Source organism: Scyliorhinus torazame, chromosome 14 (genome assembly GCF_047496885.1).
Source record: "Scyliorhinus torazame isolate Kashiwa2021f chromosome 14, sScyTor2.1, whole genome shotgun sequence".
Classification (NCBI taxonomy): domain Eukaryota; kingdom Metazoa; phylum Chordata; class Chondrichthyes; order Carcharhiniformes; family Scyliorhinidae; genus Scyliorhinus; species Scyliorhinus torazame.
This window is the reverse complement of record NC_092720.1, coordinates 27,746,679-27,861,152: the sequence shown is the minus strand read 5'-3', so window position 1 is coordinate 27,861,152 and position 114,474 is coordinate 27,746,679. Positions and strand designations below refer to the sequence as shown.

General features: G+C 47.4%; 1 protein-coding gene across 1 annotated transcript; it reads right to left on the bottom strand.

The window, feature by feature from the left end:
* Nucleotides 1–16,382: 16,382 nt before the first annotated feature.
* Nucleotides 16,383–114,010, bottom strand: hltf (helicase-like transcription factor). The gene is made up of 25 exons (XM_072473870.1): nucleotides 113,857–114,010; nucleotides 111,709–111,937; nucleotides 104,074–104,240; nucleotides 101,794–101,927; nucleotides 99,601–99,701; nucleotides 89,493–89,567; nucleotides 80,565–80,756; nucleotides 77,544–77,645; nucleotides 74,649–74,736; nucleotides 73,185–73,278; nucleotides 66,891–66,970; nucleotides 66,516–66,584; nucleotides 64,890–64,994; nucleotides 62,243–62,340; nucleotides 61,963–62,106; nucleotides 58,392–58,530; nucleotides 51,694–51,829; nucleotides 48,344–48,523; nucleotides 47,165–47,289; nucleotides 43,915–44,096; nucleotides 40,788–40,913; nucleotides 31,335–31,447; nucleotides 28,629–28,809; nucleotides 25,877–25,957; nucleotides 16,383–17,201 (listed from the first exon to the last, which is right to left on the bottom strand). The coding sequence occupies exons 2-25, from the start codon at nucleotides 111,934–111,936 to the stop codon at nucleotides 17,055–17,057; spliced, it is 3,087 nt and encodes a 1,028-aa protein (XP_072329971.1). The 5' UTR covers nucleotide 111,937; nucleotides 113,857–114,010; the 3' UTR covers nucleotides 16,383–17,054.
* Between the last annotated feature and the right edge of the window lie 464 nt (nucleotides 114,011–114,474).

Sequence of the window (114,474 nt, the reverse complement as noted above, 5' to 3'; positions counted from 1 at the left end):
CTATAGGGGAAGAAAAGGGATCAGCACCAAGGGCCACGCCTTCATTGCTGTTTGAGTGCTCCAATCCTGATATGGAAAAGCTCTCCTTTGAATAATCCTTGGGGACTTTCATGAGACAGTTAAAAGAACAAAGAACAATAAAAAGTACAGCACAGGAACAGGCCCTTCGGCCCTCCAAGTTTGTGCCGACCATGCAGCCCGTCTAAACTAAAATCTTCTACACTTCCTGGGTCCGTATCCCGTATTCCCATCCAATTCATGTATTTGTCAAGATGCCGCTTAAATGTCACTATCGTCCCTGCTTCCACCACCTCCTCCGGCAGCGAGTTCCAGGCACCCACTACCCTCTGTGTAAAAAAACTTGGCTCGTACATCTCCTCTAAACCTTGCCCCTCGCACCTTAAACCTATGCCCCCTAGTAATTGACCCCTCTACCCTGGGGAAAAAGCCTCTGACTATCCACTCTGTCTATGCCCCTCATAATTTTGTAGACCTCTATCAGGTCGCCCCTCAACCTCCGTCGTTCCAGTGAGAACAAACTGAGTTTATTCAACCTCTCCTCATAGCTAATGCCCTCCATACCAGGCAACATGCTGGTAAATCTCTTCTGCACTCTCTCTAAAGCTTCCACAGCCGGTCCCGATTACGGCGTCTCACTGGATTCTCCGCCCCGGTGCCGGCCGCGATTTCGCCGTCGGGGTGCGGACTGGCTCTCTGAGTGAGCATTTCACCTGGTGCCATTCTCCTGACTTCTCCCTGTATCCCTGCACATTATTTATTTTCAAATAATCATCTGATTCTCTCTTCAATGCCTCAGTTCAACCTGCTTCCACCACATACTTAGGCAATGCATTTCAGACCCTAATCACTCGCTATGTGAATTTTTGTTTTTCATAAATTGCTTTTGCGTCTTTTACCAATCGCCTTCAATTGATTTGACATTTCCATTTTCGCGACCACTCAATTTTCTGTTGGGCACTTGTATGAACTCCCTACATTAGCGACGATCAACCTGCCTTGAAGTTCCATCACTGGGATATTTAAAGATGTTGCCTCTGGCCGGAGGATCTCCAACAAGGGGGTTCACAGTCTCAGGACACGGGTAGGCCATTTGGGACTGAGATGAGGCGAAACGTCTTCACTTGGAGAGTGGAATTCTAACCATAGAAAGGCTGTGGGAGCCAAATCATTGAATATATTTCAGAAGGAAATAGATTTAAAGACTCTGAAAGTGTTGAGGAATAAGGGAAGAGTGCCTGCATATGATAGAGGAAGAACCATGGGCGGGATTCTCCACTCCCGCGCCGAACTGCCCACGCCGTCATGAACGCCGTCGAGGTTCACGACGGTGCGAAACGGCCCTGATCCCGACCGATTCAGGCCGCGACAATGGGCTAGGATCAGGGCCGCGTCATCTACACGCGCCAGGCCTTGTAGCCGCGTGGTTGCCGTCCTCTCTGAGTCCGCCCCGCAAGAAGATGGCGGGCAGATCTTGCGGGGCCGCGGAAGGAAGGAGGTCCTTCAGAGAGGACGGCCCGACGATCGGTGGGCACCGATCGAGGGCCATGCCACATTTGAGGTACCCCCAGGATCCCCCCTCCACTCCCCGCAGGCCTCCCCCCCCGCCCCGCGTTCCCGCGCTGTTCCCGACGGCAGCGACCAGGTGTGAACGGCGCCAGGGGGAACCCGCCGTTTTGGCCTGGCCGCTCGGCCCATCCGGGCCTGAGAATAGCGGGGGTGCCGGAGAATCGCCATTTTGGGTGTCTCCGGCGATTCTCCGACCTGCGGCCCGCGGAACTCGACGGGGCCGTTCCCGCCGCTTGGGAGAATCGCGGGAGGGCATCGGACCGGCTTCCAGGGAAATTTTGGCGGCCCAGGTGATTCTCCCATCCGGCGCGGGAGTGGAGAATCCCGCCCCATGAATCAGAATTTACAGTGCAGAAGGAGACCATTCGGCCCATCGAGTCTGCACCGGCCCTTGGAAAGAGCACTCTACTTAAGCCCACATCACCCTATCACCGTAACCCAGCAACCCCACCTAACCTTTTTTTTGGACATTTAAGGGCAATTTAGCATGGCCAATCCACCTAACCTCCACCTAATCTTTGGACTGCGGGAGGAAACCGGAGCACCTGGAGAAAACCCACGCAGACACACGGAGAACGCGCAGAGTCCGCACAGACAGTGACCCAAGCCGAGAATCGAACCTGGGACCCTGGAGCTGTGAAGCAACAGTGCTAACCACTGTGCTACCATGCCACCCTATAATAATAATAATCTTTATTATTGTCACAAGTAGGCTTACATTAACACTGCAATGAAGTTACTGTGAAAATCCCCTAGTCGCTACACTCCGGCGCCTGTTCGTGTGCACTGAGGAAGAATTCAGAATGTCCAATTCACCTAACAAGCATGTCTTTCACAACTTGTGGGAGGAAACCGGAGCACCCGGAGAGAGCCCATGCAGAGACGGGGAGAACATGCAGACTCCGCACAGACAATGTCCCAAGCCGGGAATCGAACCCAGACACCGGTGCTGTGGAGCAACAGTGCTAACCACTGTGCTACCGTACCAATCATGTTGGATGGCAGAGCTGGCTCGAAAAGCCTACTCCTACGTTTTATGATTCTATGCAGCCTTAAAACCTATCTACCAATATAAATCATTATAAGAGTGAGCTTATAACCTAGCCTTTCAGACCGAATGAACTGTCCTGATTTACCCATTCAATGGCTCACAATCCCGTTCGCCCTTCTGCACATCTTTTTTCTTTGTTTTGTACCCACTGCGATTTGCTACCCAAATCACCCATGTCGCTTTTGAAATGGTGCTGTAGCAAAAATAACACCTCTGATGTAACCGCTGTTCCTAGAAATGTTCGGCAAGGGGATTGATTGCACTTATGTGGTAATGAAGAAGGGCCGATTGGAAGCGAAACATTCTACATTGTTTTTCTCAGTCAGATGGAGAAATGGGATAGCGAGCGTCCATGGGGTGGGGTGGAATTAAACCAAGTAATGGGATTGAGAGATGTCATTCCAAATCAGCTGACCAAGCTGAGGCTGCCAGCATGTTAAGTGATACTAACTGGAATACATTTCTAATGTTCTCAGGGCGTGCTTGTCTAATAGTTTGGACAGAGCACTCAGCGGCTAAAAATATTATGGAAAATCTTAAGGGAACGATGTTATCTGCTGATCTTTTATGTCCATAATATCTAATCATTCAGGAATGATGGCATTATACCTTTTAAAGCAGTGCTAATAGACAAATACATGTAATTTAGGAGTAAATAGAGAATAAATACTTTGCGCATCTCGTTAATAGGTTTCTGATATCTTTTGAAAACATACCATTGACAAGTTCTTACCGACATGAAAGAAGGTGGAAACTTTGAGAATATATTGGCACAAGAATTACTTTGATCATTACATAGATTTGTGACGGCTTCCTCCTAATAATGTTGAGGGGGAAATAAATCATCACTGGGAGAATTCCTCTATTTTTCTTAAGGCAGGAGAGTGGTATTGAGCAGAATGCTCTTTCAGGCAAGAAAGTGCAAACTCGATTGGGTAGAATGGCCGCCTCCTGCACTGTAAAGATTCTGGGCTGGATTCACCGTTTTTCAGGATAAATGCCAACACCGGCGTGGGGCCTGTGGTGTTTTACGGCGCCAAAATCGGCGCCGATCGCTCACCGATCCTGCGACCGGTGAGGGGCTAGCAGCCGCACTGAGTAAAATCCCGGCTCCCATGATATAAATGGCTGGAGAAAGGCCGGGTCCATGGCCGCACCATAAAACATGCCGCCAGCCGTGCACGGACCCAATCTGCCAACTGGTGCCCCACTGGCCACGCCCCACCACTCCACCCAGCCCTCGTGGAAGCCCCCCCAGCCAGCAGCACAGCTCCCGGCCGACTGTGGCGACGCTGGATATAGTCCGCAGTGCCACGCCAGGTTCCCGACTGCTGAGACCACACGCCCACCGTTGGGGGCGGAGCATCGGGGGAGGGCCTTCGGGTCATGTGCCAATGCAGCCCGGATTTCAGCATCGGAAGGGATTCTCTGCCCGAGCGCTGATTACGATAACGGCGACGGGGAACAGTGAATCCTGCCGAATGTGATCATGGAAGAATGCATGGGCCGTTTTTAAATTTTTTTCATGGGTTTAGGTCCATGGCAAGGCCAGCAATTGTTGCCCATCCCTCAATGCCCTTGCACTGAGATGCTTGCTGGGCCATTTCAGAGGGCACTTAAGGGACTGGGCCTGGAAACACATGTACACCAGACCAAGTAAGGTTGGCAAATTTCCTTCCCTAAAGGGCATCAGTGAACCCAGATTGGCTTTATAATAATATAATAATCTTTATTAATGTCATAAGTAAGCTTACATTAACACTGCAATGAAGTTACTGTGAAAATCCCCTCGTCGCCACATTCCGGTGCCTGTTCGGGTACACCGAGGGAGAATTCAGATTGTCCAATTCACCTAACAAGCACGTCTTTTGGGACTTATGGGTGGAAACCGGAGCACCCGGAGGAAACCCACGCAGGCATGGGGAGAACGTGCAGACTCCGCACAGACAGTGACCCAAGCTGGGAATCGAATCCGGGTCCCTGCTACACTGCTAACCACTGTGTTACCGTGCCACCCATCATCCTGCTGTGTTTTTTACAGCAATCGATGATAGTTTTATGGTCACCATTACTGAAACTAGCTTTATATTGCAGATTCATTATTTGAATTTAAATTCCACCAGTCCCTATTGGTGGGATTTGAACCCATGACCCCAGAGCGTTAACCTGGGTCTCTCGATTACTCCAATGACATCACTACACCATCATTTCCCTCTTTACCTCCACCTGTAAAGTCACACTATCAGGAGTACTCAGGGACACTCCCAGTGATTTCTTTTCCCATTTGGAATGCCGGGAGAGAGTTTCTAGTAATGGTAACCTTTGACTAGATACTGGTAATTGAGTTTCTGCACTTCATTTTTGTTTCAAAGATGTTTGCTGCCATTACAATGACAATGGAAGAAACCTAAATACTTACTGGAACATGGAGCAATCAAGATCATTGTCTTTCAACACTTAACTGCATTATTGACTCATTTGCATGTGACTATTTGTTTTGTTCAGCTATTACATTTGTACACAAAATCTAACGGGCACCCTCTCCTCACGATATCCACCATTTACGATTCTATTATACCATTTCTCCCAAGGTTCTTGGCTTGTGGGTCACACTCTGATATCATCCATACCTCAGTTGAGAATGTTTTCTCTTGACATCAAGGCACCCTAGCTAAACTGGAGTCAATGGGAAGCAGGAGGAAACTACCTGCTGTCATACCTGGCACAAAGGAAGATGGTTGTGGTGGTTGGAGGTCAATCATCTCAGCTCCAGGGCATCACTACAGGAGTTCCTCTGGGTAATGTCCTAAGCCCAACCATCTTCAGTTGCTTCATCAATTACCTTCCTTCCCACCATAAGGTGAGAAATGGAGACGTTCGCTGATGATTTCACGATGTTCAGCAATGATTCCCCAGATACTGAAGCAGTCCATGCCCAAATGCACCAAGACCTGGACAATATCGGGGCTTGGACTGACAAGTGGCAAGTTACATTTGCACCACACAAGTGCCAGGCAATGACCATCTCCAACAAGAGAGAATCTAACCATCGCACTTTGATATTCAATGGCATTATCATCGCTGAATCACCCACAATCAACATCCTGGGGGTTACCATTGACCAGAAACGGAACTGGACTAACCATATAAATATTCTGGCTACAAGAGCAAATTAGAGGATAGGAATCCTGCGGCGAGTAACTCACCTCCTGATAAAAGCAAATTACTGTGGATGCTGGAATCTGAAACGAAAGAGAAAATGCTGGAAAATCTCAGCAGGTCTGGCAGCATCTCCTGACTCCCCAACACCTGTTCATAATCTACAAGGCACAAGTCAGGAATGTGATGGAATACTCCACTTGCCTGGATGAGTGCAGCTCCAATAACACTCAAGAAGCTCGACACCATCCAGGGCAAAGCAGCCCTCTTGATTGGTACCCCTTCCACAAACATTCAATCCTTCCACCACTGACGCACAGTAGCAGCAGTGGGTGTACCATCCACAAGATGTACTGCAGTAACTCACCAAGGTTCCTTAGACAGCACCTTCCAAACCCACTTCTGCTACCATCTCAGACAAGGACAGCAGACGCATGGGAACATCACCAGAAAGTTCTCCAAATCACTCACCGTCCTGACTTGGAAATATATTGTTCCTTCATTGCCACTGGGCCAAAATCCTGGAATTCCCTTCCTGAAGCAGCCCTCTTGATTGGTACCCCTTCCACAAACATTCAATCCTTCCACCACTGACGCACAGTAGCAGCAGTGGGTGTACCATCCACAAGATGTACTGCAGTAACTCACCAAGGTTCCTTAGACAGCACCTTCCAAACCCACTTCTGCTACCATCTCAGACAAGGACAGCAGACGCATGGGAACATCACCAGAAAGTTCTCCAAATCACTCACCGTCCTGACTTGGAAATATATTGTTCCTTCATTGCCACTGGGCCAAAATCCTGGAATTCCCTTCCTGACAGCACTGTGGATGTACCTACATCACATGGATTGCAGCGGTTCAAGAAGGCAGCTCACCACCACTTCTCAAGGGCAAGTAGGGATGGCAAATAATTGCTGGCCTCGTCAACGACACCTGCATACAGTAAATGAATAAAACAACTCCTTACTGAGAAAAGGCACTTTACCAAAACCTCGATCTGTTTTCATTTTGCCAGTCAACCTGGCAGATGTCAGTAGATAGTGAAAGACTTATATTTGTATAGTGCCTTCCACAACCACCGGGTCTCCTGAAGCTTTCACGGCCAATTAAATCAACTTTGCTCTTCCTCTAAACGCACCAAACATCATCCAGTTTATCAGCACTAGCTGATGAACATAATCCTGGATTTCATTGTTTTTTGTAGGTATAACCAGTCTAGCAATAAAACATGTGAGCGCTAGGTTTTATTTAACCTGACAGGTGGCAAGCACAATCATGCTATGGTAGAGGGTTGGCCATAAATGAAGATTTACTGGCAGTTGTTTGTATAGGCAGCAGAATCCCTCTTCACGTGACATTCCCTGTAGGCTGATTCATCTCTGCCCGCAGTGAGAAGGGGCTCGGGTGTTAATACCATAAACCGGGCTTTATTTTCAGGAATGTAGGACAGCAATCTAGGACAACACTCTCTCCATGTAACACACAGTGCTGTTGATTGGTGGAAGGGTTATCAGTCAGGTTCGCCGTTCTGAATTTGCTGCAGGTTACAAGGGCTGACAGCTGCTGGGCTGTATCACACAGTGGTGTGTGAAATCCCGACTCTGTGAAGTTGTCTGTGGTGAGCACTGGACTCACAGTAAGTAGGATTACCAAAATATGCTGAATTGTAACTTGTATCCACTGTCAAGGCTAATTTCATCCTCACTACTTAAATGTGAAATTTTAAGTTAGGCAACAAAAAAAAAGCATTCTCATTATGGTAAATTGGAAGGATATTTTTCTGCTTGAATGTCCTGAGCAAGGATGTGAAATTTAATCACAGGGAGTACTGTACAACCTGTACTCATTATTTAAACCGAGCCATTCCACACCACTGGAAGCCAGGACTGATCCATGCCAACCAGCAGGGTTCAGAGACAATTTGCAGTCTGTTATGAGTTAGATTAGCTCAGCCAGGCCACCACCATTAGCCTCAAAGCACTTTGGACTAAGGAAACAAAATAGTCACACCTCTTGGTAGCGTAGGATCCCTGACTCAACGTGCTGTGATGCCCTCCTGAGGGACTTGCTGGGTGGCTCGGTGGCACAATGGTTGACACTGCTGCCTCACAGCTCCAGGGTCCCGGGTTCAATTCCAGCCTCGGGTGACTGCCTGTGTGGAGTTTGCACTTTCTCCCCGTGTCTGCGTGGGTTTCCTCTGGGTGCTCCGCTTTCCTCCCACAGTCCAAAGTGTTTTGTTATGCTCTTGACGTAGCATAAGATGCTTCTTTGATGTACACTCTGACAAAGGAAGGTTCAGACTTGGAGATAGATTTAACACATTTATTAAACTATTAACAATTCTCCTACTTGGATTAGACTCTCCTGTTAATCCTGCTATGGCTACTCAGACAATCTAACCAGTCTGCTACAATCCACGTGGTGGGTGTGATGTGTTTCAATCAACCCTGTCTGTACTCACTAAGTGTCACCACTGGAACGTGAGATTCTGTGGGAACGAGAAGGTTGGTGTGTTGCCTCCCAGGTGCCAGGATCCGTGATGTCTCGGATCGTGTTTTCGGGATCCTTAAGGGGCGGAGCCCACAAGGGCACCAACATGATACATTCAGTGTAATATCGTACAATGGTCCATAGGTGGAGCCCACATGGTCAACAGCGTGATACAGTGTAATACATGGTGAATGGTTAGTACAATACGTTCACCACAAAGGTCCAACAATGTAGCATTACGACTGCACAGTATTCATTTTTAAAATTCATTTATGAAATACAGGTGTCACTTGTTAGATCAACTTTCTTGCCGACCCTAACTGTCCCTGAGAACGTGGTGATGAGCTGTCTTCTTGAACGTCATGAATAGGTCTTGAACCCGTGATGAAATACACAAGCTATTTTTTTCCTCCAATTTGAGGTGGCGAGTATGAAGTGTCTAATCACTGTGGGCGCGATCAAACTGAATTAGTTCAAAGTGTGGTAGCGTGCAGGAATCGCCGGGTATTTCCATTCGTACTCTCCCGGACTCAGCCCCCCAGGCTCCCAGCTATAAGACCGGCCACGCCCCCCCATGTGCTGGTGTGAACGTGCATTCAGACAGACAGGAGTCAGACTGTGGTATAGATTGAGGAGCACCAGAGCTCAGCTCACAGCGGGTTAGCATCACTATCCTGCCTTGTATATTGATCCGCTGACAGTGCTGATATAGGCCCCATCTCCCTGGAATGATGTAACTCAGGCCCTGGGAGGGGGGAACAGGGTTCTCTGGACATGTCGGAATATTGCCGCCTGTCCTCCACCCTCTGGCTGATCCTGCAGATTCTCCCCGGGTTCATCCTCCAGCACCGCCTGGTCTGGCTCCTCCTCCTCCACACATCATCCCACTGCTGTGCCAGGTTGTGGAGGCACAGTAGACCACCACAAAGCGGGAGGTGTGCCACCGGAGCAGTCGAGGCATTGGAACCTTAGCTTGAGCAGTCCGATGCACCACTCAATGACAGCCCAGGTAGTCACTTGGGCCTCGTTATATCAGGTCTCTGCATCGGTCACCAGTCCCCATACTGGCATCATTAGCCAGGTCCTATTCGGGTACCCCTTATCACCCAAGAGCCAGCCGGTCACCCTGGGGTGTCCTTTGAAGATGCAGGGGATCTCCGACTGCCTCAGGATGTTACTGAAAAATTAACACTGCCTGGGAAGGGTGCACACATGTGCATGATCTTCAGGTGGTGGTCACACACAAATTGGACATTTAGGGCGTGGAACCCCTTCCTGTTAATCGTGGACCGCCCGGTTTGTGCAAGGCGACATGCCTGTCAGCTGTTACCCTCTGGTGGACCCTGGGTCATCCCAGCGATGGCGGAGAATCCTGTTGGCTGGGCATTTTGATGGGCTTGGTCTAGGTCAAAGTTTATCTAGCCAGCTGCCCAATAACAGGGCACCTGTGACTTCACAAATGTGCTTGTGGACTGTTGGTTGGGATATGCCACACAGGTTCCCGCTTGTGCCCTGGAATGATCCTGAGGGTAGATGTTCAGGGCTACGGTGACCTTGACGGCCACTGGGAGCCGGTATCATCCTCTTCCATGTGGTGCCAAGTCCACAAGGACATGGCACAGGTGGCACACCGTGTCCTTGAGGTGAAGCCTCCTATGGCACACGATGTCCATCATCTGTTCAAAGGACCAGCTTGGGCCATTGCCAGACTCTCCCTCTGGGTCCCCCACCCCCCGGCCCGCCGCCGCCTGATGGGCAGCCAGGTCATCAGGATGTGAGGCGGGGCCCTGCACATGGGCCACTGCCTTAAGCCCCTGTCGACGCTGCAGCTGCAGCCTTCACCAGCGTCTGGCCGCCTGGCCTGCCAATGCCACCGCAAGGGCGACTTCCGCGAGGTCCAGGATATTATCCATAGTGTAATATCTGCAGAGAATTGGAGAGGATGAGAGACACACCATCAGCTGTGGCTTCCACCCCAGTACTCTTTTATCCCTGAAATGTCCCCCGCCCTCACATCCCCTGCCATCCCTCAGGAAGCCATCCAACATGCCCTGCACACGTATCTCCAGCAATAACAGGGTCCCCTGGGCTGACCCCCAGACCCTGTACCCCAGAAACCCACTAGAAAGGTTACCTGGATTGGGCGCCGGTTGTCCCTGGTCCACACACCGACTCTCTGGTTATGGGGATCTCCTCAGTGCGGTGTCTTCTAATGTTGGCTGCTGCCTCTGTGGTGTTGGTGCCTCTGGAGTTCAGTACGTGTCCAGGCCACACGGCCTGATCGGGATGCTGGACAGTAACAACCACCTGCTTCATGGCACGTGTACCCAATTCCCCATTAGCAATAGCCTTCAGCTGTGCAGCCAGCGGCCCCCAGGGTCAGTGAGAGTTTAAGTGACCATCACCATATTACCACGGACGGGGCTCTGTCACAGAGGTGTTCGGTCAGATGCAATACGCAATCCGTGGGGTGGCATGGCGGACACGTAGGGACTGCGCCCCCCTCACCCCCGGACCAGGGGCACCGCCCCAATGGTGGTGGACCACTCAACCCTGACCAAGCACGCACCCCTCGCCCTGCACCCAGAGACTCCCCCCCCCCCACCCGCCCCCTCTCCCCCTGAGCACTCTGCCTCGTCTCCTGGGCTGACTGCTGATTCCGAAGATGGCTCCTCCCCTCCTTCGATCCCCACAACAGCCATTACACTAACTTCACCATTTCAAATAGGTACACTGAACGATGCCCATGTGACCACTCGCTGCGGAGGCGGTTAGATCACGGTAGGCCATTTGATAGAGTCCTTCCCATTAATAGGATGTAGATTGTTCTTAATTGATGATGCTTGGTTTATAGACACACCAGGATCTGGATCTCGCCATCGGGAGCGGGCTGGTTAAATCTGAAACTGATCAGCGCCCAATGTGGTTGCCGATTTCGGCCTCTCCCGCTATCTAACCAGCCCATTCGTTTACATGCCTGGCGTGACCCGGCCGGTAGATTGAGCCCTGTGCTTCAGGCATCCTGATTGTGTGGGGTACGATTGTTGGACCAATTCTCTTTTGCTCGCAACTTTTATTGCTTGGGAAAAATTTAGTTGTTAAACAGGCTGTAACATTTAGATTAGGTTCCCAACATGCAAGGCAAGGAAGGTACCAGCCTCCCAAGCAGGCGCTGGAATGTGGCGACTAGGGGCTTTTCACAGTAACTTCATTTGAAGCCTACTTGTGATAATAAGCGAAATTCATTCAGATCTTCTTGCTGTTCTCGGACGTTGTTAGGATCCTTTACTCAGCTCAAACCTTCAGCGTGCTGTAGCTTCATCCATTCTTTTTAAAACCTCTGAAATGTCTTCCAGTGGTTGTAAATTCTCAAAAAGTCTCATCACAATATTCACCGAGCACATCAGCCTACATCTAGTGGTCACGAGGGTGTTCTTCATTCTCATTACTGACTCCCGGGTTGCATCTAAACTGGAGAGGCATAAATATCCTGGCCGCGAGGTTTGCTAGTGTCACACGGGAGGGTTTAAACTAGTATGGCAGGGGAGTGGGTACTGGAGCAATAGGTCAGAAGGTGAAAACATTGAGGGAGAACTAGGGAATAGGGCCAGTATGGCTCTGAGGAAGAGCAGACAGGGAGATGTTGCTGAAAACAGCAGGTCTGGTGGCCTGAAGTGCATGTTTTAATGCAAGAAGTATTACGGGTAAGGCAGATGAACTTGGAGCTTGGATTGGTACTTGGAACAATGATGTTGTTGCCATTACAGAGACCTGGTTGAGGGAAGGACAGAATTGGCAGCTAAACGTTCCAGGATTTAGATGTTTCAGGCAGTATAGAGGGGGGTGTAAAAGGGGTGGCGGAGTTGCGCTACTGGTTCGGGAGAATATCACGGCTGTACTACGGGAGGACACCTCAGAGGGCAGCGAGGCGATATGGGTAGAGATCAGGAATAGGAAGGATGCAGTCACAATGTTGGGGGTTTACTAAAGGCCTCCCAACAGCCAGCGGGAGATAGAGGAGCAGATAGGTAGACAGATTTTGGAAAGAAGTAAAAGCAACAGTGTTGTTGTGATGGGAGACCTCAACTTCCCCAATATTGACTGGGGCTCACTTCGTGCTAGGGGCTTAAGCGGGGCAGAGTTTGTAACGAGCATCGAGGAGGGCTTCTTAAAATAATATGTAGATAGTCCAACTAGGGAAGGGCTGTACTGGACCTGGTATTGGGGAATGGGCCCGGCCAGGTGGTAAAAGCTTCAGTAGGGGAGCATTTCGGGAGAAGTGACCAAAATTCAGTAAGTTTTAAAGTGCTGGTGGACAAGGATAAGAGTGATCCTAGGGTGAATGTGCTAAATTGGGGGAAGGCTAATTATAACAATATTAGGCGGGAACTGAAGAACCTAGATTGGGGGCTGATGTGTGAGGGTAAATCAACATCTGACATGTGGGAGGCTTTCAAATGTCAGTTTAAAGGAATTCAGGACCGGCATGTTCCTGTGCGGAAGGATAAATACGGCAAATTTCAGGAACCTTGGATAACGAGAGATATTGTAGGCCTCGTCAAAAAGAAAAAGGAGACATTTTTCAGGGTGAGAAGGCTGGGAACAGACGAAGCCGGTGTGGAATATAAGGAAAGTAGGAAGGAACTTAAGCAAGGAGTCAGGAGGGCTAAAAGGGGCCACGGAAAGTCACTGGCAAATAGGGTTAAGGAAAATCCCAAGGCTTTTTACACGTACATAAAAAGCAAGAGGGTAGCCAGGGAAAGGGTTGGCCCACTGAAGGACAGGCAAGGGAATCTATGTGTGGAGCCAGAGGAAATGGGTGAGATAGTAAATGAATACTTTGCATCAGTATTCACCAAAGAGAAGGAATTGGTGAATGTTGAGTCTGGAGAAGGGTGTGTAGATAGGTCACATTGAGATCCAAAAAGACGAGGTGTTGGGCATCTTGAAACATATTAAGGTAGATAAATTCCCAGGGCCTGATGGGATCTACCCCAGAATACTGAAGGAGGCTAGAGAGGAAATTGCTGAGGCCTTGACAGAAATCTTTGGACCTCAGTCTTCAGGTGATGTCCCGGAGGACTGGAGAATAGCCAATGTTGTTCCTTTAAGAAGGGTAGCAAGGATAATCCAGGGTACTACAGGCCGGTGAGCCTTACATCAATGGTAGGGAAATTACTGGAGAGAATTCTTCGAGGCAGGATCTACTCCCATTTGGAAGCAAATGGACGTATTAGCGAGAGGCAGCACGGTTTTGTGAAGGGGAGGTCGTGTCTCACTAACTTAGATAGAGTTTTTCCAAAGAGGTCACAACGATGATTGATGCAGGTAGGGCAGTGGATCGTGTCTATATGGACTTCAGTAAGGCCTTTGACAAGGTCCCTCATGGCAGACTGGTACAAAAGGTGAAGTCTCACGGGATCAGGGGTGAGATGGCAAGATGGATACAGAACAGGCTAGGTCATAGAAGGCAGAGAGTAGCAATGGAAGGGTGCTTTTCTGATTGGAGGGCTGTGACTAGTGGTATTGCGCAGGGATCAGTGCTGGGACCTTTGCTGTTCGTAGTATATATAAATGATTTGGAGGAAAATGTAACTGGTCTGGTTATTAAGTTTGCAGATGACACAAAGGTTGGTGGAATTGCAGATAGCGATGAGGACTGTCAGAGGATACAGCAGGATTTAGATTGTTTGGAGACTTGGGCGGAGAGATAGTAGATGGAGTTTAATCCAGGCAAATGTGAGGTCATGCATTTTGGAGGGCCTAATACAGGTCGGGAATTTACAGTGAATGGTAGAACCCTCAAGAGTATTGACAGTCAGAGAGATCTAGGTGTACAGGTCCACAGGTCACTGAAAGGGGCAACACAGGTGGAGAAGGTAGTCAAGAAGGCATACGGCATGCTTGCCTTCATTGGCCGGGGCATTGAGTATAAGAATTGGCAAGTCATGTTGCAGCTGTATAGAACCTTAGTTAGGCCACACTTGGAGTATAGTGTTCAATTCTGGTCACCACACTACCAGAAGGATGTGGAGGCTTTGGAGATGTTGCAGAAGAGATTTACCAGAATGTTGCCTGGTATGGAGGGCATTAGCTATGAGGAGGTTGAATAACCTCAGTTTGTTCTCACTGGAACAACGGAGGTTGAGGGGCGACCTGATAGAGGTCTACAAAATTATGAGGGGCATAGACAGAGTGGATAGTCAGAGGCTTTTTCCCAGGGTAGAGGGGTCAATTACTAGGGGGCATAGGTTTAAGGTGCGAGGGGCAAGGTTTAGAGGAGATGTACGAGGCAGGTTTTCTAGACAGAGGGTAGTGGGTGCCTGGATCTCGCCGTCGGAAGCAGGGACGATAGTGATATTTAAGGGGCACCTTGACAAATACATGAATAGGATGGGAATAGAGGGATACGGACCCAGGAAGTGTAGAAGATTTTAGTTTAGACGGGCAGCATGGTCGGCACAGGCTTGGAGGGCCAAAGGGCCTGTTCCTGTGCTGTTCTTTTCTTTGTTGTTTGTTCTTTGTTTCCAACAGTTCCAGTTGAGGAAGTTCCTGATCTAATGAATGCTTGATTCATCATTCTGTTGTTTGTACTATTCGCATTGTACTCATTGAAAATGTTAAGAAAGGAACTGTGACATTCCTGGGATACCTGCATTGCTGACAGGGTCATAATTAATTGCCCAGCCTTAGTTACCCTAGAGGTGGCCGTGAACCGTGTTTTTGAGGTTCTGCACTCCATGGAATGGAATATCTGCAGAATGATATTGAGCAGAGTTTCAGGATTTTGACTTAGTGACAATAAAGGAACGCCGGTGTCACTTGCAGGGCAATTTGGAGATGACTACTGTCTTGTGCATTTGCTGTTCTTGTCCTTCTATGGGGTGAAGAATGTACATTTGAGAGGTGCCAAAGAAGAAGCCTTGGTGATTTGATGCTGTTAGAGACAGAGTTCAGCCTCTGGAAGCCGCTAGTGGATGTTTAAACTGGTACAGTGTGTGGATTGCTTTGTGATGGATGGTTTGGAGCTGGTGTTATTGCAGCAACGCCATCCGAGTAAGTGGAGAGCATGCAATTATATTGCTGACAGTGCTGAGGTGGGGCGGGGACAGGGGTGGAATCAGGAGGTGAGCCACCCATACAGAATACCTAGCCTGGGCCTATTCTATGATTGGTCCATTTGAATTTTTGGTTGTCCTGCCTTTTTTGAACATGGCACGTCACAATTTTCCATTTTCATAGAGTACCTACAGTGCAGGAGGCCATTCGACCCATTGAGTCTACACTAACCCTCCGAAAGAGCACCTCAACCAGGTCCACCTCCCCACCCTATCCCCGTAACCCCACCTCACCGTAGGACTCAAAGGGGCAATTTAGCATGGCCAAACCACCTAACCTGCATATCTTTGGACTGTGAAAGGAAACTGGAGCAGCCGGAAGGAACCCACGCAGACACGGGGCGAACGTGCAAACTCCGAGGTCAGAATCGAACCTGGGTTCCTGACGCTGTGAGGCAGCAGTGCTAACTACTGTGTCACCGTGGCATTGCTACATCTGGACTGAAACAGGTTGGCAAGAGGCACTGCTAGATATGGGAGCCCAGATCTTCAGCAATACACCCGGCATGTTTGTGGGGCCTTTGCTGCATCCAGTACACTCAGCTGTTTCCTGATAGTGTGTGGAGTGAATCAAATTGGCTGAAAACTGGCACAGAAAGCCTAGAAAGAGCAGTTGCTTAGCATGTTTAATAAGGATTGCCGCAAATACCTCAGCCTTGTTATTTATACTTGGGAGCCGAAGGGTTGGTCATACAGCTGAATGGTACTAGAGTGAGAGAGATATGCGCAGAACCTTGAGGTTACACTGGTTATAGTGGAATACAATTCTGCTGCTGCCAAAAGGCCAGTTTCAAATTGCTGGATTTGTTCAGACTCTGTACTACTTAGCGTGGCGATACCACCATCATGTATGGTGTCCTCAGAAGCAAAATAAGACTTCACCTTCTTCGCAAGGACCCCTGTACAGTCCTGGCAGAGACACCGAGTCCCAATGACTTTATTCTTCTTATGAGAAAAAGTAGAATGAAACTGGATGAGTATAATCAAGTTTAAGATTTAAAAAGTCCGTAGCTGAATCATGTTATATAACAGAACAGGGGGTGATTTAAAAAAAACAAAAAACTTGCCTTTACAAAGGATCTCGTCTGAAAAATATCTCAATCCCCTTCACATAGTGAATTCTGGAATACAATAATGGCTATTCAGGGAAACACAGCAGTCACACAGAAACACCCCACAAATAACAATGAGATGGAAAACCAGCTAGTCTGATTTTAGTTGGATGTTGGTTGAGGGAGAATCATCAGAGTACTGGCATAATGCTCCAATTCTCAAGAGTGTTTCTAAGGGATCTTTAATGTCCACCTGGCCAGATGTAGCAATGCCACGGTGACACAGGAAACAGGCACACTGAGCTGTGTTTTGACATCTCATCTGAGGGACAGTACTTCTGACACTGCAGCATTCCCTATGCTATATTACACTGACCATTCCTTTCCGAGACTTTTGATCCACGGAATTCAATATTTTGCACTAAAGTTACCGTCTCGCACAAATCCCGTTTACAAATTACTTTTCTTTTGCAGCCCCGTTGCAGAAGTTACACAACCTAAACGTGTTAAATTTCAATAGCTCGGATTTCTGGGTGGGGTAAAAAGGGGAAAAATAAAAGCAAAACCAAATCGATTTAACAGCAGAAAGCGGCGTTACACGTCAATCAGAATCTTGATTTCCTCAATGCGACTTTGCTTGATCTCGCGTTGTCTTTTGCTTCCGAAGGCCCCTGCTGCAAGCTCTCGTTTCTTGTTCTGAATCTTGATCATATTTTCCTCCACCGAGTTCTTCACAATGAACTACAAATGGACACACACACAGATTCATTGGACTGTGACTGAATATAGTAAATCTCAGCCCTGGCAGCATCGCTGTCAACATAATTTAATCTCCAAGCTATAGGAATGTCAAACAAGATAATTAAATAAAGAATGAGCATTGCTCATTCACTCAGCCGGTCAGCCCCAGAAAGATTTGTTGAATTTCCAGATGTTTATTTTGAGCACCTTTTTTTTTTTTTGGTTTATTCTGGTCTCAACATTAAACGCTGCTTTAGCTCACACGATTTGTTCCAACTCTTTCCCAGCTAGCTGAGCCAAGCCTAGCTTTACATCATGGAGACCAAGCTGTACAAAGGTGCAGCCTCAATTTTCCCACAATCACAACATTTAAACGGTCTCTTTCACAACCACACCTCCAACACAGCAAAAAAGCCCAAAGGTGCTGGGCAGGACATTAATCGAACAATATTTCACACAGAGCCAGCAGAAAGCACTTAGCTCCTTTTGATGCATTGAGGAGCTATCAATCATTGTTTATGAGCATTGTGGTTAGCCTCAAAGCAGGGTAATTGAGATGCATTAAGCAAGAATGGAAAGATAAATAAACAAACCCCCTAAAGCAGCTGTCTCTGGAATAATAAAACTCAATCACTAGCTAATGCAATGTATTGTTATGTGAACTTGAATGGAAGATTTGCATTTCAAAAGGCTGTCAAAAGGATTGGAAGTCCTCTGAAGTTGCTTCGGACAGCCCAGACAGTTACAATAATATGAGAATACCTGTACTCCAAAGGAAACATTGTTTGATTTGAAACATTCCTTGATTGAAAGCTGACGCTTTTTGTGGTCAATTTTACAATGTTAAGTTAAGTGGTTTCAAGGGTTTGTGGTATTTCAGACTGGCCATGTGAAATGAAATGAAAATGAAAATCGCTTATTGTCACAAGTAGGCTTCAAATGAAGTTACTGTGAAAAGCCCCTAGTCGCCACATTCCGGCGCCTGTTCGGGGAGGCTGGTGCGGGAATTGAACCAGCGCTGCTGGCCTTGGTCTGCTTTACAAGCCAGCTATTTAGCCCACGGTGCTAAACCAACCCCTTCAACGCGAGAGGATTTGCGTACAGAATTACAAATGTCTTGCTGCAATTGTTTAGAACCTTGTTGAGACCTGGAGTAATATGTACAGTTACTTACCAAAGGAATTTGCCACTGAGGGAGTGCAACAGATATTCATCGGACTAATCCCTGGGGTGGTGGGATTGTCCTACGAGAAGAGATTGAGAAAACTAGGCCCGAACTGTATTCTCCGGAGTTTCAAAGGTGGAGAGATGATCTCATTGAAACTTCTACAAATTTCTTGCAGGGTGTCACAGGGTTGATGCCGATAGGATGTTTCTTCTCAATAATAATAATCTTTATTATTGTCACAAGTAGGTTTACATTAACACTGCAATGAAGTTACTGTGAAAATCCCCTAGTCGCCTGTTCGGGTACACCGAGGGAGAATTCAGGATGTCCAATTCACCTAACAAGCACATCTTTCGGGACTTTGGGAGGAAACCGGAGCACCCGGAGGAAACCCACACAGACACGGGAAGAGCGTGCAGACTCCACACAGACAGTGACCCAAGCCGGGATTCGAACCTGGGACCCTGACGTTAGTCCCGAACCAGGGGACATGGTCTCAGAATAAGGAGTAGGCTGTTTAAGAACTAGATGACGAGGAATGTCTTCACTCATGGTGAATTTTTGGAATTCTCTACCTCCAGAAAGCTGTGGTAGTTCAATCATCGAGCATGCCCGAGATAGAAATCAATAGGTTTCTGGATACTAATGACATTAACGGATATCGGGATAGTGGGAAAATGGTGCAAGAGGTAGGTAATCAGCCATGAGGTGTTTGTATGGTGGAGCAGGTTCAACAGGATGACTCCTGCTCCTATTTTCTACACGATCATGAGACCTCAAAGGGTCTGGCTGCTTTCAGAACTTGAAAATTCTCAATGAATGATTTAGTTTCAAGTTTTGTTTCTTTAAACACATGCCACTTAACATTACAGGGTCCATTAGTTGTAGAAAATGTACAGTGAATAGAATAAGAATAATCTTTTATTGTCACAAGTATGAAGTTACTGTGAAAAGCCCCTAGTTGCCACATTCCGGCGCCTGTTCGGCTAAACCGGTACGGGAATTGATCCCGTGCTGCTGGCCTTGTTCTGCATTACAAACCAGCTGTCTAGCCCACTGAGCTAAACCTGGTGAGCTAAAGTGGGCCAATGGGCATGGAAATTACATAGGTTGGTATGGAGGCATGGGGGTGGAAGGCACAAGAGGTCATAAGAGGTTTAACCTGGATTAAGGAGCACGAGAGGGACCTTTTGAACTTGCCTTTTAAAAATCTCCGCTGCACGTAGTTTCCAACTACTCAAAAGAGGCCATGGATCACATTCTTTAAAAATCTGGCTCGACTCCATTAAAACTGCAGAGGGGTAGGAGGTAATTAACTCTGCAATGGAGACACCAGGTCAGGAGTGTCAGATGCGGGCTTCTGACAGGAACCGCATCCTTTAAAGGCACTCTCAAAAATCAGATAGCCTGTGAATGGGGTTGGGAATCTAAGGATCGAGCTTTTTATACAAGCTCCCGAATCAACCCTTGGGGCAGCACGGTAGCATTGTGGATAGCACAATTGCTTCTCAGCTCCAGGGTCCAAGGTTCAATTCCGGCTTGGGTCACTGCCTGTGCGGAGTCTGCACATCCTCCCCGTGTGTGCGTGGGTTTCCTCCGGGTGCTCCGGTTTCCTCCCACAGTCCAAAGATGTGCAGGCTAGGTGGATTGGCCATGATAAATTGCCCTTAGTGTCCAAAATTGCCCTTAGTGTCCAAAATTGCCCTTAGTGTTGGGTGGGGTTGCTGGGTTATGGGGATAGGGTGGAGGTGTGGACCTTGGGTAGGGTGCTCTTTCCAAGAGCCGGTGCAGACTCGATGGGCCGAACTGTAAATTCTATGAAACCCGACGTGGTGAAAATCCAGGCCATTATCTATTTTACCACGCTTTCACTTTCTAATTATTTGGACGGAATTTTTCACTGCTGCAACAGGGCAGTAAAACTCCACTGCTCCCTCACTGCTCATTTCTCAAAATCTTTGGATTCATTGCTCTCTTTCTATCGCTGTATGGGCTACTCAACACTCTCTCTCACTGCCACCAAGCCTTCATTTCTCATATTCCTTTCAATGTCTCTCATTACCCTGCACCTAACGGTGTACTTTCTCTCTTCCATTACGGGCATGTTTCAACCACCACGTTGTGCCCGGTGTGAATCTGGGTGTGCCGGGTAAATAGCAGGTAAGGCCAAAATTGAGATTCGCACCAGGTGCAAACCAGTTTGCAATTCACCTGGCCCGCTCCCGATAGAGAGTTCTGAATCTCACCCAAAAGATAGCGAGCATATCATCAATCCTCTTTTGAATCTCATTCGCGGGATTAAAGTCAAATGCAGCGGCCTCCTCGGAATTACCCGACTCCCCAGCGAGAAATCACGCGGGCATCATTTAGTACTCTGTACGCAAAGCTGCCGTGATGGCTTCTGCGGGGAAGTGAGGAGGTGAGTAGCCATTTCCATTTTCCGGCATGCAACTCAAGTAAACTCCCTTTGACTGTGAGCAGCCTCTAGGCTCACAGCTGAAGGCTGCTGCAAATCACAAATTAGCTGTGTTAATTGTGAGAACACTTCACAGCTGCAAGTTGTGTTTGATGCTTGCTCCTGCTGGTGGCTGCTATTGCCAGGAGGCTGCAATTGCTGTTTCCATCCTTCTCTGTAGCCGGTGAGGAGAACAATTTTTTCTCAAATACTTAGCTTGGGGGGGGTGTATGAGTCCAGAAGGCAATCCGGTTTGAAGCAAGAAGACGCCGTGGGACCTGGTGCGCAACATTGTTCCAAATGGCCCACCTGATACCCCATTGGGAAAAAAAATGCTTTGGCAGATTGTTGACGCTTTGGTTGCTGGTGTGGTGAGTGCTGCATGTAACTGGCACATCACCACGGGTTAAATATATTCAACTGCATCTTGAGCACCAGTGGTCGAGTGGATGCTAGGGTTTGGTTCTGGTGAGTATGGGCCGTGTGGGAGGGCCTGCACAGCTGCGGCTCCTGAATGGAGAATGGCACTGATGCGTGGAACTAGTAACACATTGATGGACAGATAATTTCTACGACACAGTTCTGGTCATGATAACACATTCTCAGGCTTATCCTCTGTCAGTGCTATATTGGTACCAATATGGCACGGTGACGCGTCTCCTTGTTGTTTGGTGGTTAGTGCGATATGTGGAATGTTACGTCGTTGATTTTTAAATCTTTATTACTGTTGACCATTTAATTTTAAAAATATTCCCAACTCTCAAGTGCCTACTCCAGGGTACATGCCTCAGAGGATGATTAGTGCATGGCATTTCAAGGAAACTTTGAAATCTGAATGGTGTGCCTTACTCAAGGAGTGTCAGCACCGTAGAGGCAGTTGCCTGGGAGGGTCCCGGGATGGAAGCCCTTAATGATTGTCAGTCTCTCTCTCCTCCAATTCTTTACAGATATCAAGACGGATGGTGGTGTCGGTCCCGCAGGGGCTGCCCTCACAGCGCTGGTGGCAGCCAAGGCGGGCAGATGTCAGAGAAGACAGCAGCAGCGATGACGCATGCTGGAGGTGGCACCCCATGTGCAGGGCGCCGCCGCACACCCTGAAGACACGATCCCCCCCCATCAGGTTGAGGAGGAACCCAGGGGGGGAGACCAGCAATGGCCAAGATGTACTGGCGCTGTTGGTTTTTCAATGAGATGACGAACAGCATGTGCTGCAGAAGACTCCATCTAAGAGAGAGACAGCGCACCCCGTGGAGGAAGAAGAGGACACTGCTCCCAGTGGCCATGAAGGTTACCGCAGCCCTCAACATTTATGCCACCGGTTCATTCCAGGGCTCAAGTGGGGTCTTGCATGGCATTTCACAATCTGCAATACGTGCATCCGGGAAGTCACAGATGCTCTGTATGCCTAGGCATCAAACTTGATCACCTTCAACCGGGACCTGCCCCACCAAGATTCCTGGGCTGCAGGATTCTCTGCCATCGCTGGGATGCCCCAAGTCCGGGAGCAACAGGTGGCACACATCGCCCTGTGAGCACCAGGCATCAGGGAGTGCTCTGCATTAAGAGGAAGGGGTTCCACTCCCTGAATGTTCAGATTGTGTGCGACCGCCATCTTCATATCATACACGCGAGTGCCCATTACCCTGGCAGCGTGCATGACAGCTACATCCTGGGGCACTCGGAGATACCCGGCATCTTCGAGGAACAGCCCAGGATGACAACTTGGCTCCTGGGGGCCAACCAAGGGATGCCCGCTGAGGTCATGGATGATGGTGATGCCGGTGTGGGGGCCTGAGACCGAGGCAGAGACTGGATATACTGAGGCCCATGCTGCCATCTGTGCTGTCATTGAGTCTGCAACTGGCTGCTCAAAATGCAATTCTGGTGCCTAGACTGCTCTTGTGGTGCCCCCCCCCCCCCCCCCCCCCCAGGGGCTCCTGCTTTGTGGTGCTCTGCTGTGCCCTCCACAACTTGGAGCTTGGCACAGCAGCAGGGCGACATGCAGCCTGGTGTGAGGATGAGGTGGTGGTGGACCAGGAGGGGCTGGAGGACAGGCACGGGGAGTGGCCGGAGTTTGGAGGACACGCAGCGGGCACCGGGGTGATGGGCCTGCGTTTGCCCTGTAAGCGAGTCAATGTACAAGACAAGAGAGTGATGATACCTCGCTGTGAGGAAAGCTCTGCTGCTCCTCAGTTTCTGCTGACAGTGCGCTCACACCCATCCTCTGAATGGGGTCTGTATCGGGGGGGTGGGGGGGTTTGTTCGCGGACCACCTTGCCGTGGGAGGGGGGGGGGCGCTGTGAGATCAACGTGACAGTGGCTTCATATGTATCAGGTGTTACATGTTTTTATAAATAAATTTAGAGTACCCAATTCTGTTGTACCAATTAAGGGGCAATTTAGCATGGCTAATCCACCTAATCTGCGCATCTTTTTGGGTTGTAGGGGTGAGACCCACGCAGCCACGGGGGGAAATGTGCAAACTTCACATGGTTAGTGACCCGGGACCGGGATCGAACCCGGGTCCTCGGTTTCGTGAGGCAGCAGTGCTAACTGCTGCGCCACCTTGCTACCCTAGGTGTTACATGTTTTAATAGTAAACATTTTACATATTTCCACTCCTAGTTGCTAATTAGATAATTTGCCTTGGGCACCACCACCCGTTGTGCTCCAGGTTTTCCACGGTGGTTGCCACCCTAGCAGTGTTGGCCTCGGTGCCACGCATTGTCGGCAACATATCCTATGCCCAAAGCTTTTGGGACTCCTCCAATTGGCTATGCAGTCGCTGGAATGTACCGGACATCCCGTCCTGAATGTCATGGCTTTGGCCTATCATCTGCATCAGCTCCAGGAGAACCTTGTCCAGAGGCTTGGCATCTAACCCAGACCCAGCTGCGCCCTGGGATCCAGCAGACCTCCGACTGCTGACTCCCTTGGATGTTGTGGCGTCTACCTGCATCAGCAACTGTGTGGAGCTCACCAGATTGTGCCCCAGAAGCCTGTCCACCATGTTGCCCACAGAGGTGTGTGCGCTGGTGGAAGGTGAGGGTGATAGCTGTGATGCCTTGATGGTGGTCCCCTTGGAGCTCTCCTCCAAGGTGGTCTCGAGTGGTGGGGTAAGACGGCTCTTGATGGCCCGGTCTCATCAGATGGAGATCATGCGGGACAATGGACATGTGGTCAGGGAGAGAGAAGGGTTGTTTTGTCTGACGTGAACAACTCATTTAATCAGGTCACCTGGGTGAAGGGACAGTGGATCCTCACCTCTGTGGCGCAGGCCAACCTCACCGTCATTGACTGCTCTCGCCACGATCTCCAGGGTCCATTCCTCATAGAGGGGGAGGACTCGGATCTCTAGTACTCTGCCCCTCGTCTTGGCCCTTTCCCGCTTATTATGGGTTAGCTTCTCCTGCGAGGACAAAAGGGGGCTTTGTGAACTGCACGCTGTATGATTCCGGGGGTGCAGTGGTGGTGTATTGCAGATGGCATGTGTGGGCACTGCACCTGGACATGAAGGGATTGTGGGTGCCAGTGGGTTCTGAAGAACAAGCACAAAGGTTGACGTGGGGAGGGTGCGAGGTGTCAGCCAGTGATCTGGGAGGGGGGGGGATTTGAGGGACAGCGGGTGAAACCGATTCCAGGAGAGAGGTGGTAACTTAACCTTGCAGCTTGGTGGAATTTGTTGCTCTTCTCCCGACATTGAATGGCAGTCTTCCTGCTCACACTGACGGAATGACAGCCGCTGCCACTGCCTCCCAGGTGGTACTGGTGACCCCAACGTCTGGTCCTCCGAACCCCCTCGGGGGAAACAGAATGTCCCGCCCTTCATCCACAACGGCAGGAAGCTGCGGCCCGAGTCTGGCGAATCAGACGGCGAGACAGCCAGTAATGGCGGGACGCTCGTGGGGGCTCACTTTCAGCACTAAGTGGCATTGAATACGGGCCGCGATCTCGCTAACGCAGCCGTCAGGAAACACCCCACCAAACGTGTCCAGAGTGACAATTAGAAATGTTTCCGTTGAATCGCGCCCTACTTAATAGATCATATATCATAGAATTTACAGTGCAGAAGGAGGCCATTCGGCCCATCGAGTCTGCACCGGCCCTTGGAAAGATCACCCTAACTAAGCCTACACCTCCACCCTATCCCCATAACCCAGTAACTCCACCCAACCTCTTTTTTTGGACACGAAGGGTAATTTAGCGTGGCCAATCCACCTAACCTGCACATCTTTGGACTGTGGGAGGAAACCGGAGCACCCGGAGGAAACCCACGCAGACACGGGGAGAACGTGCAGACTCCACACAGACAGTGACCCAAGCTGGGAAGCAATTGTGCAAATTGTGCTACCGTGCTGCTAATCTTTAGTTTCTCAATGGATGTCTATTCAGATTCTAGATCAGACTCACCAAGACTTCCAGCTGGCAAAGAAAATGGATTTTATACAAATTTTTAAAAAACGCACAGAAGATTTGTAGAGATAATTACAACAGTGGGGTAGGCCAATCAGACGAAAGAAGAATGAGCAAATGCTGTTGGATTTGTGCCAGATCATTTAAAATGCGTAAATGGATATGGGGCGCTGAGCAATCCAACCAACTGTCTTTCACAAAAAGCAAATAGCTGGAAAATAAAAAATTGGAAGAAACCGGACCGGATGCACAAAAGTGCTCGAATTAATTAGCGAAAGCCAGCTCTGCAGAAGAGTCATACGGACCCAAAGCGGTAGCTCTATTTTCTCTCTCCACAGATGCTGCCAGGCCTGCTGGGTTTTTCTCGCACTTTCTGCTTCTGTTTGAATGAACGCAGCTCCTTTCACAGCCTCGGGTTATTGGATAGTATTTTTAGAAAATAAAAGACAAGAGCTGCATAAAAGATGGAGGATAACTGATGGCAGCAGCTGAGGATCTGCAACAGCGCATGGGGAAGTTAATACTTTGCAGATCTCAGTGACTGTCAGTAGAGTGCAGCTCGGCTCAATGCAGACAAAATAAGCAGCTTTTGTAAATAGGTATTTTCCTATCAGCTTTTGAAGGGCACTAATAACTTACCTTGGTGATAACAACATCCCTGGTCTGACCCAGCCTGTGGCATCTGTCGAAACACTGGTCCTCAGCTGCAGGATTCCAGGCCTGCAACACAAAAGACACGTAACAGCGACAACTGTGAGTGGCACCATTATTACAGACAGTAAACAGTCGAGTCACAGGTCCCCGATACAGGACCATGCCACTGGAAACGAACCAAAACATGGGCTTTGCCTCCTCAGGCCTGACAACAGCCTAAATTCATATTGCTGTGAAAGAAATGTTACTCAAAAATCACCTTTTTAAAATTCTTTGCACATTGCAAGCCACAGATCAGAGTTCAGTAAGTGGATTCAGAAGCGAGGCATTTGGCATCCAATTTCCACTGTACAAATATCCAAAACTGGACAGGTGGAAATGTCCCAAATGTTGTTCCCCATACAGTTTACTCCAGGCACTGGCTTGCTGTTGCTGTGTTCAGTCAGATCATTTTGCTTCACATGTCTTATCCACAAGTGTGTCTGAATGGGGTTTCCTGTCTACGTGACCGACCCCAATACCACTTTGTAAATTGGGGTAGGGAGCGAGGAGAGCTGCGGCCTACATTGGTTTTGCCTACCTTTCAAAATAAAGTTAGGTGATTTTATTAGTGGTTAGTATGTCTCAGATTTCTGTTCTATAAAACGTAAACAGTATCGAGCATCGCTTTTTATCGATGGTCTTGATGAATGAAACCTGGGGAATTAAATGCAAGCTTTATAGATGGTAACAACCCGTGTGGGAATTGGGATGTTAAATAACTTAAAAAGACTGCAGCCAGATCTATGTACAATGCAAGAATGCGAATGAGAAAGATTCGGATGAGAGCCACTAGACCAGTAACTCATTTAGGGGTACCTTACTTTGGAGGAAGCGGAGACATTATGGATCTTTAAAATGTTAAGCGGATTGGACTCAGTCCAGATGGATAGGGTATCAAGGACTGGGGACACAAGTGTAAATTATGGAACTAGATTAGATAGATAGTAGGAGACACTTCTTTTCTCAGGCAGTCAATGGCCTCTGGAATGTGTTGCTGGCTGGGACGGAATGCAGGTTCGCTGCAGGAATGTACAAATCAGCTTGCCCTTGTTGAAATAACTTCATACCGGAGAATGTGTCACAGGTCATTGCAATCGCCTGGAGTTTTCTTCAGTAAATTTTAAGAGGGGGCCAAGAGGATTTCTCTGGATGGAAGCAGCATTTGGGAGAAACAAGAAATAAAATCATACACATTGCCATTTTTGAACCTTAGGGACCAGGCTGTGGATCAATAGGGCCATGTCCTTACTTTCTAATTGCTCTATAGTCTCATGTGAAGTTATTCAGTTCCGGTTTGCCATGGTAAAGGTAGGACCACTAACTAGCTCTTACATTTTAAGCACAGTAATCTTATGGTCTCAGGTGAAGGGCACCATTTTTGAGACGACAATCTAGAATGTTAAATAGGCACAGAAGCCTGACATCTACTCCATATGTCCATTTCTCCACACACTTTGTGATTTGTGATGTGGCGACTGTAGGTTTGCTGAGGTCCACAAGGAATTCTCACCTGCGGCAGGACACACAGCAGGGATTGATTTTCCTCTTTTATGCTGAAGTGCAAAAATTTGGTAGGTCAGGGCCCTTATTAAAATAAAAATCAGGCACCAGTTGGTCCCATGTTCCTCCTGGTCATTTTAATGGATTAAGTACTCGGAACAGCTAGTAGTCAACTTTGAAATGATGTTCAGCCAGGCCAAAAGAAAATAAACATCCACCTTCGAAGTCAAGCCAGCAAGCCCAATCCGAACCACCATATAGCCATCAGTTTTGCCTTGTGGTGACAGCTGTCATGGAAAGATTGCAATTTTTAAAAATAAATTTAAAGTAGCCAATTATTTTTTTTCCAATTGAGCGGCAATTTAGCGTTGCCAATCCACCTACTCTGCACATCTTTGGGGTTATGGGGATGAAACCTACGCTGACATGGGGCGAATGTGCACACTCCACACGGACAGCGACCCGGGGCCGGGGTCGAACCCGGGTCCTCAGCGTCGTGAGGCAGCAGTGCTAACCACTGTGCCACCGTGCCGCCACAGAAAGATGGCAATGTTGGTATTCTGGAAGCACGGGATGTAAATGGGCTGAAGGGCTTTCTTCATCCAAAGCTTTCCCTCTTCCTTCAGGTGCCATAACCGAAGACCATGAACCTCCATTGGATTGGTCCATGATTATTCGTGGTTAAGTACTGCAGTGGTTTGCAGTTGCCTTCTCCGGCTTGGCTGATCAGGAAACATTCCGGTTCTTTACCACCTGCCATTTGGCGTATTGGAAGGATTTACAGGCCGATCATCAACCTGTCTGGCTGCATTACGGACGCGCGGTCCATGGCCATCAAGTTTTGCAGTGCAAATTGAACCTGGAGCCTCTGGCTCAGAGGTGGGGCGTGCTACAACACTATCCACCTTGAGAAAATTGCTAATCCTTGTTTCCATTAATCAGATTCATTCATTAGGGATATATTGTAATATATATGCCTTCTTTTGCTTTAAAATAATAGAATACATATCGTTCGTAGTTTAAGTAGACACCATTGGATTTGGAACATAAGACAATACTGGTTGCATTTTATGTCTACTTACAAAAGCAGTACAAAATACGCTCAGGCTCATCAAATCCACAAAGGTGGTGGGTGGCGGCTACACAAATTCTTTAACGTTAAACAGGTGTGAAAGGTTTCTGCATCATTACTCACAGGGTCCATGAGGAACACACGAGAAGCCGCTGTCAGATTCAAACCAACTCCGCCAGCTTTCAGGGACAGCAGCATGATGGTAGGGGAGCCTGACTCACTGCTCTGGAAGGACTCAATGGCATTTATCCGCCTCTTCTGTGGCATTGAGCCATCCAGGCGGGTAAACGCAAAGCCTTCTTGTCTTCAAAAAGGAAACAAAAGCAGAACACATGTGTAAGCCAATTCCTCGCAATAATGCCATGGATTAAGAAGATAAAGGACAGCCCCATTTCATTTACGGCTTCCCAGCTTTTGAGGTGTGTGCTACCTCCAGCCAAGGCTCAAGTCTGAAGCTGATAACAAGCTATTGACGTAACACATTAAACACAATTCTATTTGTAAATAAAATAAATTAACAATTCTACCAGATTAAACAATTAGAAATGTTAATGTCCTATTTCTGCTATAGGATCATCTCCCAGCAACAGCAAGGCAAAATTTACTCAACTCTCAACCCCCTACAACACGTTTTTATTCGATACAGAGACTGCCACTGGAATCCCCATGATGGAGTATGCTTCAAATCTACAATTTTTGAGTTTGGCTGCAGTGGGCCCAGTTATCCGCCTCCCTCGGCAGCCCAACAACGTGTTCCAAGTATTGCTACACGAGTGAACCTTCTCCCGAGCCAAGTGAAAGACACAAACATCACATTGACTGCACATGGGAAAGATTTTGGAGACTCACATTCACTAACCAAGGGGAAACTGCCCACAAATGGATCTCACACTCTGCAATTCAGTGATTCCTGCCGAAACTAGCACCTGGTACGAACAGGTCAGACTCGGCACAATAAAATCCGGCAGAGTTACGGAGTGGTTCTGCCAGAGTAATACAGGTGTTCTTGTATTATGTTGGGAACCAATTCCACTGCAAGGAATCTTGACGCTACTCTGACAGACTGAAAACTTTAGCTTAACCCTGGGTTGAATAAAAACGGTATCTTGCCGGAATGTCCAACACGATCATTCCAGGTTTACTTTGGCCAGTCTTGGTTTCGGAGGCAATGTTCTGATGCTGAAACAGTGTCAACTTCTAACTTTTCACAGTCACTGTGAAGGCAATACATGTCTAACCTAGAGATGTGTTACAAACAGCAGTAAAACCTCATGTTTAGTTAAAAGGAAAGCCTTCTCTTCAATCCCATTATGATGGGGTGGTGGTGACGTGGTGTAATGTCACTGGACTAGCAATTCAGAGGACAAGGTGACATGGTAGCTAGTGGAATTTAAATTCAACAAATAGAATCTGGAATTAAAAAGCTAGTCTCAGAAATGGTGACCATGAAACTCTAGTTGATTGTCATTAAAAAAAAATCTGGTTCACTATTGTCCTTTTAGGGAAGAGAATCTGTCACCCTTACCTGGCCTACATGTGACAACTGCCCTCTGAAATGTACCTGCCAGCCACTCAATTCAAGGACAACTAGGATGGGCAACAAATACTGGTCTTGCCTGCGACACCCACATCCCAAGTAAGAATAAATACGTTTTTAAAAGATCTGGGACAAATCATTAAGCCAGACAATAAATCAATATTTAGAGCAGCTAAACTGGTGGTAGCCAACCTGTGGCATGGGGGCCACATGCAGCCCCTCTGGGTTGAGTGGTGCCCACAAGATAATTGTGCTGACTTGCCCATGTGCAGGGTTGCCACATTCCCCTGATTTCCTTCAAAGTATAGTTCTCCTAACGGTCTGGCTGAAGTGATACGGATAGAAAGCAAGATCAAGTGAAGTGAGACGCGTGCTGATCGCTCACAACATTGACTGTGAGAGCCGTGCGCTCCCTCTGCGTCTAAAGTGTAAGTATTTATTTTGTTTTTACCAATAGATAGTTCTATTAATATATAAATGATTAAGCATTTTCTATAACTCGTTATGAAATACTTGCCGTATATTAAATGTACTCAATCTTATTCACGAGTCATGGTTAGCGAACAAGCCCAATTTCAATCTTGTGGCCCACTGAGATGAAGGAGGGTCACTCATGCAGCCCACTCACCAGCCTAGGTTGCCCATTACTGAGGTGAAGTCTTCAGAGACATTACGCAAGAGGTTAACGCACATTGTATACCATAGCTGAAAGAGTACCTAGCTACACTTCCCAAAACTGTTCTTTGTTCTGTTAGGAATTGCTGAGAGATTTGGCCAAGAGTGGTATCATGACCGGTTCAGACTTGGAGGGCTGAGGGGCCTGTTCCTGTGCAGTATTGTTCTGTGAAACGGGTTGAACAAAAGGCAGCAAATAAATGGTCTTTGAAGACACAATGATAATTTATCTATTTTTCCAGTTGCCTTTTGTGTGTTCGGGAATTGGAACCCACAAATCAGGAAGCTGTTCACCAAGTGATCAGCTTGTAGGTAACATGCCATTTACTATTTGGGCTTCCTATGTAATTAGCAACGAGCTACAATGGGCAAATGGTCTTCCTTGCCTTTAACAAACATGCCATTGGTTTCATTTCACTCTTCCACAACTTGCAATAGTTCTTACAACATTTTCAGAAGCATTTGCTAAAACTGTGCTGACCACCGTTCGTGAATAGCTAAGTGGTCCGTACCTCAGGGCCAGACTTTTTACCTTCACACTCTTCACCATACTGACTGCCATTAGTTCTAGGAAAAGAGGGGGGAAAGATAGTAAACACGCATGGGTCTGCACCTACCTGAGAGGCGTTTCTATAAGAGTAAGAAAGGCTGTGAACTGAGACACGACTAAACTCTTGACGGTGGGGTCCTGTTTTCGAAGTTCTATCAAGGAATGCATCAAGGCATCTACCTGCAATTTCATAGAGCAAAATTAGGCGGGTCACTACAAACAGACATGTTAAGACATCTTCCCGAATGTGTGCAGATTATGTCCTATTATTGCAGCATTTCCGTTTAATTGTCCCATCTCTTTAAATTTTACAAAGGTGAAATTTTCCACTCTACTACCCTGCTGCCCTCAGCGACATCATCCAAATTAGTTTTCACATATACACTGATGACACCATCTCTACCTCACCATCACCTTTCTCAACTCCTCCTCTGTTGCTAAATTCTTCGACTGCCTGTCCGATATCCGGTACTGAATCAACGGCAATTTCCTCTAAATAAATACTGGGAAGACCAAGAGCTGTTGTTTTTGAATAACGTAGAAAAACTGCTCCCTAGGTACTGACTCCATACCTCTCCATGGTAATAGTCTGAGGCTTAACCACACTGTTCATAATCCTGGTGTCACATTTTGATCCTAGGTTGGTTTTCTAACCATGTCATCACCAAGATTGCCTATTGCCACATCCATAACATCAACCAACTCCACCCCTACCTGCTGATTCCCGCATCCCACACTTTCGCTACCTCCAGACTTCACCATTCCAAGAGACTCCTGGCTGATTCCCAACATTCTACCCCCTGTAAGCTTTAGGTCATCTAAAACTAGTGTCCTCCCTCGCACCAAGTCCTGTTTTATACCCACTGATCCTCATTGGTTCCTGATAAAGTAACACCTCAGAGTCTCAGCCTTGTTTTCAAATTCTACCATGCCCTCGCTCCTTCCCTTCCTCTAATCTCTTCAACCCCAAGAACCTTTTGGGTTATCGGCACTAATTCTGGTCTCTTGTGCATTTTAATCGCTTCACCGTTGGCACATTCAGGTGCCTAGGTCCCTAAGTTCTGGAACAACCTTGCTAGCCCTCAGCCCCTCCCCTCAATTTCCTCTTTAAAAACTGCCTCTTTGACCAAGGTTTGGTTATTTACCATAATATTGCTAAATGTGGCTTGGTGTCAAATTTTGCTTTACAACACATCTGGATGAACCTTAGGACGTTGTCTCACTTTAAAGGCACTATTTAATTGCAAGTTGTTGCTGTAAGATCGGATATTTTCTTGGAATCAGCTTATACAGTATCTATATAGACACAGTGCAATAGGGATGTACAAATGGAATCCCCTTTTATTCGGAACAAGATTCTAGAGTGAACACGTACATAGATCCCTGAAAGTTGCCACCCAGGTTGAGAGGGTTGTTAAGAAGGCGTACGGTGTGTTAGCTTTTATTGGTAGAGGGATTGAGTTTCGGAGCCATGAGGTCATGTTGCAGCTGTACAAACTCTGGTGCGGCCGCATTTGGAGTATTGTGTGCAATTCTGGTCGCCGCATTATAGGAAGGATGTGGAAGCATTGGAAAGGGTGCAGAGGCGATTTACCAGAATGTTGCCTGGTATGGAGGGAAGATCTTAGGAGGAAAGGCTGAGGGACTTGAGGCTGTTTTCGTTAGAGAGAAGGTTAAGAGGTGACTTAATTGAGGCATACAAGATGATCAGAGGATTGGATAGAGTGGACAGTGACAGCCTTTTTCCTCGGATGGTGATGTCTAGCACGAGGGGACATAGCTTTAAATTGAGGGGAGATAGATATAGGACAGATGTCAGAGGTAGGTTCTTTACTCAGAGTAGTAAGGGCGTGGAATGCCCTGCCTGCAACAGTAGTGGACTCGCCAACACTAAGGGCATTTAAATGGTCATTGGATAGACATATGGATGATAAGGGAATAGTGTAGATGGGCTTTAGATTGGTTTCACAGCTCGGCGCAACATCGAGGGCCGAAGGGCCTGTACTGCGCTGTAATGATCTATGTTCTAGAGTCTTTCATATGAATCATAGAAATTACACTGCAGAAGGAGGCCATTCGGCCCATCGAGTCTGCACCGGCACTTGGAAAGAGCACCCTACCCAAGGTCAACACCTCCTCCCTATCCCCATAACCCAGTAACCCCACCCAACACTAAGGGCAATTTTGGACACTAAGGGCAATTTATCATGGCCAATCCACCTAACCTGCACATCTTTGGACTGTGCGAGGAAACCGGAGCACCCGGAGGAAACCCACGCACACACGGGGAGGATGTGCAGACTCCACACAGACAGTGACCCAGCGGGGAATCGAACCTGGGACCCTGGAGCTGTGAAGCAATTGTGCTATCCACAATGCTACCGTGCTGCCCGTGCGTTTTCACTCTTCTCAGGGGGAAAACGACTTGGTGAGACAAGACCAGATACAAATCTTTTCAAGTTACTTTAGATCACAGTGTGGTAGGTTAGACAGTAATAGTCACATTCACTCATTGCAATCAGTGCCACTCAACATCTCATCGCCCCATACGGCATTTCCTCATGTTAGGTGGAGAGATGAAAGAAGTTGCATTGTTCTCTTTATTGCAGAGAGGGTTAAGGGGCAACTTAATAGAGGAGCTGAAAAATGAGGGGTTCTGATCGAGCAAATAGGGCAGAAGGGTAAGTAATCAGAAGACACATTTTTTGGTTACTTACCGAAAGAACTAGAGGGAAGGTGAGAGGAATTGTTTGATACAATTTTTAAAAGCAAGTTGGAATGCACTACCCGAAATGATGGTGGAAGATTCAATGGTATCTCTCAAAAGGGAATTGGATATATACTTGGAAAGAAAACAGTTACTGGGCTGTGGAGGGGCATGGCTAGCACTGCTTGTTAGACGTTTTAGTTGCTGTGATATGAAGAGTCTAAAGTTCTGTTCCTTTTTCACAAACACACATTTATTTCATTCCAACAGCCTTTGCACAAAACTCTAACTATACGTCACCTGACAGAGGCCACCTGAAGCCCCTTTACATATCAGTGTCAATTAATGGATACTTAACATAAATGAGACAACTAATTGCAATGTCTCTTAACCCATTACTTAACAGTCTCCCCTTCCTTGGAGAAAAAAAACAATTAGGTGAAAACAAAATTTCAAGAAACTCAAAAACACACACATGATTTCCCACCCTTTTTTTTGTTTGGACAAGAAAAAAAAGTCACAGAAACAAGCTCCCTTCATTAACAATATCCAAAAGTTTCTGTGAACTCGCCCTTCTTTTCGTAAAACAGTCTGACAGTTGATAGCTCCTGTCGACCCATTTAATTTTTGTTATTTCCCCTCTGTCCAACAGCTGCTTCAAACTTGCGATGTCTATCCGTAACCTCTTTTCATTGACTTTTTGTAGAGTGCACATTTTCCCACAGGGATTATATTGTCAATGTGACAGTCAATAGGTATATTACCCAAATCCCCTAATCCCTCTACAAGGCTTAACGTCTCAGCAGCCAAAGTGCTTTTTACCACTCTCCTTATTTGCTTTGTTTCCCACACAAGCATTTACCATTGTCCCCCAAAAGGAAAATTATAAAACCTCCTGCGCTTGAAACCCCATCACATAAATTTGCGTAGGACGCATCACTATAAACTATGAGTTTCAAGTTCTTAAGGTCACCTAAAACCGGGAACTTCAAAACACATTCCTGCATTTTTAGTTTGGCCAACGCTTTATTTGCTCTTATTATGTCTTCTGCTTTGGGATCATTCATTTTTGTACTCAACTCTAAGACATCAAAACTCACGTCCGGTCTAGTCTGTCTACCTCACCAATTCAGTTGCCCAATTAAACTTCGCAATTGCTCTTTTTCTATCTTTGAAACCATTGTGTCTTTTTGTGAAACTCGGCCACGACTAATTGCTATTGGGGTGATGCTTTCCAAATAAGATTGCTGACGTAAAGTTGCCCCTAACTTAGTCTGTCCAATTTCCAGTCCAATATATTTAAATGCACCGGAAGCCTGACTTCCAACCCTGAATTCTTTCCTCAAACCAGAGATTACAATAGCTTCAAAATCATTAGTCCCACCTCACAAAAAATCATCGACATGTATCATAAAAATGCCAGAAAGATTTCCTTTATAGTGCCAGTAAAACATTGCAGGATCTGCTTTCAACTGGCAACAGCCTAACTTTAACAAAACTGACCTTACCGAAAAATACCAGACTCTAGATGCATCATTTAATCCATATACACATTTGTTCAACTTCCAGAGTACCCCTTCTGTGTTAGCTGCTTCTTTAGGACGACGGAGAAAAATGTCTCTCTGGAGCTGATGCCCCTGCAAAAAGGCAGCTTTGATATCCATAGATTTGCATTCCCATGCCTTTGTGGCTAATAGAGCCAAGAAGATCTTTAAAATAACCTTTCCTGCTGTAGGTAAATCTACCCTTAAATCCTGATCTTCTAAGTTTTCTTCAAATCCCCTTGCCACAAGCCTGGCCTTTGCCTTCTAAGTTCCATTCGGAAGAACCTTTTCCGTGCAAATCCATCTGTGGGATAGAGCTCTTTGCCCCCTATCCGGTACTTCCGTGTATACCCCAAATTCACTCCAACTATGCAATTCTTGCTGTTTAGCTTCTTTAATAACTTTTTCATCTAATTTATTTGAAGCTATCAAAATCTCACGTGCATGTGAGCTTCTACTCCTATTAGTATTCGTAGTCTTACTCATGTTCCGAGATCTTGACAAACTACGTCCCCTCTCCCACCTGGTATCTCGTTCTGTACTGCTACTGCTTGATCTTTCCCTTCTGCTGTGGGATGTCCTTTCAATAGTTCTCGACCTTTTCCTGCGGACCTGTTCACTATCCGATGTACTATCTGAACTGGCACTGCGTTTCTGTGCCCTCCATTTTTGAACTTCGTTTTCCCAATCCATTGTCTTGACTCCTTCCCCTGAATGCTGTACATTCAACCGATGTTTATACTTTCCAGTGGCCTTCCCTGCTTTACTAATAACAGTTGCATCCTTCCATTGACTAGACCCTTCAGGCAAGTATGTCACTTTTGTACCAACTTTTGGCAGTTGCCCTTTCGGAAAAATGGCCTGTTCTAATTCATCAGAAGTGTTGTGTTCCTCCACAGAAACCCTGTCTATGTCAGTTAATTGGTCCTCATAGTTCTGTAACACATGCGGACCTGATGACTCTGGTTCCTCATCATGTCTGTCTGCTCTGTCTAAATTTGAAAATTTGTAATCTGTGCCCATTATCCTTGATGAATGTACCCTAACAGTTTGATTACCATGTTGCAAAATAATTGTTTTGCCATCCATGCCTATGATTTTCCCTGGGCCTTTCCATTCATTAGAATTGTCTCTCTTATAGTATACCATGCCTCCTTGCTGAAAAACGGCATCTGATGGCTGTACATTATGTCTTAAAGCTCTGCGAATTCTTTCAGAGACTTCTGCTTCCAAAAAAGCTTTTCTACTGCTATGTAATGCATTTAAATGTTCAGCAAAACCAGAGCTAATTGTAGTCCCCACCCAAGCTGGAGGCTGGTCATCCAAAATGGATGGAATTTTAGGATTTCTACCAAACACTAATTCATAAGCACTATAGCCCCCAACCATCTGCAATGAATTCTTTGCATGTACTGCCCATGCTAAAGCTGAATTTAGCCTGCAATTTGGTCGATTTGCCAAAATTTTCAGAAGCATGTCATCGATGACAGCATGATTTCCTTCAGACACCATTACTAAATAGGCTTTCTGCAGCCGTATTCATAACTCTGATATTCATGTTTTCTCACATATCCCTAAACTCATCATGAGCAAATTCTCCCCCATTGTCCGTGAGGAATTTTGCCGGTGGACCCATTCCTGTCCCTATCCATTTTTCCACGATTTGATCCAGAATTACTCTCTTTTCTTTACTTCGTACAATCGTTGATTGACTAAATCTGGTTGCTAAATCTACAAAATAAATATATTATTTGCTTTATCCCAGATCTTAAGGTCCATGACCACAATGTTGTTAAAATCCCTGGCCAAAGGTAGGGTTACTATCGGTCATGCTGGTGTCCTTCTGTACTTTCTACAAACTTCACTGCGGTCACTAACCTGTTCTATCAGTTTAGTATAGTCGTCATCCCTTACCCCTGCATCCTTTAATACATTTTTCAGCCTCCAAGGAGACGGATGTGCAAATTGCCTATGCAGTTTTAATACCACAAGCTTTTTATTAGCTAAAGTCCTATTTTCAACTGCCATTAACACATCCTTAACCACTCTACTTGAAATATTATGTGTCAGTAATGGAATACAATAGTGTCCCGACTGTGTAAATTGTAAGTCCACCGTCTTTCCAAAAACTGTTGCCTTATCCTGTTCCATATCCAGTTTCATGTGTGCTTTCTTCATCGACGGTCTGCTCAGAAGCAAAGGTATCTCACTTGATACAACATCCGTGCTAATGAAATGATTCACTCCGGCAATATTGCAAGGGATCACCACTCTTTTCAGCGACTTCAGAGTATTATCATCCCCAAACCTGAAACTTGTGGAACTTTCAAATTCCTTAACTTTGTTACGATTTTCAGCATTCAAAGAGTCCAGGTAACATTTTAACCAGTCAATTCCACACACAGTAGATGTGCAGCCACTGTCCAATACAGCACAGTTGAAGGATTCTGCAACCAACACCCTCATTACCGGCGTAAAACTGCTTGTCAATAGGACAATGCCTTCTTTCTGGTCACTATCTTTTTCCTCTTCTAACTCTTCCGTGTCATGTGTCGCTTCAAACACTCTTATCATAACGAGTTGGGCAGTTGAAAGCATAATGGTATTGAGTCACATCGAAAACATCGATTTATCATGCCCCGTGCATTTCTGGGGTCCAACTTCCTATTGTAGGTTCTAACTGGGTTTCTGTCTTCATAATTTCCTTGTCTCGGTCTCCTTCTATAGCCTTGAGCCCTGTTCGTAGCCATACGATTTCGCCATTCTGTTAGTAGTGTATCTTCCATATTCTGCCTTATTGCAGGCTGACCTATTTGGGTCATCAGAGCCATCGGAATCGAATGTTTCCCCAGAAACTTTTGTAAAGCTTGTGTCATCTGTTCGAATAAGGTATCCTTATCAGAAACTGAACTCCTGTCAAAACCAGGAGCCTATCCATGTTGCTCACTCTAGCACAGTCAAGTAATTTAAAGGCCAACACAGACTGTGGAAATTCCGGATTGTGTTTCTGCGGCCTTTTATATAGTCTGCCAAATTCCATTATATAGTCTGCCATGGAGATATCCTCCATTTTCCAGAACTTATCAAAATCCGACCATGCTTCATACGCACTTAACAAGTCATCTTTCTTATAAATCTTATCCATATAATGTAATAAAGTCTCCAGACCTTCTTCTGAATCTAACTCTTCCAATTCCAGCTCAGAAAGCACTTTGTTTCGGATTTTACTGCCATATGGTAGAGAAAGAGCCAATGCCATACCTTGTTTTCTCTTTCCCAAAGCAGTTACCTTAGTCCACATAACTACCGCACTTCTCCATTGGTCGTACGATTCCCTTTCAGAAAATAAGGGAGGATAGTCATATCCAGCCATCTTTATCCTCGGTTCAGCCATATATCCCTTTTTTTTTCTTTTCTCACTCACTCCTTGGTTTGATCTGGAAAAGTTGTATCTTTCAACCCTCCACATTTACACAGCAACCATCCTCTGCTACCAATTGTTAGACGTTTTAGTTGCTGTGATATGAAGAGTCTAAAGTTCTGTTCCTTTTTCACAAACACACATTTATTTCATTCCAACAGCCTTTGCACAAAACTCTAACCATCCATCACCTGACAGAGGCCACCTGAAGCCCCTTTACATATCAGTGTCAATGAATGGATACTTAACATAAATGAGACAACTAATTGCAATGTCTCTTAACCCATTACTTAACACTGCTGCCTCATGGCGCTGAGGGCCCAGGTTCAATCCTGACCCCGGGTTGCTGTCCGTGTGGAGTTTGCACATTCTCCCCGTGTCTGCGTGGGTCTCACCCCTACAAACCAAAATACGTGCAGGATAGGTGGATTGACCATGCTAAAATGGCCCTTAATTGGGGGAAAAAAAAGAATTGGGTACTCTAAATTAATACAAAAGAGTTTCTGTGCTGCGGAGAAAGAGCAGGGAAGTGGGACCAATTGGACAGTTTTCTCAAAAAACCGGCAGAGGCACAATGGCTGAACGGCCTCCCTCTTGCTTTATCTGTGGGTCACAGTTTAACTTAAAAAATTCCGGCCAATGGGATTCTCTGTTCCTGCCGGCAGCGCACCACCCCGCGGAGGGAGTATCACTGCCAGCGAACTGCGCGCTGCCGAGAAACACGGGGCTGGGAGACCGTCGAATCCAGCCCCATATTTTCCGAACATTATTGCAGCCTTCACAGGATCACTGATAGCTGATCTCCATTTCTTCTCTCTCGCTGTGCAAGTAATTAGGAAAGTAATTTCCTAACACAGTAGATAAGTGGAGTTTATTGAATGCCGAGTAGCGCTAGTGGATTGATTATTTAGTCTATGGGGTAGCTCATTAACATTGTAACCACTTATCAGTGCCTTTTTTTCAAACCTTCCATACAATATAGGCTTGAGGTGCCAAAGGGCTTACTCCTGTTCTTAATTCGTATTGAAGTAATTTATTCATAATTTATGACCTTTCTAACCGTTTTCAAATCTCTTAATGATAAAAAAAAATTTTAAATCACAATTTGATGATATAAAAGCAATGCATAATGCGGTACAACACGATGAAAGACCTTCTTTTCTCCAACGCCTCCCCATTCCCGACGTAGAACAAAGGAGTAACTGGAAGAAAACTGGCTTCTGAATGTAATGGAAAAGCTGCTTTTGATGTTCAGCGCCTTGTAGAAATTTGCAGCAGAGGCAGCTCGCCATTGGTTGGACTCTTCCGATCGTGCTGAAGTCACTGGCCATTGGCGTTGCTCGCCAGCAGCCACGTGGGGTGGGGGGGGGGGTCAGCCTTGGTGGGAAAGGGAGGTCCCGTTGCTGAGGAGCGCTGGAAGATCCCGCCCTACGTTACAGGTGGTAAAGCACCCAAGACGTCCCAGGCATTCCCTGCCTTCAGAGAGTTTTAAATAAAACTCCAAGTTATGCCGGGGAATGTTACATCAAGCTCACTCAAATGTAATCCCCTCCCCGCTTAAAATAGTGACAAAAATAAAACCCTTCATGCCCAGGTCAGCCTTGTGATCTGGAAGTTAAATTTAAGCAACTCAATCCCCATTTTACTGTCAAATTTATAAAAATAAAAATGAGCTCTCACACAGACAGTTCACAAATGTGGCAGCTCTCAGTTTCCCTGATGTCTGCAGACTGACATTCCACACATACTATCTCACAGAATCTTCCCTTCCTGATATCAGTGCTTCTTCTGTCCACCCCCACAAATGGATGAGTGTTTTTTTAAAACAACAAGTCCCTTCTGACTGACCTTTGAGCTGGAGACCCAGACCTGCTGAGATTTATCAGGTGCCGTGGTGTCTGTCTCTTCAGGGGGGCACTCCACCAGCTGTTCCACTCGGATCTCGGCCCGGCACAGAGGACACCGGGCGGTGGGCTAGCGGGAGGAGAAAGGAGGCACATGTAACGAGACACCGCCAATGATAAAACACACTTAACGCGCTCGCAGGAACTGATGCTCTTGTCTTGACACTGATAAAGCATTTCACAAAGTGGTGGACCCGTGCTACTTCAACAGGCAGAGAGTACTTCGGAAAATGTGAAATTGTCCGCTTTGGGTGGAAGAATAGAAAAGCGGTATGTTATTTAAATGGAGCGGGATTGCAGAACTCTTCAAGGGATCTGGGTGTATTGGTCCATGAATCATGGTGATTAGGAAGGCAAATAGAAAAGGGAAATGTAATACAAAAGTAGGCAAGTAGGCGGCACAGTGGTTAGCACTCACAGCTCCAGAGACCCAGGTTCAATTCCAGCCTTGGGTGACTGTGTGGAGTCTGCACGTCACCCCAGTGTCTGCATGGGTTTCTCTGAGTGCTCCGGTTTCCTCCCACAGTCCAAAGGTGTGCAGGTTAGGTGGATTGGCCATGCTAAATTGCCCTTGGTTTCCAAAGGTGTGGTTACGGGGTTAGAAGGATAGGGTAGGGGAGCGGGCCTAGGTGGTGTGGTGTTTCGGAGGGTCGGTGCAGATTCGATGGACCGAATGGCGCCCTTCTACACTGTCGGGATTCTATGTTTTGCTGCAGCTGGAGTACTGCGTGTAGTTTTAGTATCCTTATTAAAGAAAGGATATAAATGCATCAGAAGCAGTTTAAAAAAAACCTCACTTGACAGATACCTGTGACGAATGGGTTACTTTATGCGAAAGGATGGACTTGTATCCATTGGAATCGCAAAGAATGACAGGTGATCTTATTGAAATATTTAATAAGCTGAGGAGAGTTGACAGGGTGGATGCCAAAAGGATGTTTCCCCTTGTGGGAGAAACTAGAACTAGAGGACACAGATCTAAAAGAAAACGACTGTCATTTAAGATGGAGATGACTTTCTCTCTCTCAGAAGGTCAGGAATATTTGGAACGCTCTTCTCCAGAAAGCAGTGGTTACAGGGTCATTGAATATTTTTAAGGCAGAGGTAGGCAGATTCTTGACGAACGAACAAGAGTCAAAAGTTATTGGGGGTTGGCAGAATGTGGAGTTGGGGCTATGATCAGATCAACCATGATCTTATTGAATGGAGGAGCAGGCTCAAGGGACCAAATGGTGACTCCTGCTCCTAATTTGTACGTTTGTATGTATAATTCACCATTTACACTGCGTGGCAGAAATCACAGGACATCAAGGGGCACTCCGATGTATAAAATGCCATTCTTCAATGTCATGACCAAAATTACTGGGTCAATCCTGCTGCAGTTGATTCCTTATATCTCCGTTTGGTTACAATGCTTTTCTGGTGGCATACAGCAATATTTCAAAACCATCAGAGACAGCAATATTGGCACTTTTTAAGAATTGCAATATGAATGCTATCAAATAAACCTATCAGTGAGCTGAGAGTCCCCCAATGAACCCTCCCAGCACAGGTAGGAAAATAAGAGCAACCTCCACAAGTGGCCTACTGGGCAGATTTTCATCAGGAGTATGTGGATACCTTTTACGACTATCACTGCATTATTATTTCAACACCATATAAGAAAATTCTCAAGTGTATAAATAACCCCAGAACATACGGTCCAAACACTTTGGCGTCCAATTTGGCAGGAAGAATAAAAAAGCTTATTAGCTACATGGCGAAGATTGCGGATTTCTGAAATTCAGAGCGATCTGGGTGTCCGAGTACATGAATCACAAAGGCTAATAAACAGGTACAGCAAGTAATTAGAACAGCTAATAAAATATAATTTATGAGGGAAATTGATTACAAAAGTAGGGGGGTTATGCTTCAGTTGTAAAGGGCACTGGCGAGACCACATCTGGAGTATTGTGTACAGTATTGGTCTCCTTATTTAAGGAAGGATGGAAAAAAACGTTCAAAGCAGTCCAGAGATGGTTTACTGGACAAATACCAGGAATGGGGCATTTTATTTTATGAGGAAAGGTCAGAGAGGTTAGGTTTGCATCCACTAGAGTTTAGAAGAACAAGAGGTGACTTAATTCAATCATCCTGAGGGTTCTCGTCAGAATGGGTGTGGAGAGGATGTTTCATCTGGTGGGAGAATCTAAAACTTGGGGTCATTGTTTAAAAATAAGAGGTCGAAGACAGAGATGAGGAGAATTTTTTTCCCCCCCTCATAGTGGATGTATTTACACATGTACACGTGGAAACAGGTATGGAGGAAAGAGCAATCTCCCAGAAGGTTGTGAAGATTTGGAACTCTGTTCCTCAAAAGGCAGTGGAAGAAGAATCGTTGAATATTTTTCAGGCTGAGCTAGATTGATTCTTGACTATCAAGGGGGTGAAAGGGTATTGGGGTCGGGGTCAGATCTGTCGTGATCTTATTGAATGGAGGAGCGGCCTCGAGGGGCCGAGTGGCCTTCTCCTGTTCCTAATCCACATGTTCATATCTGCAAAAAGCAAAACACCTTTGCATCAATGGTGTGGAAACACTGCCTTTAATAACCAATTAATGGGGCCTGTAATACCAATCAACCTTGTGGAAACATAGCCTTATATAACCAAGCCTTAACTTTGGCAGGTGACTGGCAAAAACCCCCGGATAGACATGTGAACAGATTTTACAGCAGACAATCAGAAGCGCCCCACTCCCTCCCCACCCCCCGCCACCCCCGAGTAAATTCCTGATACCAATGTCAACACAAAATCACGCATCCTCATAGAAATCGTAGAAAGGGGCTGGTTTAGCACACTGGGCTAAATCGCTGGCCTTTAAAGCAGACCAAGGCAGGCCAGCAGCATGGTTCAATTCCCGTACCAGCCTCCCCGAACAGGCGCCGGAATGTGGCGACTAGGGGCTTTTCACAGTAACTTCATTGAAGCCTACTTGTGACAATAAGCGATTTTCATTTCATTTCATTTTCAAATCTCCTTAAATTCAGGAATTCGAGAGTTTGCATAAAGCCGCACTCCTGCCATCCACTGACCTGCTCGCTCTGAATAACCTGGCAGATACACGGTCTGCAGTAAACGTGGGCACAGTGTGTAATCACAGGAAAGGTTAGCGATTCCAGGCAGATGGCGCACTCTTCGTCAGAGCCACAACTCAAAACTAGTTTAATCTTTTTCACCAATTTCTCCCGCAGTTCATCAGGAGTGGCATTGTCGACTGGAGAGAGAAAACGTGTGGGGAAAAGAGAGCAAAGAGAGTGAGGAGGGCAGTATTGACTTCCATCTAATGACCAGAAATAGCCAATCTTTCCAATTTTAACAATTTGTTCAAATTCACAGCTAACCTGACTACTGACCCTCGCACTGCAGAACACTATCATCTCTGATCAGCTTCCAATATAGCCCTGTTTGGATAATTAGTGTGGAAGGTTGGAATGTTTTATTCATTAAATATCAATTTGCACTACAACAAGTGTAATTTTGTTTCATTAAGCTTGTCCATGCTACGATTGGAATCCCCAGCTGGATTAAAGCTGGGCGACACGGTGGCACAGTGGTTAGCACTGCTGCCTCACAGCTCCAGGGACCCGGGTTCAATTCCGGCCTCAGGTGACTGTGTGGAGTTTGCACGTTCTCCCTGTGTCTGCATGGGTTTCCTCCGGGAGCTCCAGTTTCCTCCCACAGTCCAAAGATGGACAGGTTAGGTGGACTGGCCATGAAAAATTGCCCCTTAGTGTCCAAAAGGTTAGGTATGATTACTGGTTTACCGGGAGAGGGTGGGAGCGTGGGCTTAAGTAGGGTGCTCTTTCCAAGGGCTGGTGCACTCAATGGGTGAATGGCCTCCTTCTGCACTGTAAATTCTATGATTAGAGGTAGTTCAATTAAATGGCCAACATGTTTTTTTTCTTTCATTTTTCAAGGATCTGAGCATCGCTGGCTGGGCCAGGAAGTGTTGCCCATCCTGAATTACCCTCGAGGTGGTGGTGAACTGCCTACTTGAACCGCTGCAGTCTATGTGGTGTAGATACACCCACAGCGCTATTAGGGAGGGAGTTCCAGGATTTTGACCCAGTGCCAGTGAAGGAACAGCGATATATTTCCAAGACAGGATGGTGAGCAACTTGGGGAACCTCCAGATGGTGGTGTCGCCATGTATCTGCTGCCCTTGTCCTCCTAGATGGTAGTTGTTATGGGTTTGGAAGGTGCTACCGAAGGATCCTTGGTGAGTTCCTGCAGTGCATCTTGTAGATGGTACACACGGCTGCCACTGTGCATCAGTGAAGGAGTAGATAGCAGCTGCACAGAAAACCACTCTGTTCTCTCCACAGATGGATCTGTTAAATGCTTCCAGTATTTTCTAGTTTTTGTTTTAAATTTTCTGTCTCTACAGTTTTTTTTGCTATACAATAATGTATTTGCAAGTAGCCAGCAGTTTGAAAATCTTTTAGCATTTCACATAGTGAACCGTTGTTTGAAATGTGATATCCGATATTCATCGAACTGTACACAGGCCATTTGGTCCATTATATCGTTGTAAGGTCTTTAAAGAGTTGTGGAAAAATGCCACTTTCCTGTTTTTTTCCATGCAAATTCCTCCATGTCGAGTAAATAGCTTTTTTGGAAAGTTGCAATAAAATCTATTTCCACCATTGTTTCAGGCAAAATGTAAAACAATTTCTCCTTATCTTACCTCTGTCCCTTTAAATCTTTCTCATCCGGTTACCGACTCTTTGAATGCCGCCATTAAACCTCTCCCCTTAAATGTCTTTGCCCCAAGGAGAACAAGCAGTTTCTCCATGTTATTGGAGTCCTTCATCCCTGACATAATTCCTTGGACATCCACCAAGGCCCTAACATTCTTCCTAAAGCAAGGCACCCAGGGTGGGTCCCTTGCACGGTTTGTGAGGGTTACGTTCCCGTGAAACCTCGCAATCGCGAAGTTGCAAACGAGGAAGGGACTTAAATTTGATAAGCTCCAGCCATACGAGGGCAGCATTGGTTTGGGAAGTCACTCTACAGCAAACTGTTGTGACTATATCTACTCGCATGCACTTCTACCAGAGTTACTGGATAATCGTGTGGAACAGGAAAGCCGATTTCGAAGGCCAATTATGCCAAATCATCATTGCCCGAGTTGAGATCAGCTAACCCCATCCCATACAGGTCCATAGACCATCCTAGTCTATGCAGTTCAGTTACTCACTGAACAAGCTCACAAAGGTATATGTACTCTGAGTAACCGACCCCAACAATTACTTGCTGTTTCCTCCATTTTAACATAGTATCAGAGTTCCTTACTCATGTTCCAATGATCCAGAGGTCACGTTCAACAGTGTGAAATTTACCAGAGTCTGTCTGCCTCAGCTTTCAAACACCCTCAATGATACCTTGGGGTGAATTAACCCATCCCACACTGGAGCTGTGCTCAAAGGGTTTGCCTTGTCAATGGGTCAGAGCAGAGATTCCGAGATTGCTGGGTTAATCCCTTTGTTCAGGTTGCGCTTCAGCTGCCACCATTCCAGTCTCTGCTCTGTCACAGCTGCCATCTCCCCAGGGTAAACACTGCTCACATGGTGGGTAATACGGTGCGCAAAATACAAAACGCCGAATACAAACAAGCTGTGAAAGCTTCCACAAAGGCCTAACTAGCGTTTAATAAAGCTTTAAAAGAAGTCTTGCTTTTGTATTCTAGACCTCTGTTCAAATCCTCAATTTGACACGAACAGGAGCAGACCATTCAGTGACATGAGGATGTTCTGCAATTTATCATCATGGCGGATTTGTGTCTTAACCATCTTCAAAGGTTAGCTGCACGCAATCTCGGTCTCAATGTTCTTGCACACCCTTTTAAAATTCTACCATTATCCTGCCTTTTCTCATTATTCCTTAAAAAATATATCCCTTTACATTTGTCCACATCAAATGTCATCTGCCATCTACCTGCCCATGTCACCAGTCTATGTCCTTCCGAGGTCTGCTACTCTGCTCATTCTTCACGGCTTTTCAGAGTTTTGTCTCATTTGCAATCTGATGCCCTAAAGTACGAAATCCAGATTATTCACATAAATTAAAGAGCTGCGGTCCTCAAACAGACCCTTGTGGAGTCACCACTGTACACTTCCTTCCAGCCTGAAAAACAATTGTTCTTCTGTCCCTGAGCCGATCTTGTACTCCTGCTGTCACTGCCCCTTCAATCCCCTTGGATATCAATTTAGCAAAAGGTGCCTGAAGCAGTGGCCTCATTTTGTTCACATGGGGGAGCATTTCTGAGGAGGCTGCTCTTACCCGAGGAACCCATTACAGCTGAAGAGTTTGCGAACAGACGAGGATGGCAGCACAGCTGCCTCAACCAGACCAGGATAGCGAGGACGTCGGCATAATGTGTGAAAATGGATCCTTCACTGAAATATCTGAAAAATGTTGGAACAAGGATGAGCATTAAGTTGCGAACACATGTGTTTGAAAGCAGCATTCCATCCCAGCTCCCAAGTGTCCTCACTAATCATCAAGACTAAATTTCTAGCAGGCACGACACAGTTGCCAAACAACAGGCTTTCCAACATGCACAATAACAAGAGCGGGAATAACAGAAGAGAATTACAGTGAGGAAGAAGTTTGGCGACATCCGAATTAGGAGCAGGAGTGGGCCACCTGACCCTTCGAGTCTGTCTCGCCATTCAATAAGATCATGGTTGGTCCGACTGCAACTTCAACCCCACGTTCCTGCCTACCCCTGATTACCTTTCACCCCCTTGCTAACTGGGAATCTATCCAGCTCTGCCTTAAAAATATTCAAAGGCTCTGCTTCCACTGCCCTTTGAGGAAGAGAGTTCCTGACACTCACGACCCTCTGAGGGAAATATAAATTCTCCTCATCTCCATCTTAATTGGGCACTCATTTACTTTTAAACGGTGACCCCGAGTTCTAGATTGACCCACAAGAAGAAAAATCCTCTCCACATCCTCCCTGTCGAAAGCCCCTCGGGGTCTTCAAGGTTTCCCAACTACAGCAAGACAGACAGTTTTTGTTTTGTCCGTGAGCATTGCCACGGAAGACAAAACACTTTGTTAAAAAATTTAAGTTATGGTTACAGTTATTTTTCAGTAAAGAGCTTCAGATGAAATGTTCCACTTGGCCAGTTGCTGATACTGAGAAATTACAGAGTCCTTCAGCCCATGGTTTTCGGTCCATTAAATTGAATCTCTGAATTAAGCACTCTGATGTATTGTCCCTTCTGGTTAATAGAACTAAGCAATCCAAAACCGGCTGTCAAAATGCATCTACTGGAGGTACGCATTCGACAACGAATTGTAATCCTCCCAAATATTTCTCTTTTTACTGCTGACGCCATTGCACAAATAAGACATGAGCTTCATTAAAAAAAAGTTGAGGATGTGCATGGAATAAAATGTACCAAAGGGACAACTTTACGCTTGAAACAGGGAATTTGTTCCGAGTCTCACCTGCCAATTATGGCCCGCCCTTCATTCTTCACAGATTCGTATATTTGCTTCTCTTCCTCAGACAGCGTTATATGTTGAACGAAGACAGTGCGTTCAGGGAGCTCGATTACAGGCTTACCATTTACCTTGCTGGTTTTGGTTCTTCGCAAGGTAATGTTGTTTATTAATGCCTGCAGCCTCCTGAAGAATGAACACAAACAAAAGTATTGGTGACCTCTGGCTAACAACACAGCTTTCTCGGCTCCACACAGAATACGATAGTGAGGGCACTGCACTTGGACATCACCACTGCGGAATTTTACATAAATGATTATGGCACAGAAATAGGCACAGGCCATTCTGCTGAAGACGTTATTCCGATGTTCATGCTCAATAAGCACCACCTGACATCCTTCTTCATCTCACCTCATTCTTGTCTCTTTTGTTTATCTAACACAAACACATCGATGGTGTTCACCTTGTTTGGATCCCAGACGAGAACCCAACTATTATCAATGTGTAAAACTGTGAGGCGATGTAACTGCACCACGCGAGTGATAACGCTGACCCATAGGTATCTTTTATGTCGAAACAAACTTTAATTTGAATTTATCACATTAGCAACGAAGTAATAGCTTTACAGTTGGCAGGTGCAACAGTTCTGAAGTAAAAGAAGAAACATCGACTTACTTTGTAAACCAGCCACTTTATTCCATTTAAGCAAACCAATGTATATTAAATACCACTCTTGAATAAAGTTAACAACCAAGGTTTTACTTGCTTCTCTCTGTGCAGAGTCTTTTACTTGCTTCTCTCTGTGCAGAATCTTTGGAGAGAGAACCTTTCAGGACCAAACTAAAACACCTCTGTTCAGATTAGAGCTCTAGAACCTACTGACTCTTCAGACAGACCTGGCCCCTCCCATTAACTGCATCATTTGTTCCCAAAGCAGAAGGCATTCCTTGGGCTCTCTCACAAAAGGTCCCTTGACTTGGTTTAGCCAGTACCAAAAACAGTATCCCTCAAATTATCTACACCCATAGATCTTTCAAATCTAAACAATATTCTTATATCTAGTTATCCGTAAACAAGTAAATGGCTCTCAAGATCTATTAACAGAACACTTCACTTACAAATCAATGATTACCTCAATTTTACAACATCTTAATTATCGCTCTAGAAGTCAGACTATCTGTATGCATCTTAACCCAGATTTTTAATAACATTACTAGAAAGAAAATCTTTTTACATTCATCACAACCTCAATTCATGTAGTAGAAAGTTCCAATAATTTAGGTAATCTCTGGGAAAGACGTTTGTCCCAAATTTCCTTTAAGATTTATCACTGACCAAATTGTATTTATGACCCCTTGAGTTGAATTCTCCCACAAGTGGAAACTTCTTCACGATGTAAAACCATAGGTGCTGCCTAACATACTGAGTATTTCCATCATTCTCCGTTTTTATTTTGTTCATGCCTCTTCACAACTTTAAAGACCAAATCATCCCTCAAACTTCTCTTTTCTACAGAACAGAACTCCAGACTGTTCAGCCTTTCCCCACTTATAACCTCTCTATTCTAATAGCATTTTAATGATTTGTTTTTTGCCCACATTCTTCAGTGCCTCCTGTCCTTCTTGTGATTTGGATCCCAGATCTGTGCAGTGAATTTTAATATGCAAGATGGAAGAATATTAGCATCTCTATAAACTGCAACAAAATTATTTTGGATAATGCCAACTTATTTTCTTGAAAACATAGCTCATGAGTACCTTTTGTCTCTGAGTCAGAGGCTTGGAGTTCAAGCTCTACTCCTGGACTTTAACTGGAACAGGCCCAAGGGCTGAATATTCTGCTCCTGCTCTCCTATAAACTAAGCTGACCCCAGTACAATATTCCAAGTTCTATCTTGCCAGAGGAGCTACCATTTGGCAGAGGAGTTACACTGAAGCATGGTCAGGCCATTTCACGTTCACTCTATCTAGGCCTCTGTCCAATTCACACCAGTGATGACTTGTAACACAGCAATGGGCTATCTTACAAGTTGGGAATGAGAAATGATCCGTAAAACAATGTTTCAACTGATGTAACATGCAGGCCCTCGTAAACTTTCTCTTCTTTGAACAGGAGAAGCTTTGGCTCAACCGTGTGGAACGGGAGAAGATCCGCCCCACTGCTTCATCCTCTTCAACACCTTCATTCACAACAAACCCGAAGCAGTGCATGGAGACCTCCCACCTTCTGACAGGCGCCAGGGACATGGGGATCCACCTGCCCTTCCGGCAATGTGTTCCCCCAGGATCAAGTAGCTGCATGCCTCTCGTCTTCGGATGTCTGTGATCTCTTCGGATATCTGTGATATAAGCAAGGCCGTAAAGACAAGTCCCCAATTTTGCACGCCATGCTGGACCAGATGGCGTGATGGAGAATCGGGAGGGGTGGGGGTGGGGGGGGATTCCGGTCGGGCCCTCGTCTGCATCCCATTCGCGGAATGTAGATCGGTTTCACACCGGCCTCCAGCAGGATTCCCAATCCACCATAGCAGGCATCAGCAGAAGATCCCGCAGGAAATTAACGGCGTGAAACCGATTTTTGGCACTCTTGCTGCTCCCCTCCCCACCATGGAACCTGCGAGCGGGGCACGGGAGGATCTTCATTCTGTCCATTAAAGTCTACTTTCACATTTCACTGAAAACCATTAAAAAGTTACATTTTTTTATACAAAGTGTTAGTGACAACTCTGAAGCACAATCTTTCAGTATGTTTCTGTGGACAGTGCTGCCGTGTGCATTGTGTACACAAAAACAATGGCCAGAACAGTACCGAAAACGGCTGTAAACAAATGATCTGCTTCAATCCATTAGTACTGAAGAAACAGTTCTATTACACATTACCTGTGAGTGATATTCTGAAGGTATATGTTGCATAGTTTGATTAGAGAAAAATAGAGCTAATATCGTCAGAAGCAATTTTTTCAAACAATCATGAACTGGCATCGTTCGGCTCATCCACTTACCAAAACCCACCCACCTTCCATAAATCCACCTTGCTCAAAACCCTGCTGCATGTATCCTATTGAACATTAATCCACTTTTACATTAGGCCGACCTGCAATAAAAACTGTATTCACTATTTATCCCCCAACATCTCTATCCTGGTTTTTAAAAAGTCCCACTGTGCTCTCACCATCTCCTAACACTGCAATCTCCTCCAACCCTACATTTCCCTGCTCTGGACACATCTTTCAGCCTCCAAACTCTTGTGCCTTTTCTTCCCCCCACCGCAAACCCCCTCCTGTCACAGAGTCTTCATCTACTCCTGCCTTACTCTCAAAAATTCCATTCGTTCAATTTCAATTCAAAAATACCTACTTGAGACCATGCTGATCCCCCATGGTGACAGGGCGTTGGATAGTCCGGTGCCACCACTGTCGGTCTGTGAACGGTTTCAACTTCAGGAACGAAAGAATGGACCAAAGATCCTTCAACGAATTTTGGATTGGAGTGCCTGTGGCAGAATCACAGTGAATGAAAGCTACATGTCTTCATGTATGAACAGTCATTTTGAAGACAATATTCATGCAAGTCCCATTTTGGAACATATAGACACTGATGCACTGGAAGTGGTGGTGATGTTGTAATGGTAATGTCACCGGACTAATAATCCAGGTGCCCAGGCTAATGTTCTGGGCACAGGAGTTCAAACCGCACCTTGAAAGTTGGTGATTTTTAAGCCCAATAAATAAAATGTGGAATTGAATATTAATCTCAGCAATGGTGACCGTGAAACTATCATTGATTGTTGTAAAAACCCATCTGGTTCACTAATGGCCTATAGGAAAGGGAATCTGCTGGCCTTACCCGGTCTGGCCTACATGTGACTCCAAACCCACAGCAATGTGGTTGACTCTTAACTGCCCTGTGATATGGCCCAGCAAGCCGCTCAATTTAAAGGCAATTAGGGATGGGCAACAAACGCTGGCCTTGCCAGCAACGCCCACATCCCCAAAGTAAAAACAAACACAGCTGTTGCGACCATGCCAATAGGAACAACCAGGACTTTGATGTTCGATATCCAAGCACCGGCAGACGCACAACTAATTACCCATTAAATAATATGTAGTTTACGAAACTGTTAAACGGAGGCACAGTTGAGAATGTCAACTTAGGAACATTCAATGCTGGGACAGGGGGTTCTGGAATTGTACGCTGTGCTTCCTGCTCCCCATTACCCCCCCACCCCAAACCGGGTATGTCTCCAGGACATGGGACACAGAAAAAGTCAGGTGGCCACCCTATCGACCCCCAAACCAGTCCCCACAAGACGAGGGGGAGGTAGGCCACCTGCCTATAGGCCGACTGAGGCCCATAAAAGAACAATTATTGGTCACTTAAGGTCCCAGGTTCACCTCTACCGCCATAATTCGCTGGCTGGGGGAAGGTGACCACTGTCGCCAAACCTGGTGAAAGGGTGGGAAGGGAGGGTGTGCTTTGTGTGCATTGGGGACACGTCCCCCTAAGATAGCACCCCCCACTTTGTACCTCGCTACCTGGCCTTCAGCCCCCACCCCACACCCACCCCGCTGCGACACACTTCCTAATCCATCCTGATCCATCCTCCCATCCTTGTCCAAGACCCCAGACTTGTCTCTCTCCGGTGGTCCTGTGCGCCTCACCGTGGGCACTTCCTGCAGTATCAGCAACACTGCGTTTCCAGTTCTGGTGCTGCTAGGATTGCCAGAGCTGTTGGTTAATCGGATTGGACAGCAGCTCTCAAAGGCAGGACTTCCTCTGACTGAGGATCAAAAGCCAGGTCCCCCCCCCGTCCCCGTCCCCCCCCCCGTCCCCCCCCCAATCCCAGCTTGTTAAGGCCGCCCTTGCATGGTATTAATGCAGTGCGGCCTTTTTTATCAATCTGTTGTTTCAGACGCACTCATCCTCTGGGGATGGGGCAAGCACTCTGCACACCCACCAGAGCCATACTTAGAACGGACTAAAAGAAAAGATTTGCATTTACATCGGGCAATTTTTATGCCCATCAGATGTCTGAACCTTTACAGCCAATGAAGTGCGTTTGAAGTGCTACACAATGGAAGAACCGCAGCAGCCAATATGCATTCAGCAAATTCACACAAACAGCAATGTAATAATGACCAGATGATCTGTTTTCTTGTGATGTTGACTGAGGGATAAATAGTGGCCAGGACACCAGGGGTAATCCGCCTGTTCTTCCAAACATTGCCACAGGTTTTTTATATCCACCCAAGCACGCAGATGCTGCCTTGATTTAAAGTTCCGTACAGAAGAAGGAACCTCTGGCAGCACAGTGCTCTCTCCGTACTGCCCTGGAGTATATTGGAGTCAGTCTTGATTTTTTGTGCTCAAACCAGAGATTGGGACTGGAACCTGGAACCTTGGGCGGGAGCCTCCGACACCCCGCCGAATTCTCTGCCGCCGGTTTACGGGCGGGGGCGGGGATCACGCCGCGCCGGTCGGGGGCCGTTGGCAGCGCCCCCCCCCCCCCCGGCAATTCTCCGGGCCCTGATGGGCCGAGCGGCCACCCGTTTCCAGCCAGTCCCACCGGCTTAAAATGGGCATGGTCCATCCCGGCGGGACCAGGCTTGGAGGGCGGCTAGCGGAGTCCTTGAGGGAGCGCGGGGGGATCCGGCCCAGGGGGCGGTCCCCCACGGTGGCCTGGCCCGCGTTCGGGGCCCACCGGTCTGCAGGCGGGCCTGTGCTGTGGGGGTAACTCTTTCCCTCCGCGCCGGCCTCTGTAAGGCTCCGCCATGACCGACGCGAAGAAGAAATCCCCTGCGCATGCGCAGGAAACACGCCGGCGGTTCTGCGCATGCGCCAACTCGCGCCAGCCCACTGCGGCCCTTCGGCACCGGTTGGCGCGGCGCCAACCCTTCCGGCTGCGGCCTAGCCCCCGGAAGTGCGGAGGATTCCCCAACTTCCGGGCGGCCCGATGCCGGAGTTGTTTGCGCCGCTCTTGGTGCCGGTGTTGGGCCATCCGGCCAGTTGCGGGAGAATCCCGGCCCCTTGTGATTGAGAGGTGCCAGATGAGCCACACTGACGGAGGTGGTGTCCTTTTTAAACCAGAATGCTGGGACTGATATTCTGGTGATCAAGCAAAGGGCTTTTACATTTCGACCCATGGAATCCTTCAGTGCAGAAGGATAGCATTCAGCCCATCCAGTCTCTACTGACCTTCTGAAAGAGCAACCTACCTCTGCCCTCTCCCCACCCCATCCCCGCAAACCCCCTTAACCTGCATATCTGTAGACTGTGGGAGGAAACCTGAGCACTCAGAGGAAACCCATTGCAGACACACAGAGAACGTGCAAACTCCACACAGACAGTCACCCAATTGAACTCCGGTCCCTGGCGCTGTGAGGCAGCAGTGCTAACCACTGTGCCATTGTGCCACCCATCTTTGAAATCATAGAATTTACAGTGCAGAAGGAGGCCATTCGGCCCATCGAGTGTGCACCGACCCTTGGAAAGAGCACACTACATAAGCCCACGATATCCCAGTAACCCCACCTAATGGACACTAAGGGCAATTTATCATGGCCAATCCACCTAACCTGCACATTTTTGGACTGTGGGAGGAAACCGGAGCAACCAGAGGAAACGCACGCAGATTCGGGGAGGACGTGCAGAATCCCCACAGACAGTGACCCAGCGGAGAATCGAACCTGGGACCCTGGAGTTGTGAAGCCACTGTATCTGGTGAATCACGGCTTCAGTTTGTGCAGTACTTTTACTTGAACACTTGTTTTTGTGCAAAACAACAACTGCCAGGCTGCCTTGAACACCCAAGCAGTTTGGGTAAGTAACAGCTCAGGAAGATAACATTTACTGTCTAATTAAAAATATCCTTGGGATCTGCTCAGTAATCTAAAAATCAGATCCTCAATAATGAAACCTTTTATTAATTAAACACCGTAAATAACTCATACACCCAGTGGGAGTCCTGTTTAATCAGGCCTCACTTTATATATAACAATCTTCATATCAGGATTTTGAGTTTTCCTAATCCTATAATATGCTTCATATTCAAGTAGCAGGTTTTTACATTAACAGATTCACAAGAACATATTCATCCACATAATCATTATCGAAGCAAATTCAATGCCCATCCCTTGTTGCCCTTCAGAAGGTGGTGGTGAGCTGCCTTCTTGAGCCGCTGCAATCCTGGAGGTGTAGGTACACCCACTGTGTGGTTAGGGAGAGAATGCCAGGATTTTGCCCAGCGACAGTGAAGGAACGGCGATTTATTTCCAGGTTGGGGTGGTGAATGACTTGGGAGGGTAACCTCCAGCTGGTGGGGTTCCCACGTATCTGCTGCTCTTGTGCTTCTAGATGGTCGTAGTAGTGGGTTTGGGATGTGCAGCCCAAGGAACCTTGAAGAGTTCCTGCGGTGCATCTTGTAGATGGTACACACGGCTGCCACTGCTGGTCAGTGGTGGAGGGTTTGAATGCTCGTGGAAGGGGGAGCAATCAAGTAGACCTATTGTACACTTCCAGTCTTTGCAATTTTCCTCACTTTACCTCAGCATAGAAATATTGGTCAGATTCTGCAGTCTGCTCAGACTTTTAAAAATGTAGTTTTGCATTGGAATTTCCGGTTAGCTATCTATCCAAAAAGTACAACGCCCACCTATGGAGGTTCTGGCACCTGCGTAAACAGGACAAGCAACTGTGTATTGCCTTAGCCAATAAGGCTGAGGAATCGATAATGAGGCACGCAGCAGCTGAACCAGAAAGTATTTAACTTGACCCCAAATCAGGTTTAGGAAGAGTAGGGAAGAAAGATTCAATTGGTAGATAAAAGCACCAGAAATCAAAACATTTTAAAATCTCCAACAGTAAGTGGAATCTGAAGGAATCAGATGCCATACGAGTTAAAGTTCATTTTCAGTGCCAAAGAGGTTGTTTAGCAGTAACAGAGACTCACTATGCTGTTCCAATTTTAGCAACACTGGAATGGGCAAGCAAATCAGTGAGCTTAGGGTACAGACGTCAGATAAGTACAGAGTACAGTGATGGGCAACCTAGGTTAGTGAGTAGGCTGCAAGACTGAAATAGTCCCTGACCATGACCCCAAGAATAAGATTAAATACGTTTAATGCACGGCAAACATTTAATAACGAGTTATAGAAAATGCTTAATCGTTTATACATAATTCCTACAGTGCAGAAGGAGGCCATTCAGCCCATCGACTCTGCACCGACAATCCGCACCAGACCTAGGCCCCTCCCTATCCCCATAACCCCACCTAATGTTTTTGGACAAAAAGGGCAATTTATCATGGCCAATCCACCTAACCAGCTCTTTCTTTGGACTGTGGGAGGAAACCAGAGCATCCGGAGGAAACCCACGCAGGCACGGGGAGAACGTGCAAACTCCACGCAGTCACCCAAGATCAGAATCAAACCCGGGTCCCTGGAACTGTGAGGTAGCAGTGCTAACCACTATGCCAACGTGTCACCTAGATAAATTAATAGAATAATTATCAACTTCAAATGGTAAAATCAAAATAAGTATTTACACTCTGGGTGCAGAGGGAGCGCACGGTTGTGAGTAATCAGCACGTACCTCAATTCAATCGCCCTTGCTTTATGTGTGTAATCACTTCAGTCATAACGGTGAGAAAAAAATAACGTGGATGGAAATCAGCGGAATGTGGCAACCCTACATGCAGGCAACGGTCAACAAAATGTCTCGTGGGCCACACTCATAATCCAGGTGGGCTGCAGGTGGCCCCCGGGCTGCTGGTTTCTCACAAATACTTTATGCAGTTCAAATACCAAGGACTGGATTCTCCAGTCCCAGTTTCTCCGCTTCTCCGTGGATGCCACCCCACACTGCCGACAAACCCGTGGGCAGGGGTGTACTCCCAGCAGGGACAGGGAATCCCAACAGCCGAAGAATTCCGGCCCAATTCTCTGCATAAGTTAGCAGCACCACCTAGCTTTTGGAGGAGCTGGACCTCTCGGACAACAACTTCATTTCCATATTTAATTGCGTATGCGCAGTGATCAAAACTTGCTCATCGATTTACACTTTACTAACAGCGAGCCCGGATGGCCTCGGCCTCATCCCCATTTCTACCACAAAATCAACTCAGCATCATTCTTCCTGGCAAAAATCACAATGATTGTCATAGAGTCATTGATGGTTACAACATGGAAACAGGCCCTTTGGCCCAGCTTGTCCATGCCACCCAGTTTCTGTCACTAAACTAGTCCCACTTGCCCGCATTTGGCCCATATCCCTCTATACCCACCCTGCCCATGTTACTGGCTAACTGTTTTTAAAGGAAAAAATTGTACCCGCTTCTACCACTGTCTCTGGCAGCTTGTTCCAGATGCTCACCACCCACTGTGTGAAGAAAGTTCCCCTCTGGTCTCTTTTTCATCTCTCCCCTCTCACCTTAAACCTATGCCCTCTCGTTCTAGACTCCTCTACCTTTGGGAAAAGATGTTGACTATCTACCTTATCTATGCCCCTCATTATTTTATAGGCCTCTATAAGATCACCTCTAAGCCTCCTACTCTCCAGCGTAAAAAGTCCCAGCCTATCCAGCCTCTCTTTATAGCTCAGACCATCAAGTCCTGGTAAATCTCTTCTGCACTCTTTCTAGTTTCACAATATTCTTCCTAAATAGGGTGACCAGAACTGAACACGGTATTCCAAGTGTGGCCGTACCAATGTCTTGTACAACTTCAGCAAGACGTCCCAACTCCTGTATTTAATATTCTGACCAATAAAACCTAGCATGCTGAATGCCTTCTTCACCACCCTGTCCACCTGTGACTCCACCTTCAAGGAGCTATGAACCTGTACCCCTAGATCCCCTTGTTCTGTAACTCTCCCTAACTCCCTAACATTAACTGAGTAGATCCTGCCTTGATTTGATCTACCAAAATGCATCACCTCACATTTATCCAAATTAAACTCCAGCTGACACTCATGGCCCACTGGCCCAATTGGTCAAGATCCTGGTTGAAAGATTGGTTGAAACCTGTTTGGTCAGCCCAGTTCACATCTCCCAACCTTACCTGTTAACACCCATCTTCTTTCAGCTGTTAGTGAGAGCGCTGCTTTAGTCTGCTGGGCATTTGGGTTTCGAATAGTGTGTCCCTCATCCAGTACCACACGGAGCCAGTTCACTTTATGCAATGGGCTGGCACTTCCACTCTGTCAGGGAAAATTAATAATGGTTAACGCAAGATGAGAAAAATCCAGTACAAAGACTCTCACTCGAAAACTATACCACAGCCTCATGCATTAGACTACACCTTCTGGGACACACTATTCCAAACACCTGTCACTCTTCCATTTCAAACCTAGTTTTAACTACTCTTAAATTGTGTCTCCCAGCATCATATAATCTGTGTGTTTATGCTATATAATCTACTCATTATTGTATCTAGTGACCATATTTCATGTTACACTCATTTTTAAAAATATGTTAATGGAATGAAGGAGCCAGAATCTCTAATTACTTGACTTAAATGTTTTACAAAGCACATTTAGGTAAAGCTCATAAATGGAGGCTTTCATCTTTACCCTTCATGGCAATTAAGTTCCACTCACCTAACAGGTTAGAATTTCAACTTTTTACCTGGGCCATTAAATAACCAATGTGCTTTGGCCGCCAGTATAGACATCACCCTATACTCATTTCGGTGCAAATCAGTTGGAATGCAAGTCGGCAGATTTCTGTAACTTGGGGCTGATGCCGTTTGTACACCCGAGAGACAAGTTTGAAATCTAGCCCAATATTTGCTCAGCAATAATTAGACATTGCAGCTTTGAAGCAAAACAATTACACATTAGAAGCAGAAATCACCTTCCCTATTCACTGGCCATCAGAGAACCAGCAACTTACATTGAGCAATGCTATTGTAGGACTGGAAACAATTTATGCAGTTTGGTCCTTCGAACCTTCGCACTAGACATGAGCTCTAATCGTTCGTCGTAACCACACTCTTCGCACCTTGAATACATTTTGTCGCTTTGAATACATTTTGTTCTCTAAGAAAGAGTTGCATTTATACATTGCCGTTCACAACCTCAGGATGTTTGCAGTCACTTTAACTTTGCGTTAAAGTGAAGTTAATGTTGTAATGCAACTCTCAGTGCGTACACACACAAAGAAAATGCATAAAATATTTATTTAGCTGTCTCAAATAATGCCATTTAAGGTTTATAGCAATGTATTGTATAGCAGGCCAATCATGAATTCTCATTCACCTGACTGCTGTGAGGCACAGCATAATGGGAAGCTACTTTGATTACAACTCTCTTGCATTATTAATTCAGTAGAAATACTGCTCCGGGTCTGCCCGTCATCATAACCCTCATGGGAGTCATCAACATGTTCCTGACCTTCAGTTAATGCCAGCGCACTTCCCATTGCTTTTACTGTGCTAACTTCCACAGGCACAGCACTGCGGATTCTGGAGCTTCCTGTCCTTAAATCATCAAGTTCCTTTTGACAATATGAATCCTGTGAGATGGAACAGGTGTCACAATTAACCGGTGCACCTTTAACTGGAAGGAGTTGGCAGAAAAAACAGCACTAGTTCCTGCTCACCATTAACCACTGGTTTAAGCTGAAAAGAACTTTAAGCAAGTTACTTCTTTGACCCCAAGCCAAGTTTTTAAGTCCACATTTTCTTGATAATAAATCTGCCTAGTTCCTCCTCCAAGATCTTGCACTACAAGTTATCCAACATAACCTGCCCCCTACACTGTTCGATTGATCTCCTGGCTTATCCTCATTAAAAACCCTCTGCATCTTATCCCACAACCCCAATCACAGGCACCGTCACTCCATCATAACTGACGTGCATCGATTCCAAGACCTTTGCCTCAATACTCAAACTTCAAAAAAAACTTCCATGATCTTCAAATTCCTCTATTACCTTATCCCTCTGTGTCACTCCTCTATAGCCCTACAATCTTGAAATCAAAATCAGTGTTTTACTGACTCCAGTCTCTTGTGCATTCGACCCGTTCACTCCATCACTAGCCCGTGTGCATTGTGCAGCCTGGGTCCCACTCTCGAGAGGCCCGCCCCCAGATCCTTCTGCCTCGCCATCTTGATGATCCTCTTTAAAGCCCATTTTTGGAGAAAGGTTTCAGTCTGCCCACCCAAATTTTTCTTCTTTGGCTTGGAATCCATTTTCCTTGTGCCTCTTTGAGCGAGGGCGGGATTTTCCCAGAAATCGGAAAAGTCCAAAAGGCGGGAAGGCGCTGCTGCAGCTGCCAACAGCACTGCCGGTTTTCTCTGCCGTACAGACCGATACTTTGAAAACAAAGCCCCCTTTAACGGTCAGGCCCCACGACGTATCGTTGGCGGGGGCGGCCTCTGTTTCATCCTCCCTGCCAACAACTCTTACAGCGGGGAGGGCCGGGGAGCTGTTTTTAAATGTCGCCCCAGCACGTAGAGGGCAAAGCAGTTCACCCTGGAATGCCCCCTCCCCTGGGTAGTGCCAGTGGGCACTACCCAGGGGGCTATACCTGGGAGCCTGCTCCTCTTCCCTGAGCTCCCCTGGGAGGTCTGTTCACCAGGTGCATGCCTTGGGAGACCAGCCATGATTCACATCATTCTGCCATCACACCGCCGTAAGCGGATTTTATGACGGGGTGGGGGATGATCAAGGCATAGGGGCCTGATAATGATATGAAAATGTATTCAGATGATGTTCCCGACGTCAAATGTCAGAAAATGCTCCCAGTCACCGACAGGGGGAGGGGATAATTGCATCACGTGTTTACGCATCACGGGTCATGCAATATTTTCTGCTCCAGTTGCAGAGCCCACCCAGCGCGAACGGAAGCACCCGACCTGAGACTTTTATCCACATTGAAAAGGCATTATACGAATACAAATATATGGGCAATGGCCCCCTGCATCTGAAAGGCAGCGCGCCGTGGCTGATAAAAGCCGGGAGACCCCGCTCCTGGGATCTACCAAGCTTGCAATGCCTCGCGAGATCTAACGCAATCCTGCGAGATGTTGTGCTGTAAATCCCGCCCATTTTTAGCAAATCTGCATACTAAAGAGAGACAGCTAGTCTCACTTTAATGTGTCTATTCCCGAGTTACCCGAGGCGTGGGATCAACCTCCCTCTACGGGAAGGGCCCTCGGAGATCAGGACACAATTTAAAAATAAAAGGTTCTGCCGAGCAGTGCTCCATGTGCACAAAACAGGACTATATGCGGCCACAACCGCACATACCCCGCTGTGGCCCCTGGTCTAGCCCGGGTAGCGTTTTATAGTCATGTATTTCTCGGGCTGTGAACGCCGGGAAACACACGGCCAAACGTCCTTGTTATGGGACTTTGTTCCCTTTTCGTTAAAACGAGCCCAAACTGTTATATTTCAGTGTGTGAAATAACAATGACAGCTCCAAAAAACTATCGATAACGGGAAAATTTCAGACGTCAGCACTACTTTTCAAGAATCCTTCATGGGTCAGAAAAGCAAAAAAAACCTCAATTCCACAAGTGTTTATGACTTTCAATTAAATATTTTGACTTCACAAAAATGAAGAGTGCGTAATCTGAAAGACTGCAACAGATTTCAATACTGTGCCAATCTAATATTCAGCACCTACCCCATAATCGACCGTTAATGTATTGTAGGTGGTCAACACTACATCCTGTTCAGCAAGGAATGCTGCACCTTTATTCCTCTCAGATCCGTAATAAAGATACATATTCAATTTCACATCAGGATACAAATGTCGCTCAAATTGATCCTGAAAGACAGATTTGCATTTCAAATTTTTTCAACTAGTTTGGATTCATACATTTTGGACTAATTATAATAAAGGGGGATATGGATGAAGGACACAATTTGTAAGGAAAAATTCAAATCTGCCATAATGCACTTACAATCCAGTTACTGAGCACAGACAGTGGACAGACAATCAGGGTCGATCTTGCCTTCGAGTTAGAAGCTGTATTTGTGCCGATCTGTGTGCTTGTACAACCTGTTCAAAAAACAACAAAACCAAAATACTGGAAATCCGAAAAACCAACAGGAAAAATGCAAGAAACACTTAGCGGGCCGGGCAGCATCTGTGGAGAGAGGAACATCAGTGAGGCTTGCATTTCAAGTCGATGACCTTCCATTGGAGCCGAGGAAAGCGGTGCCGCTGTGAAAACCAGTTTTAGCCTGATGAAAAAAGATCGGAGGCAGCTGGCAAGAGATGTGAACAGGTCTAATGAAGTGTCAAATGAAGTGCCATCGATCTGCAACGTCAGCCTCTCTCTCTCTGCACAGACGCTGCCTCACTGCTGAATTTCTATTTCTTTGAAGTCATGTTTGCCTTTTGACAAACTCACTTAAGTTATTCCAAACCAACTAGATTTGAAGTCTCATAACGTCTATAAATTTGGATGGAGGTTCTGTGTCATTGTTGACTTTGCTTTTAGCTGCCTCCACTCCAAGCTCTGGAATTCCCTCCAAAGGCCTTGCTGCTCTCAGTCCACCTTAAAACCTACTCCCTCTTTGAGTTAGATCGCCAATATCTCTTTAGCACAGTGGGCTAAACAGCTGGCTTGTAACACAATACTAGTAGCGTGGGTTCAATTCCCATACCGGCCTCCCCGAACAGGCGCCGGAATGTGGCGACTAGGGGCTTTTCACAGTAACTTCATTGAAGCCTACTTGTGACGATAATCGATTATTATTATACGTAGCTTGGTGTCACTTTTTTGCAAAATAACTGCGAAGCAGCACCGTGGGACATTTTAACATATTAAAAGCACGATATAAATTAAACTAAAAGAGGCATTTACAAAATTACTTAAAAAGGACAGCAACACTTCTGTCCAACAACATCTTCCTGTTACCAGATGTCATTCCGTTGATCCCACACTCAAACCACCTATGTCCCATCCTACTCCTGTCCCCCTAGATCCAGTCTTGTCGTCCTGAATCCAAGGACTTGGGAGATGTCTTCCTGAACAAGAGGGGCACTCTGCAAGCTCTTGTGAAATACTGGCAATATGCTATTCATACATGCTCCACTAGCACCATCTAAAAGGCACTAAAGGTATTGCAATTATTAATTTTTCTTTTGTTATTTTGTGAAGAGAATTTGATCATCATCAAGACTATTAGTGCCAAAGGTTATACTAGGAGACTCCACTGGGTAGTAAAACCTACAAAAGAAAACAAGGAATACCAATTAGGTAGCAAAAGAATAGGATTGTGGAGGTGCGCACTGCCTGAAATGCAGTGATGTAGAATCAATTAGTAACTTTCAACAAGAATTAGTTAAATACTTGAAAAAGGAAAGATTTGCAGAGCTATTGGGTAAGAGTAAGGGGAATTGTGACTAGCTGGCACAGGCATGGAGGGCTGAATGGCCTCCTCCTGTGCTGTATGGTTCCATTTTACAAGAGGTGATGACAAGGTGATGAGGTGGTGGTGTGTCACAGTTTACTCAGGGTGTCCCAAGTTGCTGTGGCAACGTGCACTTTTACAACTTGTTGAGTCTGGAGCTAAGGATAGTGATGGGAGCATCTCCAATGTTCTTTCCATCACGTGACTGACCAGGAATCTCTCCCACTCTTACCACCTGTCATTGGCATGTTGGAATGATTTACAGGTTGATACTCAGCTTGTTTAACCGCGTCACACTTTCGTTGGCCGTCAAGTCCTGGAGTGGGACTCGAACCGGAGCTTTTGACTTGGAGGGAGTGACTCTACCCACTGTGCCACAAGACCTGTTGACAAGCTTGTAAAAGGCAGCAGGAGGAGGAACCTTGGGTGCCTATGTATTTCTACAGTCTGGGAGGCTTGGGAAAGAAGAAATTAAAAGTATGCTTTGATTTGAACATGGTAATAATAATAATAATGTTCATTAGTGTCACAAGTAGGCTTACATTACACTGCAATGAAGTTACTGTGGAAAGCCCCTAGTCTTCACATTCCGGCACCTGTTCGGGTATACTGAGGGAGAATTCAGAATGTCCAATTCACCTAACAGCGCGTCTTTCGGGATTTGGGAGGAAACCCACGCAGACACAGGGAGAACATGCAGACTCCGCACAAACAGTGACCCAATCTGGGAATCGAACCCGGGACCCTAGAAATGTGAAGCAACAGTGCTAACCACTGTGCTACCATGGTAAGGGCACAGGCAGGAGGAAGAGGGAACAGTGCCGTGAATTTGGAGCTTAAGAGGGAAGGAGGGAGAAAGCAGATGTCTACTCGCTAGCACATTTTGGTTATTATTTCCAAACTCTGGACCAAATTACTGCGTTACAAAAGCAATCCTTGTTCTCTGTGGTGCCTGGATAGAGCTGCCGAGCATTATCCCTCACCCTCGCCCCTGCACAGCAGGCACTTGGTTCAGGAACCGCAGCTTGGCTGGCACCTCGGAGATTGTAGCTCAACAAGTATTCAGCACCCTCAGGCGAGAGGGCCCAGCCAGTATTCAGCATCTCCAGCTGCGAGGCAGAGAGAAGAAATCGCCAACAAATGGAAGAAAGAAATAAACTCACATTACCCATACAGATCAAGCATTACCTTTTTTCATTGTTTTTAATGTGGAGCTTGACCCACCAAGTGCAGATGCGAAATCAATATCCTCCATTAAGCCACATCTCGCTTGTGACTTGTTGTCAGTGATACCTATCACATTAAAAATATATCTTTTACAATTTTTAAAATGCAAACAATGAGGAGGTCAAGGAATTATTTATTTCTCTCCCCACCCTGTCACAAATCCTCTTCCAAAACAGGGCTTGAATTCACAAGGAAATCATCTATTCGAGCATGTCTCTTAAAAAGTCCAAACCCCCAAAATAACCAAATCTATAAATGGCATGAATAGAACTAAGAGGAAAATAAAATCGATGAGCTTCTGTGCGTTTCCAGCATTTAGTTTCCAGTTTGCCTAAAGGACTTTTAATACATTACTGAAGCGGTTTGAGATGAGTGTAGGAATTTTTTAGACATCTGTTGCAGTAATGTTATTAAAAGAACGTAGCAGACATCTAGGCCGGGATTCCAAACCGAGTTCTCGCCGCCACCGCTGACAGCGAGAACGGAAAATTTGCCGCTCAGATAAAACTCCACAACAGCCAGAGAATCCCGTCGGCATGACAGACGGAGAATTCCGTCCATTATCCGGATACCTTTTAAAAAAAATTTAGAGTACCCAATTCATTTTTTCCAATTAAGGGGCAATTTAGCATGTTCACTCCACCTACCCTGCACATCTTTGGGTTGTGGGGGCGAAACCCACGCAAACACGGGGAGAATGTGCAAACTCCACACGGACAGTGACCCAGAGCTGGGATCGAACCTGGGACCTCGGCGCCGTGAGACTGCAGTGCTACCACTGCGCCCACCTTGCTGCCCTCTCATAATCCGGATACCTTAACCTAAAGCTGTGATTAAGGGGTTAACAGCTAAGGCAGGCTGTGATGTTACTCATGGGACGTGCCAGGTAGGTTTTAGTTTCATCTTTCAGCCCTGCCCTGTGTCCGTTTTTAGTTGCATTTTGGCTTTCTGCTCTGGGTTCTGAGGAGAGGAAGTGTGTTTCTCAAGACTTATTTCTGAAAGCTTCTCTCCAAGGATTTTGTAGATAAACCTGTAAGCCACCAAGTGGCATTTGATCTGTATGTGGATTTTGCTTCATGTTAACTTTAGAAGAAGATGGGAAAGCAAGCTCAAAGATCTTTCTTTTTCTTTAAAAAAAAGATTTAACTATTAATTGAAAAGCTGTGTTTTTCCTTGGATGTGAGTGGGGTTAATAATAAAGTTTGTTTTAATACAAAAAAATTCCCATTTGTCAGTAGAATCACTCCTGGGCGTGACATATCCTTTCCTCAAAGCTTCAAAATTGAAAAATTGTTGGGGTCTCTCGTCCTGATGCCTAATATAAATCGGGGGTCTGGTGCGGTACTGTAACAGAACGTGGTCCACACGACCTTCTCGATCCGAGAAGGGGATGGCAATCAAACGCCAGTGATGGCCCTATCCCAGGAACGAAAGCTGGTTTACACTTGTCACAACTTCCCAAACAAAACTTAGACAAAACTGCCTTCTTTAGAATTTGCATCAAGACCTTTCAGATCATGGGTGTCATTTTATGCCAAGAACGAAAATGAAAATATCCTCTTTAAAATCCGACTGATAAAGGTTCACCTTTTCTTCCACTATTTGTAGGTTTCCATTCTGTTCTTTTACCCATCGCGCTTTTCACTTGTGTTTTCACTGCAATAAAGAATGATAACCATGTGACAACTTTCAAAAAAAAGAGATAGTCTCACTTCATTAGTGTCTTTCACAATGTTCCAAAGTCCTTTACAGTCAATTAACTGCTTTTTACGAAAAAGTACATGCACTGTTGCAATATGGGAAACGCCAAACTACGCACAGCAAAGCCCCACACAAAGCAATATCAAAATGGCCAAATAATTTGATTTATTCGTGTTGGTTAAACGATGATTTCAGACTGGGCCCTGAAAATCCATATCAATAAACACAGTGAATAAAATGGGTCCTTGTCCCGGGACTTGCCTTTCCTTTTTGTGGAGACCCATTCTTCATCCTTCTCAGAATCGCTGCTGTAGGTGTATTTAACTCTTTCCTTCTTTTTCCTGAACAAGACAGCAGGTGAGTTGGTGAAATGTAAGTAAAAGGTAAAAGCAAGAGAGAGACAAAAAAAAAGAGTGAAGAAGTCTCAAAAAACCAATCAGTCAAAAGAAAATAATGACGATCTTTTGTACAGTGAACTCAGGACATCCCAAATCACTGTCCAGCAAATGTACAACTTCCAAAGAGGAGGCACTCTTGTGGAAGTGTGTCAGCCATTTTGGACACAGCACACGGCCACAAACGGCAATAAGATAAATGGCAACACCGCCTGTTTTTAAGTGTAGAGTTGAGGGATCAAGCGAAAAGAAGGATCGAGAGGAGATTTGACAGACGCAGTCAAAGTCATGAGGGGCCTGGACGGAGCAAACAGGGAGGAAACTGTTCCCCTTGGCAGGAGGATTACAGAGGGCACAGATTTAAAGCGAGTGGTAAAAGAAGCAATAGCGATTTTTAAAAAGCCTTTTCACATAGCGAGTGGTTTGAATCTGGAATTCACCAAGAGTGTGGTGGAGGCAAGTTCAGTCGAGGTATTCAAGAGGGAATTAGATGATTGTTTGAAAAGAATGATGTGCTTTGTTACGAGGGGACGGCGGGAGAATGGCACTAGGAGAAATACTCATTCAGAGAGCGGGGGCAGACGCGATGGGCCGATCGGCCTCTTTCTGCACAGTAACGGCGGGAATTCAGCTGTTGGAGTGGGCGGAGTTACAGAGTCGAGCGGTGAGTATTTAAACCAGCTGCTTCGCGGATTCAGCTGTTGGAGTGGGCGGAGTTACAGAGTCGAGAGGTGAGTATTTAAACTAGCTGCTTCGCTGCTTAAACAGCGGCCACAGGGTCTTTGGGGATAAATTTGAAGAGAGACATCACAGCAAAGCAGTGACCTGATTGGCTGGTAAGGAAAGTGCTCCAATTAGCAGTAGCTGGGAGAAATTTAACTCTTCGTGTGTTGGTAAGTATTGTGATTGGTAAGTAAAATCTTTATTCCTTTCACTTATTCATTATTTGATATTATATTTGTAATCGGTTAAGGTAAAGTGTAAAAATGGCAGCAGATCCCAGACCCGTGTTATGCTCCTCGTGCTCAATGTGGGAGTTCAGGGACGTGGCCGATGCCCCTGACTTCTTCACGTGTGGGAAGTGTGTTCAGCTGCAGCTCCTGTTAGACCGCATGACGGCTCTGGTGCTGCGGATGGACTCATTTTGGAGCATCCGCAATGCTGAGGAGGTCATGGATAGCACGTTCAGTGAGTTGGTCACACCGCAGATTAAGATTGGTGAGGGAGGCAGGGAATGGGTGACCAAAAGGCAGAGAAAGAGCAGGAAGGCAGTGCAGGTGTCCCCTGAGGTCATCTCCCTCCAAAACAGGTATACCGTTTTGGATACTGTTGGGGGAGATGACTCATCAGGGGAAGGCAATAGTAGCCAGGCTCATGGCACCGTGGCTGGCTCAGAAGGGCGGGAAAAAGACTGGCAGGGCTACTATATTCATAGGGGATTCAATCGTAAGGGGAGTAGACAGTCGTTTCTGTGGTCGAAAACAAGACTCCCAAATGGTATGTTGCCTCCCGGGTGAACGGGTCAGGGATGTCTCAGATCGGCTGCAGGACATACTGAAGGGGAAGGGTGAACAGCCAGTTGTCGTGGTGCATATAGACACCAACGAAAGAGGTAAAAAACGGGATGAGGTCCTACAATCAGAATTTAGGGAGTTAGGAAATAAGTTAAAAAGTAGGACCTCAAAGGTAGTAATCTCAGGATTGCTACCAGTGCCACGAGACAGTCAGAGTAGAAATTCAAGAATAGTCAGAATTAATACGTGGCTTGAGAGATGGTGCAGGAGGGAGGGGTTCAGATTTTTGGGACAATTGGAACCTGTTCTGAGGGCGGTGGGACCATTACAAATCAGATGGTCTACACCTGGTCAGGAATGGAACCAATGTCCTAGGGGGTGCTTTTGCTAACACTGTTGGGGAGATTTTAAACTAATGTGGCAGGGGGATGGGAACCAGATTAGGAAGTTAGAGGTCAGTAAAGAGGCAGCAACTAAAGCCAGTAAGGTACTGGATAATAAATTCATTGTGACTAAGGGGAAGAGTAGACAGGGAAGAGATGATGAACGCAAAGGGACAGGTGGTCTGAGGTGCATTTGTTTTAATGCGAGAAGTGTAGCAGGTAAGGCAGATGAATTTAGGGCTTGGATTAGTACCTGGGAATATGATGTTATTGGTAATACTGAGAATTGGTTGAGGGAAGGACAAGATTGGCAACTAAATATCCCAGGATATAGATGCTTCAGGAGGGATAGAGAGGGAGGTAAAAGGGGTGGAGGAGTTGCATTACTGGTCAGAGATGATATCACAGCTGCGATTAAGGAGGGCACTATGGAGGATTCGAGCACTGAGGCAATATGGGTAGAGCTAAGAAATAGGAAGGGTGCAGTTACATTGTTGGGACTTTACTACAGGCCTCCCAAAAGCGAGCGTGAAGTAGAGGTACAAATATGTAGACAGATTATAGAAAAATGTAGGAGCAATAGGGTGGTCGTGATGGGAGATTTTAACTTCCCCAACATTGAATGGGACTCATGTAGTATTGGAGGCGTAGATGGATCAGAATTTGTAAGGAGCATCCTGGAGAGTTTTTTAGAGCAGTATGTAAATAGTCCAACTCGGGAAGGGGCCATACTGGACCTGATATTGGGGAATGATCCCGGCCAGGGGGTTGAAGTTTCAGTCGGTGATTACTTTGGGACTAGCGATCACAATTCCGTAAGTTTTAGAATACTCATGGACAAAGACGAGAGTGGTCCTAAAGGACGAGTGCTAAATTGGGGAAAGGCCAAGTATAACAAAATTCGGCAGGAGCTAGGGAATGTGGATTGGGAGCATCTGTTTAAGGGTAAATCCACATTTGAAATGTGGGAGTCTTTTAAGGAAAGGTTGATTAGAGTGCAGGACAAACATGTCCCTGTGAAAATGAGGGATAGAAATGGCAAGATTAGGGAACCATGGATGAAGGGTGGAATTATGAGACCAGCTAAGTTGAAAAAGGAAGCATACATAAGATCTAGGCGACTTAAAACTGATGAAGCTTTGGAAGAATATCGGGAAAGTAGGACAAATCTCAAACGCACAATAAAGAGGGCTTAAAGGGGTCATGAAATATCTTTGGCTAACAGGGTTAAGGAAATTTGTATGGGTAACTAGAGAAAGGATTGGCCCACTCAAAGACAAAAGAGGGAATTTATGCATGGAGTCAAGAGGAAATGGGTGAGATTCTTTTTTTTTTAATTTAGGAGTAGCCAATTATTTTTTCCAATTAAGGGGCAATTTAGCGTGGCCAATCCAGCTATCCTGCACATCTTTGGTTTGTGGGGGTGAAACCCATGCAGATACGGGGAGAATGTGCAAACTCCACACGGACAGTGACCCAGGGCCAGGATTCGAACCCGGGTCCGCAGCGCCATAGGCAGCAATGCTAACCACTGTGCCATCATGCTGCCCCTATGGGTGAGATTCTTAATGAGTACTTTGCATCGGTATTCACCAAGGAGAGGGACATGGCGGATATTGAGATTAGGGGTGGATGTTTAAATACTCTAGGTCAAATCTGCATAAGGAAGGAGGAAGTTTTGGGTATTCTAAAAGCCATAAAGGTGGACAAGTCCCCAGGTCCGGATGGGATCTATCCCAGGATTACTGAGGGAAGCGAGGGACAAAATAGCTGGGGCCTTAATAGATATCTCTGCAGCATCCTTGAGCACGGGTGAGGTCCCGGAGGACTGGAGAATTGCTAATGCTGTCCCTTTGTTTAAGAAGGGTAGCAGGGATAATCCAGGAAATTATAGACCTGTGAACTTGACGTCAGTGGTAGGCAAACTGTTGGAGAAGATACTGAGGGATAGGATCTATTTACATTTGGAAGAAAATAGACTTATCAGTGATAGGCAGCATGGTTTTGTGCAAGGAAGGTCATGTCTTACAAACCTAATAGAATTTTTTGAGGAAGTGACAAAGTTAATTGATGAGGGAAGGGCTGTAGATGTCATATACATGGATTTCAGTAAGGCGTTTGATAAAGTTTCCCATGGCTGGTTGATGGAAAAAGTGAAGTCGCATGGGGTTCAGGGTGTACTGGCTAGATGGATAAAGAACTGGCTGGGCAACAGGAGACAGCGAGTAGTGGTGGAAGGGTGTGTCTCAAAATGGAGAAAGGTGACTAGTGGTGTTCCACAGGGATCTGTGCTCGGACCACTGTTGTTTGTGATATACATAAATGATCTGGACGAAGGTATAGGTGGTCTGATTAGCAAGTTTGCAGATGATACTAAGATTGGTGGAGTTGCAGATAGCGAGGAGGACTGTCAGAGAATACAGCAAAATATAGATAGATTGGAGAGTTGGGCAGAGAAATGGCAGATGGAGTTCAATCCAGGCAAATGCGAGGTGATGCATTTTGGAAGATCCAATTCAAGAGCGGACTATACGGTCAATGGAAGAGTCCTGGGGAAAATTGATGTACTGAGAGATCTGGGAGTTCAGGTCCATTGTACCCTGAAGGTGGCAACACAGGTCGATAGAGTGGTCAAGAAGGCACACAACATGCTTGCCTTCATCGGACGGGGTATTGAGTACAAGAGTCGAAGGTCATGTTACAGTTGTATCGGACTTTGGTTAGGCCACATTTGGAATTCTGCGTGCAGTTCTGGCCGCCACATTACCAGAAGGATGTGGATGCTTCAGAGCGGGTGCAGAGGAGGTTCACCAGGATGTTGCCTGGTATGGAGGGTGCTAGCTATGAAGAAAGGTTGAGTAGATTAGGATTGTTTTCGTTGGGAAGACTGAGGTTGAGGGGGGACCTGATTGAGGTCTACAAAATTATGAGGTATGGACAGGGTGGATAGCAACAAGCTTTTTCCAAGAGTGTGGGTGTCAATTACAAGGGGTCACAATTTTAAGGTGAGAGGGGGAACGTTTAAGGGAGATGTGTGTGGAAAGTTTTTTACGCAGAGGGTGGAACGCTTTGCCAGCGGAGGTGGTAGAGGCGGGTACGATAGCATAATTTAAGATGCATCTGGGTGGGGAATAGAGGGAAGTAGATCCTTGGAAAATAGGCGACAGGTTTAGATAAAGGATCTGGATCGGCGCAGGCTGGGAGGGCCGAAGGGCCTGTTCCTGTGCTGTAATTTTCTTTGTTCTTTGTTTTTTTAACAGTTCCGTGATAAATGCTAGCCAAGAGAACGGGAGAAAATTCCTCTGCATTTCTTCAGAATAGTGCCGTGGGATCTCTGGCATCTACATGTGCGGACATACTGGGCCTTGATGCAACATCTCATCTGACAGAAGGTGCCTCTGACAGCGCAGGGCTTCCTCGGTTCTATACTGGAGCTATCGGCCTCAATTTATTGCTCAAGTCTCTGGGGTGGGAACTTTAACATACAACCTTCTGACTTGGGGGTGAGAGTGCTACCCAGTGTTATCAGGAGGGGCTGGGGGATCCAGGTGGGTAGGCAGTGCTGTTGCCCAGCCTGTCCATGGACCTTAATGAGGCCCCCACCCACCCGCCAAGGCCAAGAGGGTCGGTAATATTTTGTCATTAAAGAAAACCGCTCCCATTTGTAAAGTGCGACGAATTGCAGAGTGTTTGTCAGGAACAGATCCGAGGCCGTGATCAGAATAGCCCAGGCAGAAAGTGTTTCAATGCACTTGTATTCCTTGCTTGTTGGTTACTCTGATTGAATTTCAGAGGCCTTGGCATCTCCTTGTCGAAACAGTTCCAAATTAATGAGGACACTTCTTCAAACAAGAATGGTGCAGAAATGTGTCCCTGGAAACACAAGCCTCTTGATGACTTCCGTCGTGTATTCTGCAGATATTGGCTTAAACGGAGAGTTGTACATCATCCAGTACACCTTCAGTGATTAGCTAATACACTGAACATTAGTGTGTGTGAAAAACCTTCATGAAGGCCCCGCATTTTCACCTGAGGTGTGGTGACCCTCAGGTTAAATCACCACCAGTCAGCTCTCCGCCTCAAAGGGGAGCCTATGTTCATCTGGGACTATAGTGACTTTACCTTGCATCTACTACGTATGGAGGACCATGCAAATGTAAAAATAGCATAAAATTCTGCAAATTAAGAATTGCAACTCAAGTATATAAATGCAGAAATAAGAAACACTAGGAAAGGATGCAGGTTAATTTAATAGTTCATTACCTTTTGGGATATGATGAAGCAAGTGCATTAGATCCTGAGGAAGTAATACTTCCTGTAGTTTCGATCACAGTGGCCTTTTGCCTGTTGTCAGCACCTATAGTATTTGGGAAGATAAAGGTGAACAGACACTTAGCAATCCTAGATATAATGGGATTTCCACTAGCAAACTGTACCACAGCACAGAGTGACACAGATGTGATCGAGTCATGTTTTAATACATTGGCCTGAGACATGTGATGTAGCATGCTCTAATTCCAACACACTGAGAGACACAACATATGCTCCAGGACGTTCATCCGACTCCCCATGTTCACAAACTGCTCAAATAAACACAGGCATCTTCCTTGTGGTGGCTGCCACGAGACAGCGGCCTTCCTCCAACAGCTGCCAACCCAATCCAAGCACCTGCAATCCAGCAACACCACCACAGGCGGTGGCCGTGGCTGAGGCTGCAGGTGCTTAATAATAATACTAATAACCTTTATTTTCACAAGTAAGCTTACATTAACACTGCAATGAAGCCACTGTGAAATCCCCTAGTCGCCATACTCCAGCGCCTGTTCGGGCACACAGAGGGAGAATTCAGAGTGTCCAATTCACCTAACAACACATCTTTCGGGACTTGTGGGAGGAAACCAGGGCACCCGGAGGAAATTCACGCTGAAACGGGTAGAACGTGCAGACTCCGCACAGACAGTGACACAAGCCGGGAATCGAACCTGGGACCCTGGCGTTATGAAACAACAGTGCTAACCACTGTGCTACCGTGCCGCTTACAGAGGATGCCTCAATAATGGGTTCCCTCAATGAAGGGCAAAAGGGGTTTGAGGATATAAGGGCCAGGATGGCAGGCCCTGGTGATCAGGGGGAGGGGGCTGGTGGTTCTAGAATCTTAGGCAGTGCTGTTGCCCAGCCTCTTTATGGGCCAAAAATAATAGGCCTCCACTTGTCCCAGTCTCACTTGATGGTCTCCCCACAGGGAAAATTGCCCACTGAGGCAGGAAGTGGCCACTCAAGTAATCAAGCAATGTATGACGCCCACACATAAGAATGGTTACTTGGGAAGAGGAGAGAGACATAATTGCAAGTGCACTATCATAGCCCTCTCCATGAAACAACACCCTCAGGAGAAAATGACTTTTAAAAAGTGGCAAATTTCCCATGGTAGCTGATCAATATTAAAGCGGTTTTATTTTTAGAAAGATACTTGATGGCAGAGATGGAAGGCACTTCCAAAAGCCCCTTCAAAAAAAAAAGAGGCACCTAGTAGCCAGAGTCTAGAATTAAAGCGGCATTTGACAAAACAAAACTGAGATGTAGCAATTTACATTGGTAATGTTCTCAGAAAGATTAAGGCCAAAATAAATGTTACACAAGAACTGAAGTTTCTCCATGCCAAAATAAATTACTATTTAATTTTAAAAAAACTAACCTTCAATATAACAGTAAAGACAATGCATTTACCCATTTGTGTTTTGAAAGTGTTGGACTGTTCCCTGCTAGCTCTCTGTTCAGATGTTTTGCCCATTGCATCAGTAAAAACAGATGATTCCTACATTGAGGAGGACAGAAAACAGGTTAGTATGTGCTTACCCTTTTACTAACTAAATTTATGTCTCTCAGATTTGGTAAAGTGAAGCTCAAATGTATTATGGCACCACAGTTTCAGGATACATTTCCAAGGCAAACTTTAAAAGCATTTCAGTTTTGTACCAATGCTAAAGTTGTGCAGTGTGATTAAGGCCCAAACTGACTCCTGGCCGTTGCGTTCCTCGTCAGGTCAGTGTCCATCTGGGATCGAGGCTCTCTTTGCAGTTCAATGCAGCATCAGTGCAAACTGAAATCTTCCTGCTGGCACTGCTGTTGTAGTGTGAATATACCCTTAAACCCTGCTTCACAATGCATGGTTACACTGATACCAAGGTAAAGACATCCACTACCACGCATAAGAATATTATGAACAGAAGAAAATGTCAATTAACCTTTTATACTCATCATATGTAGTTCCTCATTCCAGAGGAGAGTGCATTAGAATATTAATCCATGCAAGGACCGAATTGGTGAGCTGAGTTCAGTCACCTCTATTCAGTGAGCAAGAAAAGAAAAAGGAAAGAAATATAATAATATGAATGACTGTCCTCAGGCCCTCTTCGAGGTCTGGAAACAGGTCACACATCTATCTTCTCCAATGGGGACCATCTGCAAATGTAGAGAGGACTAGCTAAACCAATTCAGCAGCTATTGGAAAATCCTTTCTCAAGATCAGTGCACTGGTTTAAATAGGCAGATTGTGAAAGGCACATTATTTGTGTGTTTCAACAGTCCAAGAGTCAGCAGGCATGAATGTTTCACAACACCTGTTTGTGTGAAAATACTGGCCGAGTTGAAAATTATGCATCAGGGTAAATGAGCTGAGCAGTTCAATGAATTATGGTTGGGGGATGAGGAGGGGGGAGGATTTTCTGGTTCCTTCCCGCTCCGGGATCTTCCAGTCCCACCGTTGTTGGCCCCCGCCACAGGTTCCCCAGCAGTGGCACGAGTGAGCCATACAAATTGGCATCAACTTCGGCAGACCGGAAGATACCATCAGCGGCCATCTCTGGTGCGTGGGTGTCGAAACCTTTGGAGCAGAGAGCAGTGTGTTGCAAACATCAAGGCCACAGTGTGCAAAGAACAAAATCCCATTTTTACTACATAGGATTATGTGGATTCTGCACTGACTGGAAGGTGGTGACAATGACAGCGGTGATGCAAGCATCATCATCATTATCCAATTTCCTATATTGTGCACACTTTTTAAAGTCATTAAACCATGCCAGTGCAGTCATTTTCCTTTGCATCTCGTTCTGTCCCCTCCTAGAAGCTGACGCACCTTCATCTTGGTGTGTGTGTGTGTCTGTGTGTGCCTCTTTCCAACTTTCAAATCCATAGGAGCAGGAAGGGATAGCAGTAGTTTGCAGATGGGTTAGGCTTCAGGTAATAATAATAATAATCGCTTATTGTCACAAATAAGCTTCAATGAAGTTAGTGTGAAAAGCCACTAGTCGCCACATTCCGGCGCCTGTTCGGGGAGGCCGGTACGGGAATTGAACCCGCGCTGCTGGCCTTGTTCTGCCTTACGAGCCAGCTGTTTAGCCCACTGTGCTAAACCAGCCCCATGGTAGCAGCAAGTCTGCATGGGTTTCCTCCGGGTGCTCCGGTTTCCTCCCACAAGTCCCGAATGACGTGCTTGTTAGGTGAATTGGACATTCTGAATTCTCCCTCCGTGTACCCGAACAGGCGCCGGAGTGTGGCGACTAGGGGCTTTTCACAGTAACTTCATTGCAGTGTTAAATTAAGCCTACCTGTGACAATAATAATAATTATTATTATTAGTGGACATGGGCGCGAGTTAGATCTGGGACTATTAGTAGGCGGGTGCAGGGCTTTGTGGCATGGGTTCAAGTTCAACTCTCTCCTGTTTGCTGGCCTTCCACTTTCGGGTACTCAGAAATGCTCGTCACACGCAGGAACCTTTCTAAGGGTGGTTTGCTGAAAGGTGTGCTAAACAATTCCCAACAGGAATGTTCTCACGCTCCCAGCTCAGATCACTACTGGAGGAGCTGCATGCTACAATTGAAAACCACTAACTGTGCCAAACAACTGATCTGTCGCAGGGAACAAATCAGTTAGAAACCGTTGGCTCTCTCAAAGGGGGCACCAGTGGACTGACACATCCTACTCATCCCAGAAGCTCGGTTCTTCGACTTTCGTGGATTTCTGAGTCAGGATGCAAATGGCAAGGGGGGGATAAGGGTGGGAATGACCAGTGCTGCTGGCAGCAGCAGTTGGATACCATTCAATGTGTCCAGACTGGGAGAGCCAACCATGGGGTCTGTCTTACAGTAATTGCTGCTCTCGCTCCCTCCAGATTGAGGAAGGTGGCACAGTGGTAATGTCACTGGCCTGGTAATCCTGAGACCCAGGCTAATATTCTGGGGACATGGGCTCAAATCCTACCTTAGCAGCTGGTGGAATTTAAATTCAATTGGGCAGCAGGGTGGCACAATTGTTAGCACTGCTGCTTCATAGCACCAGGGACACCTGGGTTCAATTCCAACCTTGGGTGACTGTCTATGTGGAGGTTGCATGTTCTGCCCATGCCTGTGTGCGTTTCCTCCGGGTGCTCTGGTTTCCACCCACAGTCCGAAGATGTGCAGGTTAGGTGGGTTTACGGGGATAGGGCGGGGGAGTGGGGAGTGCTCATTCAGAGAGATGCATTTATAGTGATTGCGAAATCAAGTTCCACTGCTACTGTTCAATAAAGTATGTAATACAAAAAAAAACTTCAAATGATGCAGCATCTGCTTCAAATCATACCTCCTCCAGCAACACCACTTCCTCGGTATATTTTCCAGTGGGAAGTGGCTTTCCCTGGTGAAAATTCGTAAGGATTACTGCAATGGTCGACAGTGTCTTTCCCTAGGAAAATGCAAAAACATAATTTCCCAATGAGGCATTTCTCCCAGTTACAAGCAAACCGCAGTCTACAAATCAGTGAGGGTGATCCATGCTATAATGCAACTCTTCCCCCAATTCAAAAGGTATTTAACGAAACTAGCCTCACACTGTAGTGGTGGCAGTGGGAGAAACAATATTAGGGTTTCAGAGGTTGACGGTTGCATTTTGGAACGCAATCAATGCCACGTCTCATAGACCGTTAAGTCTCATAGAATATTCGTGTTGGTTGCAATATGTTGTCAAATCTTTCTACATTATGTGTAGCCTTCTTGTTGCACCATGCAGGACCTTTAAGATTATTGTGTGGTCCTGCATCATTAAGGGAATCTGGTTGTGCGCAGCTGGTTTGCTGTCTACACGATACGCACTGGCTTAAGAGGAAAATTGGTAGGTTGATTGCCCACCCAATCACTTTTTTTTCCCACCAGACTGGAACACTCACTTTCTCGAACTGTGCGTTATCTGCTATCACCATTTGGGTTCTCAGTTCTCCAGAACTTAAAAACTCCATTCTCGTTGCACCAGGCAACTCCAAGGATGGGAGAAGACAAACTAGATAGACCTTTCCTCATCTAGCAAGTCCGAGCGTCCGTGTGATGCTAACATGAAATAGGGCTCAGATTAAGTTTTATTTTGTCCTTTCAATATTCTAACCAATCTTCAGGACACTGCACATGGCGTTCTGAAACTGAATAGTCTGCAAAGAAAACTATTCCAAAGAAGTCCATTAAATCTATCGCGAGCAGGCTGAAAATTGATGTGAAATTCTGGTCAACAGAAAGCTAGAAGAACTTAGCTGTGCTAAAAATAAACTACAAATGCAGTTAGTATTTCAGTCAACAGATGCTTGTTGTGAATTATATTAACCATCCTCAGAAGTTGCCAATCATGGAAATGCGACTTATAAATCCAAATGCAAAAACAAGTGCCCAGAACAGAAAATACTCAGCACGTCAGGAAGCATCTGTCATGAAAAAAACAAATCAGGCGGCCTTGGAGGGGGTACAACATAGATTCACCACAATGAAACTGGGCTAAAAGTGTTAAATTATCAAGACGGATTGAACAGACTAGGTTCGAATTCCCCTGAGTAAAGAGTCAAGATGCAAATCGTGATCAAAATGGCAGAATGGGCTCAGACGGACGGAATGGCCTGTTCTGTATGTTCGTGGGAGTCATTTCATACAAATTTCTTCCAATTCTCTTTGGACGAAGACAACTTTCTCTCCTTTTCCAGGAAGCATTCTCGATTCCACAGCGGCACCACTGTATTCTGACAGAAACAAACAAGAACTCGTGACTCTTCCCCTCCAATATGGTGCCATCCGTTCTCTCAATCTTTTTGGATGGAGTGGAGGTTGCATTTTCCTCCACACGGTTTTCCACCTCCAATTCTGTAAATGGATGTGATGGAAGTGAACAAAAGCAGGTGGGAAGGGAAGCCAATTGGTGAGGATGACACAGCGGGATTCTCCAGCCTCCCAGTCACAAGTTTCTAGGTTAGCAGGAGGCAGCGCGCCATTCGCTGGGGGCGGGATTCTCTGCCCCCACCGCGGTCGATAGGATTTCCCATTGAAGGCCCCCCATGCCGCCGGGAAAACTGCGGATGGGGCTGCGCTGCCGGCACAACGAGAGAATCCCACCGCCAGCATACAGCCGGATAATTCCGGTCAACGAGTCTACAGATATAGATAAGTTAGGTCAGTGGGCAAAAACTTGGCAGATGGAATATCGTGTGGGAAAATGTTATGCACTTTGGTAGGAAGAAAAAAGGAGCTGAATATTATTTAAATGAAGAAAGAATGCAGCACAGAGGGATTTGGGGGTCGTGGTGCATAAATCGCAGAAAGCTAGCATGCAAGTTCAGTAGGTAAGAGGAAAGTGTTATAACCTGTCTGCTTACCACTGGCTGGGGACTAATGGCAATCCCACAATCCTTTGGGAGTATGAGGGGGGGCGGAGAAATCATTAGCAGATTCCCTGCATAAATAAAGCTGGCCAGTTTGGAACTGGCTAGAGGAGAGTGAGCAGCAAGGGAGTTGCTGCTGCTGTTGTATATATATGTTATTGTAAATAAATGTTATTTCTTTCTATCCTTCAACTCGTGCTAGATTCTTTGTGGCCCTCACAAAAGAAAGGCAAATGGAATGTTGGCCTTTATTTCAAAGGGAATGGAGTATAAAAATAGGGAAGACTTGCTAAAACTATACAGAGCACTAGTTAGACCACACTTGGATAGTTTTCATCCCTCATCTAAGGAACGATATACTGGCATCGGAGGCAGTCCAGAGAAAGATTCCCAGGTTGTTTCTGGGTATGGAGGGATTTTTTTTATGAGGAGAGGTTGGGCCTGCAGTCACTGGAATTTAGAAGAATGAGAGGCAGCCTTATTGAGGGTAGATGCCGAGAGATAATTTCCCCTTGTGGGAGAGTCTCGAACCAGAAGGCATAATCTCAGAGTAAGGGGTTGTCCATTTAAGACAGAGATGAAGAGGAATCTCTTCTCTGAGAGAGTATTGAATCTGTGGAATTCTTTAACGCAGAAAGCTGGAGAGGCTGGGTCATTAAAGGTTGAGATAGATAGATTTTTAATCAGTAAGAGAATAAAGGGTTATGGGGATAAGGCAGGAAAGTGGAGTTGAGGATTATTATCCTCAATTCCACTGTGATCCCATTGAATGGCGGGTATAGATTTGATGGGTCAAATGGCCTACATCTGCTCCTATGTCTTAAGGTGCCTTCCACTTGCCCTCTGTCTAATTGGGAAGGCATCTGCTGCCTTCTGTTGATGTTTTGAGAACAGAATAATAACTAAACCTTGATTATAAAAGGTGAAGCCCCGAAGTCATCCAAGTTACATTTACAAAGATAGATAGTTACCAAGCCCATGTCATCAGCAAGGATTCCGCCGTGGACATTTTCGGGTCTCTCCTTCTCTGCAAAGTTTGTCAGCAAGTTATAGTACATGTTGTTCCTCTGCTCCCAGAATGGAGGCAGATCTGCATTGTTCTCTCTCAATACCATCCAGGCCAATGCCTGCTTCTGATGAGGCAGCAAGGGTGTACGGACAGCCTGTTAACACAAAATCAACTAATTTCAATCTGGAGTACCAGTCAGTACATCATGAGCCATTTCTACGACAGTTGAAGTACGTGCAGTACTAACCACACAAAACTCCAATTTATCTGAGAAGCTAAATCCGTTCAAAGGCTAACTTCACGATTGTTCACAGTTTAGGGATTCACAGGACTTTCAGTATCTAGTTTATCCACATCTGGCCAGTATACCTTCAAATTCTTGGCAGTGGTCCCCATGCTGCCTGTTAAAATCAGCCCTAACATGTCCATGTTGGAAAGCAAACATTGGCCGGGGATAAGAACGCAATAATCCAGAACATTTGAGAAAGGAGGATGCCGCAATTCGAACACTCTCCAGAAATTTAATCTGATACATTTTTCTTTTGTTAAAAAAGACGAGCAAATTGCCAATTGCAGTGCCGGAGTCAGTTTCCTCTAATATACACAATGATAATACATTTGGGTGAGAAAATTCCAAAACCTGCCAACAGTCTACTTCCCAGCGTCAACAATTGCCTACTTCCAGCTTCACTCTTAAAACGCCAGCATAAAAAAGTCAAAGATTTGCCAGATTTGGCACTTAGGAAGGTTGTACATTCATGCCCCACTCCATAATCAAAACTGACATTGCATTGCACTCAACAACAGAAAATACTGGACAATCTCGTCAGGTCTGACAGGAGAAGGGAGCTAGCATTTTGAGTCTGGATGACGCTTTGTCAAAGCTTATTGCATCGCGCTACCTGGGAGAGTGCTATACTGTTGTTGGTCCTGTCTTTGCAGATGAGACTTTAAGCTGAGGGCCATCGACTCTTTCAGGTTGATTTTCAGTAATACTGTGGGATCTTTTCAAGAGAATAGGGGAACATTTATCCTTCGACCAACCAACTTTGTGAAAAAAAGTCATTGATAGGCAAAACAATTTATAAATGCCAGTGTCATTCATGGTCTTCTTTCTATCTTATATTAACACATTAGAAGTCTCTAATACTTTGCTGTCATGCTCAAGACTTGTACCTGTTCACTCTGCTGATCTGCCACTGAATCTCCCCAGTTCAGTCTCTGCATCAGGCTTGGAAGTTTCATGTCCGCTATTCAAAATCTTCAGCCCCTCTTTCCCTACCCTATTCCTCCCAACCTATTCCCCTTACTTCATTTTTCGTATCACTGATGTACCTTTAGTACACGAGGTCATTACTGGGAACACAAAAAAGCTTTCTGAACACTGATCTGGGGCAGTCTCTCATTTAGAGCAATGCACTACAAATTTACAGTCAACAAATACACTGTAAACTAACACGCTTTTTCAATCACAGGGTAATTAAGGACGAGATAAGGAAGGCCATTTGGGGATTACAGTCCGTAATGCCACCAGCATACAGCTGCTTCTTAAATGGGTCCAAGGTTTTAACTTCCACTACTTTAGGGGGCTACATGGTAGCACAGTGGTTAGCACTGTTGCTTCACAGCGCCAGGGTCCCAGGTTCGATTCCCGGCTTGGGTCTCTGTCTGTGCGGAGTCTGCACGTTCTCCCCGTGTCTGCATGGGTTTCCTCCGGGTGATCCGGTTTCCTCCCACAAGTCCCGAAAGATGTGCTGTTAGGTAATTTGGACATTCTGAATTCTCCTTCTGTGTACCCAAACAGGTGCCGGAATTTGGCGACGAGGGGATTTTCACAGTAACCATTGCAGTGTTAATGTAAGCCTACTTGTGACAATAATAAGGATTTTTATTATTATCCAAGAGTTCATCCTTTGTTTGATTACTTAGTGTGAAAAAGTGATTTTACATGCAAAGCTCACGTACAGGGAATGCCAAATAACAGTAAGAAGCAGTGTGTGTGTGTGTGTTGGGGGCTATTGGGGGGGGGGGGGGGGCGGAGAACAGAGCGCACGGGAGGGCACAACGGCTCGGGCACATGTGGGCACAAGGGACCGGGCGCAGGGGCAAAAGAGAGCGCGCGAGAGAGCAAAAGAAGGCACGCGAGAAAGAGCAGAAGAGAGCGCACACGAGACAGCGAAAAAAATAGAGAGCGAGGGAAGGAGAACAAGAAAGAGGGCATTCCAAAGCCAAAATCGGATTACACCAAGAATTGTGAAATATTGTGGATGTTGTAACTGAGGCAGGAAGTGTGATGGTTAATGACGTTTAGGGATGACACCGAGCGAAGTGAAAGGGATGAGATGATGAGAACATCACTGAATATCTGGAGAAAAGCACTGGAAGACAAGGGCACGAAGATTGGTAGACCAAAGATCTAATTAACGGACCGTCAGTTTGAGCCTAAAGAGGGGGATCAGAGTGAAGGTGTAAAGATTACAGGTGAAGACTTGGGGAAACTGAATAGTTTAAAGTACCTGCGGTCAGTGGTGGCATAAGATGGAAGTATGGCAAAGGATTAATTCTGGTTGAAGTGATTAGGAGAAGTGCAGGGGAATGTTACGTGATAAAGAATCTGAAAGGAAGAATCTAAAAGTGGTTGTGTGAACGGCCTTGTTGTATCGTGCAAGGAACTTGGGCAACATCAAGAAGAGGGGAAGAATGACTGGATGCAAATAAGGTGCGGATGCTGAGATGGGATAGGTGGACTGACAAGGAAGAACAACATAAGGAACCAGCACATCAGGGGAACACAGGAACACAAGATCAGGAGTGGACCATTCAGCCATTTGAGTCTGCTTCGCCAATCAACAAGGTCATGGCTGATCTGGTTCGGTGAAGGTTGTGGGAGAATTGAAGAAAGGAGACAAGACTTTGATTTGATTTATTGTCACATGTACCAAAGTACAATGAAAAGTATTTTTCTGCGGCCGAGGAAAAGTACGTACATAGTAGACAAAAAGAATAATCAACAGAGAACATTGACAAATGGTACATTGACAAACAGTGATTGGTTACAGTGTGGAACAAGGGGCCAAACAAAGCAAATGCATGAGCAAGAGCAGCATAGGACGTAGTGAATAGTGTTCTTACAGGGAACAGGTCAGTCCGAGGGGGAGTCGTTGAGGAGTCTTGTAGCTGTGGGGAAGAAGCTGTTCCTATGTCTGGATAAGCGAGTCTTCAGACTTCTGTACCTTCTGCCTGGAAGAGAGCAATGCCTGGGTGGGAGGGGTCTCTGATAATGCTGTCTGCCTTCCTGAGGCAGCAGGAGGTGCATACAGAATCAATGTGGGGGTGGCAAGCTTGTGTCATACATTGGGCTGAGTTCACCACACCCTGCAGTTTCTTGCGATCTTGGACTGAGCAGTTGCCATGCCAGGTGATGCAGCCAGATAGGAGTAGTTTGTGAGGGTTGATGCAGACATGCCAAATTTCTTTAGCTTCCGTAGGAAGTAGAGATGTTGTTGACTGCTTGACTTTCTTGACTGTTGCATCAACGCGAGTGGACCAGGACAGACTATTGGTGATGGTGACCCCCAGGAACTTAAAGCTATCGACCATCTCCACTTCGGAGCCATTGATGTAGACAGGAGTGTGTGTCGTGCTGCGCTTCCTGAAGTCGATCAGTTCCTTGGTCTTTCCAACATTTAGAGAGAGGTTGTTTTCGGTACACCATGCAACCAAGTGATTTATCTCCCTCTTGTAGTCTGATTCGTCGTTGTTTGAGATACGGCCCACCACAATCGTATCATCCGCAAACGTATAGATTGAGTTGGAGTTAAATCTTGGCACACAGTCATGTGTGTATAGGGAGTACAGTAGAGGACTGAGCACACATCCTTGCGGGGCCCCAGTGTTGAGGCCTATTGTGGAGGAGGTGCTGTTGCCTATCCTGACAGATTGCGGTCTGTTGGTGAGGAAGTCAAGGATCCAGCTGCACAGGGAGGGGTCAAGTCCAAGATTGCAGAGTTTGGTTATTAATCTTGTCAGGATAATGGTGTTGAAGGCGGAGCTGTAGTCTATGAACAGCAGTCTCACGTAGGTGTCCTTGTTGTCAGGGTGTTCGAGTGTTGATTGCAGAGCCAGGGAGATAGCATTTGCTGTGGACCGGTTGCAGTGATAGGCAAACTGCAGTGGATCGAGACATCTGGGAGACTGGCAGTGATCCTTCTCATGACTAGTCGCTCGAAGCATTTCATGACAACAGACATCAGGACCATCGGTCGGTAGTCGTTGAGGCAGGCTACCTTGTTCTTCTTTGGTACTGGTATTATAGTGGTCTTCTTGAAGGAGGTGGGGACCTCAGAGCGGAGGAGTGAGGTGTTGAAGATTTCTGTGAATACACGCGCTAGCGGGTCTGCGCAGGGTCTGAGTGCTCGCCCAGGGACTCCATCGGGCCCGTCGCTTTCTGTGGATTCACTTTCAAGAAGGCAGCTCTTACCTCTTGAGGCTGTAATAGTGGGTATGGGTGTGTCCAGGGCTGTTGGGGCGGGTGGCATTGTTGCATTGGCTGACTGCTCAAGGCGGGCATAGAACTTGTTCAGATCATCGGGTAGGGATGCTCCAGCCCCAGCTATTCCGCCTGGCCTCGCTTTATAGCCTGTGATCTTGTGTGGGCCCTGCCATAGTCGTTGTGGGTTAGTGTCATTCGCCTGGGACTCTAGTTTGGCGCGATATTGTCTTTTTGCATCCCTGATGGCTGTCCGTACTTCATACCTGGATTTCTTATACAGGTCAGGGTCGTCAGACTTGAACGCCTCCGTCCAGAATTTCAGCAGCGAGTGAACCTTTTGGTTGAGCCAGGGTTTCCGGGTTAGCTGCCTTGAATATGGACCAGTCCACAGTCTCCAAGCAGTCGCGGAGGATGTCCTCAGATTCCTCGGACCAACATTGGTTTGCTTGACTGGCTCAGCACGCTTGAGTTGCTGTTTGTAAGCCGGAAGTAGGAATATCGACTTGTGGTCGGATTTGCCAAAGTGTGGTCGGGTAATGGAGCGGTCGGCACCTTTGGTGCTCGTGTAGCAGTGGTCCAGGGTGTTTGCACCTCTGGTGGGGAAGGCGATATGTTGATGGAGTTTGGGTAGGACCTTCCTGAGGTTAGCCTGGTTGAAGTCTCCAGCCACGATTATCAGGGCTTCGGACGATTTGTTTCTTGGTTGTTGATGGTGGAATGTAGTTCATCAAGTGCTTTCTTCACTTCCCCCTGGGGTGGGATGTAGACTGCTGTGATGAGTACAGAAGAGGTCAGCTGATGCGGCAAGGTGATATTTGGTGAGGCAACTGAAGGAGGTGGGACTGTCAGGAAAGAGAGAAGGAAGGCCTCAGACCAGATGGAAAGATAGGGTGGCGAGTGTGCCAAACGCAGCAGGACTGGAAGGAGAATGGGTGACTGACAGCAGGAAATGGAGAAGGACGATCCAACAGTGCGGTGCCGACTACAAGTAAACAGACCATTCGGCCCATCTAGTCCACACTGATATTTATGCTCCCCGATGAGCCTAAAATATTTATTTTTATAAACGTTTTTTATTAGGTTTTTGAGCAAAGTATATTTACCGTTATGTACACAGAATGATATATATATATATATATATATATATATATATATAAAGAGCACACACATACCAAAAAAATAAATTAATTAAATAAAATAACTGGTAGGGCATTATGCAGCAGCTCAACAGCAGCAACTCTACAATTGCGGGGAGACCGGGGAGGTAGATATACACTTGGGTGCCGGAGAAACAATTACAGAGGGCAATACGCGAATGGATCTGGTCGCTTGGGTGTTGTCGCTTGCTTCTCCCGGACGGATTACGCTGACGTTGTCGTCTCGCGCTCACCTCCGCTTCAGCCGTTCGTTCCGTCTTTCGCCCGGATTTTCCTTGCTCTCTGTTCTTGTAGATGCCAAGTTTGCTATCGTTTCCCGGCTGTCATTCCCCTGCCTCCCCCCCCACCTCTCTGATTCCCCTCTATTGTTCCCTGTCTCCTCACTCTTCCCCTCCCTCCCCCCTTCTGCCCCCCTCCCATGAGCCTAAAATATACCTTTTGCAGCTTCTCTAATGCCTCTACACCCTTTCTATAATATAGACATCAGAATGCACTGTATTCTGTGTGGTTTAATCAAGGTTTCACACAATTTTAAAATAACCTCTCCAGTAAAGCACGATAACAGTATTACATGATTAATGTGTGCTATACGTACTTTTTTTTTTGTACTTGCAGAAAGATAGGTGTCATTTTGTCACAAGATGGTGCAACAGCCATCTGGATTCGGCAGCTATGCAGCAAAGATTTCTGTACCACAATTAGGCAACTTCAGGCAACAGGGTAGCTGCTGAGGAAGGCCCAACCCTACACTGAGTCTTGCTTGCAACCATCGATAAATGGACGGAAGTCAGGAAATATAGAGAGTCAATGTGAAATGCTGGTGATTGACACATGGGCATATTTTAACTTGCAACTAATTCTATTCCATTTTCCATTATCCTACACTTGCGATTTAAAGTAATTTCCCCACTTTGCCTTTTCCATTCCTTTACAGTTCCCTAATTTAATTTCTCAAGACACCTCAAGTCCAGCCTGAAAAGCTTGATTCTTCATTCTTACGTTTAAGTAAGGCCTTTGACACTCAGGGTCAACCCTCTGGCACTTCTCTGCTACTGCCTCCAATGCCCGAATGACTCACTGACAACCCTATATATAGTGCTAGTTGCTGTTCAAATGGAGCACTACATACAGTTTGACCACATCCCATTTGTTATACTGGTCACATTCTATGGTCTTAGTGATTATTGCTACAAATGACAAAAGGGTTTCCAAACTAAGTGAGCACTTTTTGTAAATCTTTTGGAGAGCAATGAATGCTTTGCTTCCCCACGGTCTCCTGAATCTCCAATGCCTATCCCCATTCTTTCACTGATGATCTGCCCCCCACCCCAAGAAAAACCTCAATTATTTTGTGCCAGACCTCAAGTCTAAACTGTTTAATGCTGTTTATTATGCTTACATTAAAGACCAAAGCACAAAATCAACAACATATTTTACTAATATAGTGCCTTTAATGTAGTAAAATGTCCCAGGATGCTTCACAGGAAATTAGAGCACTTTGCACCCTTAGTATTTACACCAATCACATTACCTTCCCCAATACCAAATGGACAACTGCCGCTCCAATACTCAGGAAGACAGACACCATCCAGGACAAAGCAGCCCATTTGATTGGCACCCCATCCAACTGTCATGTTCTGCAGACTGACCGAAGTGAAAGATGTACTACAGAACATGCAGTTTAAAGTAATTTAGTCGAGAACAAACTGAGTGGTATGATAACTAAGATAAACAACTTACAAACAACACTAAACAACTCTTGTGGAACTACTGCAAATACGTCTGTCTTCCAGCACCATCAACTCCCAACTCCCAGATCACATGGTGACGTGATGAGTTTACAATGCCACCTCGTCTTAAATTATGCATACCATCACACCCCCTTTCCTTTGTAACAAGAAAATTATGTACAGGTATGAATTAACTTTTTACATTTCAACATGATATGCATTAATATATACACACAACCCTGTACACAGTTCACCACATGTTCAGTCTTTCAGGTTAACGTCCTGAGTTAGCCTCCTGAGCATCGACCTACGTGATCTTGTTTCTTTTTCCCCAAAGACTGGTTTTCTTTCCGGTCTTTGAGTTACCAGTTCTTTAGGCTTTTGAAATGATGCTTTTTCCTTCTCCTTCTCTTCCTGGCTTTAGTGCCATCATCTTGAAATTGGTACGGTCAATACTCACATCGGTCTGTGCACCCAGAGCATCATTCTTGCTACTGGTCATGGCCATGGGATTAGCTGTGTCTGGATCTTCTGCTATTAAAGCTGTTTCTGGAGCCTTTGCTGGATTGAGGATTTTTGGTTGATCCATGGTGCTTGCGCTCGAATGCTGCACCGTACGCCCATCAACTGGTGATGCATCGAATGTCGGCATAGTCTTGGACGCGTTCGACGTTGCAGGCAAGTGTGCGACTTCAAGAATGATCTGTAAACTCTTGTATTCCGGTATCTTAGCTAGATCAATGCCCTCTACACCAGACATTTCTTCTGCACTTGTAGTTTAGCCTCAATTAATGGTTCATCCTCATCTGATATAATGATACATCCTTCATTCTTTGTTGGAGAACTGCTCGAAGATGTATCCATCTGTTCTTCCTGCAAGTTTTGTAATGAACTATCCTCGAGTACTTGGGAATCCACCGCAGGAACTATTCCGTGGGCATAGGATATTTCATCGTACTTCTCTGGATCCAATTTCTCCAAAATGGGGATTATTCCTTCTGTTACTATCAGATCACATGGTGATGTGTTAAGTTTACAATGCCACCTCGTGGTCAGAGGTTGTCCAGAACATTATGTACAAACTTACATTATGCATATCATCTCATCCAACACCTCAAATATTCACTCCCTCCACCACTGACGTACAGCGGCATCTGCAAGTTGCACTGCAGCAATTCACCAAAGGTCCTTCGACTGCACCTTCCAACCCACAACCTCTACCACCTAGAAGGATAAAGGCAGCAAATATCTGGGAGCACCACCTGCAAATTCTCCTTCACTTCACACACCACACCATCCTGATGTGGAACTATATATAGCGCTGCAGTGGCCAGAAGAGGCACTGCAGTGTTGTGCCTGGGACTAAGTGCAGGGAGGATTGGTGTGAGGTAAGCGGCAGTGGTCCTGGGGAGGGTATGGGATGTCCTGGGAGTTTGGAGAAGGGGGGGGCGATAGAGGTACGTGCCTCCCCAGGACAAATACATTTTAAACAAAATACTGGTGAATCTGACCTTAGCTGGTTCCATTTCCCGAGTCTTGTCATGTTCTTTCAGATCTTCGAATATCTTATCAAATTCATTCTTCAGCTGTAAGGTAAAAAATCCTGTGATTGTATTTCAATCGGAGCAACAAGCAAGCATCAGTAGAAACAGACTCATATTGAAGTTTCTAGTTTTACATTTGTACAGGTACAGAAAACTACAGAATGTAGAATGCTACCAACTAAAGGCAGATACAATATAAAGGTCAAATTCTAATATCAGTTATTTAATACCTTTCCATTTTAACCGGAGGATCTTGAGATAAAGAAGTCACCGCCACATGCCACATGCCACAGAGCCAGAGACTAGAAGGTCCCTAGTTCGATCACTATTGTCCTCAGCTATGCAAGCTCAAAGGGACAAGCCATTGGAGGAGTTTAATACAAGAAAAGAGAGGATTTTGATCCTGCTGCGGATCACACTCAAACATTTCTTGCTGACAGAATTCATGCAAAGACAGCATCAGGCTTGGACTCACCTGCGACATACACACGATAAACCATCCAGTGTAGCACTGGGGACAGGCTGACAAGACACATAGGCCGGGAATAGAACCCGCCAAATGAGTGAGGCCCAGGCTGGAATCAATACCGGCCGGTCTGTCAGAGCACTCATGTCAACACATAAAACTCATTATCGCGATATGGACTCTGTGATTACCCACTCATGTTTACACAAAAGAACAAGACCATGCAACTAACTTTCAGATAAAGGTGATCAACTTTTCAGCAGGACAAATGATAGACAAAGAGGCCATCAGAGTCCATAATGGGCTAATAGCTGGCCAGACAAGAGTGTTTCAGAGGACAATGGACTTTTATTGAATCGCCCGAGCTGAACAGGAGTATCCCATTTATTCCCATTAACGAGTTTAAGTCCGGATGGGACAACAGAACTCAGGCCAGGTGCGGGCGTATACCTGTGACTCAATGCTTGCAGAACCGGTATTGGTTTTCAGTGATAACCTCGGAGTCTCCCAGGCACAACCATTGCAAGAAGAAGGGACACTGATTTCTGAGCCCAGATAAAATGTCCATAGTCTAATGATCGTAACCCGGCCAGCTTTCTTCACTAAGTGCTGGTAATACCTAGAGCTCAGGGGCGTCATTCTCCGACCCCCCGCCGGGTCGGAGAATGGCCGTTGGCCGCCGTGAATCCCGCCCCCGCCGAAGTCTCCGAAGGGAGAAAAGTCGGCGGGGCGTTAATGGCGCCGCTGCCGCGGAGAATGTCACGGGTGTGCGCAAGGCAGCCGATTTTCGGCCTGCCGATATTCTCCCTTCCGGATGGGCCGAAGTCCCGTCGACGTGATGACCGTTCACGTCGACGTGAATCAAACCTCCTTTTCATCGGCGTGACCCGGTGCTCCAGGCTCACGCCGACCAGCGAGGAGGTGAGTGACGGCCTGGGGGGTTGGCTCTGGGCAGGAAATGGCGTGGCAGCAGACTGATTGCGTGAGGAGAGGTGTGTCTCGGCTTGTGTGTGTGTGCGGCGGGGGGGGGGGGCGGTGGTTAGAGTAGGCTGGGCTCCGGGGGAGTGCCGGGAGGGGGTCCGTGCCGGGGTGGAGGTTGGGGGTTGGGGGGGGGTCCGTGCTGGGGTGGAGGTTGGGGAGGGGGTCCGTGCCGGGGTGGAGGTTGGGGAGGGGGTCCGTGCCGGGGTGGAGGTTGGGGGGGGGTCCGTGCTGGGGTGGAGGTTGGGGAGGGGGTCCGTGCCGGGGTGGAGGTTGGGGGGGGGGGGGTCCGTGCCGGGGTGGAGGTTGGGGGGGGGGGTCCGTGCTAGGGTGGAGGTTGGGGGTTGGGGGGGGGTCCGTGCTGGGGTGGAGGTTGGGGAGGGGGTCCGTGCCGGGGTGGAGGTTGGGGCGGGGGTCCGTGCTGGGGTGGAGGTTGGGGGTTGTGGGGGGTCGTCCGTGCTGGGGTGGAGGTTGGGGAGGGGGTCCGTGCCGGGGTGGAGGTTGGGGGGGGGGGGTCCGTGCTGGGGTGGAGGTTGGGGAGGGGGTCCGTGCCGGGGTGGAGGTTGGGGGGGGGGGTCCGTGCCGGGGTGGAGGTTGGGGGGGGGGGGGTCCGTGCTAGGGTGGAGGTTGGGGGTTGGGGGGGGGTCCGTGCTGGGGTGGAGGTTGGGGAGGGGGTCCGTGCCGGGGTGGAGGTTGGGGCGGGGGTCCGTGCTGGGGTGGAGGTTGGGGGTTGTGGGGGGTCGTCCGTGCTGGGGTGGAGGTTGGGGAGGGGGTCCGTGCCGGGGTGGAGGTTGGGGGGGGGTCCGTGCTGGGGTGGAGGTTGGGGGTTGGGGGGGGTCCGTGCTGGGGTGGAGGTTGGGGAGGGGGTCCGTGCCGGGGTGGAGGTTGGGGGGGGGGGTCCGTGCTGGGGTGGAGGTTGGGGGTTGGGGAGGGGGTCCGTGCCGGGGTGGAGGTTGGGGGGGGGGTCCGTGCTGGGGTGGAGGTTGGGGAGGGGGTCCGTGCCGGGGTGGAGGTTGGGGGGGGGGGTCCGTGCCGGGGTGTAGGTTGGGGGGGGGGGGTCCGTGCTGGGGTGGAGGTTGGGGGTTGGGGGGGGTCCGTGCTGGGGTGGAGGTTGGGGAGGGGGTCCGTGCCGGGGTGGAGGTTGGGGGGGGGGTCCGTGCCGGGGTGGAGGTTGGGGGGGGGGGGGCCGTGCTGGGGTGGAGGTTGGGGGTTGGGGGGGGTCCGTGCTGGGGTGGAGGTTGGGGAGGGGGTCCGTGCCGGGGTGGAGGTTGGGGGGGGGGTCCGTGCCGGGGTGGAGGTTGGGGGGGGGGTCCGTGCTGGAGTGGAGGTTGGGGGTTGGGGGGGGGGTCCGTGCTGGGGTGGAGGTTGGGGAGGGGGTCCGTGCCAGGGTGGAGGTTGGGGGGGGGTCCGTGCTGGGGTGGAGGTTGGGGGCTGGGGGGGGTCCGTGCTGGGGTGGAGGTTGGGGAGGGGGTCCGTGCCGGGGTGGATGTTGGGGAGGGGGTCCGTGCCAGGGTGGAGGTTGGGGGGGGGTCCGTGCCGGGGTGGAGGTTGGGGGGGGGTCCGTGCTGGGGTGGAGGTTGGGGGTTGGGGGGGGGGGGTCCGTGCTGGGGTGGAGGTTGGGGAGGGGGTCCGTGCCAGGGTGGAGGTTGGGAGGGGTTGTCCGTGCTGGGGTGGAGGTTGGGGGTTGGGGGGGTCCGTGCTGGGGTGGAGGTTGGGGAGGGGGTCCGTGCCAGGGTGGAGGTTGGGGGGGGGTCCGTGCTGGGGTGGAGGTTGGGGAGGGGGTCCGTGCTGGGGTGGAGGTTGGGGGGGGGGGGTCCGTGCCGGGGTGGTGGTTGGGGGGGGGGGGTCCGTGCTGGGGTGGAGGTTGGGGGTTGGGGGGGGTCCGTGCTGGGGTGGAGGTTGGGGAGGGGGTCCGTGCCGGGGTGGAGGTTGGGGGGGGTCCGTGCCGGGGTGGAGGTTGGGGGGGGGTCCGTGCTGGGGTGGAGGTTGGGGGTTGGGGGGGGTCCGTGCTGGGGTGGAGGTTGGGGAGGGGGTCCGTGCCGGGGTGGAGGTTGGGGGGGGGGTCCGTGCCGGGGTGGAGGTTGGGGGGGGGGATCCGTGCTGGGGTGGAGGTTGGGGGTTGGGGGGGGGGTCCGTGCTGGGGTGGAGGTTGGGGAGTGTGTCCGTGCCAGGGTGGAGGTTGGGGGGGGGGTCCGTGCTGGGGTGGAGGTTGGGGGTTGGGGGGGGTCCGTGCTGGGGTGGAGGTTGGGGAGGGGGTCCGTGCCGGGGTGGAGGTTGGGGAGGGGGTCCGTGCCAGGGTGGAGGTTGGGGGGGGGTACGTGCCGGGCCGGAGGTTGGGGGGGGGTCCGTGCTGGGGTGGAGGTTGGGGGTTGGGGGGGGGTCCGTGCTGGGGTGGAGGTTGGGGAGGGGGTCCGTGCCAGGGTGGAGGTTGGGGGGGGGGGTCCGTGCTGGGGTGGAGGTTGGGGGTTGGGGGGGGTCCGTGCTGGGGTGGAGGTTGGGGAAGGGGTCCGTGCCAGGGTGGAGGTTGGGGGGGGGGGTCCGTGCCGGGGTGGAGGTTGGGGAGGGGGTCCGTGCCGGGGTGGAGGTTGGGGGGGGGGGGGGTCCGTGCCGGGGTGGAGGTTGGGGGTTGGGGAGGGGGTCCGTGCCGGGGTGGGTGATGGGAGGGCAAATGAGTTGGTCCACCTGGCCAGGTGCCAGCCTCCAACAGTTGGACCCATGCGGTCCATGCCACCTGGCTGGGGGGAGGAGGGGATATGGGCAATGATGACATGTCGTCGTTCCCCTCCCCCCCACCAGGCCGTCATGTTTTCAGACCATCCAGCGATGTTGGCCGCCGTGGTGGCAGCCGCTCATGTCTATGTTGCCCTGGATGAGGAGGAGGATGAGGAGGAGGAGCGTGCCAGAGAGGCGGCGCAGGCTGCCGCAGAGGGGCAGGCGGCAGCCGCCATGGCTGGAGGGACACCTGACCGACAGGACGAGGAGGGGGAGGAGGACGTCGCGGCCCCACGGCAATGGAGGCACCCGAGGGCGCCCCGTGTGTACCGGCCCCGGCAGTCATACCAGGACCTCACGGACCGGGAATGCAGGAGGAGACTCCGGATGAGCCGGGAAACCGTGGCACACATCTGCCACACCTGTCACCGCGTGGCACTGGCGGGGGACACCCTCTCCCAGTGTCCGTCAAGGTTACGGTGGCCCTGAACTTTTATGCAACGGGGTCATTCCAGGCACCGAGTGGGGACCTGTCCGGCATATCGCAGACATCGGTGCATCGGTGCATCGGGGCAGTGACAGATGCCCTTTATGCCATGGCGCACCGCTACATCCGCTTCCCCATGGACCGGGCCAGCCAAGATGCCCGGGCCGTGGGCTTCTCTGCCGTTGCCGGGTTCCCCATGGTCCAGGGCGCGATCGATGGGATGCACGTCGCCGTGCGGCCACCTGCAGAGAACAGGGCCGTGTTCACTAATAGGAAGGGGACCTATTCAATGAACGTACAGGTGGTCTGCGACCACCGCATGATGATCCTGCACGTCTGCGCCCGTCACCCAGGCAGTGTACACGACTCATTCGTGTTGTCGCGGTCATCCATCCCCGGCATGTACGAGGGACGCCATCCCCGGCTGAGGGGCTGGTTGCTGGGCGACAGGGGCTACCCATTGCGATCGTGGCTGATGACGCCTGTACGGAGGCCACGCAATGAGGCGGAGAACCGCTACAATGATGCCCATGTAGCGACAAGGGGAGTGATCGAGAGGTGCTTTGGCGTGCTGAAGATGCGTTTCAGGTGCCTGGACCTCTCTGGGGGCGCCCTCCAGTATCGGTCAGATAGGGTCGGCCGCATCATTGTGGTGTGCTGCGTCCTGCACAACATAGCCCAGCAGAGGGGCGATGTGCCGCAGGCAGAGGAGGGCGGAGTGTAGGAGCAGCAGGAAGAGGCCCAGTCCTCCCCAGATGAGGGGGATGGGGGCAATGGTCAGGGCAGACGGGGTAGACACAGGCGGGTGGCTGTCCACCGTTACCGGCTGGCCCAGCGGGCACGGGACAGACTGATAGACGCCCGCTTCACTGACTAGATGGGCGTGGGAATCGGGTAGTATGGCCACAGACCGCACACCATGACAACAGCCGACCACCCACACCCCCCACCCATCCACCCACCCAGCACCCTCACCCCCCTCCCCAACCCCACACACCCCACCCGCATGCACACCACCCCCCCCCCAATTGCCGATCCACCGGCGGCACAACGGGCCGGGCTCACCCAGTTGCGGGTGGACGCGTGTCTATCGCAGGCCATGGAGGATGATGACAACCCGCCTCCGATGAGCTCCTGGCTCTACATCGTTGGCGATGTCTGACCCATGGCCACAGTACCACCATCAACCCGGACATTCCCTGCATGCGGCTGTGACACTGCAGCGCACGGTCCCGTCCTCTGCCCGGGGGATGTTGATGGCGGCCCAGGGGGAAGGGGGCAGACTCACCTGGGGCTGAGGTAAGACCACCCGTCACACACACACTTGCGCTCAACGTACATGACACGCCCGCACACTTTGGACAGAGCACAAAGGCAGCTTCGGTAGGTGTAACATTGACTTTAATAACCAAAGGAGTTCATGCACGTGCCCTAGCCCCTAAAACTCATCTGTGCCCTGCACCCGTGCCAACTTACTCAGTGTCTAATTGTTTGGCCTTACGGGCCCTTTGACTTCATCTACGTGGTTCCCCAGACGGTACAGCAGAACTGGAGGTGGACTCCTGTGATTCCTGCCCTCTGACACTGGATCCCTTTGGCGGCCGTTTCCTGGGGCGTCCTGGCCTAGATGGGCCAGGCTGCGGCCCGGGCGACTGGGATGGCGAGCTGCCAGCCTGTCCTGCCCGTTGCCCACCCGATGCACCTGGGACGGAAGGGGGGGAGTCCGTGGTGTCGCGGTGTACCGGGACCTCCCCTACAGAGGGAGCCGGGACGGACCACACCACCTCCTCCTCCCTCGGGGTGCCCGATGGCCCCCAGGCCTCTACATGGGTGGGGGATGCGAACGGACTGGCCATCCGACGCGCCCCCGACATCTGGCGCTGCCAGTCCTGGAGGCCCGTGCTGGTATCGACAGGGGTCTGCAGGTTTGCAGCCATGGAGCCCAGGGGGTTGTCGAACCCTGTCTGTGACAGTGCGACGCCGGCTCGCACATGGCCACTGGCGCCGATGCCCTCAGCGATGGCCTGCTGAGACTGGGCCATGGCCTGCAGAGACTGGGCCATGACCTGCAGAGACTGGGCCATGGCCTGCAGAGACTGGGCTATGGCCTGCTGAGACTGGGCTATGGCCTGCTGAGACTGGGCCATGGCCTGCTGAGACTGGGCCATGGCCTGCTGAGACTGGGCTATGGCGTTGAGCGCCTCTGCCATCTGGCGCTGGCACTGGCTCATGGCCTCCTGTGAGAGGGCAGCCATTTCCTGGGCCACAGACGCCGCCTGCACGGAAGGCCCCAGGCCTCGCAAACCGTTCCCCATGTCTGACACCGTCGCACCCATTGCCTCCACCGCGGACGCCACCCGTGCGGTGTCAGCCTGGGTGGCACGCATGACCGGGACCACTCCCAGCTCCTGGACGCGGGTGGACTCGTCCACCTGCGACCGCAGCCGCCGCAAGCCACCCGTCACCCTATTCGCTCGTCTCCGTGTCGGTGGTTGCATCGGATCATTGTGTGGGTGTGGTAACTGCAGGAACCCGGGATCCATCTGGGCGGCAGATGTTCGCTTGGCCTGGGCTGCCCTCCGACCGCCCGGTCCCTCTGCTGCTCCTACCTCCACCTGCTGTACCGGGACGGCTGTGTTGTGCGCACCAGTGAGTGTACCAGACGCCTCATCACTAAAGTGCCCAACCGTGGTGAGTGTTTCTGCGATGGTGGAGGGTGTTGGTGACAACAGTGGCGTTGTGTCGTGCTCTTCGTCCCACTCTGAGTCCATGGCACTTTGGGGTGGGGGTTCGTCTCCACCCATCCACTCTGAGTCACTGTCCGGTATTTCGTCTTCCCAGGTAGGGGTGTCCTGGGTAGTGCTGTCCCGGGTAGTGCTGTCCCGGGTAGTGCTGTCCCGGGTCGTGCTGTCCCGGGTCGTGCTGTCCCGGGTCGTGCTGTCCCGGGTCGTGATGTCCCGGGTAGGGGTGTCCTGGGTAGTGGTGTCCCGGGTAGGGGTGTCCTGGGTAGTGGTGTCCCGGGTAGGGGTGTCCTGTATAGTGGTGTCCTGGGTAGTGTGTCCTGGCTCGGATGTGACGGGGGCCTGTGGCTGCCCCCCTCATCGCTGGGTGGTCACTCCCGCACGTGACGGGGGTGTCGTCTCCCTGTTGCTCCAGGTCTCTCCGTCTCCCGTGGTCTCCGAGGGGCATCCTGCGGGCGTCGCATGCTGGAGGGTGCGGGTCTCTCCGTCTCCTGTGGTCTCCGAGGGGCATCCTGCGGGCGTCGCATGCTGGAGGGTGCGGGTCTCTCCGTCTCCCATGGTCTCCGAGGGGCATCCTGCGGGCGTCGCATGCTGGAGGGTGCGGGTCTCTCCGTCTCCTGTGGTCTCCGAGGGGCATCCTGCGGGCGTCGCATGCTGGAGGGTGCGGGTCTCTCCGTCTCCTGTGGTCTCCGAGGGGCATCCTGCGGGCGGTGTGCATCTGCGGGGATGGGTGCCTGGACGTTTGGTCCTGCGATACACAATGAAGCATGCATGGTTAGACATCAGGCAGTGATCAGGTGATACGGGGGAGGGGGATATAGGGGAGGGGGGATATGGGGACGGGCTGTTGGTGGCTCACTTGCTCGTGGGGCCCCGACCTCTGCATCAGCAACCTCCCGGTCCTCAGGTCCGGCCAGTTCCAGGGCCCTTTCCTCGTGTACGGTCAGTGGCCTCTCATCAGCGGGCCCTCCTCCAGTCCTCACATGCTCCCTATTGTTGTGTGCGCGCTTCTCCTGTGGGGGGGGTGGGGGTGGTGGCAGGGGTAAAAGGCAACAGTGTTAGGCAGGTATATGAATGCACGCCATCGGTTGCGCGTGCATTGCAGAGGTTAAGGTTAGGGCTGGATTCACTTGGGGATATGGGGGAGGGGGGGATATGGGGGAGGGGGGATATGGGGGATATGGGGGAGGGGGGATATGGGGGAGGGGGGATATGGGGGAGGGGGGATATGGGGGAGGGGGGATATGGGGGAGGGGGGATATGGGGGAGGGGGGATATGGGGGAGGGGATATGGGGGAGGGGATATGGGGGAGGGGGGGATATGGGGGAGGGGGGATATGGGGGAGGGGGGATATGGGGGAGGGGGGGGTATGGGGAGGGGGATATGGGGGAGGGGAGATATGGGGGGGGAGATATGGGGGGGGAGATATGGGGGGGGGAGATATGGGGGAGGGGGGATATGGGGGAGGGGGGATATGGGGGATATGGGGGAGGGGGGGATATGGGGGATATGGGGGATATGGGGGAGGGGGGATATGGGGGAGGGGGGATATGGGGGAGGGGGGATATGGGGATATGGGGGAGGGGGGATATGGGGGAGGGGGGATATGGGGGATATGGGGGAGGGGGGATATGGGGGAGGGGGGGATATGGGGGAGGGGGAGATATGGGGGACATGGGGGAGGGGGGATATGGGGGAGGGGGGATATGGGGGATATGGGGGAGGGGGGATATGGGGAGGGGGGATATGGGGAGGGGGATATGGGGAGGGGGGATATGGGGAGGGGGGATATGGGGGATATGGGGGAGGGGGGATATGGGGGAGGGGGGATATGGGGGAGGGGGGATATGGGGAGGAGGGATATGGGGGAGGGGGGATATGGGGGATATGGGGGAGGGGGGGATATGGGGGAGGGGGAGATATGGGGGATATGGGGGAGGCTCACCCTGCCTGCTCTGACGAGGTTGTTCACCTTCTTGTGGCACTGGGTGCCTGTCCGTGGTGTTAGGGCCACAGCGGTGACGGCCTCTGCCACTTCCCTCCACAGACGCCGGCTGTGGCGTGGGGCAACTCTGCGGCCGTGCCCGGGATACAGGGCGTCCCTCCTCTGCTCCACCGCGTCCAGGAGCGCCTCCACATCGCGTGACTCGAACCTAGGGGCTGAGCGACGTCTAGTCATCCAGTCGGGTGTTGCGGTCGGGTGTTCCGGTCGGGTGGGGGGGAGCTGCGCGGCCTTATGAGCCGTCATAAGGAGAATTTCGCCCCAGTTGTGAGTCTGAGTCATATTTTGTGAGTGAGAGTGAGTGAGAGAATTGTGAACAAAATTGGGTTAAATCACGAACCTCGTTTGTCCTTTGTTCACCTCACAAATAAGGGCACCTGGGTAAAATGTTTCAGTAATAAACTGGTCGAATGTCTGAATTTACAGACAACACTAGGGACACACGAGAACAATCACACGATCATAGTATCTTGTGCCCGAGGAACCAGGAGAGCCGGACATATTCACGTAACTCTGGTCTACGTGAGAGCATTGATCCACTTGCATTTGGCACATAATTTCCATATAGATTTCAACCTCGAGTTATAGTTTCATTCCAAATAGATACGGCCAGGAGATTTGTGAAAAGTGGAGTGGGAGATCCCGGTTATTAGCCGAGCAGTTGCAATTTAACAAAACATCTCCTTACCTGTTCAACTGTCATCTGCACAGCAGTGTGCACAGGAGCTTTGTAACTTGGACCAGGTCTTGCAGATCCCATTCCAGACCACATCTCGGCAATCTCACCACCTGAAAAGAATGTCCAGTCAAACTGCTAAACTGACTGATAATAGTACTTCATCAATTGACAGGCAATTTACTTTTGCACAATAATATGCAACTTTAAATAATAAACAATAAGAAACTTTATTAGTGTCACAAGTAGGCTTACATAACACTGCAATGAAGTTACTGTGAAAATCCCCTCATCGCCACACTTTGGCGCTTGTTCGGGTACCCGGAGGGAGATTTCAGAATGTCCAATTTACTAACAAGCACGTCTTTTGGGACTTGTGGGAGGAAACAGGAGCACCCGGTGGAAAACCACGCAGATACGGGGAGAACGTGCAGACTCTGCAAGCGGGAATCGAACTCGGGATCCTGGCACTGTGAAGCAACAGTGCTAACCACTGTGTTACTTTGCCGCCATGTGCTTTACAAAGTGCTTCCCAGTTAAGTGCCATACTCGAGTATAGGGGTAGAGGAGAAGACAGCATGGTCAGGAGAAGTGATCAAAACTGCCGAAGGCGGTGGACAAGGAACGTTTGTAAGTGGAGAAGGGATTTAAGATGTAATGATGGTGGGCGGGAGTTTGAGTGCATGGGCCTCATGGCTGAAACCTCAACAACCAAATGATAAGACAGATAGATATATCCTATCACAGCCTTGAGTCAGAAGATGAGAGAGTTCAAGCCCACTCCAGGGTCTTAAGCACATTATCTAGCCTTGTTCATCAGTGCAGTACTGAGGGAGCAATGCATTATCTGAGGTGAAGTCTTTTGGACAAGATATTAAACTGAGGTCCCAACTGTCCACTTGTGTGGAAATAAAAGATCCCACAGCACTTTTCCAAGAGGAGGAGGGGAGTTCTCCTAGTATTGCGGCTATTGTTTACCCCTCAACCAAAAAAAACCCACTCTAAACATTTATTTAATTGGTGCTTCGGGAAACTTACTCTGCCCAACTTGGCCATCACACCTCCTATTATAACAGTGGGTGCATTTCAAAAATACCTCATTGGCTGTAGAGTGCTTTGGGTGTCCTGACAGTTCTTTAGAAATGCAAATCTTTCTTGCGAGACCAAAGGTGGAAAAACAGGAGGCGCAAAGCTGAGAGGTTCTGAATGGGGCTTGAGAGGCAAATGCAAACAAAGATCTTCGAGGAATGAGGATGGTCTGGAACAAATGCTCAGAAGGAAAAGGCACCAGGTGTATGTAAGAACAAAGAAAAGTACAGCACAGGAACAGGCCCTTCGACCCTCCAAGCCTGCGCCGATCATGCTGTCCGTCGAAACTAAAATCTTCTACACTTCCGGGGTCCGTATCCCTCTATTCCCATCCTATTCATGTATTTGTCAAGATGTCCCTTAAAAGTCACTTTCGTCCCTGCTTCCACCACCTCCTCCGGCAGCGAGTTCCAGGCACCCACTACCCTCGGTGTAAAACACTTGCTTCGTACATCTCCTCTAAACCTTGCCCCTCGCACCTTAAACCTCTACCCTGGGGAAAAGTCTCTGACTATCCACTCTGTCTATGCCCCTCGTAATTTTGTAGACCTATATCAGGTCGCCCCTCAACCTCCTTCGTTCCAGTGAAAACAAACCAAATTTATTCAACCTCTCCTCATAGCTAATGCCCTTTATACCAGGCAACATCCTGGTAAATCTCTTCTGCACCCTCTCTAAAGCCTCCGCATCCTTCTGGTAGTGCGGCGACACTGTACTCCAAGTGTGGCCTAACTAAGGTTCTATACAGCAGCAACATGACTTGCCAATTTTGATACTCAATGCCCCGGCCAATGAAGGCAAGCATGCAGTATGTCCTCTTGACTACCTAAAGAAGGACAGTAAGATGTGATTTGATGGAAGGGACCACTCCCCCATGGCAAGTGGTGGGGAGCATAGCTAGGCGCAGAGTTTTCAGGTAGGGGCAGAAGCCACAATATGCCAGTGCCTTGACCAAAACTTGGATGGTTACCCCATATCCCCATACAGAAGACTCCCTGGCTGGCTCTACTTTGAGGTGACAGGATTGTGGAAGGTTTTGACAAGTCCCAAAAATAGTTAGGTTACTTAAAAAAAACCAAGTAAAATGGTTCTCTCATTCAGTCAACCAGTATTTACCTTTTGTGGGAGGTGCCAGCTTAAACCCATGTCTCTTCAACCTTTCCAGAACCGCGTCACGATTTTCCTCTTTTCCCCAAAACGAAAGCTGCACAGGCATGGTGAACACGTTGTTAGCACCATAAGGAACGACCCTATTGAGGAAAAGAAAATCAGACAGTTCTCCGCAACCGTAATGATTCACCCCTACCTCAATAGTATTGAAACTACGCAGATCCTTTTCTCGTGAATAAAACAGTAGCTGACAGCAACCTTGACGCTTTCTTGCCAATTAGAAATACGAAAACCACTATGCCCCATTGCCTAGATGAGTCCCAAGTCATTGTACACAGAAGCGGTTATTTACCAAAGGGCCATCACAGAAGTCTATAAACCAGATAAAAATCAAACACTTGAACAAGATGAAGTGCCTGGCTGTACTCGCCTTGGCCAGAACGAACCAGCCTTTGTCACCATTATAGTTTTAGCCACGTTTCTTGCATCCTCTGGAGTGAACTTGGGATTATTTAATTTGACCCTCTTGATTCCATTACCTGCAGTAACAGCAGTAAACTTGGCCATCAGACAGAACCCCGATAGTAGGTCAAAGTGGAAGCACAACTCGCCTGTACATGAAGCAATTGCCAATATCAGGCACCAACACAAAGCATTCCCAAAGCAGCAAATGGGTCTATTTACTGCCAGCCTATAAACTACACGGCACGGCAACACAGTGCTTAGCACTGCTGCCTCACAGTGCCAGGGACTCAGGTTTGATTCTGACTTCGGGTGACTGCGTGCAGTTTGCACATTCTCCCAGTGACTGCCTGGGTTTCCTCCGGGTGCTCCGTTTTCCTTCCACATTCCAAAGATGTGCAGGTTATGTGGATTGGCCATGCTAAATTGCCCCTTTGTGTCCAATGGTTAGGTGGGGTGCTCTTTCAGAGGGTGGTGCAGACTCAATGGGCCAAACAGTCTCCTTCTGAACTCTAGGAATTCTACACCAATTTAGAAATTGTGATAACTAATTGATAGCTTGTTTTGCACACCAGCCAATTTTCATTTAGATTCGCTTCTTATGAACAAATGATTTAGGAGCAGGAGTAGGCCACCTGGCCCCTCGAGCCTGCTTCTGGCTGATCAGTTTGTAACCTCAACTCCACATTCCCAACTAGTTATCACTTGTTTTACATTGTCGCTGACAATCATTCTCAACATAACCCCAACCGCCAGATCTACAATTCAGTCTTATTTTCTCCATGCAACCTTCAGGCTGGGTTCCTTACTGTCCTTATAACTCAGAATTCTTTCACAAAAGTCAATCTTGCCTATAATTGCACTCCCTGGGCATTATGAATAATGCAGCAGAGATTGGCAGCTTTATTCAGGTAGGCCACTGTGGATGGTTATGGAGCAATGTTTAAAAGGTGACAGCTCAGAATCTGTTGGCCAACTTACAGTTGTTGCTGCCGAGACGTGTAAAACGCGTTGGCAATTCCCTCCAGTGCACTAATTGTAATGAATTTGTAAACTTTGAATCACATTTATGATTTCATTATACACGGCATATCGGAAAATCTAGGTGTGGAGTAAGGAAGCGCCTAACATTTATTTAGCTTCACATAAACACTTTGCAATAAAAGATTTAGTCCTGAAGAGCAGTAACTGCTGTTCGGCAGACAATCATGGCTGACACTTTGCATTCAAAAAAAAAATGGGGTCAACCAGTTGCTATTTATTTTTGATCTTGTAAATTGAGGGAGGAATGTTGGCCAGACTCTGAGAGAACACAATGCACTTTAAATTGGACCTTTAACACCCATCCAAAAATTCAGACAGGTTTAAGATCTCATCCAAAGGACATTAACTGCAACAGTGCAGCACCCAGTGCTGAACCAGAGGGTCAGCCTAGATTAGATGTTCAAGTCCTAAACCCACATTCTCCTGACTCAAAAGCAACATAGATACCAACTCAGTCAAACTGACAACATGTGAAAAAGCTTTCTTTACATCCAGCCTGTGACAGAAAATCCCAGGCACGACCAATGCATTGAGGTACCGATGTACTGAGCACCACAATGGCACAAACGTTTACCTTGACAACAGTTCTGAATCTCAAAATCAGGCAACACGAGGTAATATGCTTTCTGTCACATATTTGATACAACAATGGAATAATTTATATTTAATACAAAGTTAAACATGACCCATCTTTTCCAAAGTACCACCAGAATTCCTAAAATGTCCACTCTGATCAGTGTCTTAGTGTCCTGGAAGTCAGAACTGAACATGTTTACTCACCCTTCAACCCTGGCGAGTCTATTGTCCAGGATGAAGGCCAGGGGTGCTGCCAGCTCCCGTTTGATATGTCCCACCTGAATTCCGTTCACGTTATTTACTTGGACTGCATTTCTGTCGTAGGGATTGTTTGGATCTCGTTGAAGTGCCACCATTTCATTATTGCTCACCTAACACAAAGTATTTTAAAAAGTGTTACTGAAATGGCATTTCCATATTAATCAGGAATTTTAATGTTGTTATATCTCCAGCACAAAGGTCACAAGACTATGTTCTGTTCATACTTTCAACGACATCCCCAAGATGAGATTTTCAGCAGCAAACAAGAGGTTTTGCAAGAGCAGCTCTTGGTGGTAGTACTGGACATTATAAAACCATTCTCAAATTAATAATTTATTTTTCAATAAATAACAAAAGAAATGTAACAATTAAATTGACCAGCATTATGTAAGTGAAAAAATGTTCTGATGCATAGGATACATTAAGTATTCTTCTGCTTTGAACAGTATTGGTATTAGGTATGACTTTCAATTTTGCCCTGTGATTTAGTCTTTTCTGCATATAGATTGGACAAATCAAATTAGTAACAATGCCGTCGAGGAGGAATGTGTGGAGTGTATATGGGATGATTCGCTGGACATATAGGTTGAGGAACCAACTAGAGAACAGGTTATTCTAGACTGGGTATTGTGCAATGAGAAAGGAATAATTGGCAAACTAGATAGACCCCATGGGGATGAGCGTCCATAATATGATAGAAGATGGAGAGTGACGTAGTTGATTCTGAGAGTAGGGTCTTGATTCTAACTAAAGGAAACTACAATGATATGAGGGATAAGTTAGCTATGATAAATTGGGGAACGTTACTCAAAAGGGATGACGGTGGATAGACAATGGCAAACATTCAAAGAGCACATGGGTGAACTGCAACAAATGTTTATTCCTATCTGGTACAAACGGCAAAGATAGCGAAATCATCGCTTACAATAGTATCAAATCCAAGGAAGAGGCATACAAATTGGCCAGAAAAACAGCAGGCCTGAGGATTGGGGGCAGTTTAAAATTCAGTAAAGGACGAGAAAGGGATTGATTAAGAAGGGGAGTATGAAAGTAAGCTTGCAGAGAACATAAAAGCTGACTATAAAAGCTTTTATAGATGTGAAGAGAAAAAGATTAGTGAAGACAAATGTAGGTCTCTTACAATCAAAAACATGGGAATTTATAATGGGGAACAAAGAAATGGCTCACCAACTAAATATGTACTTTGGTTCTGTCTTCACCAAGGACACTCATTGCAGTGTTAATGTAATCCTACTTGTGACACTAATAAAGATTATTATTATTATGTACAGGCTAGGTGGATTGGCCACGCTAAATTGCCCCTTAATTGTAAAAAAAAAAGAACTGGGTACATTAAATGTACAAATAAAAGCTTATGCTGTGCCATTACATGAATCTGTCAACACATTTTGAACTTCCTGTCAAAAGATTCCAGGCTCTGCTCAAGTTCCCCCATGGTTCACTACTCTGCGGAGTGCCATGAACGACATCTCCTAGCAAAACGGGCCTGCTTCAATGACACAGCTGGGGCTGTAAAATGCCAACGACCAGAATGGAGTGCTGCATCTAATCCCTTAACTCTTACCTCATGTCCTTAACAAAACCTCACAACAGGAATGGTGGAAGGAATCCCAGAACGGAGGCCTGCCTAAAGCAAAATTCTGCCAACCTTCATTCAACAAGGACTGAAAATCCAGCCCGCCCAGCCGATAACCATTTGACGGAGGGGAGAGAGAGAGAGAGAGAGTGAAAGAGCTAGCGTGAGAAAAAGAGGGTTGGGGGGAGGGGGGGTGGGGGAGATAGAGGTGGTGGGCGAGGATGAGGCTTCCAAAACGTATGGCATTTCATACACCAAGAGCTGTGCCAAAACTAGTGTGGTCACTGGAGGTTCCCCGCACATGTTTTCAGAATATTGCAGCACTCACAGGATATGCAAATATTCAATGCTGATTCCCGAGTTGGCACTAGAGTTGGACACGCTTTGGGAAGTGGGGATACTCTCCGAAGGATTCCTAGCCTTTGACCTGCTCTGGTAGCCATAGTATTAATATGGCTAGTCACGTTCAGTTTCTGATCAATGGTAAGGCGATACATTTTAGCAGGAAGAATGAAGAGAGCAAAATGAGCTGAATGGTACAAATTTGAAAGGGGCTTCAGGTACGCAAATCTTCAGAAAGTGTCCGGATATATTGCGAAGATAGTAAAAAGTACATAGGATCCTCGACTTTATTAAGAGGGGCAGAGAGTTCAAAAGCAAGGATATTATGGAAAGCCTTCATAAATCACTGGTTAGACCTCAACTGGAGTGTGGTGCTGAATCCTGAGCAACACAGTGAAACAAAAGTGCCGAGAAAGGATGAGGAACAGCTTTACCAGAACGGTGTCGGGGGCGAGGCTGTCAGTTATGTGAGTAACTAAGGGGCAGCACGGTGGCGCAGTGGGTTAGCACTGCTGCCTCACGGCGCCGAGGTCCCAGGTTCGATCCCGGCTCTGGGTCACTGTCCATGTGGAGTTTGCCCATTCTCCCCGTGTTTGCGTGGGTTTCGCCCCCACAACATGTGCAGGGTAGATGGATTGGCCACGCTAAATTGCCCCGTAATTGGAAAAAATGAATTGGGTAAAAAGTTATGTGAGTAACGAGATAATCTGGGATTGTTTACCTTAGAGCTGGAGAGGATAAGACGACATCCGTTAAGGAGGTGTTGAAAATCATTAATGGTTCAGATAGAATAAATAACGCAGAACTGTTCCTGCTGTCAGAAGGAACAATAAACCAGAGGATGATGCTATCTAAGGAAAAGGTAGCAGAGGCTGGTTTAACTTTCTCCATGTTACACGGGGTCACCAGAATCCTGGTTCACCACCTTCATATCAACCATAATTTTTGGATATGGCAGGTGGTCTTACAGCCAGATACCTTTCCTATGTACCAAAGAGAAAACCCGCATGCCCTACCTTTCCTATTTAATCAAGGCTAGCGAACAGCGCCAATACACACTGGCTTGCCTGCACCAGCAGTTGGGTTCTTCCATAGCCAACAAGTCCTGGAGTGGGATTTGAACCCAGGACCTTCCTCATGGCAGCTGTCTATCGAGTCACTCCAGCTCCTGGCAAAGATACCAGGGGTAACAGAATAAAACATAATTTTAAATATACTTGGTTAGTTGGGATCTTGAATGCATTTCCTGCAAGGCGCGGTGGACATTTGTTTTATTGAAGGACTATGGGGAAAGAGAACAGGAGTGGGGTTAATTGCAATTTTGGAACATGTTTATTAGTAATATCGCGCAGAGCAGTTTAATTCCAAAGACTGTAACTAAAAACACAGGTCATTTTTTTTTTATTGGAAAGAGGGAGAACGAAGGAGGGAACGGGAATTGCCATTTTAAATTATGGACTCACGGGAATGATGAGGAGCAGAATTTTGCATCGTTAGCAAAAATAATAAGCAGACAATAAAACTGAAAAGCACACCACTTAACTTACAATATAGTCCTGGATTGTCACTGACCCGGACAAATTAGTTCTGCCAATATCTTTATGCTTCAAAGGGGAATCAACATAAAGAGAGAGCATTTGATAGGGTGGTCTGCAAGGCCACAAAGTATTATGAAGCAATTGTTATGAACCCCACTGATGTTCAATGCGAGGGGCATCCCCAAAACCCAGAAGGGAAACTTGAAACATTGGTTCTTAACTCTTTATTTTTGCGATTTGAAAAGAATGTGAGAAAAGAGTTGAAACCCAGTGAGGAAAGGGGCCAGTTTGTTGGAAATCATTCAAATTATAAAATGTTTATTAAACTTTAAAATACACAAGAAAGGCAACAGTGAAGAACATTTACAATTAACTACAATAACGGTTACCCAGACACATGCTTAAATTATCCTCCAATCTATCTACTTTCCTAAACTCTTGAGCCTACACCTTCCCCAAAACAACATCCCATAGGTGTTAACCCTATTAGCCAAATCCAGCAAATATATATTATTTTTAATTTGTTTCAATAAAAGGGCAAGTTAGCATGGCCAATCCACCTACCTTGCACATCTTCTGGTTGCGGGGGTAAGACCCACGCAGGCACGGGGAGACTGTGCAAACTCCACACGGACAGTGACCCGGGGCCGGGATCAAACCCAGGTCCTCAGCGTCGTGAGACAGCAATGCTAACCACTGCGCCACCGTAAATCCAGCAAATAATTACCACACAGGACCTGTAGCTTTGTTTTGGGAAACCTTTCTTCTAGTTTGGAGTGGAACCTATGAGATCTGACACAGACAAGACTTGTTCTGCTTTCTTTTCTGCACAATTGCTTGATCTCTTGTGAGAGCTCTGCTTTGCAATTGGGCATGGCCATGATCTAGGTCCCAAGACCGCTGGTCTCAACTTTGCTCAACAGAGTATCTGTTTCACCCTGCCACCAGGCTAATCTGCACATCACAGGTCCTCTGTGCAGCTCAATCCCTAGCAGTTTATTTTTTAGCCAATTCTATACTTTTCATTTCATTTCAACGTCCTAGCACAGTGTACAGGATACATTTTCCTTAATTGTTTTTTAAATACAACTTATCCACCTAGATTTTTCCAATCAACCTAGTTCAACGAATAGCCATGGGTTACCCCATTCAAGTAGGGCTGGTTACAAAATGTAGGCCACTTCATATGATTTACACAAATGATAGGATATCAAATGTACTGGAGTCAATGAGGTTCTATGTCACAGAGTCACAGTCATACAACGCAGAAAAGGCCCCTTGGCTCATCGCATCTGGGTCGGTCAGAAACTACCACCTGACTAGTCTAATCCCATTTTCCAGCACTTTCCCCATAACCTTGCATGCCTTGGGATCACAGATGCACATCAAAATACTTCTTAAATGTTATTAGGGTCTCTGCCTCCACCACCATTTCAGGCAGCGAGTTCCAAATTCATACCCACCCTCTGGGTAAAAAGGTTTTTCTCACATCCCCTCTAAACCTCCTGCCCCTTACCTTCAATCTATGCCCCTTGGTCATTGATCCCTCTATTATGGAGAAAAGTTTCTTCCTGTCTCCTCTATCCACGCCCCTCATAATTTTATGCATCTCAATCATGCCTCCACAGTCTCCTCTGCTCCAAGGAAAACAACCCCAGTTTATCCAATCTCTCTTCATAACTAACACTCTCCAGCCTAGGCAACGTCCTGGTAAATCTCCTCTGCACCCTTCCCAGTGCTATCACATTCCTCCTATAATGTGGATTCCAGTACTGTACATAATACTCTAGCTGTGGCCTAACCAATGTTTTATACAGTTCCAGCTTAACCACCCTGCTCTTAAAAATCTCCATCTGGAGTACTGCAGTCTGTTTTGCGCACTTCACCTCAGGAATGACAATAATAATCTTTATTATTGTCACAAGTAGGCTTAAATGAACATTGCAATGAAGTTACTGTGAAAATCCCCTCGTCGCCACACTCCGGCACCTGTTCGGGTACACAGAGGGAGACATCAGAAAGTCCAATTCACCTAACAAGCACATCTTTCGGGACTTGTGGGAGGAAACTGGAGCACCCAGAGGAAACCCACAGGGTCAACGTGCAGACTCCGCACAGACAGTGACCCAAGCCGGGAATCGAACCCAGGTCCCTGGCGCTGTGAAGCAACAGTGCTAATACATTGGCCTAGGGGGTGACACTGAGTAGATTAGCCAGAATGATACTAGGATCAATTAGTTAAATTAAGGCGGCAGGTTACTTAAACCTGGTTTGCATTTCCAGGAGCTGCGAAAGATGTGTGCAAGTTAATTCAGGTGTTCGAAATGTCAAAGCAAAAGATTAAGAGTCGCTGTGGAGAAGCCATCCCTCTGGGAGGAGTTCAAGGACAAGGGAGCCCAGTAAATTAGAGCAAAGCCATTCAGGAGTGAAAACAGGCAGCACTATTTTTTTCTCCTCCGCCCTGCCCCCCTCCCTTCCCTCCCCAACACAAAAGGAATATGGGTAGAATTTTAAGACTGAGATGATTAAAAAAATTAGGCAAGGGTATTCATGGATAGGGATCAAAGGCAAATAAATGCAATTGATGTAGAGATCAGAGGAATCCTTAATAAAACAGGAAATGGGGGGGAAAAACTGAGACCTACGCCCAAAAGATAATACAAAAATTGCAATACAAAAATTGCAATCAGATCCTTGAAGTTGTTCAAAAAGAATCATAGAATCTTTGAAAGTGCAGGAGGCCATTTGGTCCATCGAGTTGCACCGACCCTTTGAAAGAGCACTCCACCCTAGCCCACTCCCCTGCCCTATCTCAATAACCCCTTAACCTTACCTACACATCTTCCGATACGAAGGGGCAATTTAGCATGGCCAATCCGCCTAACTTGCCCATCTTTGGACTGTGGGAGGAAACCGGAGCACCCAGAGGAAACCCACGCAGACAAGGGGAGAATGTAACACAGTCACCCGAGGCTGGAATTGAACCCGGGTCCCTGGCGCTGTGAGGCAGCAGTGCTAGCCACTGTGCCACCTATTTTGTATGCCCCCCCCCCTCCCTGTAGATTTTACATTACACCGCTGAGCCCATTTACTTTTTCCAATACACAATGTCTTCAATCTGTCTGGAAGGCTCTCAGTAATAAGCAATTTCTATATTTTCATATACTTCAATACTCCAGTTAAATGTTGGGAAAACTGAAGCCGGTGTCTTCAGTCCCTTACCAACGATCCCATCCTTCTTCCGACCAAATGCTTGAGACTAAAACAGATTGTTCACATTCGTGGTGAGCATATCGCACCTGGAGATGAGCTACCAGGCACATATCCACACCGTCGCCGAGTCCCTCACCCATCATCCCTGTGCTCGCTGACCTAAACTGGCTCCCCCTCAAACATCGCCTCCATTTAAAAAACGGTCAACCTCGTTTTCAAATCCTTCCACGGTCAGACCCCTCCCCATCTCAGTAACCTCCTCCAGCTCTACAACTCTCAGATATCTGCACTTGTTTAATTCTGACCTCTCGAGCAATCCGATTTTAATTGTTTCACCATTGCTACCTGTGCCTTCAGTTGCCTGGGCTCTAATGATCTGTAATTTTCTCTCCCTTCACCTCTCCACCACTTTCCCTTCCTTACATCCTTTAAGGCAGTCCTTAAAGTATACCACTTGGACTATGGGTCAGTTTTTCACCGCTTAAAAGGTTTGTGATGAATCTTTCAACATTTAATTATATTAAAGGCACTTCATCAATCTTTCGTCATGTCACAAGTAGACTTACGTTAACACTACAATGAAGTTACTGTGAATATCCCCTAGTTGCCACACTCCAGCTCCTGTTCGGGTACACAGAGGAAACCCACGCAGACACAGGGAGAATGTGCAGACTCTGCACAGACAGTGACCCAAGCCGGGAATCGAACCCAGGTCCCTGGCACTGTGATGCAACAGTGTTAACCACTGTGCTACCGTGCTGCCCGCACTTTATAAATATGTCATTTAATCACTGTATTAATCTCTTCAACTGGTTATTGCTTTCTTCATACAAGACAAACTGAATACCGAGGGCTAATGTTACACTGCGATGGGGAGACAGGTCTTACCACTCCAGTGTAATAACGCATCCCAACCACATTCCCACGTAGGTTTCCAAATAAAACAGCATCCAGATCCTCATCTGGTGCTGCAGCTTCATCAGATAACGTGCGATTTATCATCTGGGAGAGCGACTCTTCCGGGTCCGGAGCAAAAAGGAAACTGCCATCAGAAAACTGGGATGCTGATCGTCCCCCCAGATACTGGGAACTGTACCAATTCCGCCAGAACAGCATGCTATAGGAGCAAAAGAAAACCACTGTTACCATATTTGGGAGAACGACAAGCTATACAAACTGACAGAATTTCAAGCTGTCTCACCGCGTACACCATGAGACATAATAAATTCTTGTTGCTGTGCACATCACAAACTCTCCATGTTAAAAAGAGCATGTTAAAATGTATGATTTTAGAAACAAGTTCCTACTCTAGCTGTTCTGTAAAACTCTAACTTGTCTTTTTTAATGACCTGTAACCCGAGGGTGATACTTGAAGTTTAAATTTTAAAATTTGTTATTTTATTCCTTCCTCAGAGTTACAAATCCAATGGGCAGAGTGGACGGGGCAAACCCCTAATCCATCTCCTTACTTGCTCCAAAAACCAATTCAAATTCAAATTGAATCCAATTCATGGACCCCACAAAATAGACAATCTAGACCCAAGTTGGCAAGAACACGCATTACGCCTGATCTCAGGCGTGATACTAAGCTTGATTTTAGCCAAACAGTTTTGCTTTGCAAATATTCATAAAATATCTGACAGAAATATTACAAATTGACATAACCGGAAAGTGCAATTGTATTCACATTCTCTGCAGGGATCAAAATGCACTCTGAAGTGATTCAACACGTAACGAGAACATTACAGGCATTCCAATATTTTGCTTCAGAAAGTAAATTGCTATTCAAATTATATACATAGAACATGTTGCACTCCGGGGTGCTTCAAAAGTTATATTTACTTTATACAGTCAGGAATAAGCTTACTGTCCCAGATGTTTTACAACATTGCCAGCCCCTCAGTGTACATTGGCTTAGTCAAACAGTTGTTATTTGGTTATTTATCAAGGCCCCATCTTCTCAATTTCGCCCCAGATGTGGTGATCCTCGGGTTAAATCACTACCAGTCAGCTCTCCCCCCTCAAAAGGGGAAAGCAGCCTATGGTACGGTCACCTGGGACTGTGGTGACTTTACCTTCCCTGTTATATAACAAATCAGGACATATGTGTCTAACTGTGGGACATGGTCCCACACCATCTCTTGGGGAGTACACTGACCACCTTTTTAACTTTCCAATGCACCAGAGAAAGATTGTACTTGAATTCACTTTGCTGTACCTCTGGATGGCTGAAATTAAAGAGGAGTTCAAAACTAACACTTCCAGAACTGAAAAGCTTCCTAAATATGCTCTGTCAAAGGGTCAAAAAATAATTGGCCTGCAGGTTTGTTCACAGACCTGCAAAGCCCACACTGTCAGGCTCAGTGTTCTGACATAGTGTGGGGGCATTTTGCGGATATTGGCCCTTCCAAAGCGCAGTGTGACTTTGCTATTCAAATACCCCCTGCACACAAAAGTCTCTGGAGTCTGTGAAAGGGTTCACTTTCGGGAGCAGCATAAACACAGCACAGCCAACACAGGTTTCCTTGACTATTATACGTTGAGGCAGTTTGAATACATTTCTTTAGAATAGTATATATATAAATAAAAAATTGACCCAAGGATTGACTCTGGTTTGGGTGCACATTACAGAATCGAGTGTAATGTCGGTCCACCCCCTTCTCTCCTGATTAAAAAGCGAGTAATGTTTCGGGGCTGGGGGTGGTGAAAGCTTTGTGTGCTTTTGCTCATTGCAGTTCTCTCGCACCCAAGAAAATAAATAAATAAATCTCCCGTTGGCCCTTCCTGACAGATCAGGGCCCAACAAACAAGGCGATGCTGGTGAGTCATTCTAACCCTCCCCAGCCACACAGAGACACACACACACCCTCAGATTTGACATTTACTCTGCATCAGAAATCTTTTAAGCAAAACAGATAAGGCATGGATGTGAAAGCAACAGCATTTAACCACAGCTCTGCCATAGGCCAATCCTTCTTTATAAAATAAAACACACTTTTAATAATCGCAACGCGCAAACAAAAGCTTTTATTGTACCTCGGCAAACAATGAGAAATCTTCAGCACAATATCAGATCTTCCCTCCTGTCAGTGATTTACAAACAAACAAAAAAAGGCCTCAAAATAAAACAACATCAGGCCCCCCACTCCACTCCTCCTCCTCCTCCTTTACTTTCGCATTCGCTGCCGTGGATTGACAAGGCTCGGCTGATTGACAGGGGCTCCAGCCATACAGACCGGCCCCCTCGCCACATGTCAGCCTATCAGAGCAGGGAGGAGGTGGGGCCGCCGCCACGCACAGCGTCAGATACATCAGATACATCAGATGGATACATTGTCGCAGCCAATCGGGTATCAATTACCGCTCCAATTCATAAAGACAAGGGGATGTTGCTATCTGCACCGCCCGTAAATATTGTGCAACACGCTGAATGTTTTTAAACACCAAGTGCTGGAAATATCCACACGGGTCTGTGAAAGACTGGGAAAGTCAGCTGGGCAAAGGTAGCCTCGAGGAGGAACTCAGTTGGGTTCGTTTTATATTAAGAACTGCACGTTCTGGCCCCAACTAGAGAGCAGGCTATACTGGTATTGCGCAATCATAGAATTTACAGTGCAGAAGAAGGCTATTTGGCCCATCGAGTCTGCACCGGCC

Excerpts from the sequence above, each read along its gene's own strand:
- hltf (XM_072473870.1), bottom strand. The coding sequence starts at position 111,936 with ATGCTGTTCTGGCGGAATTGGTACAGTTCCCAGTATCTGGGGGGACGA. Across the intron at positions 64,995-66,515 it reads TACAAATAGTGGAAGAAAAG|GTATCACTGACAACAAGTCA; the intron begins GTGAACCTTTAT and ends TTAATGTGATAG. Across the intron at positions 40,914-43,914 it reads AGGTTATTCAGAGCGAGCAG|CCCACCGCCCGGTGTCCTCT; the intron begins GTCAGTGGATGG and ends TCCTCCCGCTAG.